At 43.1% G+C, this 121,962-nt stretch overlaps 32 protein-coding genes across 33 annotated transcripts; 20 read left to right on the forward strand and 12 right to left on the reverse strand.

Moving 5' to 3' along the window:
• Nucleotides 1–11,781: 11,781 nt before the first annotated feature.
• Nucleotides 11,782–13,052, reverse strand: GL218_06232 (Syntaxin-like protein psy1; the record flags this gene model as incomplete). The annotated part of the gene is made up of 4 exons (XM_033582937.1): nt 11,782–11,981; nt 12,042–12,812; nt 12,869–12,957; nt 13,039–13,052. 4 exons carry the CDS (start codon nt 13,050–13,052, stop codon nt 11,782–11,784), a joined length of 1,074 nt encoding a protein of 357 aa, XP_033434072.1.
• A 2,450-nt stretch (nt 13,053–15,502) lies between these two features.
• GL218_06233 (Protein MEMO1) lies at nt 15,503–16,564 on the reverse strand (the record flags this gene model as incomplete). The annotated part of the gene is made up of 2 exons (XM_033582938.1): nt 15,503–16,322; nt 16,404–16,564. The coding sequence occupies 2 exons, from the start codon at nt 16,562–16,564 to the stop codon at nt 15,503–15,505; spliced, it is 981 nt and encodes a 326-aa protein (XP_033434071.1).
• Nucleotides 16,565–19,003: 2,439 nt separating this feature from the next.
• GL218_06234 (uncharacterized protein) lies at nt 19,004–19,744 on the reverse strand (the record flags this gene model as incomplete). Its single annotated transcript, XM_033582939.1, has 2 exons — nt 19,004–19,464; nt 19,525–19,744. The coding sequence occupies 2 exons, from the start codon at nt 19,742–19,744 to the stop codon at nt 19,004–19,006; spliced, it is 681 nt and encodes a 226-aa protein (XP_033434074.1).
• Nucleotides 19,745–20,489: 745 nt separating this feature from the next.
• On the reverse strand, nt 20,490–21,596 carry GL218_06235 (uncharacterized protein; the record flags this gene model as incomplete). The annotated part of the gene is made up of 1 exon (XM_033582940.1): nt 20,490–21,596. The coding sequence occupies one exon, from the start codon at nt 21,594–21,596 to the stop codon at nt 20,490–20,492; it is 1,107 nt and encodes a 368-aa protein (XP_033434073.1).
• A 2,852-nt stretch (nt 21,597–24,448) lies between these two features.
• On the reverse strand, nt 24,449–26,137 carry GL218_06236 (Cytochrome P450 52A13; the record flags this gene model as incomplete). The annotated part of the gene is made up of 2 exons (XM_033582941.1): nt 24,449–24,627; nt 24,766–26,137. The coding sequence occupies 2 exons, from the start codon at nt 26,135–26,137 to the stop codon at nt 24,449–24,451; spliced, it is 1,551 nt and encodes a 516-aa protein (XP_033434075.1).
• A 1,205-nt stretch (nt 26,138–27,342) lies between these two features.
• On the forward strand, nt 27,343–28,029 carry GL218_06237 (uncharacterized protein; the record flags this gene model as incomplete). Its single annotated transcript, XM_033582942.1, has 1 exon — nt 27,343–28,029. The coding sequence occupies one exon, from the start codon at nt 27,343–27,345 to the stop codon at nt 28,027–28,029; it is 687 nt and encodes a 228-aa protein (XP_033434204.1).
• A 643-nt stretch (nt 28,030–28,672) lies between these two features.
• On the reverse strand, nt 28,673–30,289 carry GL218_06238 (uncharacterized protein; the record flags this gene model as incomplete). The annotated part of the gene is made up of 1 exon (XM_033582943.1): nt 28,673–30,289. One exon carries the CDS (start codon nt 30,287–30,289, stop codon nt 28,673–28,675), a length of 1,617 nt encoding a protein of 538 aa, XP_033434068.1.
• Nucleotides 30,290–31,969: 1,680 nt separating this feature from the next.
• On the forward strand, nt 31,970–33,060 carry GL218_06239 (Elongation of fatty acids protein 2; the record flags this gene model as incomplete). The annotated part of the gene is made up of 3 exons (XM_033582944.1): nt 31,970–32,371; nt 32,424–32,706; nt 32,762–33,060. The coding sequence occupies 3 exons, from the start codon at nt 31,970–31,972 to the stop codon at nt 33,058–33,060; spliced, it is 984 nt and encodes a 327-aa protein (XP_033434067.1).
• A 2,871-nt stretch (nt 33,061–35,931) lies between these two features.
• On the forward strand, nt 35,932–36,702 carry GL218_06240 (uncharacterized protein; the record flags this gene model as incomplete). The annotated part of the gene is made up of 1 exon (XM_033582945.1): nt 35,932–36,702. The coding sequence occupies one exon, from the start codon at nt 35,932–35,934 to the stop codon at nt 36,700–36,702; it is 771 nt and encodes a 256-aa protein (XP_033433928.1).
• Nucleotides 36,703–39,112: 2,410 nt separating this feature from the next.
• GL218_06241 (putative HC-toxin efflux carrier TOXA) lies at nt 39,113–41,369 on the forward strand (the record flags this gene model as incomplete). The annotated part of the gene is made up of 4 exons (XM_033582946.1): nt 39,113–39,763; nt 39,819–40,147; nt 40,201–40,258; nt 40,311–41,369. 4 exons carry the CDS (start codon nt 39,113–39,115, stop codon nt 41,367–41,369), a joined length of 2,097 nt encoding a protein of 698 aa, XP_033433929.1.
• Nucleotides 41,370–42,169: 800 nt separating this feature from the next.
• GL218_06242 (Potassium transport protein 1) lies at nt 42,170–44,589 on the forward strand (the record flags this gene model as incomplete). The annotated part of the gene is made up of 2 exons (XM_033582947.1): nt 42,170–43,622; nt 43,694–44,589. The coding sequence occupies 2 exons, from the start codon at nt 42,170–42,172 to the stop codon at nt 44,587–44,589; spliced, it is 2,349 nt and encodes a 782-aa protein (XP_033433930.1).
• A 4,089-nt stretch (nt 44,590–48,678) lies between these two features.
• On the forward strand, nt 48,679–49,974 carry GL218_06243 (putative aldo keto protein; the record flags this gene model as incomplete). Its single annotated transcript, XM_033582948.1, has 1 exon — nt 48,679–49,974. The coding sequence occupies one exon, from the start codon at nt 48,679–48,681 to the stop codon at nt 49,972–49,974; it is 1,296 nt and encodes a 431-aa protein (XP_033433931.1).
• Nucleotides 49,975–50,843: 869 nt separating this feature from the next.
• Nucleotides 50,844–52,001, forward strand: GL218_06244 (Aflatoxin B1 aldehyde reductase member 4; the record flags this gene model as incomplete). The annotated part of the gene is made up of 4 exons (XM_033582949.1): nt 50,844–50,888; nt 50,941–51,485; nt 51,547–51,616; nt 51,693–52,001. 4 exons carry the CDS (start codon nt 50,844–50,846, stop codon nt 51,999–52,001), a joined length of 969 nt encoding a protein of 322 aa, XP_033433924.1.
• Nucleotides 52,002–52,733: 732 nt separating this feature from the next.
• GL218_06245 (Glutaminyl-peptide cyclotransferase) lies at nt 52,734–53,894 on the forward strand (the record flags this gene model as incomplete). Its single annotated transcript, XM_033582950.1, has 1 exon — nt 52,734–53,894. One exon carries the CDS (start codon nt 52,734–52,736, stop codon nt 53,892–53,894), a length of 1,161 nt encoding a protein of 386 aa, XP_033433925.1.
• A 410-nt stretch (nt 53,895–54,304) lies between these two features.
• GL218_06246 (Dolichyl-diphosphooligosaccharide-protein glycosyltransferase subunit SWP1) lies at nt 54,305–55,477 on the forward strand (the record flags this gene model as incomplete). Its single annotated transcript, XM_033582951.1, has 4 exons — nt 54,305–54,450; nt 54,529–54,730; nt 54,847–55,134; nt 55,238–55,477. The coding sequence occupies 4 exons, from the start codon at nt 54,305–54,307 to the stop codon at nt 55,475–55,477; spliced, it is 876 nt and encodes a 291-aa protein (XP_033433926.1).
• A 933-nt stretch (nt 55,478–56,410) lies between these two features.
• Nucleotides 56,411–57,875, reverse strand: GL218_06247 (putative CDP-alcohol phosphatidyltransferase class-I family protein C22A12.10; the record flags this gene model as incomplete). Its single annotated transcript, XM_033582952.1, has 4 exons — nt 56,411–57,430; nt 57,493–57,618; nt 57,677–57,786; nt 57,857–57,875. The coding sequence occupies 4 exons, from the start codon at nt 57,873–57,875 to the stop codon at nt 56,411–56,413; spliced, it is 1,275 nt and encodes a 424-aa protein (XP_033433927.1).
• A 1,264-nt stretch (nt 57,876–59,139) lies between these two features.
• On the reverse strand, nt 59,140–59,850 carry GL218_06248 (putative cdp-alcohol phosphatidyltransferase protein; the record flags this gene model as incomplete). Its single annotated transcript, XM_033582953.1, has 3 exons — nt 59,140–59,538; nt 59,597–59,685; nt 59,748–59,850. 3 exons carry the CDS (start codon nt 59,848–59,850, stop codon nt 59,140–59,142), a joined length of 591 nt encoding a protein of 196 aa, XP_033433922.1.
• A 4,088-nt stretch (nt 59,851–63,938) lies between these two features.
• Nucleotides 63,939–64,829, forward strand: GL218_06249 (PX domain-containing protein YPT35; the record flags this gene model as incomplete). The annotated part of the gene is made up of 3 exons (XM_033582954.1): nt 63,939–64,430; nt 64,521–64,699; nt 64,766–64,829. The coding sequence occupies 3 exons, from the start codon at nt 63,939–63,941 to the stop codon at nt 64,827–64,829; spliced, it is 735 nt and encodes a 244-aa protein (XP_033433923.1).
• A 620-nt stretch (nt 64,830–65,449) lies between these two features.
• GL218_06250 (Protein sym1) lies at nt 65,450–66,411 on the reverse strand (the record flags this gene model as incomplete). Its single annotated transcript, XM_033582955.1, has 3 exons — nt 65,450–65,796; nt 66,130–66,290; nt 66,401–66,411. 3 exons carry the CDS (start codon nt 66,409–66,411, stop codon nt 65,450–65,452), a joined length of 519 nt encoding a protein of 172 aa, XP_033434143.1.
• A 2,312-nt stretch (nt 66,412–68,723) lies between these two features.
• Nucleotides 68,724–69,845, forward strand: GL218_06251 (uncharacterized protein; the record flags this gene model as incomplete). Its single annotated transcript, XM_033582956.1, has 1 exon — nt 68,724–69,845. One exon carries the CDS (start codon nt 68,724–68,726, stop codon nt 69,843–69,845), a length of 1,122 nt encoding a protein of 373 aa, XP_033434142.1.
• A 2,523-nt stretch (nt 69,846–72,368) lies between these two features.
• On the forward strand, nt 72,369–73,388 carry GL218_06252 (uncharacterized protein; the record flags this gene model as incomplete). Its single annotated transcript, XM_033582957.1, has 1 exon — nt 72,369–73,388. One exon carries the CDS (start codon nt 72,369–72,371, stop codon nt 73,386–73,388), a length of 1,020 nt encoding a protein of 339 aa, XP_033434141.1.
• Nucleotides 73,389–75,412: 2,024 nt separating this feature from the next.
• On the reverse strand, nt 75,413–76,853 carry GL218_06253 (Histone acetyltransferase GCN5; the record flags this gene model as incomplete). Its single annotated transcript, XM_033582958.1, has 3 exons — nt 75,413–76,459; nt 76,654–76,775; nt 76,838–76,853. The coding sequence occupies 3 exons, from the start codon at nt 76,851–76,853 to the stop codon at nt 75,413–75,415; spliced, it is 1,185 nt and encodes a 394-aa protein (XP_033434140.1).
• A 610-nt stretch (nt 76,854–77,463) lies between these two features.
• Nucleotides 77,464–77,830, forward strand: GL218_06254 (uncharacterized protein; the record flags this gene model as incomplete). The annotated part of the gene is made up of 3 exons (XM_033582959.1): nt 77,464–77,602; nt 77,669–77,723; nt 77,785–77,830. 3 exons carry the CDS (start codon nt 77,464–77,466, stop codon nt 77,828–77,830), a joined length of 240 nt encoding a protein of 79 aa, XP_033434147.1.
• Nucleotides 77,831–78,042: 212 nt separating this feature from the next.
• Nucleotides 78,043–79,058, forward strand: GL218_06255 (DNA damage checkpoint control protein rad1; the record flags this gene model as incomplete). The annotated part of the gene is made up of 2 exons (XM_033582960.1): nt 78,043–78,217; nt 78,268–79,058. 2 exons carry the CDS (start codon nt 78,043–78,045, stop codon nt 79,056–79,058), a joined length of 966 nt encoding a protein of 321 aa, XP_033434146.1.
• Nucleotides 79,059–84,668: 5,610 nt separating this feature from the next.
• Nucleotides 84,669–84,998, forward strand: GL218_06256 (uncharacterized protein; the record flags this gene model as incomplete). The annotated part of the gene is made up of 1 exon (XM_033582961.1): nt 84,669–84,998. One exon carries the CDS (start codon nt 84,669–84,671, stop codon nt 84,996–84,998), a length of 330 nt encoding a protein of 109 aa, XP_033434145.1.
• A 4,905-nt stretch (nt 84,999–89,903) lies between these two features.
• On the forward strand, nt 89,904–91,316 carry GL218_06257 (uncharacterized protein; the record flags this gene model as incomplete). Its single annotated transcript, XM_033582962.1, has 1 exon — nt 89,904–91,316. One exon carries the CDS (start codon nt 89,904–89,906, stop codon nt 91,314–91,316), a length of 1,413 nt encoding a protein of 470 aa, XP_033434144.1.
• A 1,056-nt stretch (nt 91,317–92,372) lies between these two features.
• Nucleotides 92,373–93,613, forward strand: GL218_06258 (Extracellular exo-alpha-(1->5)-L-arabinofuranosidase; the record flags this gene model as incomplete). Its single annotated transcript, XM_033582963.1, has 3 exons — nt 92,373–92,459; nt 92,529–92,614; nt 92,680–93,613. The coding sequence occupies 3 exons, from the start codon at nt 92,373–92,375 to the stop codon at nt 93,611–93,613; spliced, it is 1,107 nt and encodes a 368-aa protein (XP_033434139.1).
• A 1,330-nt stretch (nt 93,614–94,943) lies between these two features.
• Nucleotides 94,944–96,295, reverse strand: GL218_06259 (Sphingolipid long chain base-responsive protein PIL1; the record flags this gene model as incomplete). Its single annotated transcript, XM_033582964.1, has 5 exons — nt 94,944–95,578; nt 95,638–95,821; nt 95,877–96,010; nt 96,115–96,175; nt 96,239–96,295. 5 exons carry the CDS (start codon nt 96,293–96,295, stop codon nt 94,944–94,946), a joined length of 1,071 nt encoding a protein of 356 aa, XP_033434138.1.
• A 2,045-nt stretch (nt 96,296–98,340) lies between these two features.
• Nucleotides 98,341–101,927, forward strand: GL218_06260 (Histone-lysine N-methyltransferase EZH1; the record flags this gene model as incomplete). 2 transcript variants are annotated; one of them, XM_033582966.1, is made up of 4 exons in its annotated part: nt 98,341–98,775; nt 98,838–99,985; nt 100,079–100,107; nt 100,159–101,927. In XM_033582966.1, 4 exons carry the CDS (start codon nt 98,341–98,343, stop codon nt 101,925–101,927), a joined length of 3,381 nt encoding a protein of 1,126 aa, XP_033433906.1. The 2 variants fall into 2 exon arrangements, with proteins under 2 accessions (XP_033433906.1, XP_033433907.1); XM_033582965.1 differs by having other exon boundaries at nt 98,838–101,927.
• A 1,674-nt stretch (nt 101,928–103,601) lies between these two features.
• GL218_06261 (Serine/threonine-protein phosphatase PP-Z) lies at nt 103,602–105,315 on the reverse strand (the record flags this gene model as incomplete). The annotated part of the gene is made up of 3 exons (XM_033582967.1): nt 103,602–103,631; nt 103,700–103,852; nt 103,906–105,315. 3 exons carry the CDS (start codon nt 105,313–105,315, stop codon nt 103,602–103,604), a joined length of 1,593 nt encoding a protein of 530 aa, XP_033433908.1.
• Nucleotides 105,316–111,917: 6,602 nt separating this feature from the next.
• GL218_06262 (putative integral membrane protein) lies at nt 111,918–112,994 on the forward strand (the record flags this gene model as incomplete). Its single annotated transcript, XM_033582968.1, has 1 exon — nt 111,918–112,994. The coding sequence occupies one exon, from the start codon at nt 111,918–111,920 to the stop codon at nt 112,992–112,994; it is 1,077 nt and encodes a 358-aa protein (XP_033433904.1).
• Nucleotides 112,995–119,334: 6,340 nt separating this feature from the next.
• On the forward strand, nt 119,335–121,059 carry GL218_06263 (Regulator of Ty1 transposition protein 10; the record flags this gene model as incomplete). Its single annotated transcript, XM_033582969.1, has 1 exon — nt 119,335–121,059. The coding sequence occupies one exon, from the start codon at nt 119,335–119,337 to the stop codon at nt 121,057–121,059; it is 1,725 nt and encodes a 574-aa protein (XP_033433905.1).
• Nucleotides 121,060–121,962: the final 903 nt, after the last annotated feature.

The raw sequence follows: 121,962 nt of genomic DNA on the forward strand, positions 1-121,962 counted from the left end.
TATAAAATATTAATTAATATATTACAAATATATATATTTAAAATTTAAATATTATATTAAAATTATATAAAAATGTAAAATATATAAAAGTTAATAAAAAAAGTAATAAAATAAATAAGTATTATAATATAAATAATAATAAAAAATAAAATATTTAATATTTTAAAAATAATTATATAATTTTAAGATAAAATAATATTATTTTATAATTTAAAAATAAATAAAATTATATTTAATAATTTTAAAAAAATAAAAATTAAATAAAAAAATATATTATAAATAATATTAAAAATTTTATAAAAAATAATAATAATTAATCTTAAATTTAATAATTAATAAGTTTATATAATAAAAAAATAAAATTATATAATTAAATTATTAAATAATAAATATTTTAATTGTAATAAAAAAAATTATTAAGTTAAAAATTATAATAAAAAATTATAATAATTATATAATATATTATTTAACGGTAAAAAAGTTATTTTTAAAGGAATTTTTTATAAAAATAATAAAAATTTTAAAAAAAAAATTAAAAACGTTATAAAAAAATAAAAAAATAATAAAAATAATAAAAAAATTTATTTTATTAAAGATAATAATAATAATAATAATAATAAAAATAATAACGTATTAAATAAATAAATTTTAAATAATAATAATTTAAATTAAATATTATAAAATATTATAGAAAATATAATAAATTATTATTAAAATTAATAAAAAAATTACGTTTATTAAGTTAAAATAAATAAAAATAATAAACTATTATTATATAAAAATAAATTTATTTAAAAAAATTATAGAAAAAATTATAATTTATTTAAAATATAAATATATAATAATAAAGATTTTATAATTTTTTTTAATTACGGTTATAAAATATATTATATATTAAAATTATTAGTTAAAAGTATAATTAAATATCTATTATAAAAATTGTTAACAATGATAGGAATTAAAAGAATTAAATTATAAATTAAAAAAAATATTATAATTTATGTAAAATTTAAAATATTAAATAATTATAATAATATTTTTATTATTATTATAAAAATAGTTTTTAATAAAACGTTTTTTAAAAATTTTATATTAAAATAAAATATTTTTTATAAATAAGAAGTTTAATGTAAAAAATTTTTATTTAATAAAATATTATATTTAAAAAGATTTATTAATAAGTTTATTTTTAAATTAATAAAAGATTTTATAATTAATTAAGTAATAAAAATAATAAAAGAAATAGTTTATAATATAATTAATATATTAAAAATATAATAATATAAAGAAATATTAATTAATAATTTAAAAATTAATAAATATTTAATTTTATATAAATAAAATTTTTTTAAATTATTTAATATTAAGAAAAAATAAAAAAATATAAAGTTAAATATAAAATATGAAATAGATATAAAAAATAGTTTTTTAGTTAAATTATTATTTAAATAATATAGTTTTTATTAAAAATAAATGTTATAAGATTTTATAAAAGTTTATAAAAGTATAATTATATAAAAAAATAAAAATTTATAGGATATATTTTTATTATTAATATTTAAAAAGGTATTAAATTAAATAATAAAATTTAATAAAAATAATTTTAATATTATATGGCGTTTTTATTATAATTATAAAAAATTAAATAAATGTATTAAAAAAAATATATATTTATTATTTAATATTTAAAATTAAATTTAATAAATAGTAAGGTATAAATAATATATATTTATTAATTTAAAAAATAATTTTTAATAAATTAAAATTTAATAAAAAAATTGTGAAAAAATAGTTTTTATAATGCTATTTAAATTTTTCGAATAAAAAGTTATATTATTTAAATTTATTAATATATTGGTAACGTTTTAAATATTAATTAATAAAATTTTAAAGTTATTTTTTAAATAAATTGCGAAAATATTAAATAATATTTATTTATAAATAAATTTAAAAAAATAATTTTATAAATAAATTTAAATATTATTTATATAATTTATTAAATATAATATAATTGTTTACGTTATTAAAACTTAAATATTTATTAAAAGGGAATATTTTTAAGATTTATTATATTAAAAAATAAGATTAAAATAAATTTAATAAAAATAATAATAATTAAAAATAAATTAATATTGTTGGTAGGTATATACATAGAATGAAGTAAATAAATAAAGTAATAACTAGTGAAATAATAATTGATTAAAACAAGTATATTCATGATGTTTAAAGAAGAAAAATTATTTAAGAAAGCATGCCAAAGGCATGCTTTATTTATATATGTATGTATGCCCCTCCTTTAATATGTAGAAAATGTAACTTTTTTTTAGTTATTATATAATTATTATTTATTTTATTTTTTTTTTATAATTAATTAATTATAAAATTCTTTATTAATTAAGTAATTTATTTATTTGGTAATTTTTTTTTTTTATTTATTCCTTTAATTTTAGGTTAATTTAGTTATTTTTTATAAATATTTATATAACCTTATTTAATAACGCCTTTATTATTATATTAATAAGATTATATTAGCTATAAATTTAATAGATATTATTAATTTTTTAATTTTTATATAATTATTGTAAAGTTATAAAGTTAATTATTAATTTTTTTTTGTTGGTATTATTTATTTAAATAAAATATTAGTATAGTAAAAAAAAATCAATATATAGGATAAAAAAAATTTTAAAAAAATTTATTTGGTTTAAAATTATATTAATTATATTATAAATAATATAGCTTATATTAAATCTTTACATTATATTGTAAATTTTATTTATAAATACGTTACAAGTAATTCGTTTATATTTAGTAAATAACCAATAAATAATATTACTTGTAATATATATTTTATTATTATGATTTATAGGTTTCTTATTGTTAAATATAATAATATAGTTAATTTATAAATTTATATCTTAATTATTAATAAATAATCTATTTATAAAAACGTATAGTTATAAATTTTATAAATTTAGTTTAATAAAATTAAAGCTTTGATTTTTATGTTTTATTTGTTATTTAATTTTTATGTTTAATGTCTTTATTTTCTTTAGGTTAAGTTTTATATATTATATTGTTGTAAAATAATTAAATACGACTTTAAATTAGTAAATGGATATAATATATATACCTTTTATTTACTATTTTATAAAATATTTAATTATATTAAATATTTTCAAATCTAATATTTTCAATCTTTCGGCTTATCTTTTTTAAATGGTAATAATTGTTTTTTTATAAATCACAATCCGTAATTTATTAAAATTTTTAATTATTTTTACTTTTAGTATTTTTTGGGGTTTTACCTTAATATTTATTTTTATAAAAGCTTTATTTTTTTTGGTTATAAATTTTGCGGTATTAATATTTAATATATTATTTATTTAAAAATTTATAATTTTAAATAATTAATTGAAATTTATAATTAATAGGTATAGGTTAAAAACTAATAAAAATATATTTAATTTTTTTTAATAATGTTTAAAATAAATTTTAAATTAATACGTATTTAATTCCGTTAATTTATATAAAAATTTAACTATTTATAATAATATCCCCTTAAAATACTTTCTTTTTAATTTTAATGGTAAATATACGTAAATTATTTTTTATATAAAGGTCTTAAATTATATATATACTATAATAATATCCCAAATTATTACTTTTATATTTTATTGTTATAGTATAGGTATTAATGTAAATATTAAACATTAATTAATATGTTAAATTATAAATATATATATTATAATAAAATCTTTATTAAGATCTTTATATCCTTAAATTATAAGTTAGGATTTCTTATATAATATTAGTATATTTTTACTTTTTATTTTTTAAATTATATAGGATTTAAAAATAGTTATGTTTTAATAAATTATTTTATTATATATTTTAAGCTATAAAATATTATTAAAAAATAAAACGTTTAATTTTTTTATATTAAAAGCTTTATACGGCTTTTTTAAAATAATTATTTTTTTATTTAATCTTAATTTTAAAATAAGGACTTAATTAATTTTCTTTTTTATATTTAAATATATTACACTTATAAAGAATATATTTAAATTTTTATCAAAAATAATTTTATAATTGGTTAAATTAAATCCTAATAGCAGTAATAATAATTTAATTTTAAAATTTTCTTTTAATTATATATATGGTTTAATATATATATTATAAAACGTAGAAATTTCTCTTAAAATATTTAATATAATCGTTATATTTTTATTTATAATTGTAATAATTTTATATAACCTTTTTTATTTATCTTTTTTGCAATAAACTAATACATTACTACTAATAAATAATAATATAAGTAACATCTTTATTATATTAAATCTATTTTATATATTTAAAACGTTATAAATAATTTTCTATACCTTAATTTTCTTTACTTTAATTATAATTTTTTATATTACCTAAACCTTTTATAACTATAACAATATAAGAAACAAATTTATATTAATTTTAAAATAAATACCAAATATAAATAATATAAATATAAATCTATCAAAATTTACTATATTATTAACTACCTTTACTACTATTTATAAGTAATTTTTTTTTAATCTTTTTATTTTTTCGGATATGATTTTATACGTTTTTCAAATCAAGTTATAATATTTTTTGATCTTATTAATAGATTAATATATTTTAACAAATATTTAATTATAAACAATATCCGCAAAATAGGCTTCGTTACAGAATTTATTATTATTAAAATTAATGCCTATATTGTAGTTAACAATATTAAAAGGGTTAAAATAAATATTAATCTAATAATACTTTAATATTTTCTAAATTTTTTTAATAAAAATAAATTATATAAATTAAACCGTTTAAAAACTTATTATTATATCAATTACGTAAAAAACCAATTTTTTATTAAAGTATATAATATTAATAATTATTTCGTAATTAAAATTTATATTAGGATCTTTTAGCGTAAATCTAAAACGTTACAATACTTTACCTTTAATTTAATAATAATAATAAAATTTATTAATTTTTTTAAAATTTTTGGTATTTATTTCGTATCTTATTTTATTAAAAAAGTTATAAAATTTACTAACCAATAAATAATTAAAACGCGTATATAAACAATATAACTTCGCCTCGGTAAAAAAAATAACGTTGTTTAAGTAAAACCAAAGATATCCCCATTTCTATATAATTTTAATTATTACGCCATTTTTACCAATTAATTAATTAATAATATTATTAAAATAAATATTAAAACAATTTATATCTTTAATAAAAAAGAAGAATAAAGTATTAATTTTTATTATATAGAAATTTATTTTATTAAAAAAGGTATTAATAATTATAGTTTTTAATAACTCCAAAAATAAACCATTTCTAAAATATATTTGTACCTTACCAACGCGGTTAATATTTAATTTATACTAATTTTTTGGGTTCTTTGTTACAAAAGTTTTATACTATTTTTATCCTGCTATTAATACGTATATTACTTTTATATTTAGTATAATACCTTAAAATATATTTTTTGCGTATTAATTAAAAATAAATATAATATTAACGTTAATTTTATTACCTTACTCCTCGTAAATAAATAACTATAAATTAAATTAATATTAAAATAATTAATTATAAAAGTAAATTATAATTATATATTATTTACTAAATTCTTTTTTTTTTTTAATAAACTTATCGAAATTTTTAAAATTAAATTTATTAATATCTTTATATTTAACTAAAAAGATTAAGTAGTTTTTTTTTACCTAACCTTTATTCGTTTTTTATTATATTTTGATATTTTTATATTCTTTTTTTAAATATTTAATAAATCAACATTCCTCTTTCTTATATATCCAATAATAACATTTCTAATATTTAAACAATTTATAATAAAAATAATATTTTTCCTTTTTATTGTTGCAATAATATTTATAATTAATATAATATTATTTAATATTATACTCGTTATTATTACTATCTTTACTATTAATATTAATATTATATTACCGTATTCTTTTAAAATTCTTATAAATACTAATTAACATATAAAATTTACTTACTAATTTTTTAAATTATTATAATAAAATAAATAAAATATATTATAATTATAAAATATTACGATATACTTTATAAACAACTATAATAAATTATTATTTTTTTTTAAAATTTAACCCAAAAATACGTTAATATAATAATAATTTATTAAGTATAATTTCCAATACTTCCATATTTAACTTACCTTTATTTTATTCTTTAACCTTAATATTATAAAAAATTATAACTATCTAATTTTGGTAATATTATATTTTATTTTACTTTATATTAAAATATTATTTTATAACTAAATATATATCCGTAAAATATTAATATTAAAATACGTTATAAAAGAAATAAATTATTACTTTCCTTTTAAAAATAATTAAAAATACAGTATAAAATTAAATTTAATAAATTTCAATTATATAATATATATCCAAAAAAAAATAAAATTTATTTTTAAAAATATTATATACCTTACTTATATAGTTATTTTTATTATTCCAAACTTTTTTAAAATAGCCTATAATAATTGGAGGATATATTTTATTAGGGATTTATATTAGGGAAACGTTATAGTAAATTTAGCCCTATTAATTAACAATAAATATAAAAATTTATCTTAATAGGTTATTTACCAATATAAATAATGGAGTTGTTTAGGAGAAGAAATTATAACCTTTTATTAACTAATTTCTTCTACTTTATACACCGCCTAAAAAAATTGCTAATATTATATATAAACTATTTAATAATAGTTTAAGGGGTTTAGATCTATTTTTTAGGATTAATGGGTTAAATTATTCTTATATTAAACCAACTTTATACCTTAAATTATAACCTAAATTATACCTTTATTATCCTATATATTATTAAACATTAAGATTATTATTTAATAAAAAAAACCTTAAAGAAAATAAGGGAAGTTTTTATAAGATTGGAAAGGGAGGGGAAAAAACGTAAATACTTATTACTTAAAGATTATTTTAATTCCTTTACTAAAAATAAATTATTTATTATAAATAGCTCAATATTCTTTAAGATACTTGGACTTAAAGCTAAAGGAAAGTATGGTATAATAAAGGCAGTAATTGGTATAATAAAAATCTTGTTTATTAAGATTTTAATAAAATATTAAAAATCAATAAAAGATTAATAAAGAAAAAAGGAAAAAAAAAAAAAGGAAATTATATCTTTTATAAAAAAAATGACGCACGTTATTAACGTATAAGTAACAATCCAGTTAAAATAATATTTTAATTATAAACTTATCCAATATATAAAATTAAATACAACAATATCTCAAAATTATAAACTATTGCTAATTATTATGTTTATATTATAACATACATAAATACATATATATTTAAATAAATCATACCCCTTTCGATATTATACACTAAAACTTTCTATATTAATATAATTAACTACCTTTATTTTACTTCCTTTAACTTATTAAAATTCCACATTAATAATTTACTTATTAATACAAAATTAATAAAATATTTTACATAATTAACATTATACCTACCATAATAAATACCTTTTTATATTAATATATATTATAATACCAATCATAATTATTTTAATAATATAATAAAATTATTTACTATAAATCCTTTAAATTATTCTTTATATTCGTTTAATATTTTTTTAGATATATAAATATTTGCTATGTTTACATCGGTATTTTCGATATCTACTAATATAAATAATACCTAAATTATTTTCTACTTATAAATAACTATTTAAATATTAATAAACTACTATTTTACCGTTATATAATTAAATAATATTTCGAAGATTATATTTTAACCGAAAATATATTTCATTAATTTACATAATTTGTCCATATTTTCTTACTAAATTAAGTTATCGTTTATAAAATAAACCTACGCTTATACTAAACTTTTTACTTACATTTCTAAAACTATTATAAATATTACAAAGGATAATATTATAATAAATAATAAAATTAAATTACAATATAATAATAAAAACTTAAAAAGATTACGTAATAATATAAATTAATACTCCGTTATAAATAAAAAAAAATATCTTTTAATAAAAAATATAGTATTATTATCGCATATATTATTACAATAAAATTTTCCAAATTATTATTATAATAACTTTTTTAACTTTATTAATCTATATTACTAATTATTTAATAATATTAATTAATATTAATAAATACATACATAAAATAAAACAAATAAATAAAATAATAATTAATAAAATAACAATTAATTAAAATAAATATATTTATAATATTTAAAGAAGAAAAACTATCTAAAAAAGCATACCAAAAGCATGCCCTATTTATATATGTGTGTATGCCCTTCCTTTAATGCATGGGAAACGTGACTTTTCCTTAGTCATTATATAACCATCAAATATTATAAATAATAATGTAAATTAAAATTTTTATTAATATTATTAAATATTTTTAATATTTTATAAAAAATTATTTGAAAATATTAACTTTATTTATAATATTTATAAAAAAGTAAAAAAATGTATTTATAAAATTAAACGTAATAGTAAAAATAATTTAAAAATAAATTTATAAAATTATTATAATAATATTAATTATATAAAAATTTAATTAAAAATTATTAATAATATTAAAATTAAATGTTAATAAAAAATATATAAAAATAATTATTTTATAATTATATATATATAAAAACCGAAAAATTTTTTATTTAATAGTTTATTTTTTTAAAAAGTTAATAAATATATAAAAGTATTATTTAACGTAAAAAAAAAAATTATTAAAAATAATATTAAATAAAAAAAAAAAATATTATAATAATTATAAATTATAAATTATTAAAAATAATTAATATTAAAATTAAATAATTTATTAAAATTTTTTGTTTTTTTAATATTATTAAATATTATAATATTAAAATTATTTATTATTTAAATAAAATTAATATTTTTATTAATTATTTATTAAAATTATTTAAAGATTTAAATAATTTAAATTATTTAATATATAAATAAAATTTTAAATAAATAATTTAATATTTTTATAAATTAAATCGATTAAATTTTTAAATTATATACAAATATATAAAAATTAAAATAATTTTATTAATAATTATTAATAAAAAATAAATAAATAATTATTTTATTATTTATAAAAAATATTTATATAAGGTTATTAAATATAAAAAAGTATCTAAAAAACTATTATATACGGTAAGTAAAATTTAGGAAAACGCATGTACTTGTAAGTTTGCGCAAGCGTTTTCACGTATTTGCAAGCTTACACGGTAAAATCCGTTGAAAACATTTAAATATCTTGATAAATCTTAGTCAATTATTTTCTTTATCAACTTATCAATTTTTTATCATTTATTAAAAAATTATTTATTAATTATTTATGAATTATTTATTATTTATTTATTAATTATTTATTAATTTTTTATAATAATTTTTAAAAATTTAAACGTAAAAAATATCTTCGACGGATAAAACCGTAAATTTTTAAAAAATATTAAAATATAATAATTTGTTTATTTAACTATGTAAAATTTATTATAATTAAAATTATATTATAATTAAAATAATTTAAAAAAACGTATTAAAATAATATTAATATTTAAATATAATATTAACCGTATAATAAATTATTATTAAATATTTTATTTATTAATTAATAAAAAAATTAAATCTTTTATTATTTAATTTATAATTAATTTAATTTTCAATATTATTAATATAATAGGTAATCGATTATATATTAATAATTATATATATTTTATTAATAATTATAAAATATGTTATAAAATAAATAAAAATATATTTAATATAAATTATATTATTTATTAATTGTTAATTATTATTTATTTATATTGGTAATATATATAAATATTTTAAAAAGTAAATTAATAATAATATAAGATTATTTATAAGTGTAAACGTTATTTAATAAATTTAAAAAAAAATTTAATAATTAAATATTTTATATTATTACGGTTAAAAAAAAATAAAAAAGTTAAAAAAATTAACGGAAATATTAAAAAAATTATGTTACGTAAATATTAAATAAATTTTATAATTAACTTTTTAAATTTATTAAAAAAAACGTTAATTATTTATAATTATATTTTTAAATTAAAAAAATATAATAGTTTTTATTTAATATTTAATATATAACTTTTATAAAATTAATAATTGATTAAATATAATAAATATATATAAAAAAAAAAAAAAAAAAAAAAAAGGTTTTATTTATAAAATAGTTAATTATATAATATAAAGCATTTTTAATTTATAGTAATTTTAATAATAATAAGTTAATAAAAAATTAAATATAAATATATTTATAAAAAAAAAAAGTTTAATTAAAATATATATATTTAAAAATTAAATATTATATATAAAATAACGGATAATTAAATATAAATTTTATTATAATAACTTTTAAATTATTAATAATTATTATATTAATAATATATATAAAATTTAAAGTTTTAAAAATATAATATTATAAAATAAATATAATAATATTAATTTATTTTTTATTTATATTTAAAATAAATATTTAATTTGTAATATATAATATGTTAATAAAAAGTTATTAAAATAAAATAAATAATGTTTATAAAAAAAATTAAATTAAAATATGTTTAAAAAAAAAATATTATAATAATTAAAAATAATTATATAAAAAAAAAAAATAATGTAAATTTATTATTATAAAATGTATAAGCCATATTTAACGAAGTAATTTAATCTATTAAATAATATAAATATAAATATAATTTCCAAAATTTTATATAATTATTTTAGATATTAATAAATATTATAAAACTTATCTAAATATTATTATTTTTTATAATAATAATGTTACGAGTCCTTATGTCGATATATAAAGACGCATACCGGCAACTTTATTTTAATTGGGCCCAGAAATGGGTCTAATGTTTGAACCAAGGATGCATGTGAAAGGACGTCATGTGCTTAAATGAATATTCTAGTGGTACCTTAACAGAATCTACGGTTATATGCATAGGTATATCCAAGAACTACCCCCTGAGATATACCCCAAAATAAAGACAACACTTGACTCGATAGCCTTCATGTGCAGTACAAGAATACGTAGTAACATAATATGATAATAGCCAGTCTTCGTCTACGTAGTGCCCAGTGAAGTATGTCTTGTCACAGTAAACATCACTAATAATTACACAACATTATCACACTGACTATGCAAACAGCACGCAACACACTCAGCATCAATATAAGTCGCAGTCCAATGAAACAGTACTCAATAAAATTCTGCGTAGTGAGTCCAAACGCCGGGAAATGCGAGCAACTCCTCTTCTCCAAGCCTGCTTACAAAATAAGACTGAGTACACAAAGGACTATTTTGTTCCTAGGACCAGGTAGCCAGAAAGCTACCAGAGACAATCCGCCCCTTCTATCAGTAGGTCGCCAACCTTCGCTATCCGTCCATCGGAATCCAATATCGAGTCTGACTTCCAACTGACGAATCAAGCGGTTTGGCTTCAAATTACCACGCAAAAAGGTATCTGAGTTAAATATGTATAATGACGACGGAGAGGTATAATATACGAAGCGAACACGAAGGAGATTGCGTGCCAAAGTTCGTGAATAGTAGGTATGATAAGTAGTGGGGAATGAGCACATCTGCCAGCCCTATACCCCTACTTGTACTTTTAAGTATAGAGGCTGCGATGAAGCTCGATTATAGGGAAACTAATAATAAGTAGTAATCCTGTATTAGGCGCCTGGATGTTCCCCGCTAGCGATAAATGCCCTTGGATGGGCTCTTTCGCTAAGAAGTTGGGGAACAGCCACGTTTTCGAACCATGACCGTATGTTTGGTTGTATAATGTCGCGCTTGGTGGCCGTGTTTTTCGCCGCGTTTGTGACCGATACGTATACCGCGACGATGATGACGATAACGGCAATAATAGCAACTAGATCAGAACGTCAATTTCCCATACACATCATAAAAATAAGGGAGGGTAGACACATACCGACAATACCCAAGCAAATCCACTTCTTCTTTCGCGTCGCCCGAGCAGTATTGACAGCTACACCCACTTCTTGATTACCCTTGTCGAGATTTTCAACCACTTCTTCAGCCTTCTGCTCAATGTTGGCAATAGCAACTTCTTGTTGTATAATGAGCGTATCCATATCTTGGAACAGCTGCGCTAGTTCGATCATTTGCTGCTCGATCTTCTTTAATTGTGCATGGCGATCCTGCACAGCGCTCAGAACAGCTTGGGCTTGGCCACGACGGTTGCTCTGCATCAATGCTTGCTGGAAAACCTGACCACCAGTTTGATCCTCAACGGCAGCTCGCACCTCTTCCTCGTCGGCGTCGGGTCGTACGATACGGTATTGTCGTGCCATCTGTTCTTGGGTCTTCTTCCGGAACGCTGACTCGACACCCTGGTAGGCCCTAATCGCATCCTTTAATCGGCTGTCGACGCGACGAACTTGTTGAGCAAACTTCTGCTGGCTCTCAGGGTTACTCTTCAATTGTCGGACGCGGTCGGTGAGCGATCTATAATGGGCCATGGTCTCGGAGCTGAGGGCATCCAGTTGGCGATTGGTGTTGCTAGAAGCGGAGGCGTCGGCATCGTCGAGGGCTCTTTGTTGAAGCATCTTAAGTTGGTCAAGATTTCGGTCAATCATGTCGATTCCACGGTTGATTTCTGTGACCTCGCCCAGGATAGAGTTCGCATTTCCGCCTCCAAAACCACCTTGGTTTTGGGTGAGCGAAGCCATCTCGACATTTGCTATATTTCATTAGCGTGATTACATAGGGTGTCGCATATCGTATTTGAAAACATACAGCCATATTCATCTCCGTAGTCTGGTTGTCCATAGTTGTTATTGACGGCGCTGTTCCGCTCGTCAAAGGGGTTCTGCTGCCCACCGTATCTAGATTAATCAAAGTGTTAGTCGCTTAAACGTCGCTTTTATCGCAATTGTATTTTATGATTCGAAAAGGAGGTAACAAACCCGTACTGTGCCATAATGTTAGTGATTATTTATCTCAGAATACCAGTTCTGTGAAGTTTAAAAAGAAATAATGGAAATGAAATTGAAAACAATAAGTTTACAGAAGGGTAGGAGATGCGTGTGGTATTCTAAACTGGGTGGATCCATTGAAACACTCAAGGGGTAGATTTCTTACACTCATGGCGCTTCGGCGGCTTTGTCTGCTAGGGAGCAGACTCGACTAGGATAAATTGCTTTCAATATGGATCTCGTCGTTTATTCGCACTAATTCGAGAGGGCTATCAATATTCGGTTTCTCTAGCGTATGGAAAAGAGACGAAGGAAAGAATTTAAGTTTACGAAAAAAAGGAATCTCAATAATACTAACGGGAAAGAAAGATGGTTTTGACAGTTGGTTATTTGTTGTTGGAGACTGAAGCCAAGCTGACAAGCTGAAGCCAAAAAAAGGGTTTAGATGGAACTAGTCCAGGCAAGTGGAGTCCTAAAAGTGGTACTAATACTCTTTTAGGCAATATACAAGACCTATGCATCGTATCGCCTATCCCAGTAATAGACCCAATAGACCCAGTAACAGCTAGTGTACGCTACCTAGCTTGTCTCCTATAAATGATCCACCTCGAATATTATTGGCTCTGCGTCGTCTGAATCTCTAACATTGTATCAGATGCGAGAATCGCCTAACCAATTTTTACAGGCATGCGTAAATAGCTACGGCAGCTACACCCATGAGATTTATTATCAGACTAACCTCGATGCAGAATGCAAACTTAAACTGTTCAAAGTTGACCAGAGAATTCTCATCAACAGTAAGATTGGGTGGCAGGGTACATAATATTATTCTTAGCTGACATCCTAAGCATCCAGGTACTATGTTATGTAGCCTTAATCACCTAAGGGCAAGTCGGGTAAAGTGGCAGTGATCAACTTTACAATTTTCCATGTTTAATATCTGTTTATCTTGATAAATGTACCATTTCATATGATCATATATCCATGCCATATAGAATCTCCTTATCCCTTTTATCAAGATCTTCACTTGTGGAGAATGCAATAGGATATTCTCAAAATTCTCATGCGAAGCTCGCTTTAACTAAGGACTAATAGCCGCAGAATCAGCTTATAACAGCATTCAATCACCGCCATATATCTCCCCTTTTCCATATAAATAGTACCTTGGGTACATAATCTAAAAATTGCCGACTGGGGTAACCACACTAAATCACTAAATCCCCAGCATAGCCATCCCGATTCTAGTCTCCTCGAGGCTGAACAACCAATTTTAGGTACACGATTGGGCTTGACATAGCCTCAGGAGACGTCTAAAAGCACCACTATAAGACACTTGCGTCAGGCTGAGCCACCCGATCGATAAGAATTCCTCATTACTACCGCTAACTACTACCTAACTCAAGTTACACGATCAACTCTTGGATCGGCCCCTGTCATGAACAGATCTCTAGCCATTCAACAGTACCCGTTTCAATTCTCCACGTCGATCAATGCCAAACTACCTCCTAACTACTTGACTACCTACACTATGTACCACTTAAGCTAAGAAACACTACGGACGTTCTCCGGTTTATTCGTCTGTTAATCCCGAATGTCGTCTTTGAACCTATCCGAGTCCGACCATTAGGATCAATTGGCTCCGTCGGCATCAGCCACGCAGGTCACACGCAACCGGACTCAACATTTAAGCTTGAATCTCTGGTTAGGCAACCATTTTACGGTAGCTTGCATCTGCACTCCAACCTAAACGATTACAAGTCTAGGATCCAGGAGCAATAAGGTCTAATTGTAATCCAGTATACATACTCGTATCAGACCACCATCAGAAGCCACAGTGACTCGTCATCATCAAAATCTCGTCATTATGGAGTCTCCCTAGTTGTGGTGAGATGCCAATTAATAGTATACATCTAATTTCTAGCTCGTCCAACCTAAATCTCGTAGAACTTCTCAATATGCCGCCTATTATCGCATCTCTCTTAGCTTAGTAATTCATTGCAGATGTATTCCAATACCTAATACGATGCGCCACTATAGTAGAATATTCATCGTTAGGTTCAACGATTCCCTACCGAAGACTAGATCATTGTTAATCCAGAGAAAGTCCCGTGGATCAAAGTAGTGAAACTCAGAATATTTTGGAGCATCGAATCGAAATCATTATCAGAAAAGGGAAAGATGACCGATTCGTCAAGATATTGTCCTCCCTAGGTTAGCTGTTTAGGCATGTCTATATTCTAATATCAAAGACATAAAACAATGACAACATTTAGTATCACATGCAAATACCTAGAAATAAATCTAAGTATCAGCTTATAATTTAAGCCGTAATCGTACCTAATCATAAGCCATCCATTTCATGAATTCAATAGTCATTAATACATCTATCAGCTTTGGAGCGTGAGCTCATCTATCACTAACTCCTCGTCTCCAAATCCTTATCTATTACCCCCCCTTAGACAATCGCGTACGCGGATGCGTAGCTTACGCTCGAGTCTGTGACATCTTCGACCAAACTACTGCGCTGGTACTGTACAAACTTGAACCGATACTTGTTAGGATCGGGCTTGTCTTTTGCTAGCTCCTCCAGGGCCGCCATCACAACACCGATAGGGTGACGTCCGCAGACGGTATTCTTGGTGTGTCTGAGGTTGTCAACGAATTTGTCGTGGTCGCCTGACGCAACGGCATCTATGGCTAGCTGGTCGACCTGCTTGATGCTTTCATGTATAGGTGGGTTTGTCGGCTTAGGCGTCTTTCGGCTTAGAGACTGTAGTTGGTCGACCTTGCCCTCCGGCGCGTAAGCCGTGTAACTGAATCGCGACCCCCAGTGGCAGAAGTCAGAGCTCACGATGAACGCGTTGTCTAGGTCTTGTAGGTACGGCGCCAACAGCTTGCCGAACTCTTTCTCCTCCGCCCCGTTATTATCCCCAATGAGGATGGGTACGATAGTAGGGTACTCGGCCTCGGACGCGAACGTCTGTGTGAGCCGCTTGTAGAGAAACGGGAGATGCATCTCTAGCGAATGCTCGTCCACATCACCTCTGCTGGGGATATCTTGGAACTTGCCCGTGTCGCGAAGCTGCTGGACTACATCCTCATCGACCATCAGGTCGCCGAAGGGCGTCTCGTACTTGGCAAATTTGGTAAGGGCGCATCCGCGGAGGTAATACGTATGAGAAGGTCCAAGGACGAAGACTCGCTTGGCTTTAGTGAGGTCGAGACACTTATACGCCCAGGCTGCGCAGGGTCCTGAGTACGAATAGCCTGCATGCCTTTGGGCAAGCTAGAAGTTAGGAATTCCGCAGGAACAACGGAAATATATGAGTAAGGGATAGAAGAGGAAAGTAACCTACGGTGCAATCACTACTTTGGCGCCGGGAATCGGGAGGCCATTGTCATCGATAGAGCCTGGAACATCGCTGAGAAAGTTGTCGAGCTGGCTAGACAAGCTATCAGGATCCCCATCATACCAACTGTCCGCATGACTAGCGTCTCTAGTTCCTTTCAGCTTCATTTTCGAGACGAAAAGTGCCTTTGTAAGTAATTCGAAACAGGTAGAACTAAGAATGAGTTAACTCCCTACATTCATGATAAGAAGTAAAATAAGGGCAAGGGAAATCAGATAGGCCCGGGTAGGTACCTGTTGATCAATAGCAGGTAGTACCTACCCCGCTGCCCCGCGTTCCTGTCAGTGGGAGCCTTAATCGGAAAGCTCAAGTATACGTCTAGAATGACGTAGGATGAGATATGCAAGATCTGAAGGTATTTTATTCCTCTTTCGCAACTTTATAATCGCGTAAATGCATATGTGGATTATGTACTACTATAAAGGCGCTGCTGTCTTAGATTCACTCAATTACGATTTTATATGTAACTTACAATAAACAAAACTCAGATAGAACAGTTAGGCATGCATTCATGGTCTTAGATCTATTTATATTCCATTTATGTATCCAGATTTTATGGTAATTATATCAAAGAGTAACTAGGTCTAATACCGCAAGTAGTTACTACTCTTAACTATTTCATAGCGGAGTCAAGAATCAAGCAAACAAGCACCACCCAGTAGCTCAAGTTATAATGATGCTCGATGGTTTCTCAACTAGTAGAACTTGTTTCATAGTATTATTCTTTATTATTAGAAAACTCTTACGTTTCTCGATTCCCAGCTATACTTATATTCCCCTCACAGTTTTTCATATTGCCATTATTGATTTCATTTTACTAAAAAAGGTTGAAGTATAAGAGTAGTTGGAACATTTAGTTATGCAACATTATCCAATGTACGTCTTGAGGGGACATAGGTATAGCTAAGTTTTGTAGCTATTGTCGAATCAACCTAAGAAACATAGGTGAAGCAAGCTTCTTTAGGATAGAGCTCGCATGGAGGATACCTTTAAGATTGTAGCTATAGTGAATAGTTCGACGCCGAATGCGGACTTCTTGCCACGACTATCGTACCTTTTCAGGGGACAATGTAAGTGAATAGAAAACGGCACTGATTAAGCTTAAAGTCATTTTCACATTAAAAACGGCTATAGAGCACTTGAGAACAACGCAATTCTATGAACTTATAATGTCTAACACCATTTATACTTAATGTTGATCTACTTGAAGCTTTAAGTATTATGGCAACGAATAATAGCCCCTAAATAAACTATAGACGTCAGTACTACTTCATAATTTCTTATAAAATCTTGAATAGCATTGTAGTAAATCATAGACGCATTTAAAATATGATATCTTAATCTGATTCTCTCTTAACGTGCCTGTTTCTATTACTTAACTCACATAATGACTAAATATGTGACATTCAATGATCGTCCATTCAGCTTGACCTCATATTAACTCAGCATAAGACGTCGTTAGCTCATCTCTGTCTCTCTCTCTTTAAGTTATATTTCGACATGACTTGTAAGTATCATAAGTTCACGAGAAGCCCCTATGGCTAGACGTAGTAGCTCCTTTAGTGGCAATCAACACATCTATTAACTATGAACAAGGACAAGTTACATAATATGTGAACAGGTGTCTGTAACCAATTTTGAAATCGAATATGTTAAGTTGAGTACAATATTCCTTATCCATAACTTAGTCCTATAGCTAGTTAATCGAATAGATTGTTATTGTTCTAATATTGAGATGACCCGAAATCTGTCATAAAACGTAGAAAAAAGCTGCAGCATATTATCAGTTTACTTTACCCTCTCCTCTTGTTTCACTAATTTTCACGGAACCAAATATGTTAAGCAAGAATATCACTTTAGTACTGTCTTGGTTGAGACTTACTTTAATGAACACTATCTACCTACTAACAATTTGCCTCTTGAAACAAGAGGTATTTAACAAAGCTTTGGTCATCTGATGTGTGACATCCCTTGGAATAGAACCTAGGACTGGTCAGAACCTCTTTTCATGCTCATATCAGAGGCAATGACTTATTTTCATATGGGCTAGTTCTTCAAGATGTATTCGATTTAATAGTCCATAACTCTTTATGAAATATCGACTTTTGGACTTCGAAAGCAGTTCACTATCGGATTTCACATTTGAACTTATTAGTATGAAGATACTTAGATGCTCTAGATCGTGAAAGTATGGATATGACCATATCAACACCCCCGATAGCGAGTAAAATCCGAGTGATATGAAGTTTGAATTATAACAAGAACTCTCCTTAAACTTTTATTATTGACCCCTGAAGAACACTAAGTATCAAGTAATAAGGGTTACCAATACCCTGTAATAGCATTGCCTGCTGTAAGACGCCTGTACTAGAGTATATCCAAACCCCATACTCAAACATAAAACCCGGCGATGGCGTGCTCGCCTTGAACTCCAACGCTTATCCACCTTAAATGCCCAGCGCCGCCTTCAAGTCCCTTATTCGGGATAACCTGTAGCTAAGCGTACAGTCCAAGTTCCATATACATAATCTGAACGTATCTACTTTTTAGTAGACCTTGATACCCGAGACACCAGCCCATCCAAGACCGCCGACCCAGACCTTCCTCCCAGCACATATCAAGCACTTTCGTTGTTCACCTAGGTTGGTGATGGAGCAGTGCGAGCACACGTGCTTCCCACACCCTCCACAGCTTGTATCGACATCTGAACAGAAGCCGTCTACGTCCATTGAGTCTTCGCCTACACCTTCGTGTAATGTCTGTCCGCAATCTTCGCAATTGGTAGGACCGTCATACACCACGTGATCGACGGGAGGTGGAACTGAGGTGTTTGAAGCAGATGTTGCATTAGGGAGTTTCCAGAAGCTGTGGAGTGACGCCTGGGCTCCTTGTGATGGCATTTGTGCAGGCTGAGGTTGAGGCTGTGTGGGAAGGCTGGCGAAAGGAGAGTTTTGCTGGTGGACAATGTGCTGTTTCTGGGCGGTATATAGCATGTTTAAGGTACGTTCTATAGGGGCTCTGTATTAGAAAAGCTGGTAAGACTGCGATGCTAACCCACTAGACTTACCGTGGATTTCCTCGTCCGAAGGACGGCTATTGCGGAACCGTTTCAAGGTGCGGCTGTGTAAGTGGGAAGGCGTCGAGCTTCGTGACGTACAACGAATAGGTGATACGTTGGCCATGCTGTCCATATCCATCATAGTGAGCTGCTCTGGTCGCGAAGGCGAGCCGAAGGGGCTAGAGGAGCTGGAGAGCTCGGATTCGGAACGCTTTCGCTTGAGCTGCATCGTGAGGGGTTTTGAAATTGTTGAATCCTACGGAACAAGAGTTGATGGTTGAAAGACGAAGGAATAATTGATATCGTATGAATTGTGAATATCTTTGTTGGAATATGATTTTATGTAGAAATAGGAGGAGGAAAGTTATGAAGTTGATGAGATGAGATGGAGAAGATTGAATTGACGAATTATAAGTTGGGACGGGAATATTGTTGAACGTTGTACTTTGTATATTGAGATCTCCGTTTGTAATTGGCACCGGGAACTGGGGGATGGCTGGCAATCGCGACCTGTCGCGCTGTGGAAGGCGCGTAGCCCGCTAGCTTGCTAAAATTATAGCGCGCTGAGTTCGCGTTAATTGCTTGCCAAGCTTGGTGGGGTTCCTCTGCCTGCTACTTCTTACTTCTTACAACTCCTCACTTCACAACATATTCTATTTTCATAATTCATATCCACTATTCAAGACGATACAGACTGCAGATATGCACAATAAATATCCAGGTTCAATATTGCAGTTACTTCGGTAGGTGTAAGAGGTAGGTATACCGGCGACCACCACTATCATGTATCACCACGAGCACCAAATCGATCTTGATAATATGTTTGAATAAGAAGTTTATTCATATATTGTCATTACTAATAAATTTATCTGACTTAAAAGAGTCATGTTTATATCCTCAAGAATACCTCTAAATACTGTTACTCCCTAATATCCCTCTTAAATCTATATTATTGATTCTCCGAAATTATTAAATTACAATAGAGCAGCTCCTAAGAGAACGGCAAAAGCTGCGACAGACATGCTTAGCAGCGATGATGATAATTCGATAGTACCCGGGGCGGCGTTAGTGTTAGGACCGGCACTGGCACTCGCTGTCTCAGAAGCTGCTGATGCGGCGCTTGATGCGACGGAGGCAGCGGAATGTGCGCTTTCGACGGCGGATGAGGCAGCTGCTTGAGCGGTACCGGTGGCGGTAGAGGCAACGCTCTCAGCGCTGGCGACGGCGGCGCTAGCAGATGATAGAGCGGCGTCAGCGGCAGTAGAAGCTACGCTCTCAATGCTGTTGACTACTGATGTAGCAAGGCTTTGCGCGCTGTTTGCGATCGAGGAGCCAAGACCCTCAGCACTGCTCGCGATGGAACCCCCGAGACCCTCAGCACTACTCGCGATAGAAGACCCGAGGCCTTGAGCATCGCTGGCAACTGACTGGCCAAAGTTCTCGGCAGAGCTAGCGATGTCGGATCCGACGGAAGCCCACGAGTTGCCGATCGACTGTCCGGCACTACCCCACGAGTTTGCGAGGCTTTCGGCCGAGTTGACTACTGATTGCCAGTCCTGGCGTTTGCCGAAGTCGCCCGCGATGCTGTTTGCTATCGCAACCACTTCACTGGCGGCTTTCTCGGCCGCGGACTGCGCCTCCTTCCAGGCTTGACGGGCATCGAGGACGTGGTCATCACGTTTTCCGTAATCAGCGGCAAAGCTGCTGGCTGACGCGGCAGCCTGGCTTGCGGCAGCCTCGGCCTCGGATACAGCGACTTCCCAAACCTGGCGTCCATCAAGCTCGCGTTTTCCATACTGCGCAGCGATGCTGCTTGCCGCGGCTTGAGCTGAGCTGGCTGTCGCTAAAGCGGAGCTTTCGGCTCCCCGCCATTCTGCTCCGCTTCCTCCGTATTGTTGTGCGATGGAGCTGGCACGAGCTTGTGCTGAGCTAGCTTGGGCGAGTGCCGACGAGAGGGAGTCTCGCCACGACTGACGCCCCTTTAGTACGGGTGCAGGCGTGATCATAGCATCCCGAGGAGCCTGATCGATAACGTGGGCTGCGGCGAGGGTAGCCGCGAAAAGGGAGGTAGTAAAACGCATTTTGACCTGAGGGTTTAAGGGATCTGAATATTGACAGTGTGTGATTGAAATTACTATGCCCGCCGTATGCGAGAGAAGATATTTGAGGAGTCAACTCGATGAGAATTTCCTTTATACAAGTAGGGTCGAGCTCAAAGGGGCGTCATCAAAAGGTAGGTCGGTGCTTAGCACTAATAGCTGCGCCTCCGCATCTCTATGTTCGGTCTACCAATGATGTCTCACACTGTCTTACCCAACTTGTTTCCGTCTGATTACTTCATTTACCAGTTGATTTCGTCATTGAATCATGTTTATATTTATGTGGACCGCTCGAAGCGGATGGTCTTGTCGATCTTTACGCTGTTGAATGAGCTTACCTATCCGAAAGAATAGAGACCGTCTCAAACGGATAACGGCGTTGAGTGGATTTAGTTATCTTAGGCCGTGGTGGGTAGAGCACTATGTCGTAGACATTCATTACCAGCCCAGCCCTGCCAAAGCAGGTAACAAGTCAGTTCTGCCGAGTTGCGGAACCATGACGACGCACTTTGGTTGGATGTAGTGCCTAGAGTGTAATGCCTAGTGCATGGCTTTACTAGGTGGAAGCCGAGGGTCCCGAGTAATTAGTCTGCGGTCTGAGTGCCACTATACGTAGAGCCTCATGGAAATGGTCGGATACATGGTGCATTGGTATTGGATAGAAAACTGCCCATGGCGTAACAACCCTTGCTGGTCAGTTACCAGCTTCAATCAATACACCCTCCTTATTCATTCGGAAGAACCGGGTACCTCACGAGTCGTGAGCTATATGCTGGTGGGCTCTCGGCGATCTCCCGAGACACTACGTACATGGGTACTAGTTGTATAATAGTGTACGAGGTACCTTTTGTCGTCGTCGTCGATACCCGCTAGACAGACCGGAAATGAACACGTCAGATATGCAAACACGCAAGGGAGCTTAGCAGTATTTCCAAATTAAGAGGCAATCTGGACAAATCTCGCCATATTTGTGGCTGTTTGCGCAGCAACGTTCGGACAAGCTCTTCCCTCAAATCAGGCCAGACCAGGCGACGTCCTTTGATTCGATTATCCTCGCGGCCTCCGATCGAACTTATGCCGCATCTAGAACCAAGCCACACATGTTTCGTGGTGGTATTTCGATACTAGGTATCTAGCTTATTCATTATCTACGGCAGTCTTTAACATCGCTGATCACCTTAACGGTAGTGAGATCTGTGACACGATACGTACCGAGATGGTTTTTTTTTGGGTTTTTTTTTTTTGTTTTGTTTTTCTCTTCATTCTGAATTTTCATCGGATGCTATCGGGTCTTGTTTAAGGCTTCTGTTACGCTCTTGGGCAAACAGTTCTTACTACATTACACCACTATCCTACCTACCAGCAAGACTCTACGCAAGGGCTGTACCTAGGTATCTATCTACAATACACCACGTCCACGTCAAATCTAGCTGTCCCGAAGTTGGGGAGGCGTGGATGTCAAGCCTTGCCTGATGTAGTGTAACACGGCTACGGCGTCGAGGTGCACAGCAAGGACAAGCCCAGTACACACCACGAAGGAGAAAATATAATATTTTAGCTTCTATGTCACGTTGCAGGATAAGGGAGTTCATGCAGCCACACCTTCACCTCACCGTGTCCAACCAGCTCTCTCGTATTTACATAGAGGTGGCAGTATGACAACGCTACCTAATATATACCAAAGCTACCACAGGCAAACAGGCTTGTGGCACAGTCATTGTTTATTAGGTGGGTACCTATACTCTATATACTCTTGGGGTACATCAGAAGCAGGTACTGATGAATCATGATATAAATCGTGTTACCTGCATGCCTAGTAAGCAGGTATCCTCGGGGCGTCCACTCGCAATCCTCCCGGCGGTTATCTAAGACATCTCGGGGCGGCGAAAGGGGCGCGGGTCATGCGTATAGCCGGCCCCGTGGCGGCTTCACTTGCTTCACTTCATAACTATAATTCGTGCGCAGAACTTGGAAAATGGCGTCGTGACTTACTGAACCAAGAATCTGCTCTTTGTCCTCTTTAAGGCGCCCCCTTTACACGTTGTTACGGCCGGTCTATTTCGCCGCCGCCGCCGCCGCCCCTCGTGATTCTGCCTTGATGAGTTGGTTGATGATGGTGGCGGTGGTGTAATGTATGCAGAACATAGGTTTGGCTGAAGAATCGCCCGAGAAGCCGGTCGATTTATCTCGATGGGACTAGTAGCATTACCTGTGCGCAATCGAGTCGGACCGCTAGATTGGTAACCTAGCTGTAGCTAGGTAGTTATTTTGTGGATGAGGATTCGTCTAGGATCCATGGTTGTATTTACTATGGGTTGGGTTGGGTTGGGTAGGGTAAGGGGATCTGCATTTGCGGCGTCATGCTTACCACGTGGGAAGTGGACTGCAACTGGATACTGATGGGGACGATCTGGGTTAGGTAGTCTAGTCAAATTGTTATATTGGTATTGATCTATTACGGAGATAAACGTAGTATATCGATGGGTAGTTGTAGTGTTAGGTAGGTAATCAACTATTCGATGGAGTTATTGTCGCTAGCTAAAGGTTCATAAGGGGAGTTTCCTATGAAGTAAAGATCACACTACGGGTGGTAGAATAGGGGAAAGGGGCTAGTTTTCTGGCGAAGTAAATACACATACGTGCAAGAGGATAGATATTAAGTATATCAGGAGGTAGGCAGTTAAGTTTGAGCGTTAGCAATAAATAATATTTCAGCAAGCCGTCACGTATTATTCAAATGCACCTCATTTAATTCTCATATACATTACAACATTAACTATCTATCTAATCCATTACGTAGAGCGTAGAGCGTGGAGTTATCCCAATATATCATGTCACGCAGTAGCAGAAGCCTTTGCTTCGTGCAGCCGCACCTGAACACCAGTGCCCGACCGGTTCTCAATAGCATGATGAAGCCGGATCCTGCCGTCGCCTTCCTCCATATTCTCGACGCGGTCGTACTTTTGGCAGAACCGCGACACGACGTAGCTTACTTCCTGGCGACCGAATTGCTCTGTAGATAGTTACGGAGGTACCTAGTTAGCCAATACTCTTCACTAATATAACTGTGATTTTTGGGGAATTGGGGATAGGGATATAATAATATAATCACGTATCAATAACAAGTAGATAAGGAGAAGAAAACACTCACGACCAAGACACTTCCTCGCCCCCGCCCCAAACGGAATGAACTCCCACCCAGCCCGATGCGTCTCCCACCTCTCGGGGCGGAACTCCTCGACGTCGGCGCCCCAGATATCCGCGCGGTGCTGCATCGCGTACAGCGGGACGAGCACCTGCGTGCCCTGGGGCACGAACACGCGCGCCTGGCCGTCCGGCCCCCCGCCCCGCGGCAGCACCGCGTCGCGCAGCGCGATCCGCTCGTTCAGCGGGATCACCGTCGCCACGCGCAGCGTCTCGCTGATGACCCACTGCAGATACGACAGCTGGCTCAGCGCGCGGAAGTCCGCGGGCCGCTCGTCGAACCGGTTCAGGATCTCGGTGCGCAGACGCGCGTATACGCGCGGGTGCCGCGCCAGGAAGTACAGCACCCAGCCTAGCAGGCAGCCTGTCGTGTCCCGGCCCGCGATCAGCACGTGCAGGGTCTCGTTGCGGAGTTCCTGCGGGTTCTGCGTCTCCTTGGCCAGCTCGTTGAGGAGGCTGAAGCGGGCCCCCTTTTCCGGGTCGGCGGCGGCGGCGCCGTTGCGCTTCTCCGGGCTCGCGAGCCGGTCGGCTACGATGCCGTCGGCGAACTTGTGGATTACGGCACAGTGCTCTTTGAACTCCTTGCTGTTCATGAGCCAGTAGAATTTAGCCAGTGCGCCGCGCTTATCGATCCAGACCTTGGCGGCGTTGAAGTGGCGGCTGAGGTCCTTCGCGCTGTCGTGCTCTTGTAGGGAGTTGGCCGACTGTCCGAAGATGAACTCGGTCGCTGTGTCGAGGGTGAATTTGAAGAATAGGGGCGCGAGGTCGACCTTAGGCGTCCACCCGGTCGTGGCGTCGGCGGTGAGCTGGCCCCATAGGTTTTGTAGGTGGTGTTCCTCGAGCTGCGGGTCGCTAATCATTTCTCTCGCGAACTGTGGCCGCAAGAGCGCACGGCTGTGCCTCCATATGTCGCCCCGGCTCGTGAAGATGCCCTTGCCCAGCAGTGGCAACCAACTCAGCTGCCGGTGGTGGCTAATATCAAAGTCAGGACTGGTGAAGAGCGCGCGAACATTCTCGGGATCACGAGTCACGAGGATCTCATAGTCGATGATGGGCACCTTGACGGTATGGCAGTCCGGCGAGATGCTATCCATCTTGTCGGCCACGTACTGGGGCCCGCGGTCCTCCTTGGTGGCTTTCATGGACTCCCGCAATATCGAGTTGCCGATCCAATTTGTGCTTCGCAGGACCAGGGGCGGCAGGCACCCGAGGGCCGCAGCCTTTGCATTGTTGTGGCGCTTCTTGAGCTTGGACTTGGCCAAGGTCCAAGACAGGAAGACGACGAGCAGGATAAGGAGACTGCTCGTGATCCCAAACATATTGAGCGCGTCTGGGAAGAACAAAAAAAGAAATGGAGTTATTCTGAACTCCGGGTGTGCTTCTCGTAGTCCTGGTACTTGCTATAGTGATAGTGATGGTGTAGGAATATAATAGAGTAATGCTCTATATCGTTTTTGCTAACCGTTACTCTTCAGCAAGGTAGGTAGTTCCTCAGCGAGGTAGATCCTCCACAGTTCCGTCCCAATGCTAACACAAAGAACGATCTCTGCTACCGGTAAACGCTAATAAGAATCCTGGGGATCTTTACTATCCTACCTGTCGTAGGTGTCATTACTTATCATATCTATCCCTTACATCCACCCTACATTTCTAGCTATTCCGCTCCCTCGGTACCGTGTCTAAGAATATCCACCAAGTAGGACATATTAAAAAAACACACGCCAAACAGGGCTCATGTGCCCATGACGCGACTCGTAGAATTAGGTAGGTATTCGCCATCTAGGTTAGGTACCTAATGTTGATTTGATAATGGCCAAGTTTTCTAACTCTTTCGACACGCACAAGCGATAACATAAAGATCGTCATCGATTATTCGCCCATTGGTCGGGTCTCTTACCGGTGGCTTTTCGTATGGAGTCAGCAGTGCATGAGAAAAAAAAAGTATTTAAAAGTATTGAGTACTTTAATAGTTTTGTCTGACCCCCAACGCGCTTGTCAGGGGAAGGGAAGTGGGAGACTCGGGTCTCCGCAGTGGGGGAGAAAGTGAGATGTGACTCGAGCATCCAAAAGCAAGGTTCCCCCCTGTCGATGAACTTGCCTATTCGGGAAGTGCTGAATCGGGCATTGGCTCGGCTCGACGGACTAGACGCGGCGGGTTGACGATAGTGTGCCTTAATACTTGGAAAAAAAAAACAGAGCACTTGCATAGTTTAATTAGCTTTGATTACTCGTAGTAGCCACTGACGATCGACGCAATAGTAAAGTAAAGTCTTACGTATCCACACGGGATATGGAATATAGGATACCTATGGGATAGGGGATATAGGATATGATACATTACTGGATATAATAGGTAGGAGAATGTCGATCACTTGGATACGAGTGTCTATTCTTTCATTCTTCGAGCTGAGATCTTCTGTAGAACCCCATCTTCCAACTTCTCAAACACAAATTCGTGACCCTTATTTTTTTTTCTTTTGGTGCCCGAAAGCTCCATAGTTGAGACTAGAGCTAGACGGTCAATATGCGCGCCTTCACTTACTGTATTCTCTCTTTCATCGGCGTAGCTCACGGCCTACCTATACTGTTGGCCGAGCACAAGCGGGACCAGCTCATCAACCTCAGTCCTAATCTCGATCTCGGACTCACGGCTAATAATGATAACTCCTGCCTCGGGTTAGGCATTTCCGTGTGCGATCCCATCACCGTCGACTCTGAGAAGAACTCCACCGTTGTACATGACAACGGTTCTAAGGCTAAGGAAGAGCCTAGCACCACAGATAATGGCTCCGGGAATTCTCTGATCAACTTGAGTCCCGATGTCGACCTTGGCCTCAACCTGAGCAATGAAAACAGCTGCTTAGGCATCGGCATTAGCGCCTGTGATCCCATTACTGTCGGTTCGGATGTCACAAACACAGTCAAAGACGGTGGCGACGAGGCCAAGGCCGAACCATCTTCTGCAGCATCTACAACCACAACTACACCTGCAACATACCCTGTTCAATCTAGTCCCCCAAGTAGCACCAATGCCAATAGCAGCCCAACTAGTAGCCCTACTACCAACGGCGGCGGTAACAGTCTACTCGACCTCAGTCCAAAAATTGCACCAGATATCAACCTAAGCAACGACAACAGCTGTCAAGGCATTGGCATTTCAGCCTGCGACCCCATCACGGTGGATTCCGTCGTCAAAAACATAATCTCATAATATTTCATATTTTACCTATATAACTAAGTAATTTGGATTTGTAATTGTTGTTGTCTGGGAGGAAAAAATGTATTTTAAAAAGTTGACGTGTTACTATTACCCTGTCTCAGATACGTTCCTTGATGTACATAGTTTGACACTTCACACTGATTAATATTATTTACTATGACTAGTTGGCTACGAAGACCCAGAAATTATCTAAGCGCTTACTGTATTAGATGTCACATATAGTAGTTCCCCTTTGCGCGTGGTATAACATAATAGGGTTAGGACCGCGAAGTATCTATGATTGGTTACTCACATAGGTAACGCCCTGTACAGTACCTTGACATATCGGAATTAATATAAATTAATTTTTACTTTAACAATCTTCATTTCACGCGTAAAGCATAAACGTGGTTAACTTTTAAATAGTTATTATAATCCTTACGTTAGGTACATCTCATAAGAGCCTAAACATGCCAATTTGCCTGCGATCATTTACATGTATTATAGACTCTGACCATTAACATGTACTAACACCATAGCCAATAATACAGAACTAGTCTTTTTCCGACTTCCTCATATTTCTGATCATCTCCATATATACGGTATGATAAATTACGAATTAGTTGTTAATAAATAGTAGAGTGATTCATGCATTCTAGATGGCGGTAACCTTGACAGTAACGCCCTCCTTCGGTCGTAGTACTAGTCGCCACATCTTCCATTCTTCAGGATCCGGCGTGTCAAAGTCACGCTTGAATTCGTACATGCTGAGCAAGCAGCATAGCAGAATCTTCATTTCAATTTCGGCGAACTTGCGGCCGATGCAACCGCGCGGGCCTTGAAGGAAAGTCATAAAAGCGTTGGCAGTAAATGTCTTGGGTAAGTCATCCCACCGGTCAGGGTCAAATTCATCCGCGTTAGGACCCCAATACATTGGTAATCGGTTGATGGCATTTGCAAGGACGTAAATGACGCTGCCAGCAGGAACCTTGTAAGGGCCAAGCTGGTCGTCTGCAAGGGATTGTCGCACTGTCATAGGGATAGGCGGGATGTAACGCAATGATTCACGGCAGACGTTATCGAGGAAAGGGAGCTGGTCGGGGTCGGCATTGACAATTGTTTCAGGGTCAAAACGGGATTCTTTGTTGAAGAGGAAGGGCATGAAGTCTTTGATCTCTTCGCGAAGGCGGGACTGTATCTCGGGGTGGGTGGATAGCAAGTGAATAGTCCATGCTACACCAGTTGCGGTAGTGTCGTGGCCAGCACCCAAGAAAGTCATGATCTGGTCGCGCATAGTTTCAAAGGAAAGACCAGCTTCTCCCATGGACTTCATCTTCTTGTTGTCACGGGCGATAAGAGCAATTATATCCTTGCCACCGGTATTGTTCTCTGCTTGCGCTTGCTTCTCGGTAATAATCTCAGTAGCTTTGTCTAGAATAATGCTTCGAGAAGTTTGCATATCCTGGTTCATCTTGGAAGGGATGTACTTAGAGGCAGGGATGAAGGCTTGAATTCCGTGCATGATTCGAGATCCGATATCAAAAGCGAAGACCAGACGATAGGCCTCGCGAATAGGCGTCTCGGGGTTGCGTAGAGAGTCAATTTCGTATCCAAAGCCAGCGCTGCCAATGATATCCAGTGTAGTTCTGTTGAGCCACTCCAGCACCTCGAATGACTTAGTTGTGACACCCTCAGCAGCCATTTCCTCGCGCCAGCACTTGGCTAGTAGAAGCGACTTTTCCCAGAATACCGGGGCGAGTGCACGAATAGACTGGATCGAAAAGCCCGGAGCGAGGGACTTGCGTTGGTGAACGTGCTCCTGGCCCTCGGCGAGTAGAACGCCCTCACCTAGGATGCGAACCATCCAAAGCTTAGCGCGGATAGGCTTAGGGTAGTTGTAAGGGTTCTTGACTGTCATCTGCTTGAGGGCCTCATCGTCGGCAACAGAAAGACGTTCCGCACCGAAAGGGAAGAAATATCTGACGATAGAACCGTGCTGCTGATGCCAGTTCCGCTGAGGCACACCGCATTCTTGCGTGATGATGTCGAAGAACTGACCCCAGAGAGGGAAGCCCGGCACTGTCGGTACATGTCTCAGTTCGGACACATAGAAGGGGAATATCCAGCTAAGCCAGACGACAATGTATAAAGGAAGCACAACAGCCAGCGAGGTTGCGATCGTGGAGGCAATTGGCAGTTCAGCATAGCGCGCGTATAAAAACGAGGCGGCTGCCGTCGTCGCCAGGACCGGAGTCATGGTGACTTTGGACATCTTGAAAGGTTATGGTAGGAGGACAGTAGAACAAGGACAAAGGCCTCGAAGCCGAACGTAAGGAAGAGGAGGAGTATATGAGATTCAACTCTGGTGTAAGGTTACGGACATGATGACCGGGGTTGATAGGATTGACAAAGAGTGAAATTATATAGATACCTAGACAAACGGGAATACGCCGAGATATGCGATGATGCCATGCTAGGAAAAGGCGTGTAAGACAACGTCTGAGGTGGGGGCCCACCTAATTTCGAGGCAAGTCTTGGGATCTAACCTAGGGGTTTACTGAGAGGACCGCCCAGTCGCCCAGTGAGCTGGACTTAGATCTAAGAACTGGGATCAAAAGCATACTAACCCAGAACTGGGTCTATTCAGCCCGCAATCTCGGGCCAGGCATTGATGAAGTTTGTGTGACGTCGATCTTTGCAATTATCGACCTTACGCATCGCTAGGTCTGAAAACCCACGAGCCAACGGCACTAATAAGCCATCGATGCTGGGACGTTACAGGAACATATACGATGTATAGCTCAACTGTCGATAACGCCATTACGGTTTAGATCCGTAGCAGTTTTGTGGATAACCGTGGCTAGGTACACGTAGCAATATCGCCGAAAAACCCGGGTCCCAGCTATCCGGGCTCTAGGAACTAGGCCACTCCACTACCTTGTAGTAGTATGCCAAGTGAGCGGCACTAGAGGATAAGTCCTTGAATTGTATATCCCACTGACGTAAAGCCTCTTTTTTCGAATGCACTGTAGACGAGTGCGGAATTGTCCACAATCTTGGCTTGACGACATTTTGGCCAACAACAGCGGAAATATATTGAACGTATTGGCAATGACTGACTCTGGGTACTTACCAGGTCAGCTGGACGTAGGATCTAGACCGATGAGTTCTTATCGGGTAGGACAGGGGGGGCGACAACTATGTCGACCTGACTGGTCCTAAAATTTGGGTGTGTGGGCAAGTTACTGGGCTTTCTGAATGGAACAAACAAGGATTCCAGTTGTAATCACATGCATGTAACCTTCACACCGTGACTTATTAAGCATACCATATATAATGGTACATACCATAAAGCCATCTCAGGTAAGACATATCGATAGACTCCAAAATCCTAAACGAGAAAGGGAATTAGTAGATACATACCTGTCCAGGATATCTAGGAGCCACATTGCCCTGGCCGGGAGGCTTTTGTCCGAGACTATAGAAATAAACGTATCCACAGTTGTTAAGATTCCGTTAAAATATGCCATCATCTAGGCCCTAAAGATGCACTGTTTTACTTGTAATTAGCATCAAAAGCAATGGTGTAACCGCACCTTCATGCCATGTTCTATGTGGGGTATCTAATATAGAGTTGACCAAACCCCTAGAATAGAATAACTTCGACCGAGTATCCGGGATTATTCTTAAGTTCATTGGACTTGTTAGTTCAACCTATCCGTTTTCAGCCGGTTGATATTATAGACTAGCTCTTTAGTCGACGCGGTATGACATAGATCACTTAATCTCTATCCAGATCATTGGGCGCTTATAATAGTAACGACCTTCGACTTCAAAATCCGTTACAGAACCAGACGTTTTTCACCGGAACTCTCCCTTCAGCATTGTGACACTTGGGCTTCTCGGCTGGCCTCGTCAATCTCCCTATTATTCTCATATTTATTAATTAGCCATGTCTTTTGATTCTATCCATGCTTTCAAGGCCTCGCCCGGCGTGATCAAGATCGCGCCGTGGCAGGCTTTCGACAAGCTTTGGATGTCCGTTACGGGATATCATGCAAACGAGTTCAAGTTCAAGGAGGGAGTCACTCCGATGTCGACCGTTACCGAGACTATGGGCATGATTGCTCTGTATCTCGTTGTCGTCTTCGGAGGCCGCGAGTTCATGCGCAACCGCGAGCCGCTGAAGTTGAACGGTCTGTTCAAGGCTCACAACCTGTTCTTAACGCTACTGAGCGGTGGCCTTCTAGTTCTCTTCATCGAGCAACTAGCCCCGACTATCTGGAAGCATGGCCTCTACTCGAACATCTGCGGTGCAGATGGCTGGACTGACGAACTTGTAACCCTCTACTATGTGAGTACTGAAGTCTAAGGCTTATCAAGCTGAAAATGCTAATGTGACCCAGCTAAATTATATCACCAAATATATCGAGCTTATTGACACTGTCTTTTTGATGGTCAAGAAGAAGCCTCTTACCTTCCTTCACACTTACCACCATCCGGCAACGGCGTTGTTGTGCTACACTCAACTGCTCGGTAACACGTCGGTCTCATGGGTCCCGATTACTCTGAACCTCACTGTGCACGTCGTGATGTACTGGTACTACTTCCAAAGCGCACGGGGTGTCAAGGTTTGGTGGAAGGAGTGGATTACCCGAATGCAGATTGGCCAGTTCATTCTCGACCTTGGTAAGGCCCTGACCGGACTACTTTTTGAAATGAGAGACGCTAACAAAGATGACAGGGTTTGTTTATTTCGCATCGTGGGACTACTTTGCTAGTGCTCATGCTCCGTATCTGCCGCATTTAGGGCGATGCGCGGGTAAGCCTTTCGCAGCTGTCTGTGGATGCCTGATCTTGAGCTCGTATTTAGTGCTCTTTATCATGTTCTACATCGCCACATACAGGAAGGCATCTACTCGCAGGACCAATAAGAAGTCAGATAAGCACGCGGTCTCATCGATGAAGCAGAGCGCGGCCATGGTGGCCGACAGCTGCAGCGGAGTGGAACATATGAACAGCTCGATAGTTTCCAGAAAGTGATTTTCTGTCAGCTTTACCTATTCAAGCCCATCGCTTGGATACTTGCATGGACTGTGGATACCTAATCGTCAACATGTCAGATCTTCCTAAGTTCCGGAAGGGGAAAAGGGAACATGGTCCGGGGCGGATGGAGTCGGCGTCCCTGTCTATCATTAAAACTAAAGAAAATGTATAATTCTTAGTCTAATATGTACGCATTTTCGGGTTGTTTCCAAGGTTAGCGGTTTTAGCAGAAATTTCATAGCAATAATGAGAAATAAATGATTTCAAAGAAAAATAAAGTAAGGCGTATCAAAATTCGGTAGTTGTCTGCAAGCAGGGGGGTTTGGATTATGTTCTAGATTATCATTTATCAAGTTGGCTTGAAGTTGAAAAAGAGGCGTGACGGCCAAGAGAATCGACAGGGCGGAAATCTCCTTGACCCTTGCAAGTGGACCCTTGTAAGTGGTCAATGCCCCCTGCTGTGGGATGTAACTGTTACTGACCCCGCAGGTTTAGCTTATTTCCTGTTTGTATTGATTTTAAGTATTTAAACAACATTTTAACCAATCACCCATTAGAAATATCAGTAATGTATTGGATACATCCCTAGTAACTACAAGCAATAATCAAGGAACAAAGGCATTCATTACAAGGGTCTTTCAGCCTCTCTTACCAGCTGTATACTAACCCTGTTCTTATTAAACTCAGCTAGGGCACTCAATTTTTTAAATCCGATAGTTATCGCCAAATGAAATGTCCATCCATAATAGTAAATCCTATGTACCTATTCCGCAAGTATCAAATACTTTCTTCGCTTTCGCAAGTTTAGGTCATTACTACAGGATACGAGATATATTTCTTCCCATCTGCCTAACCATAAATACCCAACTACCGACACTTGCCGTCAAGTACGCTAAATCTTTATCTTAGTACGTTACATAACGGGCCGTAGGGGATATCCGCTTCTTTTTACGTGATCGAGATCGATCGATGATACCCTACAGTATATAAATCATAGTACAAATAATATTATCTAACTTAGGTACCGAGTTTGAGTTGTTATATAGTTACCAACAAGAATATTACATGTTTAGTAAATAGTAGTTAAGTTGTGGTTAAGCTCTTTTTAGATCAAAATTAAAAGACGTATTATGCTTTGCATTTAATGTACGATCTTGCTTAATCTTGATGAACGTCATTTAAGCTACGTCACACAAACTCCCCAATGTGCCGAAAGCTTAACTGGCTCTTGGCTTTTCCTCCTTTTATTTAGTTTTGCTTAGTTTTGTTTAGTTGTTTTTATTCAATAACTAACCAATAAACACCTTCAATGTTTCAGCCGATATCCAATACGCTATTCTCGCCCACTTACTTAAGACAGTTAGCTTAGCGTCATATACCGGCGGTTTTAAGAAAAAAGATCTTACGCTTATAAGACGCTATTCTAGGCTACCGGGAACTGTTCAACCCGAAGCAAACAAAAATTTCCTATCTGAATATACTTACCCACATGTGACAGCGATGTAACCTATAGTGCCCTAATTTTTCGTATCTTCTAAGGATGAAAACAGCTTTGATTCCTAGGGGAAGAAGGCTTATGCGCGTTGCCCGATATGTACCTATCGTACAAGGGTATCATGCGGAGAGATAGGCTGAGGCCAGCCGCTGGCCTACTGACCGCGCTCTCCGAACGCCCTAGCGTAACCGTAACCTGGTTTTGAACTTGGAAACATTTTAGTAACAGTTTATGAGACATTTCTGGACCCTCCGGGGCATCTGATGCTCTCGATGCCGGGCAGACCTGGAGGGTTATCCAGCAACCCGACAACTTAGCAACCCAGCACAGCGTCACCCTATACGCTATTCTCCACAAAGAGCACGGTCGTTTACTTGACTCGGAAGGACTTACAGCATTGACTTTTACTAGATCGTGGGATTCCTCCCATTTTGGACATCGCTGAATCATGGATTAATCGTTCCGTTCTTCTACACTAGATTCAGATATGTCAATCACTACCTATTTTGACATGTCATCTCCTAGCCCGATGCTAATGGGTAAATAAAGTAGCATAATGCCTAACTTACCTACAGTAAGTACCTCACGCATGTAGCAATAGCAGGGAAAGGAGTTCCGCCCATAACAGATAGACAAAGGGTGGGCGCCTTAGGGCTTCTTATCTCTCCGTTGTTAGCTGCTACACAGCTTGAGGCTAGACCATAGCATCCTTCATCTAAGTGATATCACAACCTGGGGCGCGGGTTAGGCTGCTTCCTGTCTTTCAGCTGGACTTTCCCAACATATATGACATATATGCGTGCGGGAACGTTGCGGATAACCGCCGTATCTTGTGAAACCTTTACATGATGTTGCCCAGCGAAACAGATGTTGATATTTCATGCCAATCTTTCATGCCAGTAGGAAATTTTCATAACCTACCTACAATAGATTCCAACTTTTACAACCTTCAAAATTTCCTTTGTCTAGATTCAATCAAGATGTCGACGACATACATCCTAGGCTCTATTAACGAGAGCCGTGGATCAACTTATGACTTCTCATCAGAAGGTCCCCTCGCCGAGATCCAACCATATACTCCCTCTATTACAAATTTAATATACCCTCACCTAACATGGTCGACGCTCTGGTTTACGTTACTATGTTTATTCGTCGTATTAAACATCAAGAATATGCCATTTATGTGGCATGTAAGTAACTTCCATCTCATCTTTATCCAATCATTAAACTAACATGCTCTTAAGCTTCGACTCGTTAACGCTTTCCGTTTTATCTTACGAACACAACGGCCAGCCGTGCCGCTCACGCCTATTCACATATTTCAACCTATCATCACTTCTTCTACGGCACAACTCATGGAGATCGATTTCAACATGCACAAATCTAATTCGTCATATTTCGCGGACGTCGATATCGCACGAACTCATCTAGTCTGCACATTATTCGCGAAGGGCATCGATCAGATGCGCGGTGGAACCGCTGCATACACCGGGTCTAAGAAGCCCGTGTTCGGCCTTGCACTCGGCGCAGTATCATGCAACTTCAAGCGCGAAGTACGCCCATATGAAGAGTACGAAATGTGGTCTAAAATTCTAGCCTGGGACGAGAAATGGATCTACATCGTAACCCACTTTGTCCGCAAGGACGCCGCTAAACCAAAGAATTATTCACTGTATCCCGAGCAGTCACCGAGTCAGAGCCGACGGAATAGCACTACAGAATTAGATGAGGATCAACTACGTCGCTCTAGTCTCGACAGCGTATCGTCCAACAGCAGCAACATGGAAAATGAGGTCAAGCCGGACAAGCATATCTTTGCCACAGCTTTGAGCAAATGCGTCTTTAAATCCGGCCGCAAGACTGTTTCACCGGAACTCATGCTACAGATGTCCGGGTTATTACCGGCAGGTACATCCGAGGAAAAAGCTTTCGACGAGGTCACAATGCAGGGCATTGAGGCGCAGAGGCAAAAGGGGCTTGAGACCGCGCAACTCCTTGCCGGCCAGACCCAACAGAATCTCGAGGCCGAATTCGCGGGCTCGGATTGCGAGGCCTTGGGAAGACACACGGACGGTGCAGGCATTGTTGGAGTAGTCAACACTCTCATGCAGCTTGCGCGTTTGAAAAAGACGCAGATATTATGATCGCCTCCTATCACGTCTCATTGTCATCAACAGTAATTAGAGTGGCGTTCTTGAGATACATCGCTTGCATTCCATCCATCTACCATAACGACAGCTTCATTATTATTGTACCATATCCCTGGCATACGGCACCCTACATACTCACCTACATACCTTGCATTATGTATGTAGTTTAAAGTATAATGAGCTAATATAATACATACATGTCGATGTAACATAAACAAAAGAGAACCTGATCCCTTTGGAACGATTGGTCATAATAGTCACATATCTAAGGGTCACACATAAGGGCAGCGGTTGCGTATTCTGATATCATTAATATATTACTATCTAATTTTAATACGAGATGACCCCCAACTCTATCTTGCAGTTGGAGAAGCTTGATTGACCACGTCAGTCGCGTGCGCGCCTGGAAGTAAACAGGGCGAAACATAATGTTACGTCTGTAAGCACTTTGTAGCTATTCCCGGCTTCGTGGCGTCGAAGACGAATTCAAGGGTAACTTAAAAAAAAAATTTATCCCTTGAAAGAGTAAGCCAGGGACGTAGTGTAAAGATTGGCTTATGACTCGGGATACAAAGAAGCCTGGATGTTGGAAAGATAAGAAACAAGTTATTTTTATTTTTATATCAACCTGCTACCAACCAATAACGCTTAACTGCCCTTGAAAGCTGTCAAGCTACTAGCTTGTGTCAATAGCAAACATTTTTTTCATTATACTCTGAATAGACTATCAAGGTATAACCCTATAAATCGTAGTAAGCAAGTAGGATTTAATAGTCTAACAAAGCAGAATCCCCAATAGCCAGTAGTTCCAACAAACTTGCAGTAACTAGAGGCAAACCGAACCATGGTAAGTAAGTAACACTTGTGAATCACGTCAACAGTAAAGATTGGTGGAATTACGGTATTTTGTCTAACCGGTTCTGGGGGCAAATTCAAAGTTAGGCATTGCACGAAGGACGGAGACAAGCAGTACCGAGTACAATAGTCTCTTCTCGGCAAGCCACGTGGATGGTAGACATCATAAACATCCTATTCAAGTAAGACCTGAGGCTCCATAGGACTTGACGCTAGGGGACTTTTTTTATTTTTTATTTTTTACATCATGCGAATAATGTCTCTGGCTGTCTTACCTGGTAAGATTGGTTACATTAGTTAGTACATCTCGAACTCCTACGGGAATATTACACGCTGGTTGCGCAACTCCGGTAACGCGGGTATGCTGTAGTGCCGTTTAACTGACGCATGTATTGGATACATATGTTAGGTACTTCAGCTACAAGTGCTACGAAGTACTAAAACGGGAAGAATAAAAAAAAAAGACTAAAGATTTAGGTCAAGGTATAGATAGGTAATTTATTATGTACATGTAAGCAAGACTAAGGGATAACAGCGTTAATTTGAGCGGTACTAGTCCCGGACTTCGGTGGCTCCTGCAGCTGCTGCGGTGGCTTCGGCCCACATCCGTCACGAATCCACTTTACTAAATTCCAAGACGGCGGGCCGCAGATCTCTTCCCCTTTCAAGCTCCGATTCAATGATAGCGTTCTCTTCTTGTCTCTACTGTGGTATTTTGGTATCTCTTTTGTCTCGCCTCTAGTTTCCCCCCTACAGGCTATGGAACTCACTCTAATGCTCTACTCTAAAGACTTCTTGGCTTTGGCTACTCTAAAGCTTCATAGCTTAGGCCGGGCCTTTTTCAGCTCGTATCCACCGAATCCACAGCAACGGTAGGATCGACATCGCCGCGCTCCAGCGCCAGCTCAACAACGCTATTGAATCTTGCCAGCTTTCTTTTCGCTTCCTATGTAGTATACTTCCTACTATTGGTCCAAGCGCCGCTAAGCTTCTGTTTTAACGTTAATAGTGATCGCCGACCTTAACACATGGAACTTGCTTGTCATGCATACTACTATCTATACTACTTGGTAACGCTTTCTTCTTTGTTTTGGGATCCTCTATCGTAGGTCGTTTTACCTACTACTCGTAGCCTGGGCATTCCAGCTTATCCCATGTTGGCAAAGCAGTTTTGTCAACTCTTCCAATGGGAGAGTAGGTAATTTACCGGGATCGACACATCCAGAACTAGCGCCATCTGCGGAAAAAACAAGGCAGCTTCCTATCCCGTGGAGGCTTGCTTGCGCAACTGTGAGCTAAGGTCTGGGCTCCATCGGCATTGGGGAAATTAACATTCAGGTGCCATACCCGCGGAAGAGGTGGACCGAGTAGGCGTGTAAGTGACGTCGTGCCTCCACGGTGAGTCGGTACCTATGTGACCGGGGTAACACGGTCTCCAACGCTCGTTTACATGTTTTCCTACTGTCTTCACTACCTTAGATCTGGATTTGGGTCTGAAGTTGCTCTGGTTATCGAACCTGTCGAATCTGGAGATAATAGTAAATGCGCGATGGAGGAGGACGGCAACCATCGTACCTCGTCGGACGACGACACCTCGTCAGTGTATCAGTCCGCAACTTCTAACGATGGCAGAGTCAGCCTCTCCTCGACGCAATGTGATGGCGATGCTGAACCGACCCTCTCTCCGCCTCGCGCGGCCTCTCCTCTCTGGCTCGCCGGCGAACTAATCAATGGCGCTTCAAAGTTGAAATATTCACACTCCAGAGACATTTCCACGGCCTCGAGCAAAACGTTGAACGGATTCAGCGAATCGGATAGCCAAGTTTACTTGGACAGGCAGACTACCTTGGCCGATCTCCTGATAGATTCGGCTCCTCAACTCCTGCATCTATCGACTGTAAGGACAGATGACGCGAAGTTCAGAATCGTCTCATCTACGCCCAAGGAACGGCTCGTCACGCCTGTCGGGGAACAGAGGCACCCAGGAAAACCGGGGTTGCAATTTTGCAGGACTTCGCGGCCGTACGAGCCGGAACCACCACAAATAGACAGCGATAGGCGAAGCCAACGGTCTTCCGTCACAATAACCGAAGCTACCGATCAGAATCAGTTCTTACAAGGAATCCCTTTACTTCTACTCATTATCGGTCTCTCATTAGTCGTTTTCTTAATCTCTATAGATCGAACTATCATAACAACCGTGAGTAAACAAGGGATGCTTCAAACTTGGAATAGAAGACTAACGCGAAATATAGGCAATTCCTTTTATTACCGCCGAGTTCAAGTCTACGGCGGATATTGGCTGGTATGGCTCATCATACCTCCTCACGGCATGCGCCTTCCAACCCGTCTTCGGACGCGTCTTCACTCTCTTTAACGCCAAATGGTCGTATCTTCTCTCTATGTTTGTTTTTGAAATAGGTTCTATCATCAGCGGCTTCGCGCCATCTTCGGCAACATTAATCATCGGGCGCGCGATTTCCGGGTTTGGCAGCGCAGGCATCTTAACTGGGAGCTTCGTAATAGTTGCTACGGCTGTACCATTAACCGTTAGGCCGATATATACTGCGGTAGTTGGATTGATGTAAGCAGCTTTATAACCCCTGAGTGTCGATCGCGGTAAGCTAACTTTTGTAGGTTCGGTGTTGGTGCTACTGTTGGTCCTCTTATCGGAGGTGTATTTACGGATCTAGTTGTATGTATAACCTCTACGCTGTTAAGGAACCGACAGACTGACATTAATGCAGACATGGCGATGGTGCTTCTGGATTAACCTCCCGGTTGGTGCCGTGACTATCATTGTGATGATACTTGTATATCACCCGCAACCGCGCACGGTGTCCAAGGAGAAAATCACACAGCGACTTATTAGTCTCGACCTTATTGGGAATGTAATTCTCTTAGGCGCTTCGGTGATGTTGTTCCTGGCCCTGGAATACACTCTCACAGGCGCTGATTGGGCGAGTGCTGAAATTATCGGCCTGCTCTGCGGTGCCGGCGTGACGGCAATTGTATTCGTCGGATGGCTCTGGTGGAAGAAAGACCGTGCTCTGATCCCGCCCGCAATTGCCAAGCAAAGGACCGTCGCTGCTTCGTGCATGATGGCATTTTTTACTTATGGCGCCTTGCTGATCCATACGTATTTCCTCCCGATCTGGTTCCAGTCTATTCTAGGCTATAGTGCCATTCAATCAGGCGTTGCCATGATCCCGTATTTTGTTGCAAACGCTTTGTTTTCCGTATTCTCGGGGATTTTCGTTTCGGTCGTCGGATACTTCACACCGCCGGCCATTCTCGGAAGTGCAATCGGCACCGTAGGCTGTGGTATCATCACGCTGTTCCGCCCGAGCATGAGTACGGCAATGTGGATTGGATTCGAAATTCTCGCGTCGGCTGGATTCGGTATGTCAATTCAGCAGGGTTTTACGGCGGTGCAAACGGTGCTAGGACCGGACGACTTGGCCGTCGGTACTGCCGCCGTTGTCGCGTCCCAATCGTTAGGTGGCGCTATTTTTATATCGGTGGGCAATAGCGTATTCCAGAACCGTCTTGCGGATCTCATCGAACAAACGGATATTCCAGGTCTTGACGTCCATGCTATCGTCAGCGCAGGGGCCATCGCCTTCCGAAATGTCGTCCCGCCCGAGCAGCTTCCCGCTCTACTTAAATTGTACGACGAAGCACTACATACCGTACTTCTCGTTGCAGTCCCGCTCGCCGGCTTGGCATTCTTGTCCTGCTGTGCTTTACAGTGGAAGTCCGTTAAAAAGCCGAACAAGCCTGTGGCTGAAACGGAAAAGGTGTAGATATAATAGGCTATTACAAGTTCTTTTGTTATATTATATTAACTAGTTAGTTATGGTATGATAGGTTAGGGAATGGGTAAGTAATGGGTCAAATTTGTATTAATACGGCGTATTAATGTTAAGGGGGAACATAGTGTTTAATCTTCCGCGTTTAATGCTTTGCCACGCGCTGCCACGCTGCCACGAGCATAGCGCAATGCAACCCCTTGTCGGTTAGGATCATCAAGCATTACCAAGCCAGCAGGGCTGCTAGGGTCTGAAAATCTGTTTGATGTTTTGCATGTGGTTCTTGGAATAGGAGTAGTAGGATGAATCTACTTGGCTTAACTATACATACAACTATGCTAGAATTAAGAGAATAACTTTGTTAGTTAAGCTACCTATACATATAAGCAATTGTTTTAAAAGAAAGAAACTAATGATTCTTTGACTAGGTGGCATGATTAATAGATACATATGTAAGATGCCATTTCGGAAAACTGGACATACGGAATCCTACAGGGTGGGCATATCTGCAAACCCCGGTGATCTTATCTGTGTTTTGGGCAGCACATAAACCGTGCTTCGTTGGACAGAAAAAAACAAGAGGTAACCAAACTTCCGGACGAGTCACAGAAAAAAAAAAGTAAACCCACTTCTGTTCATTCACTTATTATTCACTTATTCATTCATTCATTTATTTATTCATTCATTCGTTCATTAAATAATTCCCTTCTTATTTTTTATAAATCGCCGTCGCGGCTGGACCGAAATTTCAAGACGTTCTTGTTTTAAGGGTCCAGAAATCAGCCATACCTGCGATGGGGATTCAGTGGTGGGAGGATTTCGGCGACAAACATCCTAAACTTCATGACACCTTGACCAACGCGGCATACGCTATAAAACCGTATCTGCCTCCGGTCAACTACATCACGCTGCACTATGCGTACTTCATCGGCACCACGCTCGTGGCCACGCTCATCTTCTGGGGCGCCTCGGCCCCGAAGTACAGCGTCGGGTGGTGGGATAGCATGTTCATGGTCATGTCGGCGCTGACTGCGTCCGGGCTCAACACCGTCAACGTCAGCCAGTTGACGACGTTTCAGCAGGTCGAGCTGTGCGTGCTGATGATGATTGGGAGCCAGGTGTTGATCTCGTACGTTACGATCGCGTTCCGGAAACATATCTTCGAGAAGCGGTTCGAGGATATCGTCAAGATGGAGCGCGAGAAGAGGAAGAAGAAGGTATCGGGAACGGGCGCTATTGTCGGCATGACGGGGGCTATGTTTGGGCTGCAGGTTATGTCGTCGTTTGGAAAGGGCCGCGCGGGAGAGAAGGCCCGGCCTACTGGCCATGTGAGAAACCTGTCTTCGTCAACTAGAAGGGCGCTTTCTGCCGAGGAGGGAACTATTCCGGAAATCGACGTTGAAAATGCAAGGGGTCAGCATCATGTTGGTTTCCTAGAACCCGTCCAAGAGGGCAAATCCCTCGAGGGCCACTCGGCGACAACCGCGCACTCCATCTACCAGACGCAATCTCATCAGAGCGGAGCGACGAGACGGCGATCTACGACGGCGGAATCGAGGACGGGGTTCGATGGGTTCAACGTGCAGACGTTTCTAACCGAGCAGAAGCGCAATATCGGGAGGAACGGGCAGTTCTTCAATTTATCTGAAGATCAACGAGAGTACCTCGGCGGCGTCGAGTACCGCTCTCTCAAGTTCCTGTCCTTCTTCGTCATCGTCTACTTCGTGCTCTGCCAATTCTTCGGCGCCATCGCTCTCGGCGCCTGGATGTCTGTCTACGCAGCTGACACCGCCGCCGTCAATACCCAGAATCCGTGGTGGGCAGGCATCTTCCTGGCCATATCCTCGTACAACAACGCCGGCTTCACCCTCCTGGACGCGGGTTTCTTACCCTTCCAGTCTTCGTATTTCCTGCTCGTAGTCGTCACGCTATTATCGCTCGCGGGCCCCGCAGCTTTCCCGGTTTTCATGCGGTTTATAATATGGAGCATGTCGACTCTCCTGAATCTTCTTTCTAAAGATAGGGAGTACGGCGTCTGGAAAGAGGGTTTCGATTTTATCCTGAAGTTCCCTCGTCGCGTGTATACGAGTTTGTTTCCGGCCAAGGATACTTGGATGTTTGCGGCTACGTTTGGAGCGTTTGTGATTGTGGATTGGGTCTTGATTCTGCTTCTTAGCATTGGAAACCCGACTATGGATGCTATTCCCATCGGCCAGCGTATTTTTGACGCGCTCTTCCAGGGATTCTGTAAGTGACCCTCCCTTATGATAATAATACTTGATGATTTAGATAAGATCTCGAGCTAACAAATTGAACAGCAATTCCTTCAGGAGGATATGCCATAGTATCACCTTCAGCCATGTACTTCGACATTCTAGTACTTTGGCTCGTCGTGTACTATACAGCGGCCTATCCTCACATCATCACCATGCGAAACTCCAACGTCTACGAGGAGCGATCATTAGGTATCTACGAGGGCGACCAACCGGAAGAAGAACAACTCCACTCCGCAAGCAGCAGTATCGTCGAGGAAGATGCTGCCAACATCCTAGATGAGGCCGGACTCCAGCCAGTCACGACAAACAACAAGAACTGGGACGCAGTCTCGCGAGCCCCGACTACTAAATCCATCAAGATGCTCTATTCCGCCGGTCGACGTGGCACAGCGTTCGTAGGCCGCCAGCTCCAGCGTCGTATGACGGCTTTCCAAGGCGTCGGCGTCTCCGCATCCGCGCCCGCACCAGCGATCAAGCCGCTCAGCCGGGCCAAAACCATGGACTTCGGGCGAGCCTCGGTGCACTCTCTGCACAACCACCCGCCCACCGGACCGCCCAGCCTAGTCTCGCAGCAGGTGCGCGGCCAGCTCAGCCACGACGTGTGGTGGATCGCGCTGATGCTCTTCCTCATCACGCTCATCGAGACGAGCCACTCGCTCACCGACCCGGTTTCATACAGCGTCTTCAACATCCTGTTCGAGATCGTCTCGGGCTACACGAATATCGGCATCAGCATCGGCCTGCCCGACCAGAGCTACAGCTTGAGCGGAGGCATGCACACGGGAAGCAAGATCATCATGATCTTGGTCATGCTAAGAGGTCGGCACAGAGGTTTGCCCGTCGCGCTGGACAGGGCTATTCGGTTGCCGGGGAAGAAGCTTGCCGAGTACGAAGAGGAGGACGCTGAGATTCGGAGCATGTCTGCTTTTTCGCGTTGAGCTTTGTGGCGCCGTGATTGTTTAAGATACGAATAATGCTATTATCAGCATGCTTCGTAGACAAATCAGGTGCTTTGACGTCTAACACCCACACTCACCACTAAATACTTTATGTTTTTCCTTTGTCATATTCTTCAATCCCCTTTTTTAGATTTTTTTTTCCCTTTCTTTTTATTGAGATATCAACGCGATTAGACGGAGTAATAGAGGCAAATATTGCGGTTCGAGGGCCAGGGACATATTTGAACTTTGGCTTGAGATTATTCTGGCGTTATAAGCAAGCGGGCAGCACACACACAGACACACACATGGTTACGAAATATAGAAGTTATTGAATTCATCAGAGGCTCGCTTTAGTCATAGTTAGTACGTGTGATAACAAAGGTTTTATCATACGTAAGACATAGAGCCATACCCTTATTGGGCTTTACTGCTACGAGAATGAAAAGATATTTTCTCGTATGATCTTAGTATGATAATGTTCTTGATACTCGAGTGCTTGCTTTTCCTGTTGAAATTGATTGTATTAAGGTGTCGAATTCCGGTCATACTTTCCAACTACATAAGTTGTCCCCGAATATCTTCGGCACCCCTTCCGACTTGACCCACATACCTACCGGCTAATCATATGCCGATCGGTAGCCGAGCGTGGCTTCCGTGTCTTGCTCGGGCTAGTAGGACCCCCGGATATCATATTAACGAGCTATACCTCATCTCTAAAATTCCGACAGTAGATTGTACACCATGAGTATCAGTCCGAGATGTGACTAGACTGTACCCAGAGTGCGAACAGTCAACTGGAAGAAAGTTGAAGAGTAGCGTCTAGCTGGATGATCGGAAACACCTTAATTCGCCCAGGTTCTTAGAGAAACCTATGTTATGAATACTAGCGATCTATACATATGATATGATAACATTGGTTATCCACCCATGTTTGCGCCTTTGAATATCTTCCCACCTAACCAAACAAATTTTCACCAAAGTCCGCCCGGTTAGCTCAATCGGTAGAGCGTGAGACTCTTAAGATTCTCGTGAAAACGAGAGAAAAAAGAAATCTCAAGGTTGCGGGTAAGTCTAAATATAAAAAATTCTTAGGATGGTCATCCTCATACTAACCCACTTCGATAGGTTCGACCCCCGCATCGGGCTCAATTCCTGATGCTTCTCATTAATTTGAGAAAAATCAACCTTTCTATTTTTTTTTTTCTTTTAATTTTTGTGCGCGTGTAAGAGCGCGCTAAGGCTACTGTTCTAAACATGTCTACCCTTGTTACCATGGATGTGTGTTGACATTCCCGAGGCCAATCCACAATAGTTCCGTAGAGATCCGGCTAAAACTTGTCAGGGCTATCCCGACCTATATTTTTTTCCATGTTGTCTCCCGCATTCTTAAATCTAGATGCCTGGGTTACTAGGTTCGGTTTTCCCTTACTACTAGCTAAAAGCGATTCATTTACCCGAGACCGTCAAGTTCTCGGGGCAAGTCAACAGATTTATGTCAGGGGTCTATATTATGAAATAGTACGAAATATCAATAGCTAACTGTATTTAAATATATAATATTGAAATAATTAATTGATCATCGGTTCTCACAATCGCGACACAAGTTTCGTGTATATACCATCATGCAACATTAAGTAGTCGCAAGGCCCCCTAAAAGGTAGATCGTCTATGTTGTATTCCGTCGATAGCAACATATCTATTATTGTAACTTATCGTGTCTTCGTCAAATTTGATTCACTCTTCACACAAGATGTATCATTAACACGGAAATCATAGCCATGCACATAAAGTCTATCAAGAGAAATGAAATGAAGAATTCAAATCACTTGTCAAAACTAAATTTCGGGGAAGTGATATTTATTAATAATTATGAAGACATAGCCTCGTAGAAGCGAACAGTAAGGCTCTACGACGGCTTGCTCTTGATGTATGTGGTAAATCCCTATTCTTCAGACGCACCGCGTGTATCCGCTCCTGCTTTACCGCCAAGCCACATCCCTTCAGTCAAAGTCCCCCCACGTCTCAATTACGACATCTCTCTCGCCTATCCGGACATCGGCTCTTGGTCTTCGTCGGGACGAATGGCCTGACGAGTAGCCAGCAGTATGCCGATGGCCAGATCTATGACCGGATCTAGCTCCGCTTCTGTGGTATGGGCTATGGCTTGGTGCCGGGGAGCTCATGCAATTGCCCATGGTACCTTTCTACCCCGGTTTTGGTAGGATATCCGCGATGGAATGCTTGTGTTGTGTGGTCTCTAATATTGCTAGGAAAGGGATGGGTTGTTTTCTTGTTGGATTCGTCGGTTGGGGTTGGTGCTTATGGGGTCGGGGAGCTAAGTTATAGGTTACGATACTAAAGGAAGAAGAATGAGAAAAGAGAGTAAATATATAATTATATTTCATCCAGCCTCTCTTCGTGGCAGCTGATCTGGACAGTACGCCTTGCATGTCACCAGACCCCCTGTTTGTGTCTGACTAGGCAGACAAGTGACTCAGCAGGCTATAGTTGATAAAGGGAGTGATTAAGACTATAGAAATCATTCACATAATTGAATATAAGCTCTTATTATATCCACTAAAGTCTATCCATTAAATTAAATCTCTTTCCATCAAGTGCAGACCTGTGTATAGTTTCCTGTATATCAGGTAGGTAATCAGGCACCCAACATGCTGGGCTCAGTCACATGACCGACATTATACTCAACCAATAACAATAGTAAATCAATTTAAAGAGAAGTTGAAGGAATAGTTAAGGTCAATAGCCTGGCGGCTATCCGGTGGAATATCCTGCAGCATCTAAAACTCGATAAGGGTAAAATCTGTGAGTTGTCGAACAACTTTATTATGGGTTAGATACAAATCTATCCACGTCGTATTAATATAAATTAACTCTTGTAAGTTGAAATATAAGAAACTGACTATTTTACCTTATGACAGGTATTCAGCAATGTCGAGTAATTCAAGTTAGTATGCTTCAACCAGAGAAATAACTTCGTTGTTCCACGAGGGATCCGAACGCAAGTTATAGAAACCAGTCACTAGGTTCGACAGGTATACATACTAGACACATTACTTATCATAGATGTCTCATCAATAGTCATGATACAATCAATAAGGAGTCCGGTATACCTAAGGCTAAGGTTGTGACTATCATGATCCAACTCCATAGTCACTTACCTTCTGAGCACCTAAAACACTCGAATTAGACCCCCGGATCTGCTTAGCAAAAAGATACGATAAAAGGCTTTATTTAAAATCAGATTTTCTCGTTTTTTAATCCTATCTTCTCCATCATAGCCAACCTATCTCCCCTAACTGCTACTCGCACACAACCTAACCCTCCCAAAAAGGCCCATCCCTTTTCTTACCCATCAGCAGTCTAGGGGTCTACGCAAGCATACCCTCGTTGCTAACTTCATCTTATGTACCATCCGCAACAACAAGACTGGAGCAGAGCACTCATGGGTTGCTGCCTTAGCCGCCCTTGCGGCAAACCCCAGGAGAAATCCGAAGTTAAAGATGAGAAACCGCTGTTGCCTTCTCAATCGTCTGCCGTCCCTCAGCCGCCCAGCACTTCAAGCAAACGTTCATGCAAGCGGAAGCGAAAGCATGACGACGACGACGAAGACGACTGCGATGCACTGGATTGCATGATATGTTTATGTTGTTGCTGGATGGCATGGTGTGCGGATTGTTAGCTCTACTTGTTTGGCCAGTCCCCTAGATAGGACCTATGCCGTGTCATATTAGTCCGTGTATTTTGGTGTTATTAATGGCAATATTTTCTCGATTGCTAGTGGGTTGGATTATGGTGTCATATGTAATACCATACTTCGTATCAGAATATAAATTATAATCAACATTAATGGTGCAGATATCATACGTATTATTACCCCACATCGATTCAGCTCCCAGGCTCCCCTGAACCTCAGGACTATCGTATGTATTTGTAAGCACTTTCGAAAAGGGGGACTAGCACCTATGTACATACATAATTCATAACCCTCTATCGGCCGAAAAGTAGCATCCCATCGAGACTTACACCGAGTGTCCCAAAATATTCGAGTGTTTGGTCTTCCGCAGAATGCCCGCAATTCCCCGCCAGAAAGCCTGCATCGCCTGTGCGGACTCTAAGCGCAGATGCGATAAGCAGCTCCCCGAGTGCCAGCGGTGTCTAGACAGAGACGTGGACTGCGTTTACCCGCAACCTAAAAGGCGACGGAGAAATCCGATTGCGCGTGTTAATCAGCCTGAGGAGCTTCCCACAATTCAGAACCATGCCGACGCCGACGCCGATGTTCCGGGCAGCGGTCTCGATTTCGGGGACTGGGGTGTTATGGAAGCCGCCGACCTGGACGTCTCCCTGTCGGACGTAATAATGCCATACATCCCATCCCCACCGGCGCATATAGCCAACCAGCCAACCCAAAGACTCGCACTTGAAAGCGACGATATCTCCAGCACGCCATGTCCCTGGTTTCTCGGAGACGAGACGTGGATCATGCAGCACGGGCAAAAACAACCGTCCACGTCTGCCAATCTCGAGTTAGAGCCCTTCATCCACGCGGTAGAAGAAATGCTGCATTTCTGGGTCCGGAACGGCTATAATAGCTTTATTCATCGGCGGTTGTATGATAGGGGCATGCCTATGTGTCTTCAGGACGCATTTACGACGCTTGCGACGTATGTTAGTCGCACACCAGTGATGAGGGAGACGATATTACAGATTGCCGAGTGGCGCTCGGCCGCACTCGCAAGCCAAGGTCCATGTGCTGCCGGTGGCTCGCAAGGCTTACGGGCCCAACTGGCACGTATCCATGCCCTGTTCGTCTACCAATACATACTACTATTCGACGGCTCGGTGCGCTCGCGCGCGCACGCCGAGAAGCAGCAGCCAACGCTGCGGCAATGGGTGACCCAGATGTGCGAGGCGGCGAAGCGATACAGAGGAGAAGATATTTTCGCCCAGGACAATCTCCCGCCTCAGTGGACCGTAAGTAAGTTTGACAGAGAATACGACGCGTCCTCGAAGATGTGGCAGCTGTGGATTTTGATCGAAAGTGTACGGCGCTCGCAGCTTATCATCGATACTATCTCCAATATATACGAAGTCTTGACTAAGGGGTGGGCTAACTGTACCGGCGCTGTTATGTTTACGGCTCGTCGCGGGCTGTGGGAAGCGGACTCTGCGGTGAAATGGGTTGAGTTGTCTTCGGCGGAAGAGCCGCTTCTGGTGCCGTCTCTGCAGCCTGGGCCGCTTATCTCTCAGTATAACGCTGATGAGTTTGATGATTTGGTAAAGGTGATTTGGACGTGTGTAGTCGGCACGGATAAGATGAAATGCTGGATTGACAAGAGTAATAAGGCAATTGGAGTATAGTATATCCTATAACATTACTAACTATTCAAATCATGCCGATGGTTTTAAATACTCATTATAAATCCTGTTTTCTTTTTATGTGATCTACAAGCTGGCTTACTCTAAGACATTGAAATTCAAAATAACCAATACTTCACCTTAAATCGATTCTCAAGTTAGCCTTCTCATACTAAGCAACGCCCCAGAGTTAAACCATGGTTGGCCTCAACCTGCGAAAAGGGGCTTTATGAATTCCCTTCACCGACTTAATCAAAATATTACTCAACAATACCAAAATATCTTAAGGATTTATAATAATAGCATATTATACTCACTGGCTTTCATTTCAATAATCTCTAATTGGGTTATCTTGTAAGCCAAGAAAATCTCAACAAGACAGAAACACCAAGTCGTTAGAATCCTCAACCTGACAACAATCGCTTGCTACATATAAAATCTTATTTTAATTCGGTGTAAATATTCGTCCGGTCATATTCGTGAAAAGGCGTGTGTCGCTTTGATTCAAGATGCGCCTTAATCCCTTTAGTCATAGCGGACAAGATGCGGCCAATTTGCGGAAAAGTTGCGGAATTATAGCGGAATGTCCAATCAATCAGTCGATCACGTCACTAGGGGGAGTTTCCCAATATGAGTAGCTCCGAGAAAAAAACGCTTGGGAATATTTAGAGTGATTTCAAAGCAAGCCTCATGGATGATTAAACTAAAACGAGGTATAATACTCGACGTGAGACATTGGAGGATGTAGAGGCCGCCTATGTTATAAAGTCGATGGGCCGCCACACAATTCTATAAAGCACATCTCATTCCATATCATATCAAAATAAACTTATCTGCATCCAAGTCTTTTAAACAGCTTTGCTTTAATCAATATGGCTCCCTCAGTACCTGTAAAGATCATTCTCGGCACCCACATGGTACGTACGTCTTATCGCCTACGAGCAATTATTACTAACAACATGACTACAGGTGGGCAGCAAGGTCAACAGCCCCGGAATTGCTCATTTCGACAGCCCAGAAGAAGTTCAAGCTCTCTTAGACGCATTCTACAACCGGGGCTACAGGGACCTCGACACCGCGCGCAACTACGCCGGCTCCGAGGAGCGCCTCGGGCGAGCCGGGGCCGCGTCGCGATTCGTCATCCACACCAAGGTCAAGGACGGGCTTCCCGGGTCCCACGAGCCCGCGAAGATCGAGCAGAGCATCAAGATATCCCTCGAGGACCTCAAGACCCCCAGCGTGGAGACTATGTACCTGCACGTGCCCGACCGCCAGACGTCCATCGAGGACGCGGCGAAGGCGATCAACGAAGGCGTCAGGCAGGGCAAGTACAAGCGATTCGGACTGTCCAACTACACCGAGGACGAGGTGCAGAAGTTCATCGACGTCGCCGAGGAGAAGGGCTATGCGAAGCCGAGCTTGTACCAGGGGCATTACAACGCGCTGGTCAGGGGAGGCGAGAAGGCGCTGTTCCCGCTTTTGCGTAAACACAACATCTCCTTTTTTGCCTACAGGTAAACAAATATCAGAAATCTCAACTGTTCTGTCTTCAACTTAGCTGATGCTTGGGATTAGTCCTGCCGCAGGCGGTATTTTCACCGGCAACGCCGGAAAATCCGCCATCTCATCGCGGTGGAAAGACGACGTAAGTGCCCTTAGCATCTAGCTAGCTAGCTAGCTAGCAACACCCCGATCATTCTACCTAACACTATCTACCCCAGAACCAAATCGGACGACTATACAGCACCGTATACGGGCAGCCCCCGGTGCAGGCATCCGTCGACGTGGTCCGAGCGGCCGCAGAGAAATACGGGATCAGCGGACACGCGGCTGCGCTGCGGTGGACGACGTTCCACAGTGTGCTGGACGGAAAGTATGGCGACGGCGTCATCTTCGCTGCTTCGAATTTAGATCAGTTGAAAAAGACGCTTGATGCGCTTGAGGCCGGACCGCTTCCTGCTGAGCTTGCGGATGCTATTGAGGCTGTTTATGCTACGGTTGAGGGCTCTGGACCGCCTTATCATCTGTAGATGCTGCTTTAAAGGAGATGGGTGATTTTGGGGAGGAAGCTGTTGGTAGATTGGTTGTTCTGTAGGGAATCATAAAGGATAGCTAGCTAAGAGTATTTTTTAGGAATGTATAAAATGAGATATGTAAAGCCACGGAGCAATGCCTTCTAAACTATACACTTAATGATCTTGTTCTAACAATTAAACAATTTTCCGATTGGTTGGAGGATAAGGTAAGGTTGTTTGTATTTCGGAAGATAAACTTGATGCATGTGGTTCTCATGGAAGTCAACATTGAATGCTTATACTAATTATGCCCTTTAAGCAAAGCATTTTCACCTCTAAGAGGTAAGCATAGACGAGATTTAAAAGATATTCATATATCTAGGGGATTCGAAGCCTCTTTAATACTTAAATATAGCACAAAGTCTTTAGGAAATTTATAGTTGAGCGGCAGCATGTAAGTCCTTTAGGAGGTACATATTAAGATAACCTAGGTAGTACATACATGGGCTGTCCCTGCAAGTAGCGCCTATCGCGTCTAACAGATCGCTACTAGCGCAGGTACTCGGAAGTTTTATCCACAGCCGGAAAGAAAAAGCTACGAAATACTTAGGTACCTCTTGGCCAATTTCCAATTATTATAACACACTGTCCACTTTCTAAACCCTGCCACGTCAACTTCGCGGTCGTAATGTGTTTTGGTGTTTTAATGTCGGTGGGACGAGGCTGGGTGTATTACTGCAAGTCTCGATGGGTTATATAAAAGATTCCCTTCAATGGGCTCGTATCGGGACTATTGCATTGCTTGTGTTCCTTCTCTCGGCTCACGTTTTTGCGTATGAAGAACTGTCGAATGATACACTTCGCTATATTCCTAGCGGCGCTCACGACTTCGACATCAAGACCGGATCTCTCTTATCGCCTATATTGATACCTCGGGTACCTGGCACCCCGGGCTCTATTGCCGTACAGCATCACTTTGTAGACTTTTTCTCTCACCAACTTCCAAAATGGAATATCGACTGGCACAACTCGACGGCAAAGACCCCAGCTACAGGTAGCACGGACATTCCGTTTAAGAATCTCATCATCACCCGCGATCCGCCCTGGACGCAAGCCGGAGATGTTGGTCGCTTGACGCTGGTTGCGCACTATGATAGTCTCTACCGCCCAGAGGGATTCATCGGAGCTACGGACAGCGCCGCTCCCTGCGCCGTGTTAATGCACGTGGCACGAAGTATCGATGAAGCTCTAACGAAGAAGTGGGAAGCTATGGAGGAATCTGGCGATGCCGGTTTGGGCCTAGAGGAAGAAAAGGGCGTTCAGATTCTACTCCTGGATGGAGAAGAAGCTTGGGTCAGCTGGACTGACACAGACTCCCTTTATGGTGCTCGAGCACTTGCGGAAAGCTGGGACTCTGAGTTTCACTCAAGTAGCTCGGCATATCGAACCCGTCTTGATTCGATCAATCTGTTTTTACTCATTGATCTTCTCGGAGCAGCAGACCCTCATGTCCCCTCGTACTTCCAATCGACACATTGGGCTTACCAAGGCATGTCCAAGATAGAAGAGAGAATGCGGAAACTAGGTCTTCTAAAGACTAAACCGAAAAATCCATTCTTGCCGGACTCAGATAAGCAAGCATCGCAGTTCACCAAAGCATACATCGGGGATGACCACGTTCCTTTTATGGTGCGAGGAGTCGATGTGCTGCACATTATTCCTTCGCCATTCCCGGATACGTGGCATACTATGGATGATGACGGCGAGCATCTAGATATAGACTCTTTGGACGACTGGGCAAAGATAGTTACTGCGTTTACGGCAGAGTGGATGGAGCTAGATGCTTTTATAAGCAAACCGTCTTCGGGGGAGAAGGAGCAAGCTATTAGGAGCAGATCGGAATTATAAACTTGATATGCTTTATGATATTTGCTAGAATGATGTGTCTACTACATAGTAGAGAATAAAATACAGAATTAAAAAGGGGTGTATTAATGAACCTATCTTCTACAAAGACCGTGTGAATTGTATAAGCCTTAACACTGTATCACCATCCAGGACATATTCTTATCGATAAACAGAAACCACGTCAGCCACATCGATAGTAGCGAACTGTCGCTAGAAAAAAAAGAGTGGAACGGATATTGTGTTCAATTGAAGCTCCAGCAAGTCACTTAGCAAGTCACTTAGTGGGTAGCTGTTGCAACATTGAACAACTCCTCCGAAGCTGCCATTACACCACTACCACCACCACCTTTACCTTCACCACCACCACACTCAAGACAGCATAGCCCAGCCCAGCCCAGGCAAGCCGAACAATGCGATTCCTACACTCGTTCGCAGCGCCCCTCCTGCTCTTAGCTGCCGGCGCCGCTCAAGCAGCTTCTTCGTCCTGGGGCTTCGACGATGCGAAGCTCACTGTGACGGCCAAGAAGACCGGGACCAAGGAGCCGGATATTAGACAGTATGTTGGAGATGAACTATTATTTGGGTACATTGTATTGGATTGGAAGGCTAATTAACAATTCAATGTGTTTATTAGGTTCAACGACAAGACACCTGTCCTCCCAACTCCCGTCGTGTTCGATAGCTCCGACAGCTTGAAGATTATCTTAACAGCCAAGGAGAACGGCAAGGGCAAGCGTCCTCACCAGGCATTCCTCGTGCTCCGCGAGCCGAGCTCCGGGCTCGAGGCCCCGTTCCCGTTGACGGTGAAAGACAATGGCAAGGCGACCGTTGAAATCGTGCGTTCTAATCCCCTCCTCCTCCTCCTCCTCCTCCTCCTCCATCGTCTATCCTCTATCTACCTACCACTCTACTACTTCCACTATATTCTAACTAACACCACCCACCTCTCCAGAAACACAGCGACCTCCCCCTCCAACTCGCCATCGCAACGGCCCCCCTCAAAGCATCCCTAGTCATCGCCTCATTCGGCTCCTCCGCCGGCCTCGTCAAAGACGTCTTCGACGTGGATATCGTGCGCGACCCGGCCGCCAAGCCCCTCGTCTACGAGAAGCCGCTGCGCTACGGCAAGCTCGACGAGATCCACCATATCTTCCGCGACGACCCCAAGAGCCCGCCTAAGCTCATCTCCATCATTTTTGTTTTCGCCGTTTTGGCCACCGTCCCGCTTCTACTTACTACCGTACGTATTGACCCTCCCCCTCTTCCTTCCTTTTTGTTATATCGTTCACGATCCATCCCCTAGTATAACGGCATACATAGGAGTTTGCTAACACGGAACACAGTGGGGTATCACCGGCGGCAACCTCTCGCATCTACCCACAGCCCTGAGCGCCGCCCCCGTTGCGCACGGCACTTTCCTAGGATCTATCGCCGCCATAGAGCTTGTCTTCTTCCTGTACTATTCTACGTGGAACCTATTCCAGACTCTACCTTTCATCGGCCTCGCTTCCGTCAGCATCTTCTTCAGCGGCTCCAAGGCCCTAGGTGAGGTGCGGCGCCGCCGGCTGGCCGGGGAGAGGTGAGCGGGACCTACGTAGTAGCTGGCTACATGTCGTTATCGGTAGTGGGTTACCATGTCAAGAAGGATATGAAGGGATGAACCGGTTTTCTGACTCGCGTGGCCTGGAACGCGCGCGATCGCGATTTGATGATAAATGTATTTATGGCGTCGACGCGCGAAATACAAGGAACTGTTAAAATTACGATAGATCAAAAAAAGGATGTTTAACAAGACATAAAACACATATTTTATGTCTAGGTCAAGCGCTGTCTTACTCTTACCTCTCAACTCATCTTCCATCCCCTATCTCATTGTTAGGCACAATCAACTTAAACTAAGCTGTAGATATAGCAAACAAGTGAGTATCACAGTAGTACAGATAATAATCCCTCACTGCCTAGATATAGAAGGAAGGGCTTTCTTTTTTAATTCATTTCATTTCACTCCCTCATTACTATCCCACCTCTATTCAAAACATTCCACCACCGCAATGCAAATGCAATCACCATTAATTACCGAGCCCTCTCCTAGTAATCCGAGAGGCATCGTACCCAATCCCAGCCCGCTGTTGAGCGTGAGGCCGAGAGAATGATTCTATCGTCCGTACATGTACACGGTCTAGCCCCGGCTTCTATCTCAACCAGACTCCCTTCCCCTTCCCCTTCCCCTTCCCCTATCCTCTGTTCTCCCCAACCCAGGCTTCGCGTAGCTACGAAGCCGCGGTGTCCGGTGCGCCGAGTGAAGCCATGCCTGCCTATCTACATAGTCCTGTTTCTTTTTCTAGTATATTACAACAAAGTAATGTAAGAGCGGAGAGAGGCTAGCTTCCGCGTAGAAGCCAGCGCCGATCCCTGTGATAAAAGGGGGCATCTTTCCAGAATCGTACGTCGTACCCACTATATCCCCAACTCCATATCTCCCTACCGCATACGCGCAACCGAGCGAACCGACGCATCTACTGTGACTTTTTCCCGTTAGCCGCGCCGTTCGCTAGAAGCTCTTGTTTCCGCTTGTTCTCAAGCTGCTTCTCATGAGGGATGGTGAGGCAGTTGATGCCAAGGAAGTTGCATATACTGTTCGTGACCAGGTACGCCCAACGGAAGTATACGATGAATGCAAACACGAAATAAGCCCACAGGTAGTAGTGCTCGAGGTCGGCGGAGATAGGTGCAAGACCGAACCGCGGGAGGTTTCCTAGGAAGGCGCCGCCCACCAATGGCGCCAGCATCACGGTCCAGTACGGAAACGGTTGACGGGTAAGGTGAGCGAGGATCATCTTGGTCGTCATACGCCCGAACACGAGCGACATGGTCAGGCAGAAGAGCACCAGGTGGTTCTCGCGCATAAGTGTCGAGTGCGGCGAGTATAGCCATGCGCCGATCGAGAAGGTATACACGGCCATGGGGATCCACTCGAGGAATACCGGTAGGACTGGGAGATTATCCCGTCGTCTTGCCTTAACGACGTTGAGAACGCAAAACGGCATGTGACCCAATACGAGTGAAGCCACGATCACGAGGATCCAGATATCACGAATCGAATGATCCGCGACGATTTCGTCAAACCCGAAAAGGTACTTCTGTCCTACAATATTAACGATAGGCTCCGTCCAGATGCCAGGTCCGTAGATGCCTGAAATCGCCATTAGACTACACGCGATTAGGAGGCCCTCGGTGGGGCCATTGAAATAACCCAAGTACAGCGTGTGAGTGTGATACGTCTCCCAGGTCGAGAAGAACATAGGCAGGCAGGGACACAGGGCGGTAAAGACGCCCGATTTCGAAGTTCCCAGCGCCATTGCGCCCGTCTCTAGTAAGCTACCAAGAGTGCAGTTTAAGGAGTCGATGCCGTGGTCGAACAGTTCTCCCAGGCCACTCGATGTGCCGGTTCGGCGCGCCTGCTTCCCGTCGATGTTGTCCATGGTCTGATACATGAAGAGGCCGAAGGCGAAGCTAAAGTAGAGCCATGACGGACCCTGAAGTAGATGTTATTAGTCAAAGGGCGATCGACATTGTGCAGAATCGCAATACTACGTACCGGTCCCACCAGATCTGGCATAACTATAACTAGTAGGGCGATGTTAACTAGAATGAACATGAACCCTATCAGGGTCACCATGTTGGGTGCCAGCCATAACGGCAGAAGCTCAACGAAAGCATTCCACTAATCCAACTCTTAGTACTATTCGGTGTCAAGGCGGGAATAGGAGTTCGGTACGTACGTAGGGACGGAGGATATAATTGGAGATGGGCGACTTGTCGACGGCCGAGTACTTGTAGGACTTGAGATGAATGAGAGCGTCGTCCGAGATGCACTCGGCGACGGCTGTTTCTATACAAGGATTTCATGTCAGACATGAGGAATCGCCAAGGATGGGAGAGGACGCCAAGGTTGTACGTACTGCTATTATTCGGGGCCATGGTGGCGCGCAGGACTTCTCTGCTTACTCGATAGCTGCAGGACGATTTGCGATCAGCTCGGAGGCTGTAGAACTGTAGGAGAGGTACCTAACGAAGTGAAAATACCGTGACACCTCGAAACTTTGTCCGCGACAGTCAAATTATTGGTTGCAAGTTTTTTAGACGAACTTGGTAACAGAAAGGAATGATTATTCCCAGGTTAAGTAGATATTAATCAACTCCATGGGATATATGTATTAAAGACGAGTCACAGAGAAGAAATACAGAGGAGAACGAATGTGTCACGAAGGTTTGTAGGTCTGTAGGTTGTAGGTCGGCAAGTCGGTGTGTTGTATAAGTTGGCAGCTTTCAACGTGCAGAAGTGGAAGAATAATTTACATTCGGATGTACTTATGCCGTTACCTCTATATGCACTATGGTGGGGCCGAGATGATTTTCGTCTTACATAACGAGTCCCACATGCAAATAGGGTGTCATATCCAAGAACGTGGGTTACACGAATCAAACCAAGACGAATTAAATCGCAAAGTTTTTGCGATGCCCCTATTTTATTTTTATTTTTTCACCTTACTTTTTAGCAGATTCCATTGAATAAAGCCTAAGTTGTTAGTCAATCCATTCAATATTCAGGAACAAATCCCATAGGTATGTTTAAAAGAATATGATAATTATTACTGGCCCATCAGATTATTAAGCTTGATTAAATGCGTTGACATGTGAGAGTGTTATCCAAGATATGTCAACTCAAATCGCCCCCAACTATGTCATGATGGGACTCAACATAAGACTAACGTCACGCATCAGATCAACTAATAGAGAAACGAGTATCGTGTAAGTGAAGGCCTAATATAGAGATCAGGCCTCATGCATTTAATTATTAGTTTTGAGCCTTGTATGCTCTATTGTCCCTCGGCGGGATGTCGTTTTGTTTAAGTAGACTGCTATGTATAGCATAAGAGTATGTCCAAATATCCCATCTACGCTTCCATAATCAAAAAAATGCAAGGTTTTCCAAGCTTCAACCCCCCATGCTCCTAAACACAATATTATATCAGTATGCGGTAGGTATCAGATGCAACCGCTCTGACTAGATGACTTAAGTCACCGCTCTCAGGTATGAGACGAAGAATGCGCTCACGCGTTTTCGGAGGTATGTTCTGTCATAACGGGATAGCTTTAACAGTTATTAGACGCGGCATATGATTGAAGCCCTTTCGAGATGCTGCTTTTCAAAGGCTGAAAGCGTTCCCCCGTTCTTCATTCCTTACAGCAGGAAGACACCAAGGCTTACACTGGCGGCAATAATGGCAAACCCGAATAGGCCATCATTAGCACCTACTCGGAAAGCCGCATTGCCGTCGCTACCCCCACCCTCGTTGCTGCCGGCCAGACCGGTGTAAACAGTATTAGGGTCGTCAGAATCGGTACCGCTGGCTGTGGCAGTGGGGCCCGCGCTTGATGTTGTGGCGTTGGACCTCGTCGGGTTCTGTGCACCGCATGGGTGGTCCTCTCGGCACGCCCTGGAACAGTTGTTGTCCTGTCCACACTTCTTGACGCACTGGTCACCCCATTCCTGGCAGACGAAGTACGGCAGAGTAAGCGAGTACTCGGACACGTTCGGTTGCTTATTGTCTCCGCACACACAGCCGTAGGTCAAAGCTTTCTACAGGGAAAATATTAATATAAAACGGTTAACCGTCCGGGTCTGTTCTAAAACTTACCGGATCACAGTCGTTGACCAAGGTGGTTCCCGGCGGCGTTTGTGAGCAGATTATAGGGCAGGTACTCTTCTCGGACTGGCACCAGCTCGCTGTAGATCATGTTAGAATCACTAGATCGGAACGTGCCCAGGGCAGGTATTGTAGGACGTACTTCTGATAGTCAACGACACACTGCTGGGGTCGATGACATAATCGGCCTGAACCGATGAGACCAAGAGAAGGGTCGCAGCCAAGATGTTCCTTAACGAAGACATTGTGATGGTCGAATTAGGTGTTACGGTAGGACGAGGACGGTTGTGACAGTTGATATTACTCGTTTCTCTTCTCTCTAATTAGAACGACTGTGTAGTATTAAAGGCAATGTACAGCGGAAAGAATTAGTGTATTAAATGCAAAAAAAGAATATTAGAAATAACGATTGACTGACGACCGACCGAGTTTAAAAACGAGAGGAACGGTGTCTAGGATACGAAGGGGGAACGAGAGGAATGTTCTCAAAGAAAGAGAAGTTCTGGGAGCTCTCCAAGATAAGATGGGGAGACCGGGGTTCTTGTTCTCGGCGCTCGCAAGTATTATAAGATATTATACTGTACGGGGTACATGACCAAAAAAAAACATGGAAAATAAAAGGAGGTATTCCCTGTCCGGGTGGTGGTCTCAGCGCTATCTCCAAGACCCCAAGCACCTAAAGCTCTTATTACTGGCTGTTCGCTATCTACTAGACAGGGATCATGGGTAGCTATCGACTTATATGTTCTATTATTTATACTGTCTAACATGCGCAAGTAGGCGAATTGCACCACAGTGACGCCGGTAAAACAAAAATCACGATAGTTCCAGACGGAATACATTATACCCGTCGTGTTGTCATCGATTTCGTCTTTTACATTACGAGGCCACTTCCTTGAAAAACCCTAACGGTGACCTTGAAAAACCTTGGCTTAGATTCGACGACGAGCATTTCCAAGCTTCAAATCTCACGTGGGTAGAATAGACTAATACAAGTACGGACTAAATACAAGTAACTAAATAGCGAACAAACCAAGGTGTTGGCTTCGTGATCTTTCAAGTTCAGGGTCTCGAGCGGGCGATCTCTCACAAAAAAACGCCATCTGGTTAATTCAAAATTCAATGCGCCGTCCTGCTTCCCTGCAACCGTCCGGGCAGGTTGCACCGGCGAACCCTTCCCCCCAGCTCACAGCTAACAAACCCCCCCGTCTAGTTTCAGAGCCTCAGAAGGGTCCCTTTCGGCTCACCTGCCAAAAAAACGGTTGGCTTACACCACGCTTTACTTTCGGAAAATAAGGTATCGAAAGAGTCTAGCTTATTTATAACCATATATATGATATGTAATGAGGTATGTATAATACTGTATTGTACTTTATGTACGGGTTATAGGAGAAGAAAAAAAAGCCTGCGCTGCTGATCATCTGCATTCATCGTTCGATACCCTTAAGGTTGGAGCGTCATCCAATATTGACCGTAACTTAATTATCGCCGTACGAACCTATAGATACATTAGGTAGGTAGATAGACAAACAGGTATGTGTAAGTGTATGTTATGTACCTAATGTATGCAAGAACCTACCTAACGGAACCATATCACGGCTTTTAAGGTATAATATGGGGAGTCTTAGCTTCTCGGGGGGTCTTGTGGACATTCTCATTGGACTAGAAAGGAGTCAGATGCCGTTTAGGGAAAGCGACTTTTGCCATTGCCCTCGTTTGCCCTCGTTTGCCCTCGTTTTGCCGTACCATCGGCTCTGCTAGTAGAGGCGTCAATCCTCGTATTGCAGGTAGAAGAGGTTGGACTGCAGAATCCGAAGCGTTCTGTTGCATGCGATTTGTCCCGTATTTTCAGGTTCGCTTAACTAGAGGAGGATGATGGTGTGGTGAGACGGGACTCTACTCATGCATGCTCTTTACATACGAAGCCATTCCGCTACCTTCGGCTCCATTCTGTTGATATTGTGTTCGAGTGTCGTAGGTCAATTTTGGATTAGAGGCTGACTTGCTTGACGATCCCAACTCCGACTATGTACCTAATGTAAATGACTCTTTAGCCCTCACATCACGATCATTTGCTAAAAATACATACGAATTCCAAAGCCTGCCTCATATAAAAATAAGCAGCTAAAGGTATGCTCTTCGTGTAGCCCCGCAACTAACAACAATTATAAGACATAACTACCTGGTATTATTTCTTAACTTACTCCCCATCCGTGATCGTTCGTTATATTCCCAAACAAGTGACCGGAATCCCCGCATTACCCACCGATGCTGATCAACGATGCCTGATAAATCCCAACCTCTAGCATTTCTAATACATACGCATTCATTCCCATGCCCGCTGCCGCTGCAACGCATCAGATCTATATTAGGTAGGTCTCTAGTAGATTGATTTTCTTAACTCGAATGATACAACATATACAGTGCGCATTTATTATTTCTTCATCAATATAGTTAATCGTACATATGTAAGTGTCTCCTCAATAGATTAACCCCGTAACCACCAACTTGAATACATCCACCTGTCCGCTCAGATTCTTTGTTCCTCGGCAATTTGACCTCCGCGTCATGAAGTCTGTTTCAGATCGGAGATATAAACGGAGAGAAAGGTTAAACAAAATAAGATAAATGTCACACAGCACGATTCGGCGCAATGCAAAGACAAAGACAGATGTACAACGTGTATATAGATACTAATACACACAGTACCCCGGAATGATACCGACCTTACGGCGGAATTACAACTTCATCCGCAATCAGACATTCCCGGTGGTCCACGACGGGATCTCCGTACCTCTACTATCTCAGGGATAAACATCCTCATAGATCTACAGTTTTCTGATGGGACATTGTTTACCGCCTCTTTTACTTCACTCCAACGAGTATCCGCTATGAGACCTAACCTATCTGCCTATGCGTTAACCCATGCAGCATATCCTCGCCTTGGCGGAGGATATGGGTTAGCCAGACACACGGGATATATCGCATGGTAGACCGCATCCCTTATTTAGAGATCCAAGTAAGGTATCATTTTTAATTCACTTCGTTGCATGTCACCCACCAGTTATGTACTTTTTATAATAAAAGACTATCTACCTGTTGATGCGTGTTTCTTACTCTTGAGAGTCAGTCGGAGTTCAGTATGGACTCCGATAGCTTAGATAACAAGGTCGTTTACTATGCAACTAACATAGTTATTGCCAAGTGTCGATAGCTAATGATGCCCATATTGTTCATCGACAGTACATTTAAGATATCTCCAATGAACCCAGGTCCTAATTTCAGAAACATATTTGATTCAACTGGTTTAGCAACATAGACACAGATATGATAGATATCAATTGCTAATCTAGTTATCAAGAACCATTCATGCCACTCACCTTGAAGCTTTCTTTATAAGAAACCCGATGGATCACAAATTACTCACGATATACTTGCCTTTAACCCCACATGAGGTATATGAACTCACGAACATTTGAGTATTTTATGACAAGTCTCATCATTGTGGCGTAGTGACGGTATAGCATTCCTCTCTGTTATAATAGGTACGATCAACATGGAGGTCAGTTGAAACCTACGAAAGCTTCATAGAGAGTTCATGTTATAGTTAAATCATGAAGACCACTTCAACTGGCGGTTAACATAGAACTTTCTAACAGGTATGCAAATATATTTACAGCTTAAGCATTGAGGAGACACAATTGAAGTTATGATTTAGTAGAGTTGGAGGATATAATCTATATGTTGTTTACCACTTTATAACTCTAAAGCTAGGCTTGGAATGCCTCTAACTCATATTATAAAAAATATAAACTATGAAAAAGACGGAATGGCATTCTTGAGTTGGTATCGGTATCAACCGATAAGAATGAAGTCTCATAACTAGCACTAAATAGATAATCGATAAGCATAACCCCTGATAATCGTCAGTGCCGAGCCCCGAAACGTTGACGTGGGCTGTTTCCTCTCCCCCACGTCAATAGATCCCTGCAACACCAATTGAACGGCGGCACCGTAATGAGCAAATGCAGGGGTACGACTTCATGTTTAATCGAATTGAATTTTCAACTCTCAACCTAGCGCAACCTTAACCCTTCAAAGACTTTAGTCCTCCTGTTGGTCTTTGACCTGGTACTTATTCCTTCGTCAATTGGTACCTATCTATCGTCGCACTCACTCTATATATTAAGCTCGATCTTATAACAGATCGGCATTACAATATAATATATCCTCCCTTGATTCGCGACTCTACAATTGCAATCGCGCACTCCGATACCCTCTCCTCTCCCCAGCCCGCAGCTATCATTGCGCCCGCGCGCCCGCGCACAAACAAATGGCGTCCATCGTAGAGACCCAACCCCCGAGCGCCAGCGGTGCCGCGACCGAAATCATACACAAGAACCTGTCGCAAGCAACACTACGCCCGAATCCGCCTCCCTCCCCTCCCACAACCGAGACGGATACCGAGACCGACTCCAACGCATCCAATGCGCCGCCACCGCCGGAATCTTCCACGGATATATCGTCGCCAGACAGCCGAGCAGAGGAAGACGCGCCTGTGATCTCGCCCGTAACATCCCCGCCATACTGGATAAACACCCACTCTCACCACGCAAGCAACGCGAGGGGATTGTCCTCCGCGTCCGTCGAATCCCTCCCAACCGGCGGCATCACCCTACGCGACAACGAAAGCAGCAGCCTCGACGACCGGGGCAATGCGTGCTGGGCCCGGAGCGTCGAGATAACGGACTACGTCGTCGTGAACGGCAGCACGACCAACATAGGCGCATTCGTAGTGTGGAATATCAGAGTCGAGACGCTGAGCGTGAGTTATTCCCGAAGAGAAAAATAAATAAAAAATAAAAAAGGGAAATGGTGGGAAAACAGGGCTAATATTTTGATATGTAAATTGTAGGGAAGCTATATGAACATCCGAAAGCGATATTCAGAGTTCGACGACTTCCGATGGCGACTAGTCCGCACGTTTCCGAATTTCGAGGCTGCGGTGCCTGAGCTACCGCCCAAGAGCATGATATCGAAGTTCCGGCCTAGGTTTTTAGAGAGACGGCGAGCGGGTCTGCAGTATTTCCTAAAGTAGGACAATTCCCATTATCAACTAACAATTACTGGGGAAATGAGTGTTAACATCACGATATATAGTTGTATACTATTGAATCCGGAGTTTTCCGGATCACCCGTTTTGAAGGAGTTCCTTTTCTCATGACCGGTAGTTTAACAGCTAGCTGGGAGGATTACGGTACTTAGCGGGGCCGCCGCACGATCTCGACGCATATTATGAAGTAATGCTAATTCTGTACGAACACAATCGCTTGGATACCCAGAACGATAGGCAGAGGAGGGGGATTGGATCCGGTTGGCTCAAGGGCGCCGGTAGTGTGTCACTATATCATTCAAAGTATATACCTATTGGAAACCTAGTATTATATCTTTCAAGTCCAATTTTCTTCGAGTATTGTCCTCCGATGAGAACAGAAACCGGTTCCACGTAAAATTTGCCCGATAGGAACAATCCCCTGCTCTAGGCCAACACCATTCTATGCTATAGTAATACCGTGGATCCCATGCTTGAAAAAGAAGTCTGCCGACGACAACATGCAGGAGACTATTATATAGACCGGCAGTACGAATGCCCGACCACAAACGCCTAGTCCATCGCCGTAGTTTCCCTGGACCTTTTTAAATCCCGAGAGACATTACAAGCCCTCGGCTCCAAAGCTAGTCCTACGGTAGTACCACCATTACGTCGCCTCGTCACGGTCCATGGTCCCAAGTCCAAAGCCTCCCCAAGCTAAAGGAAAGTCAACGACCCGGTCGCAGGCTCGCTCATTTCTGGCTGTTGATCATGCTAAGGTAGCAGTTCCAACCGATGCTGACGAGGTTGACAACGAGGACGCGGTGCTCGAGGGGCACGAAGGTGAAGTTAGCCATCTGGACGAAGGGCCAGATGAGGTAGTTTGTCTGGAGAGCAGGCGCGTAGCTCTTGGCCAGCTTCTCCTTAGGGGACCCGCCCTCCATAACCGCCATGCTCGACAAGAATATCCCGATGAAGGTCGGCGCAAATATCAGCTGGTCGGCGGCCACGCGCGCGACCATCTCGGCCTTCTTGTTGCGCAGCTGGATCGAGCGCTGCAGGATCCCGTACCAGGTCGTGGCTGCGGGGCCGAAGACGGCTAGAGGGGAAGTTAGCGTCTAAGTTTATTCCTTGTTTTCCATGTCATTTCATTTCATTTGATTAATTTTAAGCTCTTTTCCTTTCTTTGCTAGCGTGCCTCTTTTTTTTTTATTCCTCGCTACGGAATATAGCCGTTGTGGGGGGAGCGTATAAAAAAAGGGGGGACATGTGAGGGAATTGGAAGCGGTCAGTTGGGGGTAATGTGGGGTAAAAGATGCGTTGGTGAAGAATGAAGTGTGAGCAGTGAGATATATGTGATACCAAATTTTATTGTATCTTGGAGAAAAAATAAAGTATCTTGACACGGGATAGATTATGAATAGAAACATACCGCCACCGTAGAGAAACATGCGACCAGTTCGGGCAAGCTCGTGCTTTTCAAGCCCCTTCTTCTCGACGGCCTGCTGCGCTGTGATATCGCCGACGGCGAATAGCACAGCGGTAGTGACGCTCTGCGTCAACAACGGCCGCGAGGCGAGCTTTCGTTGGTACCTGGAACCATCTCGATCAGCAATTGTTCAATACATTCATCATATATATACCGGCTCAGCAGAAAAGCGTTTAATATAGGTATATGTCGAGGTGACATTCATCCTACGTACCAGCGAAGCATGGTTGGGTTATGGTGCCGTTATTGAAGGGCCGATATGAAATTGGAGGTTTAAAATGGTGGTTTGTTGCAAGTTTTTAATTTGTGGATTGTTGGACCCCTAAAACTTAAAAATCTTATACGTAAACCCGCAAGCCCCAAAGTACCGGTTTTCTCGTTAGCTGCATACGCTCTCCCAATGGGATGGTCCCTTCGTCGTACAGGACTAAGAATTGGAAGAATTGCCCTAACGGGATAGCTGTGAGGCTCTTAGCCTAGTACGTACATGTATGTACCCTTTCAAACTTCAAGAGTGAACAGTCCCGTGTCGAGGTGAACTTAATAAAGTGGACTCCGGAGTGGCCGCATATTCTTTTTTTCTTCTTTTTCAGCTTCTACATGTACGTATCATGGTAACTATTGTAGTATTGTTTTAGTGCCAAAATCTTTTTCATAAACCACTCGCTTAATTCAGCCGACTTAATGATCGATAATTACTATTTGAGTAAAACTAAAACTAAAATAAACAGATATCGTGAATGATCGAGTGGTTCGGCTTCGACTATATTTACTAGGCTTGATGGATACGTTTGTCTAGGTAACTAATCAAATATGACATGTACGAAGGTATATATCTGTATTTTATGTTGAGGCAGACTACAAGGCTACTGTAAAAATATTGAAAGTAAAAAAATTTAAAAATTTTTTTAAAAAATGTGTTGGTTTTCCCAGTACAGGGAAACATCAGGAATTGAGCCCGATGCGGGGGTCGAACCTTTGAGGCGATGTTAGTATATAATCGTGAAGACTCCCGATGGTCGAAGAGTAACTTACCCGCAACCTTGAGATTAAGAGTCTCACGCTCTACCGATTGAGCTAACCGGGCGTCTTGTAGTGAAAATTTGCTTCGTTACGTTTGTAAATATTGTTTGTGCGTGGAGTTTGACTGAGCGGGACCTTGGTGGGCGACGGGAGTGTGCACAGTAAATAATTATTTAGCCTGTTTACCTCATATTAGAGACTCCCTGGTACATGGTTCTACAGTGAGTAGAGTGGGAAAGTTGGATTAGCTGGTAGCCTCTGATGAAGAGACATGTCATGTAATATGGAGGTTTATGAATATATATATATATATATATATATATATATATCTTTTCATATCTGGCATGGTGAAATCATTCTTTCCTTGTCTCCCTCGAAGGAAGTATACTAGACATACTACGTGTCATAGTCGTGCCCCTATGAATTACATAAGTTCATAGCCCTTAGCTATAAACACATTCATTATCATTCCTGTAAAATCGGCCTATACAATACCAAAGTCACGATCTTAAGCGCTCAAAGCCACATGTTGGGCATCTTGGGAATATCATCCTGATAGGACATAATATCTGAGATGCGTATATGGAGGAAGAGTGATGATAGTTATGGTCCAACGCTTTTACACGCCCCAGACTCCGTTCATGTCTCACCACTACAGCGATAGTTGCTACCCCTAAATAGAAGTCAACTGTCCATTTCTAAGGCTGCCGACATGGTCGTAACTGCAAGAATAGACTATGAGCTAGCTACAATTAGAATGAGAGACGATGAAGTATAGGTACAAAGCCTAGGCTTATATCAATAAATTCACAAGCAAATTTATAAACATGAGAGGGCTAATCTAATCTCAAGGCGTCGTCACTCCATCAGCAACTGCTGACAATAGGGGGGCTCGGGTGTGGTCCAAACTAAGAGTTTTGATAAAATAAGATATATCGGCTCATGCAAGCTCAGGCCGCTTTGGTTTCATAATCCCATAGGAAGTTTTAACTTTGGCCGTGGGGGTGAACGCTTGAACTACCGCTATAAGGTTTAATGGGGAGTAGCGCTGATCCGATGAAGCTGGAATCGCTTTCCCGTCGGATCTCGCGAGGTTCAGTACAGTTTTATTTATATTTTACCGCCTTCTATTTATTTTATATAGATCTGTTGATATAAAACGTCGGTAAATAGTAGTGGTCCAGATTTAGCATTCTATTATCAACGCTTCTTACCATTACGAGACTTTAAGCAGTCTAGTACGATGTCTAAGATACGCTCCGTTACAGCACGGAACGAATTAGAGAGGCTATAGTGAATATAAAGTTGAGCTTGGGCGTAAAAGCTGGAGCTTTAAGGTATCTGATCAACTTTTATGGGGATATATTTACCACACCCTCAAATTGTCTCCTTGGTTTCCTCTTGTAGATCGTTATCCCATCAAGGGCTATATGTATGATTCTAGCTGGTTGTATTGAGTTACTATTTCAACTCTACGTTGATTATCTTACGCTTCTCGAATCAGCATCATACCAATGAGTTCATCTAAGATGGCCAAGAAATGGGAGGGTCGCTTCAAGATTTTCAGGTTTTTACACAGTAACTGGCAGTATGCTGTGATTAACCCCGAATATATAGACACAAGTGACGACAAGAAGGATGAGGAGGCTTCGTCATCAGATTACATGAATTTCTCTTTCGACTTCGAGAGCTGTCGGGGTTGGGCTGGTAATTATCCTTGCGTCTTCGGACCTACCGAGGGATGCTCTTGCCATAACCCACACAAACTACCGATCGCGTATAATAAATGCGTCCCATCGGATAAGAAGCCCCTGGGCCTCGTACGGCGGCTCACTGGGCCGCCTAAGCAAGATATGGCGGGATACGATAAAGCTCAGGACGGCGAACGAATATGGTCTTTATTACATCTAGACCACTCCACTGCTGATCCGCTTGATCCTATCCACCCTTCTATCCGCTATGCTCTGGCATACTATCATATCCATTGGGTTCAGACCGCGACATCACTCGAGACACAAAGAGAAAGAATCAAGGCCTTAGCGTGTCACGGAACCGTGGCCGGGGATGGGAACAAGCGGCCCGAGTTTCGGTATTGGACCCAACCTTACTGGTACAAGGACTCCTTTTATATTCAGCAAGCGATCCGATTTACGATCGAACCGAAGAAACAAAAGTTTTTGTTCGGACACGAGTATGCCATACTGGGATATTCTCCGAAGGATTGGACGTTCAGGACTTGTCCGCACTACTGGCAACGCTTTCAACAATATGACTTCCAAGAGACGCGAGGACTTATAAAAGCGGGCACGTCATATGTATCGAAGTGGCGCGACCCTTTAGGAGGCTCCGGTAGCAAATGGACCAAGTGGCACAGCGTATATGGACCTGGCTATCATGTTCTCAACTGTCGGTTTTGTTGCACTGATACCTGCGTGGACATAGACCTTGTTAAGGGCAAGATCGTAGTCCATATATGGGTATGGAAAGATCTCGGAAAGGCGCTCAACCCATTTGATCCGAAATGGATCTCGGCCCTTCGCCCCGAGGCATCCGTTTGGAGCCGGTCGCGGACTGAGGCGGCTGGCAATAAAGTGAGGAGCGCAGTTCGTGCAGCAATGGATGAAGAATCCGGGTAGTTGATCTGAGTTGTCTAATTACCTATGTTATGAATTATACGAAGTTTTTACCAATGATTATATTATATAGAATAGAATTGGAGGTCCTTGCTTGGGTTTGGATAATATGGAATAATGTAAGGAAGCAGGTATCTTTTAGATTAGAAGACAAGATTGACAGTTAGAAATACTTGAGAGATTATAAATCATACAGTACTAGCCTGTATGATGAAATAGCTTATTAACCCATAACTACCTAAGGTACCTACCTAACCTAAGGGAAGGAAGGAATGAAGTTTATAGGAATATCGCTGACATGTTAGGGTAGCTTCCTTCTCATTTTTCAAGAGCATTCTGATAAATAAGCTGTGTTTCAAAAAGAAGAAAAAATACGGTACGTGTTGGTTAGACTTCAGACTTATGCATAGGTAGTAATTAATGATTCCTTTCGTTAAACCTCCCTTGTCCACGGGTAGGTACCTACATTCGGCATGGTAACAGTTGTGCAAGATTCGAATCCGTTCTCACCTGACATATGATATTCTCGCCGATTGAATGCCGTTATGAGATAAGAAGAAAAAAAGAATCGGCGTTTAGCAAGAGATAAGGACTGTCGGGCACTCAGGCTTACATATACCCTAACGACCCTAACGACCCTAACGTAGCAATGGAGAGGAGATTTTATTAATCTGGAAGCTTAAAAGGTGGTACTTCGGACGCATGGATGTAGACGGAGGGGTTGATCGGAGCGGGCGCGGGGAACGAGAATTCAGGGTCCGTCACATCGGGTAGGAGACTGTTGTATTATAATATGCAACATGTTACCTTATGTATATAGAGCAATATATGCAATGTCTCTACCCAGACTCCTAGACTGCCAGGCTGCCAGGCTGCTAGGTTGTCAGGTGATGCACTGTTCGCTCAATTCATCTCAGACAGTACAAAGGAATTAATGCATGCGTATTTTGTTGGATATCGTCGTTCAGCGCATGTCAGCTTTCTTGGTCATGGTCAATGGGTAGTGTGAGTTTTGCGGCTCAAAGTCTTCTTCCCCGATCTCTCTCGGCCGAAGTAAGCAACCTCGTGGAAATGATAGGGTTTATATGTAGGAGAAGGCAAGGTAAGGTGAGAAAACCAGGGAGGCGATGCGTAAACTTATCTGCATCTGTACATGTACATTTACCTCTTGGTGGTTGGATGCTTGCATACATATGTACATATCAAGGCAGTGCATGTGTACGTGTAACTACCTAGTAGTGTAGGTAAACTATTGGCTTGCCTGACCTAAATAGGCACCTAAAAGTATGGCATTTTAAGTGACTATGGACAGCCACGACAACTTCAGATGGAACAAGACATTTGTAAATATAATAGGCGCGATATATTAGGTACCTCCGTAGCTACCTATTAAGCATAGTCATCTCCGTATATACATACCATATACAATCACGATAGATATAATTCACTACAAAATAGTGGGTAGATATTAGGTACCTTTCAATAAGAAAGCAACACCTGGGCCAATGGAGAATCCCTGTTAAGCATCGCCCTTCTGGACCGGCAATCCCCTGCAACAACACATGCACAAATTAGTGTTTGATTGGTTGTTTCCTTTTTTATTTTTCCTGTGAACCTGTGTGATCTCGTTTTACATCCAACACGGTAGGTACCCTTGCGGGAAAAGGTACTAGCGCACAATCCTAATTAGGACTCGGCTATCGTACCTAAGTACCTTGTGTTCCTATTTCTTAAGAGGTATGTACCTACCTAGGTTCCATCTCATCCCAGAGCCCATCCTACCTGCTATGTATAGTACCTAATGCACCTACCGGCTTACACACCCACCCAACTAGTACCTGCAATATCTGCAATACCTGAAATACCCTGCGACACATGCAAATATCCCTACTCCCGTAACAATCGCAGAATTGTATCTCGGGACAGCCACCTTTGGACACTTTTTCTTCCTCTCCCGAAGTTGACTTGGTAAGCCTTTATCCGTCTTTTACCATAAGGTTCAACATCTTGAAATTATACAAATCTAAGAAATTTACAATTATTTACGCTTCCTCATCTCTGCCCTCTGTTGTTGGCGGCAATAGACTTGAGTTGACACCATCTCTGGAACACGGTTCCCCCTCGTTCTTCCCACTCTCGATTTGGGCTCCCCGTCTCTAAAGTCTCTCCACACCACACCACCTCACACGCAACATAACTTCTACATACTCGCCCAACTGACTACCTAAATCTTTATATTTTCTGATATACGTACGTTACTGGAACCCCCTTTAAACAACACACCAAAACGCAAATATATTATTGTTCATTCCGCCGTTTCCTATTGCGAAACTTACCATTGGTAGCGTCGGAGTCTGCAGCAGTCCGGTACAATCGTTCCGCTTCTTAAACTTCCTCTATTACGTTCGACTACATTCTATCCGACGCCTTGTCTCGGGCATTACTACCCGACAAGTAAATTTTAACGAGCAGATCAACTCGTTCCGAATCTCTACCATTTCAACATCCCAGTTCGATTCTGCCAACATGAAGGGCCGCCCAGTCGACCAACTCGTTTACGAGTTCATGTTCCAAAAGCCCCGAACCAGCGATCCTCAGAACTTCCATACTCTCCTTCACCGTAACATTATCCCGGAGGTCCGCCAGGAAGTCCATTCTTTCTATGGACATCTTGACACTCAAGAAGCCAAGTACCCTGGCTTAGACTATACTAATCGTGTCCATCGTATACGACTTAGCCGCTGGCAGTGGCATCGTCGTCTATTTCGGGCGTTCGATGCTCTGCGCCTGACCGACTCCGAAATCGCAAGCCTAACAAAATGGGAAGGTACAAAGTGGGCGAAGGAACGCTTCGAGCGTGATTCTGGAATCGTTATTAAAGATACTGCGTTTGACGATATTGCGGAGTGGGTTGAGCCTGAAGACAGGCCGCAAACAGCACGCGCAACGCAGGCCGCGACCTTACCACAAGTCGCGACGACGACAGACGAGGACATGGATGGTGAACAGGAAGAAGATGAAGACGAGGAAGAGGATAGCGATGGTGAACTGACGAGCGTCGGGATCCCTCTCAACGAGCAACTCCGCGAAAGAGCAGCACGCCACGAGGCCGGCGATACCTCGCTGCCGCTAGATGAGGAGTGGGAACAGTGGCTGAAGAATGCAATCGAGGCCGGCGAATTTCCCTTCCTCACAGAGCAGATCGTGCGAGAATCCAACATGGCTCTCATCCCGCAGGCACTCTTTCCATCGGGTATGCTAAGTGCAGCACGAGCTGGTCGTTGGCAGGAGATACCAGACTTCCTCCATTCGGTCCTCCGATATGCCTTAGACAACGAAACACCGAATCGAGACAGTGCCTCGGCTTCTGGTGAGCGTTCTTCCGGACGTTCCTTGCAAGGCTACCTCTCCGGTAATAGACGGAACTTGCGCCGCAACTATTCAGATCTACGGCTCCCTGTTAGCGAGGCCAGTGTCGCCACCTCGGAAGTTCGTCTACAGCGAACAGCCCAGTCAGGCACCCAGACCTATATTACTCTTCCTTAAGAAGTCATCATTGAGGCCATAGGACCGGCATTCGAGGTAGTAACGGTGGAAAGAAGTACAAAATTATTCGATACCCTTCAGCTAGATTCTTTCAACTTTTAATGTGTCCTTAATATATGGGCACTAGCGATTTTGATGCGGCACGCGGTGCTTTGTCGACGGCCTAGATGGTCGTCACTTGCTTTTAGAACCACTTAATAAAAGTGCATACCAAACAACAACAACAACAATAGCAAAGATTTTCTAGAGCATATTGATGAGAGTTGAGACTACCTGTGGCTTAAGATGGCTGGAAAAAGACACATGGAAAAGGAGGTGGATGCTCTAGGATTGCGTACCGACCGAGCAATAGAAATTGGTCGCTCTTAACAGCAAAATTCTCGGGGTCTATAGGCCAAATCACGGACGAAAGCCCGACATAGGCACTCTATCATACAGTCCACCTCTAATACTCGCGATAAACGAAGCAGAAGTCTTGAGCGCTAGTGGTCTTTCTTCCGACCTACTTCTAAACTCGGTGGTGGATATCTGAGGACCCAGTCCGATTGTAACTAGAAGTATTATAGCATCAACTTTCTAGTTTCAGCCTCAGACACCATCCTACTTACTTCGAGGCATCTATGTGTTGATAGATAGCAGCCGTCCGAAGGGGGCGCACCAAGGCAGATAACAACAGGTGTCATTGGTTCACTTATTATATAGGGGTAGCTCATACGGGGGAGTTGCGGATTGCATTCGCAGATTTGATTTTGTTAGTAGGGAGGCTGGGTCTGGATCTGGTTTGCTGCGATGGGTTATTTATTCATCTACATAGTCGACCAAGGTCGAGTAGTCTGCCTTGCGGATATCTGCTTATAGCTAGGTTAAAAAGAAAACGATTTCACTCTTAAGGAAACTATTGTGATGCTATGATGAGAATGTGCCATTGAGTTCGAATTCGAATCTGCGTAGTATCGAGAAGCGTGGCAGGAAGTCATTGCAACCGGTAAGACAAAGGAAAACAAAAGAAAAACCACTGTAAAGACTGGAACGAACCATTTGGCTCTTATTAGGTATTGCTTGACCTCCATATCGTATCACGCATACACACACCAAAAAAAAGAGAAAATGCAAAGCAAAATGTATGCTAACAGAAGTGACATTTTTCATCATCCTGACTTCACGCATCGTAGTGGCATGGTGTGTCATGATGGTATTCCGCATGAACCAAATAACACACTCCTCACACAAAAACACCTATTCTCGTCCTCCCTAACCGATCGAAAACCACCACCTCCTCCTCCTCACACAAAAAACTATATCCTACAACTCGCCTCCCTTCCTCGCCCTCTCCCCTTCCCTTTCCCATCTCGATTCAATTTGCATTGATATCTCTCACCCTCGCGCCCCTCGCAAAATCATTAAACTCTTCCTTCCAAAGAGTCCTTAGCATTTCGCCGAAGGGGGACGATAACTAGGGAATGAAAGACGAGGTAAAAGAGAAAACGTGCTGACTAACGAGTTACTTCGACTTGCGTGCTGCCACCTGCATCTCCACGAACTCGTTAAAGGTTTCGCCGGGGCGTATATTTATACACCCGCTGGGAAGCGCGGGGGCGGATTCTGGGAGCGTGGGTCGGATGCGTGGGATTCTGAGGGAAAATTGTGGAGGGTGCTAAGACTTGCTGGAACATTCGGCAAATCGACCGGCCATCAATAGGTTGTCCCATATGGACATCGCGGTCTTCCGCCTCGACCACTGGCTGGACTGGCAGCCCCGGGGTGCTATTAGTAACAACACCAGCCTTAGAGGTACCGTCATAACCCAAGGTCTCTTCATTCTTAGTATGGATAGCAATGCTCAGAGGCGACCCGGTTTCCTTAGCCTGCCTTTCCTTACTAGCGGCGCTTCTAGTCAACACGCCCTTCTCCAAAAATTCGGGGACAACCTCGAAATCCTTCTTCATCTGTGCCCTAGCCAGTGCTCTATCGCGCTTATCTGAGAGCCGCAGGTGTTCCGTGAACGATCTTTCCATGTTACTAACCTATGGTTCGAGGTGTGACCACTCAGGGATGGCTTTTATCTGGGCCCACATATACTTCTCAAGCTTGTTGGCGGACTTTGCGTACGGTGTTGACTCGTTGTTGTACTTGCGACAGTTGTCGAAGATTAGTTTGGCATCTTTGACAAACTCTTCCGGAGTACTGTATTGGTCCGCTTCCAACTTGGTCTCCATTGTGCTAAGATCCATCGGCTCTTTGATCACGTCGTAGTAGTCTGCAACGTCATCTTTATTGACAGGGTTTAGGAACGGCCACGCCGACTGATGATTCTGTAAGTCGTTGAGCAGATGGAGGAGTTGGTTGTAGTTGGGGCCGTGACGTGGCTGTCGCGCCAGCTCGTCCATGTCAGGAGACCATCCTGAAGCTCGGATTGCCTCGATCGAGAGGGGGTCGATGGGGGTGACGCCGTTCTTCCACTGCTTAGGTGGTTGGTGGATTATATGCGACTTGGAGAAGGCACGGATCTTAGCCAGAACGCATTCTTTCTGTTTAAGTAGCATGCGACCCATCTCGAGGTATCGGACGCGCGGGAGCATAGAACACTGCATTATCGTGCCGCCTTCATAGTCCTTGATATAGCCCATCCATACAGATCTCGGCAGTGTGATTTCCTTGGTAAATCCCTGCTTCTTGAAGTAGCCTATGGCATAATTATCCGCATAGGTGAGGAAGTGCATGACATCGCTAGTCGCCTTAACGTAGTCTTTCAGATGTGACATTAGATGAGCGCCGTAACCCTTGACCTGCTGGTCGCTACTAATAGCACAGAAAACGATTTCTGCAAACTGACGGCCCTTGAAGGGCCTATATGTGATTCCGCCAACAACTTCTAGAGGCTTTTTCACGATGGCAATAGAGAGATGGGTTCGATCGTAGACAAGGCGCGCAATGTAGTCTTTGGGCATCTTAGGCAACTGCTTCTGGAAAATACATTTCAGGCCTGTCAGGATGATAAGGGATTCGCGCTCGTTATCGTTGTTGACTACGCGGAATTCGATTTCGCCATTTCGTTCTTCGATGACAGCGGGCTGCGACATGGTATTAGTAATTTGTGTTTTCTAAATGTGTGTATGGTCGTGCTGGGAACTCTTGCGTAGAGGTGATGAGAATGGGAGGTAAGGAATGTCTATCTCAGCATTGTTTATTTCTTATGGAGGATAGCAGATAGTTGACAGCATGCGAATCACTATGTCGCAGAGATAGATATAAAATAGATGCTTACCTTCTCTGGGAAAGGTATCGGCTTAATAATGAGCTTCTTCTCTGGTTCCGTCGAGTCGTCATGCTTCGCCCTCTTGGCGGCGGCGGGTGACGTTGGCTCGTCACTGGCCTTACGCTTAACATCTGTCGCGAAAAAGTCAGGTTAGAAATAATAACACGTTTATATCGGCGATAGAAAAACTCACGCTCTTCCTTAACCATTGTAGTTATAGTGATGGCTAAGTAAAAATGATGTAATAAGAGCGGAAGTGCTCATATGGAATGCGCTCGAGTCGCACTTCGTAGGTTGTAGTTGATAAGCGTATGGGGAAGCGTCGGCAATCTGACGCGGAGGCGTTGTTGGACGACGCAAGAAGTGGAATAAAAAGTATGGATCCAGTACTAAAAAAAGGACATGGGGAAAGATCTCTTAGGTGATTAAGTATTCTTATTGGCTATTAATTAGAGAAAGAAGAGCTGGGGAGGTAGTAAGGTTTACGCTAAGCCATAAAAAGACAGGCCACCTGTTTGTTGCGAAAAGATGGGTCCGTGCGTCCGTAGCTCTTGCATTTACCCAATAGAAGTCCAATGAGAAGACTACAAGGCAAGGGGATACAAGGGGAGAGAGCTTTGCTACTTCCAAATTCAATCACGTCGAATCTAAATCGCAAGTTTTATAAACTTCTAGGTTACTAAGGTTACTAAGGCATGACGCTGTGAAGTAGATAAGATCCTTTCTTTATCGTTTCTTACCTAGAAATATTTACCTATCAATTCAACCTGCAACACCTGATTTTGTGAAGAAAATTCTTACAGAGCGTCATCACTCTTCATGGATTCTTCACTGCATGAGATCTGGCAAACTGCTCCAGGCAGTCCATTTCTTCCTACAGTTGGAAAAGGTAGTCAATTTCTAGTGGGATTCGTTCTACTCCTCCTCGGTCTTACTCTGACCGGCGCATTCGCATTGAGTGAGTACTATAATTATTACTATGGTTGTCAATTGATCATTACGAATAACTAATGTATTACTCTAGACCGATCTCTCATCAACCTTCCCCTCTACGGACTCCCGGCCTCGTTAGCTGTTGCGTACGTTCCTTCCTACGATTCACGTGGCTATATATACTCAGGCCCCCTAACGCGTTTGCAGATTTGGCACGGTGTACATGTTCTGTGCGGTTGGAGTTTACGTCTAGAAAATACCCCAAGAAGGGCACCGCAGGCCCAGGAGAGCGCTAGTCTATACTATAGATGAATTGAGGATTACGAAAGCATTATTTGGGATACAAACACCTTATATGAACGTGATCGGCAATTATTTCTGCTGGCGAAGTTGCTACTACCTTATAAGATAATATCGAAAAAAAAAGAAAAAGGTCTCGAGCTAAGGAAGACCATATCCTTCAATATGGCCTCATCCGCTGGATCTGCTCCTCCGCAACTACCACTATTTCGAGCAGTGGCCAGTTCCACGAGGCAAATATATCAACTATTAAAATGTATCAGTTTCACAGCCAAGGTACAGGTGGAAATAACTCAAGATGGCATCCGCTTTGCCGCAGACCATTCGCACGTAATGCAAGGTAAGCGGTTAACATGGTGTATATCGAAAAAGGTCTAATAGTATCTCCAGGCGTAGCTTTTTTAGATAAAGCTCTCTTTACATCTTATACTTTGAACTTGCCAGATGAAGGCGATACACCAAAATTTCAAATGAATCTGGCCGCTTTGTTAGAAGCCTTACAGATCTTCGGGGCCACAGACGTAGCAGCCCGAGCGGCCAAAGCGGAATCGGAAGCTTATCGTAGCAATCTACGTAACTACCGACCAGACGCCTTTAATCACCAGACTTTAGGTATGCCGGGAACATGTTGTATCATGTATGAAGAAGATGGATCCCCGCTAAGCATCATCCTGGAGGAAACTGGAGTCAAGACTCAGTGTAATATGGTCACTTACACCCCTGAATCACATGATAATATCCCTTTCGATCGGGAAGATATATCCTTCAAGATTATCATGCAAGCTCGATGGCTCCTTGATGCTCTTTCCGAGTTAGCTCCTATGGCTCCAATTCGTATCGCCATTGCTGCTTCACCAAATGCCCCCTATCTAAGCTTATCAAGCAGCGGGGGTCTTGGTAGTGCTAGTGTTGAGTTCTCAAGCGGCCGTGACCTCCTCGAAACCTTTTCCGTGCACGACCGTTGGGTACAAAGTTTCAAATTCGACTTTGTTAAGTCGGCAAGCGAGGCCATGCGTATAGCGAACAAAGTCAGTTTCCGTGGGGATGGTCAAGGCGTTCTCAGCTTGCAGTTTATGGTCGAGGTTGAAGGCGGGTCGGTAAGCTTTCTTGACTTTCGGTTTGTTCCTTATGTCACGCAAGAAGATGAGGAGACCGGGAGTGAGGAGGAAGATAATCAATAACACGCTCTCATCTAGCGAGACGCCCGCCGAGCTTATGTATGTGGTTTCGGGTGTTATATTTGCCTATTTGTTAGCAGTCTAAACTATCTAGTTGCCTTCATGTTTCACGTCTGTGTCTCTAATACACTAGGTTGCCATCGAAACGAAATCAACGAATACAGTACCCGTAATTCGCACTTGTTTAGTTCACAGCTAAAATCGACCACTCATTCCAGTATCGTTTCCTCCACATATGGCGTAACAAAATTGTGCTGGAATCCAGTATAAATAGAGACTCGATGAGTTACATCTATATAAATAACGTATATTCTCGTTTATGCCTCACCACGGTGCTCAAAATAGTTCTCAAAATAGTTCATGACTACCAATTTATTGCGTCTGCTGATCAGCAACAGTAACGACAACCACGGCGTTCATTTTAAGTCACGTCTAGAAATTCGTGCCGTAGACTAAGGATGACTTCGGGTTCTTGGCAAGAGATATTACCCATATACTCATAATATAGCTCTACTCTAGTATTCCAGTAGTCTCTCACGCCTTTGCCGCGTTACGGGTGTTTTAAGTGTAAGCTACCTCCTTAGATAGTTTGCACGCTCACAGGACGCTAACGAATTCATCATCATCATCACATGGCTCTTCTTCATCGGCACATAGCAGACACATATAATTTACTATTTTCCTAGACGAACGTTTTGGATGGACGATTGCACTAAACCAGTATGTCGGTAGATATCCGAATCTACGTGCTGGAATACAGCTGGGTTATCTTCCGCAATTTTCTCTACCAGGCATGCTGAATATTAAATAAAACCCGAGTGAAGACACTTTTTACCCAAAGTGATATACAGCCATCGTTTCACCAGCATCTCCACAACGTCTAGTTACTAGTATATAGCGCCACGGTTCGGCCACATCTTCTAGAGCCATGGTGAAACTCTTGGTGTATAGATGCTATCCTCCCTTAAGAGTAGTAGGCAATATAGGTATATTTCATATTATTCTAGTATATGAAAGTGGTTACTAAATTAGAATATGAAGAATTATAACACCAGTTCCTTAAGATAGTTACATTGAGAGGCCAGACTACGTATATCAAACCGGACCGGCATCTACCTATTCCTCCAATACCAGCTATATCCCAGCTCTTATTGCTGTCTCGGCCGCCGGATATTTGTCCTGCTATGTCTCAATTCCAGCAGGATGGCAACGCCGACCGAGTCTATTGAATAGAAACCAACACCACCAGCTACGGCCTTATGAGAGGCTTTGGTTACATCACTTGGCAATAGTGTAAAGTTCTCGTATATTATGCTATTTACAATTAACGGCGACTAGAGGTGCCACCAGCTCTCTCTAGTGTTTCTAACCACGAAGCAGCCCTCTGGTGACACGCTCTAATGTCTCAACCCGGAACATCAAGTTATGTCCCACCACGTAATTCTAGACCCCCCAAAGAGTAAACTCGTATGTTTTCTGCCTGATGACTGGTGACGTGTAGACGAATGCTCGTATCATATATCACTGATTCATTAGATGCCCACCTACATATAGGAAAGAAGATTGCGGCGATCAGTTGCTATGACCCAGGCAGGTATGTAGAATTATCAGGTTTGTTTAGAGGATCGTGGCCGATGTTTCAATTTAAAGCTTACCTGGTGCTAGTATCGTCGAAGTATCGTAAAGCTCTCGTGACAGCAAGGCCCGTCGGGATCACTGCATATATCTTGCCAGTCCCCGAGAATTTCGGTGCACAAATGCCATGCCCCAACCCGCATCCCGTTTGCCTTCTGCTTCTTAACACCCCCATCCCATCTCATCATCACCGCACTCCATAACCTTATACAGACATCTATTCACCCTACCATCAAGAGTAAGGGTCTTCCTTAATAAAAACTTGACGGGATCGAGTTGTTGTGAAATTATACAACCAGGCAGATAGGCAGGCCGGTATCTCCTAGATATATGCATTCGAGTTATCATGAGTAGCCCTAGCGAGACGACAAAGGAACGCAGCAGCAGCTTCTCCAGCAGACTTGTCTCCTCGAGCACCGGGGATCACTCGTCTACACCCAGTAGACAGCAAAACAAGCCTTCAGAGCAGAAGGCCACTACTTCCAGCACATCTGCCGAATCTCCAACTCAACCGCCGTACACACCACAGCATGCTAAGGACTCGTTCCTAAAGACCGCTACACCTCGACAGATGAAGAAGGCCAACGAACTCGTATAGACCCCGTCTCGGGCTGGTTATATCACATTACCTTACCTTACCTAGGTGCCTTACCCATAGCATACATACATTAGGTACATTCCTTACCTACCTACCACCACTTCCCAACTTCACAGCGCTCGCTATATTACCGAAGCATTCATCTCAAATGCCTTCCCCTCTTCTTCAACAAACCCGGATCCCGTCGGCGTCCATGAGCGAGTGCTGCTGCGGGGGAGGCACAAAGGTCTAAGCGCGAGCCGCGAGAAACCCTCGTCACTCCCTGGTGCGGCCGAGCACCGAGCAACATACGCACGTACGGAAAAAAAAGACCACGCACTGAGGCGGCGCATCCCATCCCAATCCCGGTCCGAGAAAGCCGGACGCTGACGTCGGCAGCTTCTCTCCTGTAACGACGAGTTTGTCAATTTGGGATTTACTCTCTTTCTTTGTTCAAGTATCTGTCTGGATACCTACCTACATACCTACCCCATAGGTACATACAATCTTTACTCTCTCGACTAAGTGTGCGATAGCTGGCTAATCACGAGCCAAGCGGGACGAGGCGCGGTCTCACTCTCAATTGAAGTATTGAAATTTTCTAACACGGGGGATCAGTTTGGAAGGGGGGGTTTTTTTTTTGGTCATTTCAAACTTTTTTTTTCTCATCGCGAGCTATGGAACAAAAAGGATGGGATGGGGCTTCTTCTTCTTCTTCTTAGTCTAGCTAGGGCAGGTAGAAGATGGCGAGTGAATACAGTTACCTACTGCTTTGAGCATCATCTTCGATCCTAAACGTCAAGTTTGTATGACGATCTTGAAACCTCGCCGCAGAGAATGCTCACGCCCCGTGTTCATTGGATTTTTTCTCTTTTTGTCTCTTGCCTTGTTCTCATGTTAATTGGGCAAAGGCTGGCGTGGATTGGATAGGACAGGATAGGGTGCCTGGGCGTTGGCTTGGCAGGATTTGCTGCAGGGGTAATTTCGTGTAGATGGAGGGGGGAGAAGCTAGGTCAGGTTAGGATATGTAGACCGGTGGTGGGTTAGTGTAAAGAACAATAACTGATAGACTGCTGGATAGACACGGACAACTCTAAAATAACTCTATTCAAACGTTGGTATGGGATCCATAGATTACTGCCGGTCCAATTAGGCAGGTATGTGCGCTTGTGCATATGTATTGGAGACGTGCGTGATCCTTTAGAACCACGATTTGACGAACATCTCATACCTTGGAACCTTGGAACCTTGGAATCAACGTGGCTTCCCTGCCTATTCAGGGGTTTATTAGCTTGCCATCTTGGTAGCGAAAATGCAGGACCTGTCTCATCTTCGCGTGGTTCTTGACATCTTATGAGGCTAAGCCCATAAATAAGTTGCTCCATCTTGGAATCTCCATCTTAGTATGCATGTACGTAGGTATGTATGTATGTAAAGTCCCCTTGGCTCGTCTACTCTAGCATGTTTTGGGAGAAGCTTCACGATCGTAAATACATACATATCTTACATACCTTACCTTACCTCACCTACCTCACCTTACATACATACATACTATGTAAGTCGTCAGCCTGCAAAGCACAGTGCGGGGGACCGGGGGGCATACCTTGGTCACTGATGTATGGTAGTGTATATAATCTTATACCTAAGCTCCATCCAATGCAAGTGATGCGGTATTTGTCGGCATATCGTGTTTCTATAACCGGCATCCTTCATAGTAGTAACAAGAAACCCACCCATCCACTCATCGACAAAAGTACACACCACGATGTTTTCCTAACTTAACTGATAAGGGGGCGGCGCCCGAAAGACGGCTTTAATCGTCAAAAAGTCCTTCTTGCGAGCCTCAACGTCCCACATAGTAGAAGGATTTTAACTAATGTAGTTACCTACGGTCAACAACCAGATCTGCACTAGTTCAAAATAAGATAGGATGCTCGAATGCTCGTTCTAGACAGGGTCTAAATCTATTTGTATTATCGAGAGTCGAGACCAGCCATGAGCTGGGCTTTTTGAGGCTGAGATTACACTTGAGGCTTTTGAAACTTTAGAATATCTACCTACACATACGATATACACATACATACATACATGTCTTCCTTCGCGCGGAGGCTCGATTCACGTATCTTGAAGTTCAGATGGTTTGATCGCTGCGACCGTACGGGGTAAGGAGGATTAGCCATACATATTGTGACCCTAGATCGTCGATTAATTGATTAATTGATTGATTGATTAATTAATCCATCCTCAGATGACGGAAAATTAAAACCGTCAGAAGACTCTGACAAGCCTTCCGAATCTCAGCGCTGCAGGTAAACCGTTTCGTTTCAGGTATCTGGGATCGGTCAGACTGGGGGTCAAATGCAACCCGCCTCGCGCCGCGCAGGCGAAAAAAAAAAAAAAAAAAAGGCGAGCAGGAAGTTACCGCGAGGACGGATGGTGAACACGTAAGCGCCCCCCTTGTGTCCTGTGTCTTGTGTCCTAGCGATATTAGAGCTGGCGTCTCGCAAAAGCAGGAACATGGCGTCAACATGCGTACTACATTACACAAGGGATTTTGCTGGGAGCTGTTGGTCGGGAGGTAGAGCTGCCAGTTACAACCTATTACCAAATACTAGCTGGATAGGTAGGTAGGTAGTCAGCTAGGTACCTAAGTTATCTTATGTTACATTAATCTATCACGATCACAGGGCTGAGATTATATGTACATAGGGCTAAATAGTGTTAATTATTGCTTATTTCGTTCGTCTCGAGTATATTGGTTCGAAGAGTCTAAGGGATTACCATGTTAGGGAGGTTGAAATAAATACCTATCACGTCGATTTGCTTGGTAGATCTATTGATCTAATTAATTTTCTGATGACGTCAAAAACACATAAGCATCATCAATGAAGTCGTAGCTTAGTTAGAAAGAATGTTCTTTGATGAATTGACTACCTGATATGTTTACATTGGCTCCAGGGTCGATGCTGATGTTATGACGGTAGGACTTGCTAGAAAATTGAATATTATATGATCGTTGATGCAGGTGTATTCCTAAAGTAGTAGAGACCTATGCTTAAAGTTAACAATATCCAGCAGCCTCTATCATGGTAGCTTCTCGGGTTTGTAGCTCAAGGCTCTATGAGGAAATCATTATACAGAAACGCAAGCATAGTAGTTCCCTAGATCATATGAAAAAAACCAAAGCTCTTGCTACTGAACGTCAAGATGCAACTTCCGGACATCGTAGTAGAGACTCATATGTAGGGACATGTGTTGGAATCGTAGTTTTACCATTTTGTTCCTCTCATCCATCAAAACAACACCAAGTAGTCATTAGCACGAATACCTACAAATCCATATACTAGTTATTCATCATCAATACAATCATCAATAATACTTACCATAAGCGATCTGTCACCATGGGACAAGTAAACATACGAGCTACCCCCAGCGCCACCAGCCCCGGGCACTTCAACGTCGTCGTCAAGCTTGGCGAACGCCTCTCCTGTGATGGCGGGTGCGAAGTCCACATATGTGTAACCGACCTAAACAAAGATGTCGTCGAGAACTCCCCGGCGTTGAGCAAAAGGGCAAACTTACGGAACGTATGTGTCTTCGGGGGCATCTTCATCCACCCGCCTGGAGAATACATGTTCCGCGTGACTGTGACAAAGCCGGACGAAGAGCAATTCGTGGTGTACAGCAAGGCGATCAGGGTGTATACAGCTTCATTGCCTCAACTCGACTAGACTAGACAGACGCTTAAACGCTTGAACGCTTGCTGCTGTGCCGCGGGTTGGGCTTGATACACCTACGGCCTATGGTACGGATTTACCTGGGTACTCGAGGACGGAGGCCGATTCTAGGACGGGAGCTAATGCTTCAGCGTTAAAGCTTATGGTAATATGTTTTCAGCAATGGATCATGGTAGCGATTTTTTTTATTTTGGTTTGGGGTTATTTTTGTTTGGTTTGTTTATCCTTGGTACCTTTAGGTATGCTAGGTTGAGTTTATTGGAATTGAGGATGAGTTCTTTGTTATGGAATTAATACCTAAGCTATAGGTACCTAATTAGTTTAGTATTTACTCTTAACTCAAAAAGGTAGGTAGCGTGTCTTTTCTTACAGACTAAAACACAGCTAGGACCTATTGATATTGAGATTGAAGCCTTAAATTAGGTAATCTTGTCTAAGACTAAGGTTCCCGGAGCTAAGGGGCTTAGGACTTTTTTAGTTGAGTGGGCTGCTATGTAAGTGGTATTTATATCAATATCCACCGTACTAACATTCGGACCGCTGAGCCATGTCAAATTATTTACTAGTCTACTTCACCGCAATTAGATAATAACCAAATATATACTATTAAATAGTAATTATTATATTGAAATATAGAAACGTGTTGGTACTATACTACTACTTTAGATACGAATAATTGACTAATAGAATATGACTCTGTCTGTGGCCGTCATCTGACAATGATGTAACCGGACGAAAGAAGACCGAGCCACTAAAAAGATTAAAATGCGTAAGGTCATAAATATGAGGTGAGGCGGCTTGAACCTAAGCGCCGCACCCTATGACCTAATCTGGAGGGCAGTGTTTAATCAGCTTACATAGTAGGTACATATGTAGACGCAACTGTACGAATTAGTGTATGATTATTGATTAGTGAGATGTGCTGCTGAGCTTTGGAATCTTTTAAACCTACATGACTCTAATCAATAGTGTATCTGCCGTATCCCTTCTGTTGTATCCCGCGCGAACGAAATTGGTCTGGTCGTATGGGTTGGGAAGGAAAAAAGAAAATGATGATCATTGATCATATTACGCATCCACCATGATTTTACTTTTGCCCGTATAGACCTAAAGAAAATACACATACGAAGTACATGCTGCGATAGGCGCTGGCTAAAGATTTGTCGATGATTGTGGGGTAGTACCTGTGCGTATTGCGCTGCGCTGCTCGGTATCCTGCATCGGCCTCGGCAAACGGATAGATAGACTACGGCCTCAATTCGCACGGCCGCGTCTGCCACGACCAAGGCTAGCTGGGTAGAGACCTATCGCATTCTCCGGCCCCCACGTTCGTCAGCTCCCCTTGGCGCTTATTCCTAAGACTCAGGTGTCGTTGTTCGCATCGAGTCGACGGAAACAGGCAGCATAGGTAGGTAACTAGCATAAGGCGGCCCGTGATGATGGACGATGAGCCACTTTAACTTGTGTGTGTGTGTGTGTATGTATGTGTATGTGTGATGGGCGATGCGCATTTGACTGATGCTGTTGGGAGTCATGAAAGTGAGCGGATGTGCGATGACTTACCGAAAATCGATGATATTCCGCATATGCCTGGTAAAAGTAGGTACTTACCCACATACATACCAGACATGTATGTAAAAATGGTGGTGGCTCAGTTTTTTTCTGCAGCCAGCGGATTGCCGCATAGAAACCCCCCCGTATCGGGTATCGAAAACCGAACAGACGAATTATGTCAAGGTGCCCGTTCGAAACTGACTCTCCTACCTACATTCGCTTTCTGTCGTCTCAAGTATCAGGTATCAGGTATCCCTTATACGAAAAGGCGGACGGAGGTGGTTGTCTCGTGCTATGTGCTTACTATAGGTTATGTTTTGTATATGTAAGTATATATGTAGGTGTATTACATTAATGTGTTACGTAGGCGGGAGGCGGGCAGGTAAGGCTGTTTGTACATTACATATGTATGTACGTATTCGATGATGTTGTACCTATATCCATATGAAGGGCTGTTGGACTCACGTGTGATTGGTAAGATTGACTAGATTGGCAATTGATGATGACCTTGGCTTCTCGATCTCATTAACTGTAATTATATTGTAAAACAAAAGGTGGAGAACCCCATTATTGTTGCAGTATACATGTACATAATATGTACTGAAAAGGCAGGAAAAAGGTTTACGCTAAACTGTTAAACTCAAGGGAATAAGTTCCTTAGGAGGGGCTGGAGGGGTGTTTAATTCTGTACCTACCCTTCAACCTTCAACCTTACAACCCTGGTAAAAAAAGGGAAAGAAGAAAAAAAAAACCTAGTAGCACATCCAAGTTTCTACCGTTCATCCTATGCTTCAGATGCATCTACCCTTTTGTCTCTCAACCAAAAAAATTGTTTCCGCTTTTTCGATACGTTACACCTAGGTGCTTTTCGTACGACCTTAATAATTCTCTTTAACCATCTACTCGGTCTCTAAATTCAATTGATTTGGACCTATCCGTCTGCCTGGCCTGTTCTTGGGCCTAGCTGAAATACCTATCTTAAAGACTCGGCGTTGGTAGGAGCGTCGTTCTAGTACGTCTTTGCCTTCAGTCAATTTATTAGGTGGCTTCACATAGCGGATGCCATTTATGAATTCGGGAATATTGCGCGAGTCCAATGTCTCTATTAGGTACCTAATAGAGTGTAGGTCCATTAGGTATTGTTCAAGGGGGGCATTGGATTCCTTAGCCATCTTACGTAGCATCCCATTCTACCTTTCTACATCAGTTAGAGAGTTTCGTCCCCTGGTCCGTACCATATCTCAACTCTACCAACGCTCCAACTCATGTCACCATTTACCCCTCAAATGGGAAGTTCCCAATGTGGGCGGTGCCGAATACCTTTAGGTACACCAGGATCCGATACCGACCTCCCGTTGGCTTTTGTACAACGGAGATATCATACACTGTAATTCGGTAGCCCATTGAGTATCGCACCTCGCGCCTCGCGCCCGTCGAGCTTCTTTCCGCTTTCCGCATCTATTTTCACTATCGCGATCTTAGGAAACACTTTAGTGTCCTGCTGTCCGGTTATGTATTACTTCGACACAGGCGCACATGCAGTTCAGATGATCGCGAGTGGGATGAACCCTGAGTAGGAAACATCGCATACTACGTTTGTCCGCTAGTTGAACTAGCAAAATACATAACGAGGCATAATGGCCATCATTTCAAAATATGCCTATCTTGTCCGTTTTACGACAGTATTCGATCCACTTCCCTCTTAAGGATGTAACCTCACGATAGCATGCCTGACATGGCAGTTGGACTTCTACTTTGATGCTCGACTGGCGTGTCATGGGCAGTCGTTAGTTCCCTACTGCCATGATCCAGATCGGCTCACGGGGTACGTATCGTCACCAATATCCCGGCCGATCCGTATCGAGCAGGGACTAAAAGCCCATACAGAAACATGAATTGCGCAACAAGTAATTCCCGAGTGGACCAATGATTGATAAAAATAACGATGTCCCTGTTAAAATGTCCCTCCTTGCTCCAAACTGGGCTGTCCAGGCTTGTCTCTTTTCTGCAGGACCCCCATTGTTTCCCGCTCCGCAGGCTGGCAGGGCCTCCTTCGCACACAGAGCCACACTCGCGTACGCCGTACAAGAGTACTCTAAGTGAGATACGCAGCGGAGAAGCTAAGTGACCAGGGTCGTCCGCCGCATTCCGTCAAGATGCCTTCCTTTCTCATGTATACTACCTAAGTACATGTTCCACTGCATGGTGTCGAATGACAAGACGTTCAAGTAATCATCACTATGTAGCATATGTAGCATGCAGCTGGCCCTTTTCCTTGGTTGCAGAGCCTTGTGCCACCCACCAAACGTAGATCCTACCTCAATATATGTCGAGTCCTCTCCCCCAGATGCTGGTTTCTTTCCACTTGTCTGATTTCCCTTGCGTCTGCCTCCACACACGATGCTATCCAGATCAGGCGTTAGCATTCGAAGGCTCATATCTCCAAGACGAGTCCAAGATGAATTTGAGGATGGGTTTTCGGTTGATACCGAAAGATGGGATCAAAGGGCGGGACGGAATGACAGTAGTACACTTCCTAAGAGGCGGACAACCTACAGTAAGAGACGGCCGCCGCCACCGATTATAGTTAGTAGGGAACAAAGCATTCATGACATTCTGGATCCTCTGCCACCATTGCCGCCATACGACACGCCGCCGCGGTCCAGGTCTAGTTCCTTGAATAGCTGTGAACGCCACAACGACTCTTACTTATCACAATCAATCGACTCAAAGAGGTCTAAGTCACCTCTTTGTTCTATATCGTCAAAGGAAGATAGAAGCCAAGAATCACTCCAACTTTCTAGTGTGACAAGCTATGGAGGCGACGATTTTCCACCGCCGCCCCCTCCTAAGAGCTATTCCGAGTCTCCAGATTCTCTTAGACGACAGGCGGAACTATCAAGTTCGAATTTGGATTACATAGAAGCTTTATCTCTACGACCAGAAAATAGAGCGACAAGATTACAGCAACACCTGCGACGGCAGGAATCATTTTCAAGCATTACAGATAACATTCAGCAACTTATACAAGAGGCAGATGAGGCATTCAGAGCAGTCGGCAACGCTCTCGTTGAAGTGCAAGTCACGAACAATTCGACAAAAGCACTACCGTCGCTTCCTACTCCTGAATCGTCACCTGTTCTAAAGCCAGCACCTCTGGCTTCTCAGACTCGAGTAGAGAGTCCGCGACCTCAAGCAGTCGCTTCCCCGCAAATCATCCCTTCACCCAAGACTGTCGTTTCTCCTAAACCTGCCGCTACTCCCATCTACTCACCCCGACGGAATCCATCGGTGAACAACGGGGTCAAGAGGAAGAGGTCAAAGAAGTCTAAGAAGGTGAAGCCGATGAAGCCGAGTCGAAAGCCTGCCGCGTCCAAGTCGACAGCGAAGAGCGGCCCAATATGGAACTTCTCGGACAATGTGACTGATCTATTTAGTGGGAAACTCTTCCAGAAAATTGAGGTGGATGAAATGCTCACACCGGACCAACTGGAAGAGTATAGGTTGCGTAGGATGTCGACAATGAATTCAGAAAAATCGGTCAAGACAACCCAGACTACACAGTCCACTCAATCGACTCAACCGACCCAACCGACCCAGTCAACCCAGTCAACCCAGTCCGAGAAATTAATCGAGACGATTGACACTGAGTCGACCGACACACCGATTGAGCCCTTTCACCTTGAAGATCTATCTTCCAGAATTGGATCGGCCGGTATGTCACTCGACCTTGACACACCAACTGAAGAAAAACATATGTTATTACCATTTAAGCCTGTTGCCTGGAGGGACTTTTCTACAGAGGGACGCAATGAATATGGCCCAATCGAGCTTCCGGCATCGACCTCAACAACGGCATTACAGACGGATATAGGAGAAGAACCGGCGCAAAACAAAAATGCCACTTTCCAAACGCCACCAATGAGACAAGCTGCACGATTTGCTGCGAGAAGCCAGAAGGCATCACTGCCTAGTATCCCAGAAACGGCGGCCATCTTAACACCCACAAATGAATTGTTTGTCGGCCACGATCTCAGATATTCCCGAGATATGGTCGCGGATTCAAATTACGTTTTCCTTCAATCATCACCGTGTTCCATGACCAGCCCAATTTTCCGACACGGCCCGATCCGACTAGCCAAGTCTGATCTAATAGCGGATGTTAAAATCGGAGCGGATGATGGTCTAGACTGGACAGCATTCCAGATGGCTATTTCCGGGGGTGCCGGAGACTGGTTCTCCGAAAGCGACGACACAATTCGCCGTAGAGAGGCGGAAGAGGCAGCAGAAATCGTGGAATGGTTTGGCTCATGGAAGTTCAGCAGCCCCGGAGAACTCCTAGACCACCCTATTGAAGCCGATAGCCCTATGAGCATGACTTCAGGTGAGGATTGCTCGGAAGTATCATACAACGATACCGAGAAGGATAGCAACCCATACAACCAGCATTACCACTGGCAGACCCCCGGGCAGAAGACAGTACCTGAAATCCATCAGCCCGACTACGATATATCCGGGCTTGAGCTAGATACTTCAAGGATGAGTCTAGACGATGAGATATTTGATCAATCCAAGGAATATAATAGCCGAGAGAGCTATGCTAGTCTTCCACAGAGCCCGATGTTGGACCTCCGAGTTATTCGAAGCCCGGACGGAGACGATATGGATGTTGTCCCGATGGGATATAACCTTGGACACGACCTGGGAGATTTCCTTAAGTGGGAGGCGGAACATGCGTACGCCGGGGACTTTTACTGAGGCGTTACTTTGGGTTTCGCTCATCACAACGTTCGCAAATATTTGCAATTATAAGCAATGGATCATGCCATGCTTCGAAAGACTGAGCTGCCTCGAGGAGGCTGCATGTGTTAGAAATGAGTTTTACGTCGGACTGACTACCTGTTCATTTGTCATTATACCATTGATTTTATTAAGGGCGTTTGGGAGGCACGCTCTCTATTCAAAACGAATTGTTTTTTGGGATTTGGAATATTGGACTAAGCGGAGCGCGGCGCTGGGACGGATTGGCTTTTTGTTATGCTATTGGAACACAATTGGATTGTACCTTATCGTTGTGCAATCATTTGTGCAATCAGGAACTATAAATGGTATACTGGGAATCAGCTATATGATGGTTACAGTAAGAATTTATATTGGGAAGTTACCTTAGGTACAGGTATCCAAGGTGGAAGGGGGAAGGGAAGGGGTAGAAGAGAAAGAAGGGGAAGAAGAGGGGGTGATGGAAGGTGAAGGAAGCTAAAGGGGGAACTTACGCGGTCATGTTCGGGCAACTGCGGTGTCGTCCGTTACACATAAAATTTGGAATTTTGTTAAATATCGAGTCATCTTCCAAATCATATCTTCATGTCTGCTTCACATCACTCGACTTGTGACACTGGATTGATCATTTGGTGATGTACAATCAACCTCTAAAAGACAGGTTGTGATCTTGTCCACCCTCTCCACTTGCGTCGTCAGCTATCATCGTTATACAATCTCCTATAACCTTATACCAGTCAGAAATCTAACGATACCCGGTTATTCTCACCTAGTTCATCTTTCTATCTAGTTATTATTTATCTTAGTCACAACTTTTAACCTTTTTCTTTTTTTTTCTTTTTTTCTATCTTACGAATAAACCCTAATTTCGTACTCGCAGATCGGACATACTGAAACAAGCACAGTTTTAAAAATATACGTCACCAACCGAAAGTCAATCAAGAGGAGCAAATGCTCTATATCTTTCTCCGGGACGCCTTGGCGGGTGCGAGCCGCGCGTTAGCCTCGATAATGTCGATGGACAATCCCGCAGCTATGCAATACGATAACTCGACTCTTACTATTACTTCTATCGGCACTCCGGACCCATTCGTAACCCTCTTTAGAGGCCGCTACTATCTCGTAAGCTACTGACACTACCCACTAACTTATATGTTCTTGATAGGATGGCACTGCTAACTTTATACCAAGACCTTCACCGCCGGAAATAGGGTCGAAATATGGTCATCCCGCAGCCTGGCTGACATCGAGAGCTCTGCTGATAGACATGTAATTTGGTATACACTATCTCCTCTAATGGCATATCTCTTTTAGCCAGTCATGGTGCTGACATTAACGCCAGGACTCCTCCTCAGGGCACCGACCACTCCGCCGATCTTTGGGCTCCCGAGCTTCATGCTCTGCATGGCCGATGGTACGTCTACTATGCCGCCGCGAACCCGGCTCACGGGAACAAGAGCCACCGGATGTATGTTCTGGGAGGACCACCGGCATCCGAGGACCCTTGTCGGGGTCAGTGGGAATTCTTAGGTCGCATTAACGAGATGCCGGACCACTGGGCGATCGACGGTACTGTATTCGAGATGAACGGGCATCTGTACTTTGTATATTCGGGTTGGCCTCTCGATAACCCCGATGATTCGTCCGATCTTATACAGCAGCTGTATATCATGAAACTCGAGGACCCGACAAGCGCTGCCAGTCCTGCCATCGTCATATCTCGCCCGCAGCATCCCTGGGAAATTACACGCGAAGGTAACGGTACGGACCATGGCATCAATGAGGGACCGCAGTTCTTGAGCTCACCCGACGGAGGTATCTCTTGGCAGGGTTTGGTCTACTCATGTGCCGGCAGCTGGACCCACGAATACAAGATGGGACTATTACAGTATATAGGGGGTGACCCATTAGATCCGACTTCGTGGCGGAAAGGGGAAGAGCCGCTCGTTCAGACGCGGAGACACGGTACCGGCCCCTTTGGGCCAGGCCATGGGTCATTTCTCAATATAGGTGGACAAGTTGTGGCTATATACCACGCAACCGATAGTCCAACAGACGGGTGGGAGAACCGCAGAGCAAGGGCTCAGAGGGTAGCATTTACAGACGAGGGGCCATACATGGGACGATCGTTTGGTATGGAACCTCCCCGTCCAGAGAGCGGTAGCTTGGTCCGACGCCTGAAGCAGAAGTTGGGAATGAGCGGCCGCGGTAAGCAGGAATTGGCTAGCGAGAAGAGTCTAAAGACCCTGCTAGGGAACAGAGCGACGTATACTTAGATATAGGAGGGGATGGGGTCAAGTGTAAGGGGCAAGATAGATTAAATGGAATAATACACGTTTGGGGGATTGAATTATAGCTATGGCAGGGTCCCGGTGGCATCATATAATTAGGACTTTTCTATGTAGTATGAAATAAATGAGTTATTTTTTGTCGCAGATTACTGAGAATACAGGTGCATGAATTCCGTGTACTACATATACAACTGTCGAGGCTATGGGATCTGAGATGCTTTTTTTTTTATTGACTCCTGTGATTTTTTAGCATAGCTTATTCAGGCAGAAGTACTATTTGAATTGTAATATTTCTTGTTAGGAGGGTACGTTAAGATTAGGTCTTTCATCGTTCTATGAAGGGAATAAGTATACAACACCTTCAGTAAGGAGAAATGGGATATTTTTATAACCGCCATACTCGAGGCATGGTTTTAGGGAGAATACCAAAAAAAAAAGAAAAAAAAAGAGAAAATAATAAGAATTATAGTGATTACTAGGGACTAGTTGTGCAATCAAAACGTGCACTATTAACTTCATATGTATCAAGGCCCGTGTTTAAGAGGTAGGCATGTTCGTGTGCATTATCATCATACCTACCTAATTACAAGGAGCGAGCAAATAGACAACATGCCATGTAAATTTAACGTGAAGTGCCACGGTACTTGCAAATAAGTAGGAATTCTCGACACGTTCGTTGTTGCTCTTGCGTGAAAGCTTATTGTGTATATTGTTCTTACAGAGGCATGGTCATATGTTTCTTTTTGCTACTTACTTACTCACTCACGCACTATAAGTACAAGACAAGACAAGACATGGGAAAAGCACTGATTATTGCCTGGTTATTGGTATGGAGGAGTGTATTAAGGGGGCAAGTAGCAAGTAGCAAGTAGGTAAGGTAAGGTAAGCACCGTTCTTTGTGTTATTTGCAAAGTGTTTTGTCTCCAGTTCTCCTCCATTCACTCATCCCCTCATCCGTGCTGTCCAGTTCCTATTACGTGTGTATACATGTGTATGTGTGTGTGTTCATCACCGTCCCGCCTCGCCTCGCCCCGCCCCGTCCGATCGTTGTTCGTTCATCCTATCGTTTCATCCAGGCAAAGCAGTGCTCAAAAGGGCAAGTAAGTTGGTCTCCTCGAGACCGGAATCAATTAATCAATGTGCTGCAATGTCATGTCGTGTGCCCTAAGAAGTGCTATACCACTACCGTGTCCGACCTCGCCCGACCTCGCCTGACCTCGCCCGTACCTGCTGCTATAAACCTTTCCTCGTATTAGACATTACTAGTGAATTACCGTCAGCCACTGGAGCCGGAGATGGGTAATTAAGCACCCTACTAGGCAGCCATCTCAGGGGCGCGGCCTCGGTGCTGCTCGCCGTTCAAGCCACTGTCAGAATCCAGTATGGAATGGGCCTGATCGTCCTCCTGTTCCTCTTCCTCCTCATACTCGTGGTTCCGGTGCTCTCCAGCTGCAACCCAGGACTCGCGGTCGTTAAGAGGGGCGTCCTGAGCGGACAGATCCAAGCCTTCTGATCTAGCTTTGATGTTGTTTCGGCGGCGCATGGAGAGCGTACGGGCGCGTGTGGATAGCTTTGGGTTCACGGCTGCGTTCGATGACACCCAGTTAGTTAGTGCATCTTCGCAGTCCTGAATGATGGCCTTGCTGGCCTCGTAGCCATCGTAGGCAGCTCGGGTCTCGCCAGGGGTTACGGGCGTATCGTCGATGAGCTCAAGGAGGTGCTTGCCATAGCCGGCGATGATTGCGACTTTCTCACAGTGCTCTTGCAGGGCGTCGAACTGGTAGGTGTATGCCGCCTTTAGTTTCTCACGAGTAATGTTAGATAGCTGAGCCTCAGCCACAAGCGATTCAGCTTCGGCGCGAACAAGTTCCTGCTCAAGAACAACGATTTTGGGTGAGTTGGGCTCTTTGTATTTAAGCTGGGCGATTTGATCGGCAATCTTCTGCTTTCCTGTTATGGGGTTAGCTGGTGTCGATCTCTATAGTGGGTTTCTTGCGAGGGGTATTCACGGTCTCGGCTAGGCTGCACTGATGCCTCGATATTTCTAATGCTCTTCATGGTTACGCGATACTGGTCATATCGATCGACGTACTGGTCCTCAAGTTCGCCAATTTCATAGATGAGTACACCAAGCTTGTCGGTGACGTCAGAGACGTCTTCGTCGCCAGCTTCACCCCAGAGTGAGAGTTGTTGCTAGATAGAAGTTTTTAGCGGGCGCAATCTTTGGGGGGGGATAGGTTCCACGTACAGCAACCTCCATGCGCTCCTTTGCGACAAGCTCCAGGCTCCTCATCACGTTCTTTTCCATTTTGACAAGTTGGGTTAACTTCTTGGCTAGGTCAGGCCCGAAAGCGCCGGCGGCATTTCGACGAAGCGCATGTCCTTTATGCTTTTTATTAGCGGACTGATCTTCTTTGGAAAATGAAGAACCCATCGTGAACGTGAACGGTATTGTCATAAGTTGGGAGAGTACTGAGAAAACTTACCAAATCCGCCTCTTCCGAATAATCTACCCGACTTAGTAGACGATGGCGGGGGAGGGGGGTTCTATGGCAACGATGTTAACAATGCATCTGCCTTAAAGCGCATTGACTAGGCAACGAGGCCTACCTGAATCTGCGAGGCAGTTGGCGCCCGAGTCTGGCGCATAGAATATGTTCGATGCATTGTAAAAGACGGATTGGTAACAAGTATTAAGCGGATTGCAGTGATACTAGGAAGGTCGGCTCGGTAAGGATATAGCTGTGATGTTAAGAGACAATGTAAGAGGGTCGACAACTATGGTGGAGTATGCGATGCGATGGTTGATACTTTGTTATAATACTTTGCTATATTCGTTATAGGAAGACTGGAGCTGATTAATGGGAATATGGAATTCGGAATGCGGAATGCGGAATGCGATACTCCAAAAGGTAAGGAAGATGGTGAAAGTGTGGATGTAATTTTTTAGTCTTTTAAGATCTTCGTCTTAAAAAGAAGCGGACGGATTTGGGTATTGGTCTTGGGCGATCATATACGTAAGGTACACACACACACTTTTTTCGTATTTAAGAATAAGAATGGAAGATGGACTTGGATGGGCTGGATGCTTGGATGCTGGATGCTGGATGGTAAGATGGGCATGTTGTTCCCAGTGGCCCCATGAATGTCTTGGGGCTCTACAGGTTTTGACCTGTTAGAACCAAAGAGCTTAGGTTGAGACAATCGAAAAAGTGGGAACAAAAAGAGAGCTGGTCCCCTTACTGCTACGTCATCACTACCGAATTGTGTTTTTCCAGCTCTTAGTGTAAAGAGCTAATCCTAACATGGTGATTGACCTAACGGGTAGCGTATCTCTAGCTCCGATCTTGTTCTTTGGGGCGCACAAGTCTTGAGCTCATGCCGTCTTCGAAGGTGCTTCCACTTAGTGCTTCCACTTAATCATTCATTACGGATCGCATGCGTACAAATTAGCTCTTGACTAAGAAAGAAACTTGTACGTAGCTCCAGTCCCTTAGAGTAGAACGTGTAATGACGCTTGACTCGGAAGAAAAAGTTTAAACAGCGGATAATCTAATCCTAGCTTGATATATAACATGACTACATCACTTCAAGTAATTGATTGAATGAGTATATGTTAGGTAGGTAGTTAAAATAATAATAGCCAGGTATTATGTATAATAATAGGTTCAAGACTTGTATTTTCGAGTATAGTTAAATGATTGAACACGACATATTGGATATTATATTAATATGAGACATCTGAGTTAAGTACCTGGCATAGATAATCCAATCATCATGTTAGGAAGTAGAGACAAGACTTTACTTCAATAACTCAAATTTAATTGGGTGTTGGAAACTTGTTGCCATTTCCATATGAGAGCAATTGTACCTATCTCCTAAGCTACGTAGGTAATGAGGTACCTACGTAGAGGTCTGAACCTTCCTAGAGCTAAGAATACTAGCCACAAAGGAAGCCACACTCCTATTATAAGCGATTAGATAACGATAACACCTTATTAGTTCATCTCGTGTCGTCTCATCTTATCGACGCGTCCGTCAATCAAGACTTATAAAATTCACATTTCTCTCGTAACTATTAATTTAGCATCACTTCAACTTCTTAAGAGGTTCAATAGTAAGTTCCTTTATTCATTGGTTTAGTTTACCTGTGATTTATCCAAAATAGGCCCAAGTTTTCTATCACAAACATTAAATCCAACCCCTTTTTTTTTTAATATATTCTTATAATTACTTGAGACGCGTTTACATCTAGGACCAAACAGCCACAATTATCACCCTTGGCCTTGGGATCATATTCACTTACCCGTAATAGACAATAAACAATGGGTGGAGCACTGTCATATCCACCACATCCTTGGTAGACTCAAGGACGAAGACAAGGACTCGGACTCTGGGAGTATTCCAATCTGGAGTTGGAGATTGAAAATAGGGGCGGAGTCGAGGGTGTGCGGCCTAGCAGCAGGTGCTCTAGCGAGATGGATAGAGTTCCTATTGATTTAACGGCCGTGGTTTCAGATTCCGATGATTATAATGTCTCAGAGGTTACACCTCAAGAAGGGCAGTCACAGTCACAGTCTCAGTCTCAATCTCATTTACTATCAGAACTATCGCAATTATCACAATTTGAATCTCAGTTAGGGGCACATCCTCGTAATCCTACTAGTCCACATCTTCCGGATAAGTCACCTGGACAGCAAGAACCTTCATCTATGGAGGAACATTCTATATCGATTCGCGCTGCAACTCCTCCTATGTCCGCTAAGGGGTCTACGTCAAAGCATGGAAACCAAGATGGCAAGACTGCTTCATTACCGGCTAGATCAAGCGGCAGCTCTAGGAATGGCGTAGATGCCACACCTTCATCAAGTCAGCGCCACCCGCCTGGAAGCCATCGAACACCTAAAATTCAAACCCCGAAAAAATCTTCCTGGTCCATCGATGACGTTGTGGTAGCTTTACGAGAGTTCTCAGAAGAGATCGGCACGGACGGCGCCAAGCTCACTGCTCGGTTGATTCATATAGCTTGGAAAAAAGAAGCGCCCAATCAGCAGTTTACGAGCAAGAAGGATTGGTTTGCGGATATGAAACGCGCCCCGTTAGAAGGCGTTGGGAGATCGTCAGATACGATAAAAATTAAGTATAAGGTTTGTCTCCAAGGACTCGCTGCACACGCTATTCGAGATCCTAAAATCCGGATCTCATCTAGAATAGGAGTGAGAGGCTAACAAATGCACAGCAATTTGGCCATGGTAGATCTGGAAAACAGGAAAAGAAAGAACAACATCAGGTCATTTGCATTAAAACCGATGCAGAGAAGGTCCCGTCCTACGGTTTTCATCATGTTGAAATCAGGAAGAATATTCTTTCTCCCAATACTATGCTTACTTACGTCCCTCATCTACGAGATCTGGCAGATAATGAAGAAGGCGTCTACCGCCGCTGGCTAGAAAATTTAGAAAACATGGACAAGACATCTGGGTTTGCTACGCTAAGTCGGCACCAAAAGGTGACAAAGACCATTCAAAAGGAGCGTGCGACTACCTTACTATTATATCTCGACTCTTGGCTTGATAGACTTGGCCTCAACATTGAGAATTGTACTAAGACCACCCTTATCCGCTATATGGCCAGTCAGAGTGATAATGTCACTCCTCAGCAAAAGTCAAGTATTCTGAATTCATATAATGATGAGCCTGGGTCTCCGCGATCGGCCAAAACTGTCAGAATTTTCACGGAAGCATTTGATCGGGTCTTCAACTCACCTCTTCTACGCGAGCGCGCCGTGCCTCTTCGCGACGTCCTCTTACTAGATAAGTCGGTTGATACCATCGTCGATTCTAAGAAATGGATGAAGGAGACTCCTAGCCAATCGAAAGTCACCGAAGAGCAGGCAACGGTCGAATCTTTTCTCGAAACTTACGCGCTGCTTGGTTGCTTGATATGCACCAGCCATTCCTGCGAACACGGCGAATACGGTGTTGATAACGAACGGAAGCGGTTCTCTATCGAGGTAGTTGGCGGTTTGTCACCTATGATTCGTCAACAGCTTACGCAGAGATCCAAGGGAAGGATCGAAGATAGCCCTACATCTCGCAAAGTAAAAAAGCCTTGCGGCGATGACTGCTTTTTGAATGGGCGCCCGGGAACACGAGCCCGTGCATGGAGTGAGAGTGAAATAATGCTCCTCAGATCATTCTTCTCGACGTTGAGCAACACGAATATACCGGTACAATGCGCTACTTCTGTGGCCACTGGACGGCCCTGTTGGGATGTCAGCCGTCAGCTCGATAAGCTTGATCTAACTGTTCCCAGTGCGGACCCCATACCACAGGTTCAAGTGAAACCGCTACCTTGGTATGATAGGAAAAAGAAAATGCTCATAGGGGACTGGCAAGATCATACTAATACCCACGAGCACCAGAGGAAGGACTGTTTTGATCCATGTAGCCATGAAGGGCCGTGCACAATGAAGAACTGTAGGTGCGTCCAAAACCGCCTTATGTGCGAGCGCTTCTGTCGATGCACAGCAGCAATTTGCGCCAGCAAGTTCACCGGCTGTGCCTGTCACTCTCATGGGAAGACATGTGTCCCTAAGCAAAAGGATCGGCCTTGCATTTGCGTGCAGCTTAATCGCGAATGTGACCCTGTTCTATGCGGGAGCTGTGGTGCTTCCGATAGAGCCAACCCAGCAAATGCGGATAACGATGCTCTACATGCCGCTGGATGCCAGAACTGTGCACTTCAGCGAGGCAGATCAAAGTCGGTTATGCTTGGAAGATCTAAGATTGCTGGCTATGGACTCTTTGCTACCGAAGATATTGCACAAGATGAGTTCGTCATCGAGTACGTTGGTGAACTTATCAGTCAGGACGAAGGGGTCCGTCGCGAGGCACGTCGCGGGGACGTATTTGACGAGTCGTCTAATTCATCATATCTCTTCACCCTACTAGAGCAAGAAGGGATTTGGGTTGATGCCGCTATCTACGGTAATCTTAGTCGATATATCAACCACCAGGAAACCAACTGTAATGTTACGCCGCGAATCCTCTATGTCAATGGCGAATATCGCATCAAATTCACGTCTCTGCGGGAAATTAAGGCCGGGGAAGAGTTGTTTTTCCATTACGGCGAGAACTTCCCAAATCTGACTAAGAAGCTTTTGCAAGAAGAGAAAGCCGAGAAAAAGCGACGTAAGGCTAAGGAGCAAGCCCGCAAGAAAGGCCAGGATGATGATGAAAAGCCAAGGAAGAAACCCGGTCGCAAGCCAGGTAGAAAACCAGGGCGTAAACCGGGCCGCAAACCAAAGAAAACCTTCGCTAAAGTCGATTCAGAACCGGAAGACGATGACGAAGCTCTTGAACCCACGGAAGAGCCACTCTCTGACATCAATATAGCTAAGGGACGTAAGCGCAAGCGTGCCGTTATCGACGAAGAAGAATCGGATGAGGGCGAGTATCGCCCTAAAACTGACTTTCAGGATGATGTAATGGTAGGCGTCGGTGAAGGATCACCCACTCGCAAACCATCGCGCTTAAGGAAGCGACTAGGAGCCCCGCCAAAGGCTAGGAAGAGTTTCCCAGCTCCGGTTGCCAGGCGCGAAGAAACTGACGAAGGGGTGGATGAAGGCAATGAGCTTGAGTTAACGCCTAAACGGCAGCGTAAGAAACCACGAAGACTCCTTGAGGATGCTACGCTTGAAGAAATTGACAAAGCCTTGGTGGTAGAGAGCAAGCCTATAACTGTACCCAAGCGTCGGGGCAGGAAGCCGAAACATATTAAAGAGCAAGAGTTGCGAGAGAAAGAGCAGCGAGAAAAAGAGATACGAGAGAGAGAAGCCAACATAGAGGCCAAGGGCGGCGAAGGAGACACGGTCGTCATAGGGGGGACACATAATGCTGTTCAGGGCAGCGCCCCAGGCAGCGCTCAAGGGAGTAGTCGTTTTAAGCATACGGAAGCTAGGCTTGAGCTTGACTCAGATTCAGCCGCTGGCAGAGAGACGCCTTCTCTAGCGCGAAACCGACGACAGGCCAAAGACGTGGTAGAATCCAGCCCATTATCAACGCCAGATTCGGGCATCGCATACCCCGAGCTCGACCTATCCGACTCGGACATACGGCCCGTATCTAAAAGAGGACGCACGAGGAAAGGTGCAAGTGGCGATGATGAATATAACGGCGGAAGTTGGAATGATAGCGACGGAGTCATACACGCCGGTGCTGGTACCGATGACAGCGATGATGACTTACCGATCGACCGCTCGCGAACCAGGCGCAGACCGGCCAGGTACGATGATTAGCCTAGGTCTTCTTCGAAGATTCTCCTACTTAGCAGTGCCAAACTAATATTAGGAGTTTTTCCATCGAAGCAGTGAGGAGATTTCTAATCCCATCCAACATTCGACTCGGCCCGAAATTTAATCCCAAGGCCACATCTTATGGTGCAAGCCACTACCTACCTAGGTAGGTATCTGACCTACTCTACGTTATATAATAGAATCGACTTTTAGCCTAAGGAGATGTATAATAGTGTCCGCGGACATGGCTGTAGAAATACCTTTTTACATTAGCATTGCGTGCGGGCTGGTTGCAAGAGATAGTCTAATTTCCGTTAGCTACGAGGCTCTTAATCACCCTTGAGGATGGGTAGTACAGTAATTCCACGATGCATTTTTTCTAATTTGGTGGTTTTATCATAGACCGGTTTGCGGTATTGTAGATGACTACCTACCTAGGTATCCAGGCACTCAGGGGTAGCTGTCTACCTAGTATAAAGTAAATATTTTCATCGTCAATCGAGTTTTGCTAACAATAAAGCAGTTTATTTCACAACAGGACAAACCAAAAAGGACCTTCTATCTAATCTACCTGGATAACTAAACCCCCATTTTTGTGTTCCTATCTTTGGCATATCCAACTCAAGGTCAAGATGATGCCTCGGCTCGATTTGCTATGCTAAATGATGTAAACTACCTACCTACCTAAACTTAAACTTATGATAGATACCTCATCAATTATTGACATATCGAGACTAGAATGATAGCACATACCTCCTCCTGAGTATTCCAGTGAATGCCGTAAGATGAACTTAAGCTCCCGCAAACAGCATACATTTTACGACTTAACTACCTAGGTAGCTATAATGTATATATTGTAACCAACATAGACTGATTATAGCAACTCAAGTTTATACCTAGGTAGTCATACTACTAGTCACCAAATAACACGATACTCATACATCAAATAAAGCTACCTTCCAATAAATTGAGAATACAATAAATAAATAAAACCACCCGTTTTCATTAACCTAGGTAAACCTAACCTAGTAATTGCTTGCTTTGCTTTGCTTGCCCGGGACCATCTGGCCCCCCTAATGACAAATGCGCGGACTCCAAGCATACTCATTCGTAGTAATTAACCTAACCGAAACCTTGATACTGTACACGATAACATCAAGGACTGAAGTAAGTAGTAATGCGCCATCCAACCATCCAACCGTCCATTTCCTCCTTTCCCTTCCTAGAAACGCGGGAAGGAATCAGTTTCCTTCTTAAGCCCCGTAGCCACCGGAGGATAGATAAACAATAGACTTCCCGAGCTCTAGTTAGTTTTCGATAGATGTTGTTTCTTAAGCAAAACCGTTTCTGGCTTGCTCTCGCTTGCAAGGATTGCTACACCCTCACCTCCCATTCCAACGGCATAGGCTGCCTTAGGGCTGGGTTGACCGGGCTAAGTTCGACTTTGGCGTCAGGGCTTGCCGCTAAATTCCGACCCTTCCCTCGCACACCGCAGTTCTTGGTTATCTTCTAGCAGTGTCATGATTCGAAACGAAAGAAGGCCCGTAGGCGTAAGGATGCATCTCTGGTCCATACTTTAACCCCTAGGGTCCATCAACTCGTTTCCATGCGAAATGAACTCGTCGGTATGATTACTTCGCGAAGGCCTTCTCTTGAGAAGCCCTTCATAGAAGATTTTTATACGCTCTGGGGATATACGCTAGCCGGCTAATGAAGAAAAGTGTCAGTCATGAAAACTCTCTTTTAAGTAGACTTGGGCGGTGGCCGTCACGTACCGGGCTGTTCAGCATGTTGTTGCGCTTGTTTCGGCCTTTCTTAATATGGCTCTTGAGCGCAGAGGAATCGAGTGGCTTCAGTAGTTCGAAGCTACATAAGAGCTCCGAAGACACAGACATGACAGCTCCCCAGTTATCGAATTCGCCGCAGTACTAGCACATAGATAGTTAGTATACGATGTTATAGATGGACGGGACACTCTTACGTTTGGTGCGCTAAAGACAGTGACTAAAACTCTGTCATTAAAAAATTCGTAGCCGTCTTCGACGACCATGTGCGCTCGGCAGACGAGATCGAAGTCGTGGGCTGCTAGAAAGTCGGTGATAACCCTCTTACCAAAACAGTAGCTGACACCTCTCTCATTGGCCTCCCAGTCTGCTTCCATGTCGGCGGGATCGGACCATAGTAAATCGTTAAGCAGACCGTAATCAGGGACATCGGTTGGACGAGCAATATTACGGATATCGTCCATATGGCTTAGGGCCGGAGACAGCCCACCGTGAACACAGAATATCTTTCCTGCGACGATGGCGGCGATCGGAAGCGTGTTAAAGCAGTCAATGAACGTCTTCCAAATCTTAACGTTGCACCTTCGTTTGCATTCGTCGTAAAAGCCATAGACCCTTGTAACGTTGGCACATTCATGGTTCCCCCTAAGGAGGAAGAAATTCTCAGGATACTTCAGCTTGTAGCACAGTAAAAGCAAGATCGTCTCCAAGGACTGCTTGCCCCTGTCAACGTAGTCTCCGAGGAAAAGATAGTTCGCACTCGGCGGAAACCCGCACATCTCGAACATTCGAATTAAGTCGGTATACTGGCCGTGAACGTCACCAACAATCTTGACCGGCGCATCAAGCTCCAGCAGCGCGGGCTGGGATAAAAAGCATTCTCGTGCCCTCTGGCAGATGGCGACAATCTCGGCATTCTTAAGACATACGCTCTTCGTTACTTTCCCGGCGTACGCGGCGTCTAGGAGCCGCTTAATGAAATCATCAAGGTCGATATCCTTGATGTCACTCATAGCAACTCCGGTAGGGGAATCATCCTTCGAGGGTGTTCCCGGCATAGATATGATAGGGTTAATAGTATTCTCCTTCTTCACCAAAATGGGTGCTCCGGGCTGCTGCTGTATATGCGGGTTTGGATTCACGACCCCGGTAGGTGGTTGATCGGATACGTGGTCCACCTCGCCACAAGCTTGGGCAGCATGTATGTCGCCATGACCAGCTCTAATGGAGGCAGATTGAACAGGAGAAGGAGGTGGTTGGTTATCACCTAAGTGAGAGTTGCTTGCGTCCGGTGATCGCGGGGATGATGGGGAAGTGACTGAGTCAGCACGGCCAGTCCTCGATTTACTACTCCGCGCAGATTTTACAGAGGCCGCATCCGATTTGTCCCCGACAGAATCTCCGTTGGACATAATCGCCGAGCTTCGTGGACTATCTGTCTTCCCACCACCAGGAATTTTCGATCGGAGGTTTTTAAATGAACGGGTAGAATCCTTGGTCTCCGATTTTCCAAATGAGGGATACGATTGCAAGTTTTCGGCGCGGTCTCCGGAGGATGCGCCTGAGCCCTTGCCGCTCCCCCCCTCTTTGGAGGCTTGGTTTCCCATCGTCTCGTATCGGATGTTGACGATGCTCAATGAGTATCAGTCCAGCTTTGCGGCGTAAAAATTTTTTATTGTTGACTTAGGCAGAAACGGAAAGCAGGAAGAGGAAACCCAGGCGCCCACCGATATGTCGATCGTATATTAGCGACGGGTCGGATAATATTCTTCGTTAATGTCTAGCTCGCTGCTAGGGAGGATGAAATAGTCTGTCAAGGACGGAGAGGAGGAGGGCGGCGGAAGAAGTGGGAGCCGTTTTGTTCTCCGTCTTTGTAGCTAAGGCGTAGAGTGAGCGCCAGTCTTTCGCAGGTATCGGGGAGTTGCGGGAGAGGACGACGAGGTGAAGGATGGGGTAGGATGCTGTCGTAGTCAAACGGAGATGTCGGGAGCAAATGCAGGACTAGCAGTATTGCGTAAGAGGCTATGCTAGCGAGGTTGAGGCTGGATGTAATGTAATTAATCTAAATTGCAGGTCGGAAGAATCAGCGACGGGGCCTATGCGGATTGAGGTTGTACATGTATGAGGGTCGGCAGTTGATCAGTTGAATGTTGAATCCGGCGGGGGGGTTGGAAGCTGGGGAAATTGATTGCAACTCTCAAGTAGACCGGGGAGTTGCGGAGGAGGAGGATGAGGTAAGAGATGTGCGAAGGGAGGGAAGTTGATAATGATGACGATGGCGAAGGTTTGGGGCCGTCTATTATTATTTTTGGACCGTCTAATAATTTTTTTCCCCTTTTCTCCTCTCTTTTTGGGGGTAATACATACACCAGATCAAAGGAAAATGCGGGGAGAAGCTGTTCGTCTGCTTCGTCTGAGATGCGGCGAACGGTGATGAGTAAGGTTAGAATAAAAAGGGAAGATAAGACATGGGGACATAACCCAAGAGAAGGGCCCTGGGGCCAAGGAAGAGGTCAGAAGAACGTGCTAGACTCTAGTGGAGCTTTTGGTAGCGGCGCCAAGCAACGAGGGTTGCCGTCTCACCGTACATAACATACAGTATTAGGGTAGCTTAGGATAGCTTAGGGTAGTTTTTAGGGTAGTAGATATATGCGTATGCGTGTGTATGGATGCGTGTATGGATGTGTAAGTATGGGGATATGTACGAGTGATGTAGGACTATGCGTAAGTAGGTAGTAGGTAAGTAGGTGTTATGTATATGTGTATGTATGACTATGGTATGTATGTATGTAGGTATGTATGTATATGGATGTAGGTAGGTACCTAACCTAATATAGGAGATGTAAAAGAAGAAGCATAGAAGAAGAAGAAGAATAGGAATGCAGAAACGACACCTACATACCTAGCATATGAAGAGTAGCCTGATCGGATCGTTATACAACGTTAGGCTATGCGCAAGGTCGCCAAGGTCGCAAGGCAAGGTTCGTTTTTTATTTTCTGTGCGCGCGACGAGCGTGTGTGCGTAGGACGAGGGGCACGTCCCGCTATACTTGTCAAAACGGTTCCAAGGTCCGTGGGTGACGACAGGTGTCGGGCTATATTGGCCTGACGGTCGCTATGCACGATTTGGAATTAGAAATGTGGCTTTATTTAGGGGAGGTTCCGGTTGTATGCTTTCAAAGGAGCAAGCCGGTTGGATCAAAGTCGGACAATGGATGCAGCACGTTGGAATTTTGGGCTTCGTGATAAGTTGGAAGAAGGGGTGAATGATGAATGAGGTTGAAGAGAAGAAGAAAAAGAAGGAGGAGGAGGAGGAATAGAGAGAAAAAAAAAAGAGAAAGAGCTATGCGAACGCGTTAAGATTGTAAATTGTTCAGACGTACTAAATAAACGAAAAGGAAGTTTAGGGGAAGTTGCAGTCGACGTTAGACAAATTATTATTTGATAAAATGCCCAAGTGTCTATATCATATGGTGACTACCTTAAGGTGGTTACTTGATTTACTTCTATTATTTGATGCTACCTCCTACCATATATTATTTCTTAGTGGGGAGCCGCTACTTCCACTTCGAATAGTCCGCGATGCCGTCCGACTGGGGCGGCGGAACACCTTGCAGCGAGTTTAGTGGAAGGAAGTACCTTCCAGACCGCTATATAATTTTTGGCGGGGCTCCTTCGTTCCGGCTCGAGTCAAGTTGTCCAAGTCGTCCAAAGGTTACCCAACTCTATGTATAAGGGTGGATTCCCTTGTCCTACTGGTAACAAAGAAAAAGCTTGGTGCTGTTGGTTGACTAGTCGTCTATCAATACTCGGCTCATTTACGACGAAAATATAATAATAAATTGTCAGTGTGGGGTTAAATTGGTCAATGTCCATGATAATACGTCCGACTCGACGACCAGCCTGCCAGGTACGGTAGGAGGTCAGGTTTCCTTCCACCCCTCCCTACCGTTTACACCTTTACATATAATGGTCGTATATGGTGCCCAAACCCTTCTTAGGATATAATGATATTTGCGGACGAACAGCTTCGAATGGAACGATAGAGCGGGCATTTCAAGTAGATCAAGGTGACATGCAGACGGGAGCAATCTAGTAAAATTTACTAAACTTCCAATAAGAAACTGACAATCCCGTCGATCAGGCAACGCGATGGCACCTACTGCAAAGATCTCATCTTTCGAGCCCGGCTTTTGTTCGTTACTTTGATTTGTATTGCCTAAACCGGACAGTGGCAGTTGATTCTCGATGTCCGATAGGTACAGTCACCTTAATCATCCATGCTCCGTTTCTACCTAGTTGCTGACCATTCCCATTTGCATATATAACCCAAAAGTTCGTATCTCTTCAAGCTCTAGCGGTACCCAAGTAAACATCGACATCACGATCCTTGGCGGTGGCGACTATAGGCAACCCGGTAACATCAGTTGCATCGCTGCATCACAAGCAGCCATCGTAGTCTTTTCGGCCGTCTTGGCTTCTGCTTGTCAGGTCTGCTTACTTGGCACTTATCATTCTAACTTCGGCTGTCGTTTCTATTGGAGTCTACTGAAAAGCTTGACACTGCAATTAATACCGGTATCGTGGCAACTGCATACACGCCAGGTCTTCTAGCAAGTCTAGATTTATTAGCCAAGAATACCTCCTAGGTAAGTAAGACATATTAGGTATCCCTTTAAGTAGATAAGTAAATGATCCAGTAGGAATTCGTTGCGTTAAGTTGTCCCGCGTGTCACAAAGTTATTAGACGCCTATATCGTACGCAGTATAATACTATAAGAATACATCAACCTGCCGCTCAAACCGAATTTCAACCATCTTTTATGTGCCACTAGTATGCACGCGACAACTCGACGGCAAGGAACCGGACAATTCATCATGCCTTCGGTGTAAACTACTCCGGCAACGGGAGGATAAGTCTTCAGACATTGATAGTGCATGGCGGTGTCGAGGTAGTACTATTTCATGTTTAACAACATCATAAGCCCTACCGCTCTCAACGAGCCAATGTCTCGCTTCTTCTACGTCTCCCATCATCAGACCATCGCGGCAGCTGTTAGATCCTTTGGAAAATGTTGATTGGATTATCGGGTAGGGCGACTAAGTATCACACAGTCTAACAGCCTGACAGCTCCTATATTAAGGACCTCACCGACGGATAATGAATTATAGCGAAGAGGCATAAAGATGTCAAGATAACTGGCGCGCCTAGGTGCGCCACCTTTTTGGACGTCCTTCTGAGAGGTAAGTTTGCTAATATCATCACCCATATCCGCAAACGGCTCCGATGTGACCCGGTCCATCGGTGTATTCCGGATCGGGCAAGGTTCGAGACCGAGATTCTAGAACTCTTCTACCTTTTAACCATAACGGGTAGGGCTGAGAAGGTGCGTATCTCCGACTTAAGCTCCTTTCTCGGGTCCGGAAACCGATAACATAAAAGGGATTACCTCTTATATAAAATTTGGCTGCTTGGGAGAATTTGTTTGCTTGCCTCAACGCTGAACGCATGAATGGGGTTTAGACAGGGTTTAAGAGAAAGGTACCTACCTTACGTATTGCCTGCTAGTTAGCCACAAGTGGACTTTCCAAGCTTCCTACTATTTTTAGGATCCCCTCAAGATCTGCCCCGCGACCTACCCTAGCGGGACTAGTAGCACCCCGCCAAGTCCCACTAACCAGCCCAGCCACATTTAAAGAGCTGGCAGGTAAATGGTTCGGCTGATAATAGCCTTTCGCACCGGTTTCAATTATGTTGGACTTTGAAATCCCCCTTTCAATCCTCCTAGTTTCCATCTTCAACGACACCATCCTTATTTGTCGCTATGTTATTAAAATCTATGATCTAGACCATCACATCATCTCTTCCGGATTTTCAACTCGCAACAGTAAAAGCCTTCTCTACACTTTTGAAGCTTTTAAAACATCGCCATACTCATGTGTCTTGTCTATATATCGTCTTAGTACCTTAGCGTCAGATGGGGGGTAGTGGTAGCCGTATATATACAGTATATATACGGCTCCCAGGTATGAGCCGCTCCCAAATGTTAGTGAAAAACGTGAAGCTCACTAAATTCATACGTATCGGCGTTTTGAGCCAATTAATTTTTTTTGAGCGGTACAAGTGCTGCGCGGCTCCCTCACTGTAAGCGGCTCCAGCCAATGAGCGGCTCCTGCGCCCCTCATACTTTTTGCGCCGCTCCCAATTGGGAGCCGTTTCGGGTAAGTGCATATATAAAAAAGATTAAAAGGTATATTCCTATACATTTTTGTATGGGAATCTACTTTTTTATTTTTTATTCTATTTTTATTTTTTTATTTTTTTATTTTTTTATGGTTATAAATATAATTACAGGTTACGGTATACGATTGATTTAATTGGAAGGTTACGTGTTTTTTAAATAAACTACGTTACATATTACAGGCACGCGTGTAGATTTGTAATTATAGGGTATAAGGGGTCTGTGCGGCCAAAAATATATGTAATAATACCCTGTACGTACCACTCAAAACAGAAGAGCCGCTTAAAACGGGGAGCCGCTCAAATCGGGAGCGGCGCAAAAGGTGTAAGGGGCGTAGAAGCCGCTCATTGGTCAGAACCGCATACATACGGCTCATTTTAGCCTAACGTTTAAAAAAAATCAATGCGTTTAAACCGTAAGCGGTAATATTACCACTTAAATATTTAAGTCACTTAATCTTTTAAACGTAAAAATCGGAAGCGGCTTCCTAAATTGAATGGGATAAATACGGCTATATTTAATAAGCGGTATATATGCAGCTACTGCTACCCCCCCCAAGTCGCTAAGGTATGGTGGAGAGATAAAAGACGCGTCAAGGGCATCGCCTCACGGGAACCTTGTGCATTAACGCCACAACGCCCACGTATTCGAACACGCGGGACGCACGCAACAACATACCTAATCTAAATACCTAATCGATCTTCATGAGGACCACTAGCCACATGCTGATCAATATTTCCAACTAAGAGCTTTCTCGACTCTACGCGGCCCGTCCACTTTATGCCTCTGTATCTCCTCTTTTTTGTTTCATTCGTGTCACCATGTAAAGCTGCACAAGCTGTGTTTGATTGCTGCGGCAGACAAACGAAATGTTACAGTAGACCTTTGGTTTGTTTTCTTTCACTTTTGAATACAGCGTATCTTAGCTCTTGCCGGACTACCGGGGGGCTACATGCAACCTCTATGTATGATGTATGTGATAGAGTCGTAGTTAACAATAAATACAGCGTATCTGCAGGAGTTTGAAGTTTGCTGGGGCCCCTAGTCAATCTCCCAGTCCGGAATTGTGATTTGCCTAACTGGTCTTGTGTAGCGAAATATTAGCGTAGTTGTTCTATTTCAGCTGCTGCATTCATGCCTTGTCTTGTGTGAAACTGCATCACTGGTTGCATTACTGGTGCTTCTGAGGTGCTTTAGTAGTGTACTTAGGTAGGTAGTCAAAATCATCCTAATGAAAAATGTTGGGCATAAACGTTAGGGAATGATTTTTACTAAAAGTTCATGATCTTGCTACATACATGTCTCGCCTTAGGTAAGGTAGGTTAGGTACTATTGTACATCGGGTATTAGACAAACCGTTCCATATCTTAACTCACGGGCTCTTTTTCAGGCTGTGGTGTTACGGCAATACGGGTTACTAAATGTCACTTGTTTTTTTTTTTCTAGTGGGGTGCCATCCCGTCTCATTGGCGTATTTTACAGCGGGGCTGAGCATCCCCTAGACAACTTTTTTAGTGATGGGCTGACGTCGACTTGAAAGGGTCCCCCCCGCCATGCTGCCATGTTAGAAGGGCCGGAGGGCTGGGTTGTGTAGCCCGAAGCTGCGCCACGCTTGCTTAGATTTGATCAGTCAGTCAAGTCAGTCCAGTCAAGTCCTACTGATCGTCCCTCCCATGCGTAATAAATACAACCGTCTTACGCACCTTACATATTCTTTTTCGGTGCATCTTTGTTCACGTATCACTGTTTCACTGTTACATCTTTATTTATTGTCGCTTGCCGTTGCTGGGTCAGTCGTCAATTTTCCATCGATTATTTTATCAAGCCATCAAACCATCAAACCCATATAACAACCTTAGGTACCTACCTTCGTTTAAGTCAAACAGTCTGCACTCGTTAAAAAAAACTACAACAACCGTAAAATAATTATATTCCTCTTCGGTCGCACATAAGACTGGTATAACATCATGGGTGTTGGAAGATATGTCTGCGTGGCTCTGCCATTCATATTGACAGTAGGCAGCATCATTTCTATGCTGATTGCTGGTCTCACCGGTGTCACCAACAACGGTCTATTCATTTTCGAAATCGATACTAGGAACGTTACTATCGATGCCGAAACCCTTCAAAGCCTCATCGGCAACATTACCGCCGCAAGCATCTCGGATCAGGTTGACGAAGCTGTAAACAGCGGCCAAAAGGCTATTAGCCAAAATGTTCATAATCCCTTGAATCAGCACAACACCCGCTCTCCAGCCCCGCAAGATACCTCAGATATCTCCAGCATCGTCAGCAGTCTTACCGGTTCCGGTGACAACATCACCGCCGCTGAACTCGGTATCGATAAGATCTACCAGTTTACTCTATGGAACTACTGTTCCACAACATCCGACGGTGCCAAGAACTGCACTAAGGCCAAGTTCAACTGGGCTGAAGAGGATCTCAACACCTCGTGGGTTGATGAATTTGGCAATCAGCTTGGTGGTGCTAACATCACCATTCCCGATGAGGTGAACGACACCTTGAGCACTTTCAAGACCCTCATCAAGTGGACCGAGGTTGTCTACGTCATTGCTATGATTGGCCTTGGTCTGGAGTTAGTCGTTGGTCTGTTCACCGCCTGCTCTCGCCTGGTCTCATGCCTAACTTGGGTCATTTCTGGTATTGCTACTGCCTTCGTTATCGCTGCTGCATCTATGATGACTGCGCTAGCTGTTATCGTGGTCGGTGTAACGAAGGGCGCCACGTCGAAATACGGTGGAGACGCCAGCTGGAACAACAACTTCTTGGCTTGCGTCTGGATTGGTGTTGCTTTCGCGCTCGGTGCTAGCTTCTTCTGGCTCTTCTCCATCTGCTGCTGCAAGCCCGAGAACCGTCCCTACAACCGACGATCGGGACACGGTGCCGAGGGTGAGAAGTTCATTCCCAATGGCTCATACGCGCCGCTCGGTGAAAACCGCAACTCCGGATACAACTACGGTGCCCCGCAGCGTGGTGGTGCCCGCTCGGATCTGGCCTACGAGCCCTACTCTCACGCCCGTTAAATACGGAGAATATCAGTCAATCTACAATGAAATGAATGGTTACAGATCTGTAATTTTTGCGTTCTGCTGGCGTTTGGGCCTGGGTATGACAAGACTGGATGATTGCGGTATCTATAAAAGCTATTAGAGATACCTGCGTGTGGGGTAGATAGGATGGCTTCCCATGATGGGAAGATTGCGAATTATTATGATATCAATTCGGAATATAATGACCTAAATATCCTACGTACCTATTTATTAAAGATACTCTTTCCCTTTTGGAACATAAATCTGATATACTGTTGCTCCTGGTGAATATATCGTGAATAGCCTTCCATTATTAACTACCAAAACTAACTCAACGTGTACATATGTTGCTGGCCTATTTAGGACCGAGCGGTGTAGTAGAGCTGGAGCTTAGAGCACGTGGCACAAATGAGGTGCGAGATATAGTAGATGCTCCATGCTGATGGCCCAAAGAACGGGCTCCAAGAACCATAGAGCAGACCTTACCGTTGGAACATGTGGTATACACGTGGGTTTCTATAATAAGGCACGGTCAGCTTTTTGGTTAACTTTGAGACCCACAGCAGAGGCCTAATTCCCGTATGAGGATAATAAGAGGTAGATATACTCGACTTCTCAAAGGGGCTGAAAGTTGAGGAAGCAATCCATCGAATGTTTCTTAATTTGCTAGCGGACCTTGACTTATGGTTGCTTTAATTGATTTATCGATAATATAGCTGGGTAGAAAGAGAGGATGCCGCTCGATAATATGTGTTAGTTACTAGTTTATACCCAACCTACCTAAGTATGCAAGACTCCAGAACCGTTGTGGTTTACTCAATAGCTAGCTACACATTCCACCTACCATCTCTACCCCCCATTCTAATCCTCGTCCTGCCATACTTTACTGGATTTCTATATTACAAGAAGACATCCGAAAATCCAAGTTTATCCCAGCCCGTTGAATCATATGGGTTGGGGGGTGTACAAGGCCGAGATGGAAGCATAGTCCAGTCCTTCGAGAAAAGATCTACATCCGTAGTTCCAAATAACCCTTTTATTTGGCTCAGGGTATTGACAAGCGGGATGACGAATATTCTACCCATGGGATCGACCGCGATAACATGGCCGTATGCCTCGTATGTTTCTTCGTCTACCACTAGGGACCCGGAATCGCCGATCTCAAGTCCTTGAAGTTTTGTTAGCCCCGATATTCATATTGTGGAAGATTGTTCATACCTCGTCCATGGGTTAGCGAGACAGTCCAGACTTCGCAGAGACCATGGCTGTCTCTCTGATTGGATATATAGGTAGGGATTGGGCTGATTGTTCCTTTAGACTCTGTGCAGTGTGACGTGATAATTCGGACATGACGTTGCTTAGACGGTCTGGTTCTTGGCTCGGTGCCAATATAGTGAGTCTTTTCGACTTGTTGCGGTCCCATTATTTGGACTGAGTTCAGTTCCATGTTCTTCACATCTTGCAACTTCAGAAGAGACCAGTCCAGATTAGGCTGACCTGGTACGCATCTTAGACTCGATAGCGATGAACTAATCACGGGGCGGCGAAATAGCCGTTGCTTATACTCAAAGGTATGCGATGAGTGTTTGGCGTCGGTACTAGTTGCATCTCTAGACTGAGGCGATGGCGTCTCAGTAAAATCATATTCAACACCACCAATTATTATGGGATCAGACTCCGTATCTTTTAGAGTCTCGAGGTCATCTTGCGGTCCCTCTTCGGATTCGAAAGGATGAGCCGAAGTGAGCGCAAAGAACTCGGACTCTATCTTGATGATGCAGGTGACTGTAGAGAGACGAACTCCCTCCGAAACGTCGGTGACTGGAGAACCACACAGAGAATACCCACTATTGAAGTGGATGTCAACAAAATCCCCCGTCCCACCGACGTATTTAAATGCTTCTCTCCAGATATATAACTGGTAGGACACTTCGGTATGCCCATGTGCGTATTGGTCAAGAATATGTTCCTGGGAGAGAGCCATCATAACTTGTCTCACCATTTTATCATTACCACTAGGACACGAGACGACTATCGAAGCTTTAGCACTAGCCACGTCTGTGCCGCACATGGCAAGGCTGTATGATATCTTCTCCATCCAATCTCTCGCCGTTGACAATTTACGGTTCTGCTCGAGCGAGTGTCTGAATATATTAACGACTGCCTCAAATCTGTCAAGATGTACAGTATCGATATATTCCTCGGCATGCGGATAGACATAGATCGGACCCGGACTTTTGATGTATGGTATCATTAAAGGGTTTCGGAAGGCTTCAGGGCAGCGCTTCACACACTCACTCGACGCGGCTAGACCAATTTAGCATATGCGTAGACATCGTTGTAGGTGTGGTTTTATTTCCAGGTCATTACCTCTGGGTAGTCTACATCCCTCGGATTGCTGCGTGATGCCTTCGTAGAGTCCAGTGATGATATTCCACCACCTGCTTCCTTCTTTATTTGTACGCTGTCTGGGTTCTTCGATTTCAATATCTTGATCCTGGTCCGTCTCGACCTTCGGAGTCGGCCTGCTAAGTTGTGCAAGCTCATTATAAATTTCATTGATATCTTGGATCGTCCGACCTCGCCCAGGATAAAAAGGCATCGCGATTGATGATGGTAAACCTAAGGGGTAAAAATAATAAGGGTATAATATATGTCTTCTAGGTGTTTATGATATATATTGATAAGGAATGGTAGAAATGGGATATATTCTAATGATAATTGTATTTAGTGACATATTATATCTGTCACTACCATGCAGGCTGCCTCAGCCTCAACCGCGTAGTCAACCTATGGCATTCTTCCATACGGAATAATTGATTGGTGTAGTGGTAGGCGGTTTTGTTCTTGCTGCATCAAATCAAGTCTTGGCTCTCAGCACTAAGATGACAGGAGTTGGGGGCGGATTTCTCTTGTATAACCCGTTGAATTTCACGCTGTTATTGAAGCGACCTTCGTTCGCCGCCGCCTCTTCATATTTTCTACCACCAATTGGAATTTTGAGGCCGCTACGATGAACATCAACTGTATCCCACCAGCGTTGCGGATCGATAAGGATATTATCGAGACTCTTTGTCACAGCCCCGAATCATCCCATGATCAATTCTATGCCTTCTTTCGGTTTTATTGCAATACTTTATGTGCCGACTTATTTCCCAGTAATACACTTACTAATTCTTTCACGCACCCCTTGGCATCATCTATAGACGTTATTAAAGCAATCTCAATATTGAGATCGCAATGTGGAACATCTAAGGAGATCCTCATTGGGCAGTTATTCCCCGGTATTCCCAAAGATAAGCAGGAACAATCTTTAAGAACGCTCGTAAAAGTTGCCTTTATGTTAGATACGGCGTCCTACAAGAGTTTTTCCGATGACTTCCAACTTCGTTTCGGGGATACTTTCCCTGTGAATTGGAAAGACGATCAGAGCTTGGTTGACTTCATCCAAGCTACTTTTCCTCCTTCGGTATACCGCGTTACGGAGACTCACAACAAGCTCAAAGCCTGGAAGCTCAAAAAGCGGCATGGAGTATCCATTGTGCCAACAAATGACCTGATCCAGCACTTGCTATATGATCCTAGAAGTAGGACCTTGACTGTGTTCCATCAAGTTGCTTGGTTGAAAGCCCAGCTGAGGCATGCGGCCGAGTGTAGTGGTATGATAACGGATAAAGAATATATAGAAAGGTATTGCTGATGGGAAGTGTCTTGAATGAGGCTAATGTGTTCACAGGGGTATCCTACCGCCACGGATTCTGCGCGAGACATTATATTCGATCTATCGGATTTTATTCCCTCTCGATGAAAAATCAGCCAAGTTCACTAGGCAATTAGTTAATGAACAGAATGGACGCTTCGACGATAGTTTGATGCTGGATCCTGGTGTTATTCATCCTACGTCGGAACCATTCGAGCTGGCCTTTTGGGGAAAACGATTACAGCGGTTGGAAGATGTTGTAGCGAATCCACCGCCTACAAATACAGTTATTTCTTGGATAGAAAGGCATACATCAGAAAGGAATGCTTTAACTGTGGCGATCGCAGGTTTATTCTTTGCTGCCCTTTTTGGTCTTTTAAGTGTTTTGGTCGGTGTTGCGCAACTAATACTTTCTTATTATGCGTGGAAATATCCAACTTCAACTTTCCTTTAGTTACCTAGTTAATAAATAAATTTAATATAAATGCAATTAAAGTAAATATTATGTAAAGTGGGTTTAGCTTTATCCACGTCTGGTGCAAAAACCTAAGCTAAAATTTAACCTCTAGTCTCTCTTATTATTCATTCATTAATTCAGTCACACATGGAAATCACAACGAGTAATCGAACCTGATGTCTCGCGAGGTAAATACAAATCCAATTGTTCTTACCCATTTATAATGTTTTTATGTACATCACCTGTCTATACATTACATTTTTTATATCACTTTAAATATACATACCCACATACTAACCCCTAAATAAATATAGCTGGCTGCTCTCGGCAACCTCTACAGGGAACATGTGCTGAATCCTATTACGGCCCTGGCCTTTTATACGTCACATAATAATGGACAACAATACCTCTTAGCTGGGGAAGACACGGATATCAAGATATACCATGTTCAAACCTCTTACTTTTGCGGCCAGCTACCTATATTCCAGGCTCAGTCCATCCACGGAATCTCTGTGCCGTCGCTAGATGAATCTAAGCAGCCTCATCTGATCCTGATCTGGGGCGGGCACCATGTCAAGGTTATATCTAATGACATAATTGAAGGTATTATTCAAGGCCATGCTAGTAGGCTGGATTTGTCAAAAAATGTGGAAGCCAGGGCGCCAGATTGGATTTTCGACGGGAGGATCTCGCCCTTTGGAGACGGTCGTATTGTGCTACTTACCGCCCATAACGAAGTTATCCAGGCTCATGTAGACCAAAACCAGAGTTCTCTTATTTTCAATAGTATCCAGTCACCTTCGAGGCCCATTTTATATTCGGGTAACTTCTTTTGGGTGTCAAAGGAGTACGTACTCGTGGCCGCTGGAACTGTATTTGGAGAGATCATTGTCTGGAAATGCTACCTCGAAAATATTGAACAGAAGCAGAACTGCGAGGTCCTCTCCGTATTTACCGGTCATGAAGGTTCAATCTTCGGAGTCCATATTTCCCCTGAGATTCAAACTTCGCAGGGAGAGACACTAAGACTACTGGCAAGCTGTAGTGATGATAGGACTATTCGAGTCTGGGATATTACTGAAAGACGCGGGAAGTCCGGACACCAAGGCCAGAACGGGTATGGAGATCGTATCTCGGAAGCGCGTGAGACGGGATTCGGATATAATGCTGAGGACACAGCTCACGACAACCAGTTGACAAGATGCTTAGCTACGGTCATGGGACATGCGTCAAGGATATGGCAGGTCGAATTTCCACAAATCCAACCGTTATCCAAGACCTCCAATATCGTTGAACTTTACTCATTTGGTGAAGATGCCACGGCACAGAAATGGAAACTCTCTTTAGACACACAAGTCCAGGGGCTCGACGTCTCTGGTTCTTCCATTAAGCCCGCTAGGTTAACTCACCAGTCTACTGCCTCAAATCATAGTGGAAAACATATTTGGTCTCACGCTATGACATCCAATGGTGAGGATCTCCTCATTGCAACCGGCGGTGCCGATGGAAAGATTGCTCTAATGGGAGCTGGCGTAGAATCTCTATCTCCAGGGATGATAGGCAGTGACCAAGTAAAGTCCACCAGTAGAGTATTGGATGAGAGGAAAAGTGTTACGTGGTCTCTCTCAGATGTAATACGGTCTTCCCAAGCAAATTATGGGACAGCTAACCCCGAGAATTCAAATGGCGTTTCGACCAGTTTAGCCTTGCCTTCGCAGGGCACCAAACCCAAAAATGCAAAAGAAGGGTTCAACCGTTATACATTCATCTCCGACAGTCGACTTCTTGCTGCCACAAATTCAGGCCGGGTATTTGTTGGTGTTTTTGAAGATGGGCTCGCGTGGACAGAGCTAACTCTCCCTAACGAGATTGGCCAGATAGTCTTCTCACATCCTCTCCTCGGAGCACCCACAACTAATCATATAGCTCTCGTTGGCACGAATAATGGTGAAATTTACTATTATGGAGAATCGGGGGGTGCATCTCTTCAACTAATGACTAAAGTAAATGGGAAGATAGCGGATATCTTCTGCCTATCTGATGCCAGAACAAGGACCGGTAATAGTCATGTGGATTTTCTCGTTACTGTTCTGCGCAGTACCAATGCTGCCCTCATACAATTTGATCCTCATAATTCGGCGCTAAAGCACACCGAAGTAGCTTTAGAACCAGGTTTTATGGTTACCGCTGCTACATTCGCTCAGGGGTATCTTGTTCTTGGGTCTAGGAAAGGAGTCATCGTTGTCCTTAAACAAGGCGACAGCGGCAAATATTCCGCCATTATTACAATCGAGGTACAGAGAGATGAAGCAATCACCTCGTTACTCCCCCTTAGCAATGGCGATGACCAACCACACAACTACATCTTGAGCACGTGTCGTGATGGAAGATACAGGATCCATGAAATCCCAACAACAGGTAGCCAACCCAACGCCATACTGATTCACGAGATATTACCACCGTTTGTGTCATCTATCGAGGGGGCTTGGTTCTCCGATAACGGCGATGGGACCAAGGATCTTATGCTCTGCGGTTTTCGGAGTAGTAACCTGGTGGTCTGGAACGAAACCCAGCGTCACGAGGTCGCCATAGTCGATTGCGGAGGCTCCTCACGGAGCTACGCTTGGACTCCCTTGAGATACCGGCATGATGGATTTCGATTTGTATTTACCAAGGCGGGGCAGATGCACATCTTTTCGCAGACATGTGCACCACACAAGACGCTCAAGCCAGGGGGCCACGGTCGTGAAATTAAGGCGGTGAGCGCCTCTACAGGGCGCTACATTGCTACGGCCGCCGAAGACACTGTGATACGGATATGGGAATATAACGATTACGACTATCAGTATAACGAACAAAACAACAATGACCCTAGGCTGCGTTGCATCGCGGCTCTAGAGAGGCACGCTACGGGTATTCAAGCCCTAAAATGGTACAAAAATGAGTACTTATTTAGTAGCGGCGGTAACGAGGAATTCTTTGTATGGAAGATCAACCGGCTCCAATGTAGCAACTTTAGCGGGCTTGCCGTTGTATGCGAAGCCGTGTTCCCTGATCGAACTGAAGTAGGAGATGCCCGCATTACTGATTTTGACGTGACTTGCACCGCACGCGATAGTAATGGCGGATATGAGTTTGCCATATCTATGGTCCTATCGAACTCAACGCTACAGACGTATACCTACAACCGTGTATCAGGGTTCCGTTTACTAAGAAGGTCAACGTATACGGGAGCGTGTCTTACGCAAGTACGTCAATTAGACAGCAACCATGTCTTGACTGCGGCCACGGATGGATATTTAGCCATCTACTCCACAACGAACCCCGAAGCTGAGGGTCGAAGCCCGGGCGATCCCGACGCCGCACTTACCGTCACAAAACTGCACCAGAACACCGTCAAGTCCCTCGACGTGCGGCAAGTATTTATCCAAGACGATGGGGCTTCGGAATACCTCATTGTAACAGGCGGCGACGACAACGCGCTAGGCGTTACACATATCCGTGTCTCTCCCACCCCTATTTCCTCTGCTTCTTCTTCTGAATCTCGACGAGGCGCAACAACCATCACAATCAAGAGCAAATCCCTCGTCCGCTCCGCACACGCCGCAGCTATCACAGGCGTGGCGTTCGCGCACGTAGGAGAAGACAGCGCGCTCGTCGTCACGGGGAGTAATGACCAGCGCGTTAAGATCTGGCGGCTGCTTGGGTGGCAGCAGCAGCAGCAGCAGGCGAGGGCGCAGTTGTTGGATGAGCGGTATAGCTCTGTTGCTGATGCGGGGGACTTGGATGTCTTTGGGGGTTGGGATGGGGATGGAGAGGGAAATGAAACGGATAAGGGTAAGGGTAAGAAAAAGGTGATAGTAGTCGGCGTTGGTTTGGAGATCTGGGAGGTGGAGGTATGAGATGTGGAAAAGGGGGTTAGGCCTGGTGGTATCTCGGGAGCATGTCTATAGTGCACGCCTACCTACCTGGGTAAATATATACAATCTTAACATTTGAGTCTTGCTGATTTTTGTACCACCTATCTACCATGTCATCTAAGATAAAGTCAGGCGGTGCGAGGTCTTTTTTAAACAAAATTTGTGCTTTTATATAATTCTATTTTAGTTGTCCCCCCCTACTACTTCACTCCTTTCCCCCCTACTCCTCTCATATAAAGTAAACCAGCCCATTCACCATCACGACCGTTCTCAAGGCAAAGACATATCATATATTATCAATTTGTGATTCATAATTTCACTGATTTCGATTACTACATATATGTGTGCGCGAGCAGGCAGATCCCAGGATATAAGGTATCTATGTAAGTGTAACATGACTTCATATCCCGTCCCCGTCCCCGTCCATAACCTACCTCATCTCATCTCATCTTCCCATCGTCGTCATCATCACGGGGCCATTCATAACCACCGCCAACAATCTCAGTGTCTCGAAGCGAAGTTAACACCCTCCCCCGTGAGTAGTAACACGGTATAATAAAGAAAAATAATAATAATAAAATAAAAATAAAAATAAAAATACGTGATCCAAAAAAGAAATTTGGACCTTAGGGGTAAATAAACGCGCCCCGTATGCTAAACCAAATCTTCGTGTATATGCGTCCCCTCCGTGTTCGCCCATGAACGCCTCTCTTACATCTATATGTAATGCGAGAATATAAAAAAATATAAAATGTCAACAAGTAAAAAATATAAAAATCTGCCGGCCCGAGCTGCTGTGTTGGGGCTAGATGATGAATAAATACTTAAATCAAGTTAAATTCGAAAAAAGAATATAACATCAACAAACCCCTCCCGAACTTTTAT

Source organism: Daldinia childiae, assembly GCF_008694065.1.
Source record: "Daldinia childiae strain JS-1345 chromosome Unknown Scaffold6, whole genome shotgun sequence".
NCBI classification, from domain to species: domain Eukaryota; kingdom Fungi; phylum Ascomycota; class Sordariomycetes; order Xylariales; family Hypoxylaceae; genus Daldinia; species Daldinia childiae.